Source organism: Lithobates pipiens, unplaced genomic scaffold, assembly GCF_037356315.1.
Source record: "Lithobates pipiens isolate NorthernLeopardFrog02 unplaced genomic scaffold, aLitPip1_a1.2 Scaffold_8, whole genome shotgun sequence".
NCBI lineage: Eukaryota > Metazoa > Chordata > Amphibia > Anura > Ranidae > Lithobates > Lithobates pipiens.
Window position 1 is genome coordinate 610,816,478 of NW_027507903.1, and position 144,179 is coordinate 610,960,656.

The 144,179-nt window shown below is 43.7% G+C and overlaps 1 protein-coding gene across 1 annotated transcript; it reads right to left on the reverse strand.

Annotated features, from left to right (window-relative positions):
• Nucleotides 1-25,695: 25,695 nt before the first annotated feature.
• LOC143961370 (uncharacterized) lies at nt 25,696-83,800 on the reverse strand. The gene is made up of 9 exons (XM_077470635.1): nt 83,419-83,800; nt 58,589-58,921; nt 53,305-53,670; nt 50,477-50,650; nt 46,260-46,287; nt 42,173-42,213; nt 37,273-37,304; nt 28,702-28,767; nt 25,696-27,114 (listed from the first exon to the last, which is right to left on the reverse strand). The coding sequence occupies exons 1-9, from the start codon at nt 83,534-83,536 to the stop codon at nt 26,998-27,000; spliced, it is 1,275 nt and encodes a 424-aa protein (XP_077326761.1). The 5' UTR covers nt 83,537-83,800; the 3' UTR covers nt 25,696-26,997.
• Between the last annotated feature and the right edge of the window lie 60,379 nt (nt 83,801-144,179).

Sequence of the window (144,179 nt, forward strand, 5' to 3'; positions counted from 1 at the left end):
GGGGGGTATGGTTGTCATTTTTATAAGGTATCAACTACCCTGAGGGGAGGACTCCAGGGGCGGAGCTTATCACAGGTATGCTGCCATGGAGGTGCCAGGAAATTACATTAAGGTCAATTCACAAACAAAAAGAAACCACAACACAAAAATCATTAATTAGCTTGTGGGCTAGCCACTCGCTATTTAACAAATGTATAAATTAAGAGTTGCCTGTTAAAGAGGAACTGCAGTCTGCTCACATAATTTGTAATAGAAACATCTTTGGGATTCTGAAGCTTCCCTCCAACCACTTTACATATTTTATTATATATACTGTGATTCTGTACTTACCAAATATGCTGCAGAAATCTCCCTCCACCGAGTCAGGCTGCAGCCATTTTAACTGTGGGCAGCTGAAGCTGCGGTCTGTTGACTTCCTAGATTTACACAGACACACAGAGGCACACCCAGATTAGGCGACCCATCAAAATTGGTAATGGAAGTGCCGTTCTTGCTACAAATCAAGGTGAATAGAAAGTTCTGGACAGCTGCACTCTGATTGCCTTTATTGTAACATTGGGATCACACTGTACAAGCCACAGCAAAGCAATACAGGAACAAACTGACGCGTTTCACACTAAACAAACTTACTCATACCATCTTGCTACACCCTGCACTCCTCCATAGTAAGGATATAGTGAGAAGGGGGCTGGTGGACATTGTGTAACACCCACCGGAGTTTTGTATTTCACAATTATTTTTAACAGTAAATGGAGCTTATAAAGTGAAATAAAGTATTTAGAAATCGGAGGGACATTGAATTTTAAAAGCAGTCGCAAACCTGCTGATCTCACAGGTTTGCTAATCTGACAGAACAGCACTGCTTTTATAATTAAACATCTAAACAGTCAGATGGACTTGTAAATACTAGGGTTGTCCCGATATCGATACTAGTATTGGTATCGGCACCGATACCGAGCATTTGCCTGAGTACTTGTACTCGAGCAAATGCTCCCAATGCTTCACCCGATACCTGGACAGTCAGCGGTGATCGGTGCATGGGGGAGTTACAAGCTTGTAAACCCCCCCCCCCCCCGGCTTTCAGCTGCTTTAGTGAAATCTATACAGCGGGAATCAGTGCTTGTGACTCTCCCACACACGATCACCGCTGACTGTCCCCGCATCCTCCTCCAGTCCCCCTCTGTTCTTCCTCCATGCCCCTCCTTTCTGCTGTCCCACTCCTTTCTTCCTTTTCGTGTCCCCCTCCAGTCTGCTCTTGTCCCACTCCAGTTTTCCTCTGTGTCCCCCTCCATTCTTCTGCTGTCCTCCCTCCGTTCTGCTGTCCCCCTCCTTTCTTCCTCCGTGTCCCCCTCCGTTCTGCTGTCTCCCTCCTTTCTTCCTCTGTGTCCCCCTCCGTTCTGCTGTTGACCCACTCCAGTTGTCCTCCATGTCCCCTTCCGTTTTTCTGCTGTCCCTCTCCTTTCTTCCTCTGTGTCCCCCTCTGTTCTGCTATTGTCCCACTCCAGTTTTGCTCCATGTCCCCCTCCGTACTGCTGTCTCCCTCCTTTCTTCCTCCGTGTCCCAATCCATTCTGCTGTTGACCCACTCCAGTTTTCCTCCATCTCCCCCTCTGTTTTGCTGCTGTCCCCCTCCGTTCTACTGTCCCCCTACTTTCTTCCTCTGTGTCCCCCTCCATTCTGCTGCTGTCCCCCTCCATTCTGCTGCTGTCCCCCTCCATTCTGCTGCTGTCCCCCTCTGTACTGCTGCTGTCCCCTTACTTAATTCCTCTGTGTCCCCCTCCGTTCTGCTGTTGTCCCCCTCCATTCTGCTGCTGTCCCCCTCCATTCTGCTGCTGCCCCCCTCCGTTCTGCTGCTATCCCCCTCCGTTCTGCTGCTGTCCAACTCCAGTTTTCCTCCATGTCCCCCTCCGTTCTGCTGCTGTTCCCCTCCGTTCTGCTGTCACACACCTTTCTTCCTCCGTGTCCCCCTCCGTTCTGCTGTTGTCCCACTCCAGTTTTCCTCAGTGTCCCCTCCATTCTGCTGCTGTCCCTCTCCATTCTGCTGTCTCCCTCCTTTCTTCCTCTGTGTCCCCCTCTCTGTCTCAAGGGGGAGATATCAGGGGTCTTTTAAGACCCCTGATATCTCACCAAAGCCCCCCAACAGGGCTGATTTAAAAAAAAAAGTATTGCAATAAAAAAAATTATTGTAGAAAATAATAAAAATGTAAATAAAAAACACATAGACACCATCCACCCCCTCCCCAAAAAAAAAAAGAAAGCATTGTAAAAAAACTAAATTTTTTTTAAAAAAATTGTAAAAAAAAACCATTGTCATGTGACATTAAAAAAAATGTATAGGTAATCAGTATCGGTGAGTACTTGAAAAAAAGTATTGGTACTTGTACTCGGTCTTAAAAAAGTGGTATCGAGACAACCCTAGTAAATACTGTATTTCACCATCTATGCTCCATTTACTGTTAAAAATAACTGTGAAATGCAAAACTCTGGTGGGTGTAACAAGATGTCTGCTTGTCCCCTTCTTGGTGTCTCCTTACTGTGGAGGAGTGCGTAGTGTAGCAAGATGGCGGCGACGGAACGTCACTTCCATAACCAATTCTGATGGGTTGCCATATCTGACAGAACACCTGCAGCTCTCATTGGCCCTCTTATTACTCACCCCCTTCCCTTCCTGGCAAACTCTGAGGAGAGTGAGAGAGAGAGATATTACTTATTTATTTGTAAAAAAATGTTGAAAACCATCTATAATTTTCTTTCCACTCCACAATTATGTGCCACGTTGTGTTGGTCTATCACATAAAATCCTAATAAAATACATTTACGTTTTTGGTTGTAACATGACAAACTGTGGAAAATTTCAAGGGGTATGAATACTTTTTCAAGGCACTGTATATATTCAGCTGTCCATGATCCACACATTGCTGTGAATGTAAACGAAAAAGACATAGGGGTTCCTCCACAATCCATACCAGGCCGTTTGGGTCTGGTATACATTTTAAGAGGGACCCAACTCCAAAAAAAAACTGCAAAAAGAATGGCATGAGGTCCCCCCAAATTCTATACCAGCCCCTTATCTAAGCATATAGCCTAGCTGGCCTGGAAAGGGAGAGGGTGGTGTGCATTCTCTTCTCTGAACTGTACCAGGCTGCATGCCCTCAACAAAGGGGGGTACTTGGTCCTGGTGCCCCTTCTGGCAGAGCATCCTGTCACCATGTTGATGAGGTCAAGGAGTGAGGGGGCTTATCTTAATCTTTAAGCTGCCTTTAACAATAAGGGGGCCCCCAGATGCCATCCCTATGTAAATGAGTAAAGGCTACATTTTACCCCTATTCATTCACACAGGAAAAAACTACCCTAGAAATACAACATCAATGAGGTAAGCAAAGATATTGTGTCTCGGCAGGTGTACGTTTTTTTTTTTTCCGGGTGGGTCAGCGGCCATCGTTTGGTTCAGGAGGGAGGGGCCACATGCTCCTCCCCCTTTCCTGAATAGCCAGACTGTGTGCTTGGATAAGGGTCTGGTTTGGAAATTGGGGGGGGGGGGGCATTACGCCATTTTTTTTCTTTGTTTTTGTAGCCTTGGGCCTCCCTAAAAAAATCATAACAGACCCGAAGAGCCTGATATAGATTGTGAGGTAACCCCCACACTATATTTTTTAACATAATGTCCCTGCTCTTCTGCTTATATTCACCTGTCAGCCAGGAATCCCTGATGAGACACTGTTTTTTAGGATACCGCCTCCCTAAAATCCAATATCTCTGAGCTGAAGCTGTCACATTTAGCATTCGTAGAAATAGCACTACTAAATGTTTCCACCTCCTGCTGCAACCAGAGGTCTCCAAATTAAAAACTGGAACTCATGCCGTATTTGAATGCATATTTTTTTCCTAAGATAAATACTGTATGATTTATTTTAAACACAAAAATTCATGCTATATTATCTCTTGGTGAATTGAGCCTTGTGTCTTGGGATTGTTCCCCTTATCCATCCACATGGGAGCTGCCAAGAGGTGGTCACAGCCCACGTGACAGGGTTAAATCTGTTCACTTTCACTTTTCCCTCAAGGGCCACTGACAGACTCCCTCAGCACTGCTTCACATCTTCCACCTGACTCCACTGCTGGCATGAATCTGGTCTATTTAAGGGCTCCTTAGTTCCCTGACAGGCTCACTTCCTGGGGATTGGCTAAGGGCCCCTAAATATGCAAGGTAACCCTCATAGCTTCCGCCCACTAATTTCTAGAATATTCCACATCATTCTAAAACCAGTGGGAGGCACCAGAGAGCTGCCAGAATGAGTCGTCCAGCCCTAACCTCTAATAACTCTGACCCAGATTTCCTGACTTAGAGTTATCCCTGGGCCAGCTATAATTTACCTGCACTACAGCTAGTAGCACACTAGGGGGTGCTACATTATGTATAGCACTTCCTGTCTCTGGGGGGCTGGATTGAAAACTCTCTCTCTCCCTGCTCTCTCTCTTTCTCCCTACTCTCCCTCTCTTTCTCCCTGCTCTCTCTCTTTCTCCTTGCACCACCTCGCTCTCTCTGCTTTCTCTCTCCCTGTTCTCTTTCTCTCCCCTGCCCTCTCTCTCAATCCTCCCTGCTCTCTCTTTCTTCTTGCTCGCTCTCTCTGCTTTCTCTCTCTCCTGCTCTTTCTCACTGCTCTCTCTATCTCCTTCCCTGCTCTCTCTCCTCCCCTGCTCTCTCTCCCTGCTCTCTCTCTCCTCCCCTGCTCTCTCTCTCCTCCCCTGCTCTCTCTCTCCTCCCCTGCTCTCTCTCCCTGCTCTCTCTCTCCTCCCCTGCTCTCTCTCTCCTCCCCTGCTCTCTCCCTCCTCCCCGCTCTCTCTCTCCTCCTGCTCTGTTGTTCTCTCTCTCTCCCTTCCCCTGCTCTCTCCCCCTCTCTCTCTCTCCTCCCCTGCACTCTCTCTTTCTTTTTGCGCTCTCTTTCTCTGCTCTCTCCCTACTCTCCTCTCTCTCCTCCCCTGCAATCTCTGGTTCTTCTTGCTCTCCCCCCTTCTCTCTCTCTGGCTCCCTTTCCATGCTCTCTGTCACTCTCTCTCTCTTTCTTCTTTCTCTCTCTCCCTGCTTTCTCTCCCCCACTCTCTCTCCCCCCGCTCTCTCTCTCTCCTTCCCCGCTCTCTCTCTCCCTTTCCCTGCTCTCTCCCCTCTCTCCCTGCTCTCTCTATCTCCTCCCCTGCTCTCTCTCTCCCTCCCTGCGCTCTCTTTCTCTGCTCTCTCTCCCTATTCTCTCCTCCCTCTCCTCCCCTGCAATCTCTGGTTCTTCTTGCTTTACCTCCCTTTTCTCTCTCTCCTTGCTCCCTCTCCATGTTCTCTGTCACTCTCTTTCTCTTTCTTCTTGCTCTCTCTCCCTTCTTTCTCTCCCCCACTCTCTCTCTCACCCACTGCTCTCTCTCTCTACCTGCTCTCTCTACCCCACTCTCTCTCTCCTCCCCTGCTCTCTTTTTCGCCTCTCTCTCTCCTCCCCTGCTCCCCCCTCTCTCCCTGTTCTCTCTCTCTCCCCCGCTCTCTCCTCCCCTGCACTCTCTCTTTTTGTGCTCTCTACCCACTCTCTCTCTCTCCCACTCTCTCTCTCCTCCCCTACTCTCTCTCCCTGCTCTCTTTTTCACCCTTCTCTCTCCTCCCCTGCTCTCCCCCTCTCTCTTCCTGCTCTCCCCCCCCGTGCACCCTCTCTTTCTTTTTGCGCTCTCTCCCCCACTCTCTCTCCCTCTGCTCTCTCTCTCTCCCCTTGCTCTCTCCCTGCTCTCTCTCTCTCCCTGCTCTCTCTACCTGCTCTCTCTCCTTACCGGCTCTCTCTCCCTGCTCTCTCTCCTCCTCTCTCTCTCTCTCTCTCTCTCCTCCCCTGCTCTCTCTCTATCTCCCTGCTCTCTTTCTCCTCCCCTGCTCTCTCCCTCCTCCCCGCTCTCTCTCTCCTCCTGCTCTGTTGTTCTCTCTCTCTCCCTTCCCCTGCTCTCTCCCCCTCTCTCTCTCTCCTCCCCTGCACTCTCTCTTTCTTTTTGCGCTCTCTTTCTCTGCTCTCTCCCTACTCTCCTCTCTCTCCTCCCCTGCAATCTCTGGTTCTTCTTGCTCTCCCCCCCTTCTCTCTCTCTGGCTCCCTTTCCATGCTCTCTGTCACTCTCTCTCTCTTTCTTCTTTCTCTCTCTCCCTGCTTTCTCTCCCCCACTCTCTCTCCCCCGCTCTCTCTCTCTCCTTCCCCGCTCTCTCTCTCTCCCTTTCCCTGCTCTCTCCCCTCTCTCCCTGCTCTCTCTCTCCCTCCCTGCGCTCTCTTTCTCTGCTCTCTCTCCCTATTCTCTCCTCCCTCTCCTCCCCTGCAATCTCTGGTTCTTCTTGCTTTACCTCCCTTTTCTCTCTCTCCTTGCTCCCTCTCCATGTTCTCTGTCACTCTCTTTCTCTTTCTTCTTGCTCTCTCTCCCTTCTTTCTCTCCCCCACTCTCTCTCTCACCCACTGCTCTCTCTCTCTACCTGCTCTCTCTACCCCACTCTCTCTCTCCTCCCCTGCTCTCTTTTTCGCCTCTCTCTCTCCTCCCCTGCTCCCCCCTCTCTCCCTGTTCTCTCTCTCTCCCCCGCTCTCTCCTCCCCTGCACTCTCTCTTTTTGTGCTCTCTACCCACTCTCTCTCTCTCCCACTCTCTCTCTCCTCCCCTACTCTCTCTCCCTGCTCTCTTTTTCACCCTTCTCTCTCCTCCCCTGCTCTCCCCCTCTCTCTTCCTGCTCTCCCCCCCGTGCACCCTCTCTTTCTTTTTGCGCTCTCTCCCCCACTCTCTCTCCCTCTACTCTCTCTCTCTCCCCTTGCTCTCTCCCTGCTCTCTCTCTCTCCCTGCTCTCTCTACCTGCTCTCTCTCCTTACCTGCTCTCTCTCCCTGCTCTCTCTCCTCCTCTCTCTCTCTCTCTCTCTCTCTCTCTCTCCTCCCCTGCTCTCTCTCTATCTCCCTGCTCTCTTTCTCCCCCCTCTCCCTCCTCTCCTGCTCTCCCCTCTCTCTCCCTGCTATCTCCTCCACTACACTCTTTATTTTTATGCTCTCTCTCCCTGCTCTCTCCCTCACTCTCTCTCCTCCCCTGCTCTCCCCTCCTCTCTCCCTCACTCTCTCTCCTCCCCTGCTCTCCCCTCCTCTCTCCCTCACTCTCTCTCCTCCCCTGCTCTCCCCTCCTCTCTCCCTCACTCTCTCTCCTCCCCTGCTCTCCCCTCCTCTCTCCCTCACTCTCTCTCCTCCCCTGCTCTCCCCTCCTCTCTCCCTGCTCTCTCCTCCCCTATACTCTCTCTTTTTGCGCTCTCTCCCCCGCTCTCTTCCTCCTCCCATGCTCTCTCTCTCTCTCTCTGCTCTCTCCTTTCCTGCAATCTCTATTTCTTCTTGCTCTCTCCCTGCTCTCTCTCTACCTGCTCTCTCTCCCCCACTCTCTCTCTCTCCTCCCCTGCTCCCCCCTCTCTCCCTGTTCTCTCTCTCCCTGCTCTCTCCTCCCCTGCACTCTCTCTTTTTGTGCTCTCTACCCACTCTCTCTCTCCCTCACTCTCTCTCCTCCCCTGCTCTCCCTTCCTCTCTCCCTGCTCTCTCCTCCCCTATACTCTCTCTTTTTGTGCTCTCTCCCCCGCTCTCTCCCTCCTCCCCTGCTCTCTCTCTCTCTGCTCTCTCCTCTCCTGCAATCTCTATTTCTTCTTGCTCTCTCCCCTGCTCCCTCTCTCTTTCGCCACTGAGTTCTTGTTCTTTACCTACAGATTTAGTGCAAGATAGATAGATAGAGAGATAGTTTTACCTGGAAATTGCAGAAGAGTGCCGTGTTTACTATTCACGATGAATATGTCATCTCTTATAATGTATAGTTGGCAGCAAAATCTAGGTCCATCCGTTGATTCCAGTTCTATCATTTTGATATATTCAGTCCGATTCCTGTTAGGATCCTTTTCTCTGTAGAGTCTTCCCTTATATTTCTCTGTAATATTTCCAGAACGTGAAATGATTGTGCCCGCGGCAGATGAACAATATTTTCCATTTGTCTCACGCCAAATAATTTGTACATCTTGCTCCCTTACCCAGGGGACGGAGTATGAACATGGAATGGTGACAGATCCTCCATACTGTACTGTACGAGATATTACCTGATGAACACACCTCGGAAATCCTGTGATCCCTAAAATGAGCAGATAAAATTAGATTTAATATCAGTATTTTCGATCGATCTATCAGCAGACTGGTTGTACTGAAGTCGATCTAATGTTTGACTTCAGTACAACCAACCTGTCATGTTTTTTTCCATATCATCGCTACCACTGCCTATAGTTGGCAGCAGTGATCATTGTATTCTAATGGCGGGGAAACTTCCTATTGCCAGATTACAATAGTGCAATGGGGAGGGATTCCCCCTTCAACACTGACTGTGCTGTTGGGGAATCAATCAATGTTCTTTCCTTCCCAGGGGGCAAAACTATAGATTGTGGGATCCCGCAGCAAAATTTTAAAGGGGCTCCTTGGCAGAGCCAGCTGTCATGGATCTTAATCGCCTCAAGTCCTGACACTTTCACCCCCTTCATTTCCAGCACTGGTCATACTTTGAATGACAATTACATGGTTATTCAAAACTGTACACAAATTATATTTTTATCATTTTTTGAGACAGGTAGAGCTTTCTTTTGGCTGTATTTAATCACCACTGGGTTTTTACTTTTTACTATACCGGTGATACTCGAAAAATTTGAATATTGTGCAAAAGTTCATTTATTTCACTAATGCAACTTAAAAGGTGAAACTAATATATGAGATAGACTCATTACATGCAAAGCAAGATCAAGCCGTGATTTGTCATAATTGTGATGATTATGAATTACAGCTCCTGAAAACCCCAAATCTACAATCTCGGAAAATTAGAATATTGTGAAAAGGTGCAATATTCTAGGCTCAAAGTGTCCCACTCTAATCAGCTAATTAAGCCATAACACCTGCAAAGGGTTCCTGAGCCTGTAAATGGTCTCTCAGTCTCTGGTTCAGTAGGAATCACAATCATGGGAAAGACTGATGACCTGACAGTTGTGCAGAAACCATCATTGGTTTAATCCATAAGGAAGGAAAGGCTCAAAAAGTAATTGCAAAAGAAGTTGGATGTTCCCAAAGTTCTGTATTAAAGCACATTAATAGAAAGTTATGTAGAAGGGAAAAGTGTGGAAGAAAAAGGTGCACAAGCAGCAGGGATGATCGCAGCCTGGAGAGGATTGTCAGGAAAAGGCCATTCAAAGGTGTTGGGGATTTTCACAAGGAGTGGACTGAGGCTGGAGTCAGTGCATCAAGAGCCACCACACACAGACGGGTCCTGGACATGGGCTTCAAATGTCGTATTCCTCTTGTCAAGCCACTTCTGAACAACAAATAACGTCAGAAGCGTCTTACCTGGGCTAAAGAAAAACAGACCTGGTCGGTTGCTTGGTGCCCCAAAGTCCTCTTTTCTGATGAGAGCAAATTTTGCATCTCATTTGGAAACCAAGGACCCAGAGTATGGAGGAAGAATGGAGAGGCACACACTGCAAGATGCTTGAAGTCCAGTGTGAAGTTTCCACAGTCTGTGTTGATTTGGGGAGCCATGTCATCTGCTGGTGTTGGTCCACCTACTTAGCCCCTTTTCCCAGGTCACTGTACTAATGACCCTGGCAGGGTAAGGAAAAACATCAGGGGCGATCAAATAGTTAAATGGGAAATGTATTCCCATTTTTTAATTCTCAACTCCAGTCCTCAAGGCGCCCCAATTGGTCATGTTTTCAGGCTTTCCATTATTTTACACAGGTGATTTGAACTGCCTTAGCCCCTGTAGAGTCAGAGAATCCGTCGGAATGTGTCCTATCGGACCATGTTGTCGGATAATCCGACTGTGTGTGGTATGCATCGGACTGATTCCGTCGGAATATCCGTCGGACCCAATTTTCCAACATGTTGGAAATATTTTCCGACCAACTGGTTCGATCGGACATACTCCGATCATGTGTAGAGAATTTTGATTGGACCAAGTGCCACGCATGCTCAGATCAAATTCCTACATCAAAGCTATTGGCTACTAGTCCCATCATAACGAAATTATGTCATCACGTTCTGAATGATCGGATTTTTCGACAACTTAGTCCGACCGTGTGTATGCAACAGTTTTGGACAAGATCCGACAGGCAAAATCCGACGGACAAAATCTGACGGATTTGGTTGGCAGAATGTCCGACCGTGTGTACAGAGGCTTAGTAATTACTGTTTCATCTGAGGGAAATCCTGAAAACATGACCTGTTGGGGCACCTTGAGGACTGGAGTTGAGAAACACTGGACCAGGAGGAAGGCAAAGATCCATGTTCCTGCTGTGCCTTCCCTTCTGACAGAACGACAATCTTCCCCAGATTGTCGTTCTGCCTGTGCCCTGTGTAATCCACGGGCCCCCGGCAGACATCGAGTCCGCGGTGCCCGCAGCTAAGCTCCCGCTGTGCAAAATCACAGCAAGAGTGGTTCGCAGGCGGCACATGCCCCAGACCCAGAAGTGTCAGATGATCAGATCACGACTAGGTATGTGATCTGGCAGCTGCCCTGCCCTAGTAAATGTAAGGTGGGTAGTCCACAAGTGGTCAAATATGTATTTCATGGAAAAAAAAAACACACTTCTAGTGAGATGAAAAATTGCAAAAGCCATTCATAGCTTCTTATTATTGATACAATCCTACCAGTGTCCAGTCTGGCCACAAAATTAGTTTTATCACTTACCTAGAAAGGACAGGCTGATTACGATGAAGAGTCTCATCTCTCCTTACAGAGTGCGGTAACTGGCGAGCAGAGGATGTGTTGTCACTGCTTTATGGTCTACATGTATTTTAGTTTAAAGAAAGAGGATATGGGCGAAACGCATGAAGAAAAAGCAGAAATAGTTTTAAAGATTCAGAAGGAATGTTCTACGAAAGAAGATAACATACATGTAAGGGTGCGATGAGGAACTAGACAAACCTAGAGATAAGGGATTAAAAAGTATAACACAGGGTTTCTCAACCAGGGTTCCATGGGATCCTAGGGTTCCTCCAGAGGTTGCTAGGGGTTCCTTGAGAAATGAGAATTTCTGCCTCTCAGATAAGTTCCCACTGACACCATCGATCTTTTTAGCTATCTATAAGGAGGTAATTCTTCTCAGTGATCATAAGTGTAAGGGGCATGCTTACCACTGACCATCACACTAATGTATCATGAGTTGTAGACTTAGTCATTTTTAGCAGGGGTTCCCTGAGATTGGAAAGTTATTTCAAGGGTTCCTCTCAGTGGCGTAACTAGAACCTTCAGGGCCCCGATGCAAGAAACCATGAAGGGCCCCCCTAAACCCCAGCCAGGGTCCTTTCCTCCGTGTCCGGTGGTGGAACTCCAGGGCGTGGTCACAGGTATGACCTTTGTGAGCCCTGTAGTTCCACCACTGGCATCAGTAGTTTTTTTTTTATTATTTTTATTTTTCAGGTGCCCCATTGGGGGACTGTCCATAGGCAGGATGGGGTCCCCGTCCCCAGAAGAGATGAGGTCCTTTTCTCCAGGGCAGATGAAGTTACTGCCCCCAGGTGAGAGGGGGTCCCTGTCCCCACGTGAGAAGGGGTCCCTGTTCCCAGGGGGAGATGGAGGGGGTATGTAATGGTGTGTGGGGGATGGGGTCCTCTCACTCACCATGACCAAGCCGTAGGCGGTGCACTCATCCATCTTGGCCTGGGTTCCATCCAGTGTGCTGGACGGGTGATCAGCATATCTCCCAGAAAGACCTTTCATCATCTGTGTATGACGGGGGAGGAGGGGGGCTAGCAGACAAGCCTGCAGTGTCCTCCGGGGAGCTGTCTCTCATAGGGCTGCACTGCATCTGTGTGCCTAAAGTTTGTTTACCTGGGAGAAGTATGCAGTGCAGTGTGGGCCGGACTTGGGGGGCCGGGATTCTGGCTGGGGAGAACAGACATCGGACTGAGCGGCAATGCATGGATCAGGAGGGTGGTACTCTGAGGAGCCGGCTGAGGACACAGGTCATGCGGGGAATGCACAACTAAAGAGCAGCCAGTGCGAAAGTTGAGCATGGAGCTCTGCTAGTCACCCTCCACCTCCAGCCACCCGTGTGCATGGTGCACTGGTACCCCTAGCTGCCTATGCTGCTGCTGGCCATATGTAGAGGGGGCTGCATGGGCCCCCTGCATCACAGGGCCCGGTTGCGGTCGCAACTGCTGCACCCCCTATAGTTACGCCCCTGGTTCCTCTGTATTTAAAAGGTTAAGAAAGGCTGGTATAACATTTCGTTTCTGCAGAATTATACATTGTACAAGTTAACCAGTTGCGGACCGCCCACCATAGATTAAAGCGGTTGTATACCCGATAATGTTTTTCATCCCGGCCGGGTCCGGCCACTGCCGGGCTTTTAGCCGAGAATCCCCTTGTGCTGCAGTCAGCGGCGCATACCGAGGGGAATATCTCCTAAACCATACATGTTTAGGAGATTTTTTTTTACCTACAGGTAAGCCTTATTATAGGCTTTCCTACCACTTTAACTGTGGCAGGGCAGCCGCCCCCTGCACCAGATCACATGCCGAGTACGTGATCTGACGATCCTGGGTCTGGGGTGCACGCGCGCACCACCGGCGACCTATTTCTGCTGTGATTGGAGCCAATCAGCTGGTGCAGTGGATGCGATGTCCGTCTGGACCCGTCGCTTGTTCAGGAGAAAGGCAGAATGGCGGTCTGCCTATGTAAACAAGGCAGATGGCCGTTCTGTGTGAGGGGAATGTGCTGATCCTGTGTTCCTGCTAAGCAGTAATGTGGATCGTTATATTCCCCCAGTACAAGCACATCCCCCACAGTGAAAAAGCCCTCCCAGGGGACACATTTAACCCTTTGACCACCCCTGATGTTAACCCCTTCCCTGCCAGCGTTAATAGTACAGTGACAGTACATATTTTGTAGCACTGATCACTGTATTAGTGTCACTGGTCTCCAAAAAGTGTCAAAAGTGCCAGTTGTCCGATTTGTCTGATGCAATATCTCAGTTCCGCTGATCGCCAACATTACTAGTAAAAAAAAAAAAATATGTACCATACTTTGTAGATGCTATAACTTTTGCGCAAACCAATCAATATACACTTATTGAGATTTTTTTTTACCAAAAACATGTAGCAGAATACATATTTGCCTAAAATTGTTTTTTTTTTTTTATTGGAGATATTTTTTAGCAGAAAGTAAAAGTTTTTATAGTTTTATAGTTTTTTTTTTTCAAAATTGTCTGTCTTTTTTTGTTTGTAGCACAAAAAATAAAAACCGCAGAGGTGTTCAAATAACACCAAAAGAAAGCTCTATTTGTGAGAAAAAAAGGACATCAATTTTATATGGGTACAGAGTCGCACTTGTTAAGGTACCGCATTGCCGTATCGCAAAAAATGGCCTGGTCATGAAGGGGGTAAAACCTTCCGGAGCTGAAGTGGTTAAAGTGTTCTTTGAAGGATAGAACATTTGTTTGTCCTGTCCTGTAGAGATTCCAATGAGAATCTTAAAGCCTTCAAACCCCAAAATAGCTGACCAGTCCTTAGATGTGCTGGTGGCAACCCTATTTTTTCCATTTTGTTTATATATTTCTACCTGGTGATACTGCCAGAAGTACACTTCCTGTCCTAGGGTGACAACACTCACTGCACTGTATCTAAGTTGGTGCAGGGTTGTCACCCTAGGCTGCTCAATCCTGATTTTGGACATAACTACCCTCCCCTTCTCATATCCATTGCATAGGGTGGAGTTGTTTAGTAGTTCACAGAAGATAACTGGGAAAGCTGGCAACATTGATGTTTAGTGGAGAGGTTGCTACAAGGACACATAACATATTCTTAACCTTAAAAGAGAATGCACCCACCACATCTAAGGACTGATAAGCTGCAATCTATAAAGAGGTTGCAGTAGAGAGATGCAAGACACACATTTTCGCAGGTTATCAAAATGCAAACAAATTCATTACTTGGGCCCAATTGGCCTATAATCGGCAGCTCACCACAAAGACAGGGTTCCTCATGAGTGGACAATTTGGAAATCAAATTTAATAGGTCAAAGAGAGTGCCAAATGAAATTCATGAGTCCAAAGCCTTTATTGTCCAACTGGTTCCAGCAAGAAGGGCAAAAGACATCAATTTCAAAGGAAAAGATCAATAAGGCTCACATCATTAAGCAGACCCATGTGCATTAAGTAAGATGAATGGCAGCCTAAGCCCCAAAACCAACCAGACCACTCCTCCAACATGTTTCGCCTTGCCCCTTGGAGCATAATCATGGCTGCACTCACAGCTGTCTACTCGGACTTTACCTCTCTACCTGAGCGGCATCTAAATTTTGTCTTTTTGGGTCACAGGGCAAAAGACAACCAATGCATTTCATGAGCCACACAATCCCCCTTCATCTGGTTTACATAAAACAATGATAAAGCAGACATGTTGGTAAAAATACACATGTATAAAATACAATATGAGAAATGGCCCCCTCTCCAAAAAGTATATTGCGCTAAACCTGTAGGTAAATTAGAGAACCAGAATATATTCGCTAACTGGAAGGGTGGGATTGATAAAGTTGGCAGTGCCTCCATCTAGGACCTCCGTAAGCAGAGGGAAATCCCTTCCTGGGGAATGAACCAGTAATCTAATCAATGTATTTGGAACTACTACAACCAGAAAATAAGATTAACCATAAGGTCCCGTTCACACCTGAGCGATTTTTTTGCTTGAAGCTTGTAGCTCTAAAATGCTCAGCCAGCCAAATCCCATTATTTCAATGCCCCTGTTCACATCTGAGCATTCTTTCGTCTGGATCAAAAGACCCGTCATTCAAAAAAGTACATGAGCTTGTTTTTGGCAGATTAGAGGCAGATTGGCCCCATAGAATTCAATGAGAACACCTGCAAATGTGTGACATAAGCGTTTTAGGAGCGTTTTGTCGCTCGTTTTCTACTCTCCACCCCTAATCTTCTCCACCTATCTCCCCCTAGTGCTTTTTATTGGCTAAACAGAATGCCTGAAGCTGTAAAATAATGGTCAGCAAAGCTATTCAAATATTTTCAACATGTAAAGGAGTCTTTACCATTCAGTGCATATCACCAACGTGTTGACACTTCATGCTAACTAAGATATTCAGCTTCTTACCCCACAATATGGACCATCATGGGTTAAATGGTCACAAGTGCTTTAAATAAGTTGGGGTCTCCCCATACCGCAGCTCAATTGACCATTCATGGCACTAGTAAGTAGCTCCAGATGGAAAAGCAACAAACACACATCATAGCGCAGAATGCTCCAAATCAAACCTCTTTATGCCAAGAAAAATATGCACTTACATAACGAATGTTTCACTGCCTCTACACAAGAAAGAATAGGCCAATCCCCCTGAGGATGTCATCTCCTGATGAAACACGCCAGGTGTGGCCTAAACATGACGTCATCATGCTATCTGCTGGCTGGAACTTGGCTTTTGGAGACTGCTTGGTTTAAACTGCTTTTAATGAGGTAAGCAGATTGGTTTAATGATGACTGTCTAGGTCAGTGGTTCACAACTCCTGTCCTCGGGACTCACGAACAGGCCAGGTTTGCAAGATAACAGAAATACATCCCAGGTGATATCATTTTCTGCTCGTGATTGCAGTATTCTAATTTGCATCTTCCCAAGGTAATAATTAAATTCTGCCCTGTTAGTGGGTCCTGAGGACCGGAATTGAGAACCACTGGTCTAGGTACAAGGCAGGCAAGGTTCGGAACAATCCTGAGTTTAAAGGAAGGCAGAGTTCAGAGAGTAGTCAATATCCAATTCAAAGTTGTCAACGAGGGAATCCAAACAACAGAGTAGGATAGACAAACAGAGAGCTTGGAGCAAGTGTTACAAACGCAATATCGCAAGCATGAGACTGCGGGCTTGGCTTGCTTAAATCAGGTTTGGTCTTCATCCAAAGACTGACCACATCAAGTTGCTTTATCCAGAACCTGTTTAACACCAGAGCTGAATTATTCTGTTTTTAAATTAAGAGGAGTAGTCTAGACTTTATCGAAATACAATGTGGAAATTAATATATGATTTCAAGTGATATCCTTTAACCGATTGAGATCCGCGCTATAGCCGAATGACGGCTACAGCGCGGACCTCCTTTGCCGGGACTACGTCTATTGATGTCGTCCCATGCACGAGCGGCGCGCTCTGTGATCAGTGAGTCTTTGAGACTCGCCTGATCACAGATCGGAGCAAGGGGTCGATCCCGACCCCTTACCACGTGATCAGCTGTCAGCCAATGACAGTTGATCATGTGATCACAACAGCCGGCAATCGGCCGATCACCAGCGGCCATGAGAGGGACTTCAGTCCCGATCACGGCCAAGACATTAGTGCCCACCTGCCCCCTGCCTGGGCCACTTAAATAAAGTAAAAGTGCCACCCATCAGTATCACCCCTTAGTGCCCATAGTGCCACCCATCAGTGCTCACAGTGCCACCTATCAGTGCCCACAGTGCCACCTATCAGTGCCCACAATCTGCCTCAACAACAGTGCTGCACCTCATATGCCACATATCCGTGCCCATCAGTGTCATCTACCAGTGCCCATCAGTGCCTCCCATCAGTGCCCAGCAATGCCACCTATCTGTGCCACCTATCAGTGCCCATCAGTCCCATCTATCCGTGCCACCCATCCGTGCCACCCATCCGTGCCATCTTATCTGTGCCCATCTTTGCCCATCAGTGCCGCCTTATCTGTGCCCATCAGTGCTGTCTTATCTGTGCCTATCAGTACCGCCTTATCTGTGCCTATCGGTGCCACCTTAACCGTGCCCACCAGTGCAGCCTATCAGTGCCCACCAGTGCAGCCTATCAGTGCCCACCAGTGCCTCCTCATCAGCACATTTCAATGAAGGAGAAAAACCCGTTTGCAAAATTTTATAACAAACTATTAAACATGATTTTTTATTTTTTTTTATTTTGCATCTTTTTTTGTTTGTTTAGCAAAAAATAAAATTCCCAGCTGTAATTAAATACCACCAAAAGAAAGCTCTATTTGTGGGAAAAAAATTATAAAAATTTCATTTGGGTACATTGTTGTATGCCCGCGCAATTGTCATTCAAAGTGCATCAGCGATGAAAGCTGAAAATTGGTCTGGGCAAGAGGGGGGTTTAAGTGCCCAGTAAGCAAGTGGTTAATGGATAACTCAAGTTTTTGAAGATGAAAGTTTTCCAAATGCATTAGTATACTTTGTCAAGCACGTCTTATGATGAAACCTAACGTACTCAAATCTTTTAAAGCTTATATGATCCTATACCACAATAGAGTATTTGTCTTGAAATAAGTCAATCAAGATAAAAAAAAGTAATTTTGGGCACTGGATGATGCTTATGATCATACTACATAGTTATATAACACAGAATAAGGCAAGTTTAATTGGAGTTGAGCAGATATGTGTCACATTTGCTCAACAAATCTTTTATACATGGACCCCTTAATCTCCAAACATTTTGTCTTGATTGATGCCAGACACATTTAAAGTGGTTGTAAACCCATTACAACCACTTTAACCTACAGATAAGTCTAGATTAAGGCTTACCTGTAGGTGCAAGAAATATCTCCCAAACCTAAAAGGTTTAGGATATATTTACAGAAATAGCAGCACCCCTGTAGACATTGGGTTCATGCGCACTGAACATGCCATTTCTAAGGGCGAACATGCCGCTAGTGGCGGCACCAGTGCGCGGGCGTGACGTCATCGCTGCTCCGGCCAGTTACAGCTCCGGAGCAACGATACCCAGAAGACACGCAGAGTCAACATGTCAGAAACGGAGGGGGTGAATGAGGGTTAATTCGGGTTCTTTGATCTCAGGTAAGTAATTCATGGTATGCATACTAGCTCATTATGCCTTTGCCTTGCAGGGTGTCCTTTTTTTTTTTTAAGAGGCTTTACTTCCTCTTTAAATACACTGTAAAACCTCAGAAGTGCAGCAAATAAAAAGATACAGAAGGAGTGCCCAGGAAAGACTGCAAAGGCATGGTAGTTGATAGGAAAAGTTGTCATTTTATGGAAAAATAACATAATAGCAATAATTTTTCATCATCTGCTCATTGGTAGGACATTCAGCTATCAACAGAACTGTTTATGGATGTTTTTGGGGAAACTGGCTTGCTAAGAAATGTGGTGAGATGGTGTAAAATGGACCTTTTCTCAGAGAAGCCATAATTATGGGTGCCTCTGCTACACCACTCTGCTCTCCTGCTTCAAATATGATACAACACTATACTACAGAATTATTAATAATAATAATAATAATAATAATAATACAAATATTAATAATAACATTTAATTTTGTCACTTACATTGACAGTTAAAATTAGGTTGCACAGAGTGTGTAGTATCTGGTATATTATCTGTGGAATGTATGTTAATGTACAGGAAAAGGAAGTGAGCTGTGAAGAGATGGTTAAAAAAATAACAGAAAAAATCCCTAAGAAATAGATGTTTTCATATGAAAGGGGTGATAAGATAAAAAGCACTAACAGAGAAAAGTGTTACATCTACAGTGAGATATAAATACACATGCAGCTTACCAGTCTTTTTCTTACTAGTCAGTTTTCTTTTTTTGTTTACAGGCTTTTTACCTTTTATTTTCACCTTTTGATCCTGCCAATAGAGATGTGGTTCAGATTTTCCGCTACAACTTAATTCTCCATGTTTATGGTTAGCAGATCCGACAAACTAATGCGTAACTGCCTAGCCTTTAAAATGAATTAATCAGGCTTAGAAAGACCATAAAGGGGCTTTTGGGTAAGTCAGTCCCCTCACTATAAAGGGGTGGGTTCCCAGCAACCATATTTATAATGTGCTATAACTGTGATAGGGAGCAAAAGGCGTGCAGCTAATAAAGTGCATAGGCAGAGCTTAGTGTAGGGACTGCAGGCACTGGTGGATCTCTTTAAGTAGCTGTAAACACTTACTAAATTCCCTCTAGGTAGAAAAAATAATGTGTATGTTGAAGAATTAGGGAAAGGGGAAAGGGTTTGTACCTTATTTCTTTAAAAAGATTTACAGTCTGTGGTTGTTCATATGCACTGCAGTGATAACAGGCTGCATGTGTTTTTTCACAGGGCATGTTTCCTAATTGTTGCTGGTTACAGCTGTTTTACACAGGCTCTTTTATGTGGACCTTTCATGAAAATGGAAGGTACAACCCATTGAAAGCCCCTATCCTAGGGTTGCCACCTCTTCTTCAAGTTAAACCCAAACACTTCCCTTACACTGTAAGCTGGGACTCTGCAGACTCTGATGTAAGGGAGAACTCTGGGGACTCTAACATAAGGGATGCTCTGGGAACCCTGATGTAAGGGGGAACACTGAGTACTCTGATGTACGGAGAGGACTCTGATGTAAGGGGGAATACTGTGGCCTCTGATGTAAAGGGGAACTGTGGTATAAGGGGTGCTCTGAAAACCCCGATTTACCTTAGTGTACTCACTCAGAGGCAGGAGAGATAACGTGGGACTTCAGTCACAGACAGGGATGGATAGGGAGCTCACTCACCCCTTGACAGTCAGCACCTCTCATCCTGATGTATCTGAGGCTGCTAGACTTCAAATTTACAGGTCCCACTTTCCTTTTCTGAGGCACAGTGCCGGGGATTGGAGTGTGGGCAGACACAGAGGGATAAGTGTGGGGGGAAGAGGAGCAGATCAAGCCCTCTCTCCTCTCCCATCTGTATGTTGGGGGATCTGTTAGTGCTGGTTTTGGGCAGTGTGAAAGAGTTTAACAGACACTCTCAGGTTAGGCAACTGGAGTCAGCAACCCTGCTGGGAGGCCATAGTCCAGTCTGAATAATGTGTCCGGGTTTCAGGCAGTTTGAAACCCGGACACATGATTCCAAACCCGAACTGTCCGGGTGAATCCCGGACAGGTGGCAACCCTACCCTATCCCCAAAGTCAAGTCTTCTGCAAAGGTGATTTTAATCACATCAATACCAGGCACTTTCCCCCCTTCCTGCCCAGGACCATTTTCAGCTTTCAGCGCTGTCGCATTTTGAATGACAATTGCGCAGTCATGCTACACTGTGCGCGGTCATGCTACACTGTGCACAAACTACATTTTTATCTTTTTCTTCCCACAAATAGAGATTTCTTTTGGTGGTATTTGATTGCCTCTGCAGTTTTTATATTTTGTGTTATAAACAAATATAAGACTGTCGATTTTGAAAAAAATAACTGATGGGCACGATAGGCTGCACTGATAGGTGGCACTGAAAGGCAGCACTGATGGGCACTGGATAGACACCACTGATGAGGAGCTACTGACAGGCATTACTGAGTGGCATCTGAAGGACACTGACAGGCATCACTGATGGGGCACTGATTGGCACTGTTGTGGGCACTGATTGCCACTTTTATGGGCACTGACAGACACTTTCCCACCGTCATATTGCTATATGGCCAGTTTAGCAGTGGTACCCTGCATATTTCTCAGCATGAATTTCCTTTGGTCTTGTGATGAACAAATCTTGTAATATCTGTATAGGAATATTTTTCAATAGATTCCAGTTACAATATACAGTACAAAGTGTAACACTAATAACAATAGATGGAGTAATGATGTAACATTGAGTTAAAGCAGAAAACCTAATCTGCTTTCATCTCACACATGCAGCTGACCACTTTGCACTTCATGTTATGCCTTCTGGTGGAAATGATGGACTATATCTACAGATGCACTGGAGACCGCATGTCAAAGCCCAGAAGCTGCAAAATCCAACCACATAAAGCATTGCTAAACACATAGAAATAATTGCATTTTTTAAATAGATTCTTTATTGTAGTTTTGCATGTTACATAGGCATAGAACATTGCGCAGAATATACAATAACATCAGAATTCATCAACCGCTTGAAGACCAGGCCTATTATGACACTTTTCTCCTACATCTAAAAATCTTTTTTTTTTTGCTAGAAAATTACTCAGAACATCCAAACATTAGATATTTTCTTAGCAGAGGCCCTGGAAAATAAAGTGGTGTTTGTTGCAATGTTTTATGTGGCGCAGCATTTGCTCAGCTGTTTTTCAAACACAATTATTTTGGGAGAATATACACTTTAATTCATTTTAATGCAGTATTCACATTTTGAACATATTTTGTTATATACATGTATATAGGTTGTAATATCACCATTCGCATATATTATTTTGAAGGTTTTATCACTTTTTTAGATGTGCTTTGCATCCAGATTCACTTCTGAGATTTTTTTTGAATATCACTAGTGCTACACTTTGTTTTCATTCACACTTGTGGAATGGTGACAAACTATAATACTTAAAGTGGAACTTCAGTCATTTTTTCAACTTTCCATCTATTAAATCTTCTGCCCTTGTTGTTTTAGCTTTGGATAGGAAAATATTTTCTGCCAGTAGATGCCTTACAGTGGGGATCGAAAGTTTGGGCACCTAAGGTAAAAATGTGTATTAATGTGCATAACGAAGCCAAGGAAAGATGGAAAAATCTCCGAATGGCATCAAATTACAGATTAGACATTCTTGTAATATGGCAAAAAAAGTTAGTTTTTATTTCCATCATTTACACTTTCAAAATTACAGAAAAAAAAATATGGCGTCTTCAAAAAGCACTTGTGGATTTAACCACTTGCTTACTGGGCAAACCCCCCTCCTATCCAGACCAATTTTCAGCTTTCAGGCTGACGCACTTTGAATGACAATTGCGCGGTCATACAACACTGTACCCAAATAATTTTTTTTTATAATTTTTCCCCCAAATAGAGCTTTTGGTAGTATTTGATCACCTGTGCGACTTTTTTATGTATTTTAAAAAAAAAAAATTTTTTATTTTTTTAATTTTGTTTTAACATTTTATAATGGGTAATTTTTGTCTGTCATTGATGTACGCCGATGAGGCGGCACTGATGGGCACTGATGGGTGACAGTGATGGACACTGATGGGTGGCAGTGATAGGCAGCACTTCTAGGTGGCACTGATTGGCACTACTGGTGGGCATTTATAGGTGCCACTTATGGGCATCGATAGGTGGCACTTGTGGGCATTGATAGGTGGCACTTGTGGGCACTGTTAGATGGTATAAATGAGGCATAATTGCCTCTTCCTTTTCGGGACCGATGTCCCTTTAAAATAAGCCGGTGATCGGCTTTTTTTTTCCTCCTCCGTTGTCAGCGTGATGGCCTCCCAGGGATTCAGATCTGTGCTGTGGCCGTCATTCGGCCATAGCGCGGATGTCAGGTGGTTAATTAACCTTTTTTTTTTTTTGGGTTAATTATCCTTTAACCACTTCAATACCGGGCCATAGTCATATGACATCCAGAGATGGGATCTCCAATCCTGGGCGGGCGTCATATGACGTCCTCGGTATCTTGCCGCTCCTGCGGGCCCCTGGGGGCCCTCAGACCAGCGATCGTGGATGAGGTGTGTCCCTCGGACACAGCCCATCCCTGATCCAGGTAAAGAGCCAACAACAAATGGCTTTTTACCATAGGACCGGCTGTATCCAATGACAACCGGTCACATGCATTGACCTCGTGCACGGCGCTCGTGCACACCCCTAGGGCGAGCACAGAGCAGCGATCGGGGATGCAGCTTGTCACCCTGACACAGTGAAATTTGCTCTTTACAACATGACTGTCTGTGTGTCCAATCACAGCTGGTCACAGAATGTAAACAAACCACGGTAATGAGACGTTACTGGGTTTTCCTCCTCGCACAGCGATCGTGTGTGAGAAGGAGATTGCGGTAATATATCGTTACCGCTTACAGTGCACACCAAAAACACTGATTGCCCCCCAATAAAGAGTACCTGTCACAGCCCATCCGAGAACCTGTCACCACCCATCAAAGTACCTGAGTACCTGTCGCAGCCCATCCAAGTACCCGAGTACTTGAGTACCTGTCACAGCCCATTTGAGTACCCGAGTACCTGTCCCAGCCCAACTGAGTACCTGAGTAGCTGTCCCAGCCCATCTGAGTACCTGTCACCACCCATCAAAGTACCTGAGTACGTGTCGCAGAACATCCGAGTACCCGAGTACCTGTCACAGTCCATCTGAGTACCCGAGTACCCGTCACAGCCCATCTGAGTACCCGAGTACCTGTCAAAGCCCATCTGAGTACCTGAGTATCTGTCACAGCCCATCTGAGTACCCAAGTACCTGAGTATCTGTCACAGCCCATCTGAGTACCCAAGTACCTGTCACAGCCCATCTGAGTACCTGTCACAGTATATCTGAGTACCTGTCACAGCCCATCTGAGTACCTGGGTACCTGCCACAGTCCATCCGAGTACTGGTCACAGTTCATCCGAGTACCCAAGTACCTGTCGTCCATCTGAGTACCCAGGTACCTGTCACAGTCCATCTGAGTACCCGAATACCTGTCACAGTTCATCTGAGTACCCGAGTACACGGGTACATGTCACAGTCCACCCGAGTACCCGTCACAGTTCATCTGAGTACCCGAGTACCCGTCACAGTTCATCTGAGTACCCGAGTACCTGTCACAGCCCACCTGAGTACCCGAGTACCAGTCACAGTTCATCTGAGTACCCGAGTACCTGTCACAGTCCATCTGTGTCCCCGAGTACCCATCACAGTTCATCTGAGTACACGAGTACCTGAGTACCTGTCACAGCCCATCTGAGTACCAGTCACCAGCCCATCAGAGTACCCGAATACCTATCTGTAGCCCATCAGATTACCCTAGTACCTGTCACCAGGCCATCAGAGTACCCGAGTATCTATCTTCAGCCGATCAGAGTACCCAAGTACCTGTCACCAGCCCATCAGAGTACCCGAGTACCTGCTTGCAGCTCATGCCTTATAGAATATATGTCGGGGTGTTTGCTTTCCAAAATGGGGTCATTTTGTGGATAATTCCACTGTCCTGGTGCTCCTAGACCTTCAAAAATGTGATAGGTAGGAATGAAATGAGATGTGTAATTTATGCTCCTAGAACACCTGAAGGTACTACTTCAATGTTGGTCCTCTGTATGTGGACTGGCTGTGTAAAAGTCTCACACGTGGTATCGCCATACTCAGGACGAGTAGCAGAATCAGTTTTGGGGTATAATATTTGCTATATACATGCTATGTGTTAGAAATATCTTTTAAATTGACAACTTTCTGTAAAAAAAAATAAAAATGAACCGTTCAAAAGACTCATTATACCTCATAGAATAGATGTTGGGGTGTTTGCTTTCCAAAATGGGGTCATTTTGTGGGTAATTCCACTGTCCTGGTGCTCCAGGGCCTTCAAAAGTGTAATAGGTCATCTTGCTAAATACCTTGTACTGTCTACTTTTCAAAAAGGGGTCATTTGGGGGGTATTTGTACTTTTCTGACATTTCAGGGACTCAAGAAATGAGATCAGTGCATCAGGTGTGATACATTTTCAGTGATTTGCACCATAGCTTGTAGACTTTATAACTTTCACAGAGACTAAATAATATCCACTAATTTGGATTATTTTTTACCAAACAGATGTAGCCACATAAATTTTGGCCCAAATGTATTAACAAAAATTACTTTTTTTTCAAAATTTTCTCTCTTTTTTCCCTTATGTCGCAAAAAAAAAACCTAGTGGTGAGTAAATACAACCAAAAGAAAGCTCTATTTGTACGAAAACAATTATACAAATTTTGTTTGGGTACAGCGTTGCATGACTGAGTAATTGGCATTCAAAGTGTGAGAGCGCTGAAAGCTAAAAATTGGTCTGGGAAGGAAGGGTGTATAAATATCTTGTATTGAAGTGGTTAAGGGGTGTGTCCTATGCCTACATACATTTGCTAGTAGGTGCCCCTCATTCCCATCTCAAAATGTTGGGAGGTACATTATGAGTACAGAAGCACAATATATATAATAAAATATGTAAAGTGGTTGGAAGGAAGCTTCAGAATCGCAAAAATGTTTTTATTACAAATTATGTGAGCAGACTGCAGTTCCTCTTTAAAAATCTCCATAAGACCCCTTTCACACCAGGGCGTTTTGCAGGCGCTATAGCATTAGAAATAGCGCCTGCAATCCGCCCTAAAGAAGCTGCACCATTGTGTGCAGTGTGAAAGCCCCGAGGGCTTTCACACTACAGCGGTGCGCTGGCAGGACGTCAGGGAAAAGTCCTGCCAGCAGCTTCTTTGGAACGGTGAAGGAGCGGTGTGTTTACCGCTCCTCCACCGCTGCTCCCCATTAAAATCAATGGGGCAGTGCTGTAATACCGCCGGCAAAACGCCGCTATTGCGGCGTATTGCCGGCGGTTTTAACCCTTTCGCGGCTGCTAGCGGGGGGGGGGGGTAAAAGTGCCCCGCTATCGGCCGAAATGCGCCGCAAATCCGGCGGTAAAGCGCCGCTAAAAATAGCGGCGTTTTACCGCCGACGCAATGTGCGGTGTGGTGTGAAAGGGGTCTAAAGGACATTTTAAAAATGTTTACAGGTCACCAGTTTAGAGCTACAAAGGAGGTCTAGAGCCACAATTTTTGCTTTCTCTATACCATTTGTGTGATACAAACATCATTTACCTATGTGAGCGCAATCCAGGTATGCCTTTGCTTCTGCGCATTAGCACAGGGGGAGTAACAGAAAAAAAAAGGATTTATCTTGTTAAACTTTTTTTTCTTATGGTACAATACTTTTTTTTACATTTTGAGAAACAAAAGCAAAGAAATTAAAATAATTGCCGAGTCTTTGAAATTATAACCTGTGCTGAGAGAAATACACAAGTTCCCTCTGCTGACCTCTACTTCTGAAAACGCCATCTGCTTGTCCAGGCTGCCATGTTGACCCGATGGCTTCCAGAATTTCAAATTCATTGGCTGAGTATTATGACTGGGAATTCTGACCTTACATGGTGCCTACCTATTCTGGGTCAATGATCCCAATGCCCAGAGAACCTCTGGGTTCACCTAATGAAAAGACCTGAAAGCTTTGCAAATGCTTTGTACAAGCTTGACGTACACCCTGCTCTTATACAAGTTGGAGCCCGTGTGTACAAGATATTAAAACTCAATTACATTTTCAGTTTAAATCAGATAATGCATTTCAGGTAAATCAAAACAAATACATACGCAATGCCTTATGGTGAATTTTCTTGAAAAAGTAGGACCAGTCTGAGTTGAAAGGCCTGTCCCCTGCCAGCATGCTGTGGAGAAGGTCTCTGTCTCTTCATGTGGATTCAGTCACCTCTGTGAAGGTCCAAAGCACCCCCTGATGAGTCAGACCTATAGATTTGTAATCAGCAAAATCATGACTCCTGCTAATTAGGGAGGGTTATAAGTTAGACTCAGCAGGGGGTGTGTTGGACTTCTGTTGAGAGACTGCTGTTACCACACGAAGAGCAAGGGTCCACCTCTACAACATGCCTTCAAGAGACAGGCTTTTCTACTCAGGCTGTGGCTACCATCTAAAGAAAATGAACTGTGAGGGCTAGTTTACACTTGCGTTGCCCTCTGCAGAGTGATCTATGTTCGGATCACTCTCAAGAGGGCATTGTATAGGCAATGAAGAGGCATTCACCTTCTGTTTTAACCCCTAAAACAGTGCACCACAACCACATTGTGGAGCACCCCCATTCAGTTGAATAGAATAGATTGCAGTTGCCGTTTGCCCCCATTTAGTTTCAAGCTCCCCCCATCATATTAAAGGTCGTGTTGCGAGCACCCCATTGAGATGAATGGGCATGCATTGAGGTTGCGGGGCAAAGACACATGAGGGGAAGTCGTTTGCGCCTTGTTGGATGAATGGGCCTTGTTCTGCCAAAGGCACTGCCAGATGAACACAACAGTGAGGATAGTCTTTGCCAAAGCACCATGCAAAGCATCTTCACTGAAGCATATGTACAGTACACACCCTATGCTGCCTTTGCAGATTAAGGTGGTGGTGGTGGTGGAAGGGAAGCGAGCTTTGGACAGTTTTAGTTTGGTTGCACCTGGAATCCATTTATTGGATTTGAACTGAAATTTCAGTTGGGTTTTAATAAAACCCTATTTATGGGCTGTATTGACCACGTCCGCATAGACAACCTCCTCACTGTGCTTCGGCTGAGCTCGACTTTTATCCTTCAGTTTGGTTTCGTCCAGTACGGCATAAAGCAGTTTATCCTGCGGAAAGAGGATAGTTGAGTTAAGTCAACACGCATTCTATACAACTTAAAAAATAATACAACTATAATCCCCTCCACACATGTGGATGGAGCCTGAACAGATAGATGTAGGTCTTCATTCATTTTAAGTTTATAGAGTATGGGGAATTTGAAGGTAAAATATACTATATTAAAAAATACACTGCAATGTAGTGGAGCAAAGCGTAGTGTTGGGAGTCATCTGAAGCAGTGAGCCATTTACATTGCAATGTTTCATTTTGTTGCCCATTGACAGTGATCAGCAGTCGGGAACCGGCCATGATCATAGGGTTCAGCAGCAGGCATAGCCAACTAAATCCCCAAAAAAAGACATCTTCATTTCTAAAGCGGACCATACACTAGCAGAAATTTGTTGAAGAACATTTCATTTTTAATCACAGTGACAAGAAAATTCTAAGAATCGGGATAGAAAATCTTTCTTCAATGAATACATTTTTAAACAGCTTATGTGGTTTTTGTTTGAGAAAGTGAGTTCTTTCCAAAAATCGAAATGCTAATTGCATTTTTAAAGTACCACATTCACCAAGTCATCAAACGTATTGAGAATTCTGGTACGAATCTTTACTTAAATGTTTGTTTGACCGTTCATTAAAAAATCTACTTGCGTATGGCATAAGGTACACACGAGCGGATTTTCCGAAAGAAAAAACTTGGATGGTTTTTCCGATGGAATTCCGCTCAAGCTTGGCTTACATACACACAGTCACACAAAAGTTCTGAACTTTCGACCGTCAAGAACGCGGTGACGTACAACACTACAGCTAGCCGAGAAAATTAAGTTCAATGCCTTCGAACATGCGTCGAGTTGTTTCCGAGCATGCGTAGGAATTTTTACGCGTCGGAATTTGTACAGATGATCGGAATTTCCGATCTGAACTTTTTCCGACCGAAAAATAGAGGACTTGCTCTCAATCTTTTGCTGGCTGGAATTCTGCTAGCAAAAGTCAGATGGAGCATACACACGGTCGGAATTTCTGACCAAAAGCTCACATCCGACTTTTACTAGCAGAATTTCTGATCGTGTGCACGGGGCATTAGAGATAATGATAGTCTACCCATGTTCCGTCCCAATTATTTGCATTTTTCTGTGTTCTCTTGAATGGCATCAAGTTATTATTGTTCAGCAGTATTCTGACGTCTAGTGGGGGTTTTAGGCCCCTAGAAGTTGTTTTCTTAAATGATTTGCTATCTCCGTCTTAGTTTAGTATTAGTTAGTTCAGTCCTATCTAGACCCTCCCGTTTCTTCTATGTGTCCTCCTCAGTGGATGTTAGAAATTCATAGAGACAAGGCTTGGGAAAGTCATTGTCTTCTTAAACTCTGAAGGGCTGGAAAAACATCCTTTGCGCTGCTGTTATCTGAAGTAAAAATTGGTTGGATTCAATGTCTGTGTCTCATTGAAGAGTTAAGCTGCCTGTGGATAGTGCTAAGTCAGCAGGTGGCCATTCTCTCTGGATAGCCTGAGTTTGTGAAGGTATGTCAATGCATAAAACATCTGAAGCTGCCCCCCCCCCCCCCCCCCCATCCCATCTATCTCTAAGTACTTACATCTGCTTCATCCTCCACCGTTCTTTCCGAATTATCAGTGCCAACCACCGGGACCTCACCTGGCTTCTGAAATCAAAATAATAACCAAGTTACATTTAAATACCAACCTAAAGTGTATCTAAACTCAAGAGCCAAACTGCAGCTTAGCAGTCCTTAGATGTGTCAGCTGCATTATATAACTGCAGCTAGCTATATCATGACCTGGATAAATGAGAGCCTTTGCAGATATGGTGGCTGCATTTGTTTTCTTTTTTCAGGCTAGGTAATATTTTCCGTAAATACAGTAAAATAGCTGTTGATCCTGCCAGAAATCTAATGTCCTTTAACTTCCTATGCACTGAACTGGAATCTCAAACAATTTCATGAGCTTTCTCAGCTTCTTCTAGAAAACAAATCCACTCAATGGAGATTAGAAGAGGGAGACATGCTTGTTTTTTCAAATCAGAAGAACAGCCTAGGGTGACAAAACTGCTTCTCGATAGACCTAGTGCAATGAATATGCCATAATGTAAATATTGTGGATGAGAACAGGAAGAGAGTTGACTGGCATCATCATCCCTTATATATCAAAGATAACCAATAAGCATATTTTGAATGTAAGGTTCAAGGTGCAGAATTGTCACAGACTATAAAGCTGTTAAGTGTAAATAAAATGTACCATTTTATCATTAAAAAGAATAAAAAAATGATTTAAGTAAACTATTTACATGTTGTGGGTTTAGGAATCACATCCCTTTACATATAGTCTTCTACATGTTTCACCATCATGGCTTCATCAGGAAGTGCATGTAAGAGATGCAACTGAACAAAAGAGAAAATAATGCAAAAATCATATAACTTAAATATGAAATTAATCATACACATATGTTTCTGAACCCAAACCCACCAGGATGGTATCAATTCCTCAAAATCACGACCAAGCCCACACACTATATTTTAGATGGCCAATTGACCCCCCCCCCAGCCATTTATTGTTCCACCTGAAATATAGTGTGTGGGCTTGGTTGTGATTTTGAGGGATTGACACCATCCTTGTCGGTTTGTCTTCAGAAACATATGTGTATGATTCATTTCGTATTTAAGTAAAATGATTTTTGAATAGTTATTTTTTTTTTAGTTTAGTTGCATCTCTTAGATGTACTTCCTGATGAAGCCATAATGGTGAAACATGTAGAAGACTATATGTAAAGGGATTTTTTCCTATACCCACAACATGTATATAGTCTCGTTGCATCAATTTTTCATTGTTTTTAATAATAAGAGTAAATAAAATGTACTATTTTCACAGCTTTAGGCTGGATTCACACCTATGCATTTTTAGTGCTTTTTGCATTTTTGCAGATTTGCACTACAGAACATGTTTCATAGAAAACCATGGAAAATGGACTGTAGTGCAAATCTACAACATGCAAAAAGCACAAAAAAATGCATAGGTGTGAATCCAGCCTTATGGTCTGTGAAAATTTTGAACCTTGAAAATCCCATCTAAAATATGCATAATTCAGATATCCCCACACAAAGTCAAGGACGCATATGGCAGCCGGCAGGCCGGAAGTGGTTAACGTGCATTTTTTTAACACAAAGTTGTCCATTTATACAATATTTCTAACACATAGCATGTACATACCAAAAATGATGCTCCAAAATAGATTCTCCTACTCCTCCTGAGTACGGCGATACCACATGTGTGAGACTTTAACAGCATGGCCACATACAGAGGCCGAGTACAGCCGAGTATGGCTGAGCATGGCTGAGTATGGCCGAGCATGGCCGAGTATGGCTGGGTATTACCGAGTAGTGCAGATTATGGCTGGGTATTGCAGAGTATCACCGAGTATGGCTGGGTATTGCAGGGTATCACCGAGTATGGCTGGGTATTGCAGGTTATAACTGAGTATGGCTGGGTATTGCAGGGTATGGCTGGGTATGGCAGGGTATTGCAGAGTATTGGCAGGGTATGGCTGGTACGTATTCAACAGATTTGTTGATAAAATAAATCGCAATAAGCGTTTATTGATTGGTTTGTGCAAAAGTTATAGCGTCTACAAAATATGGGATAGTTTAATGGCAATTTTATTATTCAATTTTTTTTAACTAGTAATGGCGGTGATCAGCGATTTTTATCGTGACTGCCACATTTTGGTGGACACAATTTTGACAAATTTCTGGGACCATTGGCATTAATACAGCAATCAATGCTAGAAAACGGCGTGTTCCACGGCATGGTCACGTAGCTTGCGGCAGGCGCACGTGCATTTCAAAGTACCGTACGGGGACGTTAATTTGCCCAGCAGAGCCATTCTGCCGACGTATATTTGCTGGCAGCAGTCGCCAAGTGGTTAAATAAGCTTTTTTAAAAAGGTTAGACTGATGTTGTTAAAGAATGTTTTTGTTGTAATGTACTTGCAATGTTAATGTACAAAAGTACTTATTTTGTTTTTTTCTGCTTTGACTCCCCAGTTTCCTTCAACGCCACAGGAATGGCAGGCTGTGGCATCCCATTTTGCCACCCGTTGGGACTTTCCCAACTGTGGAGGGGCGATAGATGGGAAGTACGTCCACATTGTGCCACCACCCCATTCGGGTTCATACTATTTTTACTATAAGGGGTTTCATAGTATTGGGTTAATGGCGGTGGTGTCGGCACAATATGAATTTCTGTATGTGGATGTGTGGAAGAACGGCCGGATGTCGGATGGAGGAGTCTTCGCCCAGATGGAGTTCTACCAGCGTATCCAGACAGGTGGCCTGGCATTGACACCTGATGCGGATAATGTGGAAGGACTCCCCTTTGTCTTCATTGCAGATGAAGCCTTCGGTCTGGGCGAGCACATGATGAGGCCATTCCCCCAAAGGACCCTCACCCCGGAGAGGAGGGTTTTTAACTACCGGCTGGCCAGAGCGAGAAGAGTTGTGGAGAATGCCTTCGGAATAATGGCCAGCCGGCTCCGCCTTTTTCTTACTCCCATAGACATGGCGGAATACAAACAAAATCATCTTGTCCTTACATGTTGCATCTTGCACAATTATTTAAGAAAGAACTCTACAAATTATATTTCATCATTTGGGCCTGAGGCTGGACTTGTTCCCATCATAATCCTTACTCCGCAAGATTGCCACCATCTCCACCATCTCTTCAAAGGCCATATTGGAGGCCTTAAATCTCCTCTTCCCGGATCGGGACGTTTGTGGCTCCAGGGTTTCCTCACTACTGGAGTAATTAACATACACCTGTTGTGTCTCCGCCATGTTACTCCTACTGAGCACCAAAGAGAAAAGGGGTGGGAAATATTAGTGGAAAAGAACGTCATGGGCGGGCAACGCAGGCGGAGTTCATGCATGCGCAGTGAATATAAAGCCAACATGCAAATATCCTACATACTTACGTACATACGTTCTGTGCACAGCGAAAGGGCGGGAAAAAAGTTTACCAAAAGAACGTCATGGGCGGGCGACACAGGCAGAGTTCATGCATGCGCACTGTATATATATATATATATATATAGATAGCCAATATGCTACTGTCGTACGTACGTTCTGTTCATAGAGAAAAAGGGCAGGGAAACATTTTAGAAAAAGAACATCATGGGCGGGTGACACAGGCGGTGTTTTACGCGTGCGCACTGTATATAAAGCCAACATGCACATGTCGTACGTGCGAGGAGGAAATAGGAATGGAAGTTGCGAGCGTGGAAAACAAAGGTAATTTAAAAATAATTTATGAAAAACAGTGGCTTATACTGCTTTATAGACTGAGGTCTATATTGGGCTAAGATTAGGAGAGTTTGGGCTAACATTATTGTTTTTGTCTTGTGTATTGTCTTTCAGAAAAAATGAATAATAAGACATTTAAAGATCCTGACTTCTTGACCCAATTTATAGAGAAATACAGGGAGCTCAAAAATCTGTAAAGCACAGTGCTTACTATAATAAACAAGTAAGGAAGGCAACGCTGGAGAGACTTCTGGCATTTGTGCAGACTTGGATCCCAGAGGCAACCTTGGAGATCGTGGAAAAGAAAATTGGCATATTGAGAAATATGTATAGAAAGGAGCAGAATAAAATCCTGAATTCTATGAGATCAGAAGCAACAGCAGATGCTGTATATGTACCCAAGCTGTGGTACTTTGACAAACTGCATTTTCTTGATGACCAGACTGAGGCTTTCAACCCTTCCCTCCACCCTTCCCTGCAACAGTCCATCCACCCTTCCCTCCACCCCAGCAGAGGCTGATGAGCAACCTGGGCCTTCAATCATGGAAGAAGTGGATGCACCCAGCTTGAGCCAGGTATATTGTTAAAAAAAAACATATTTATTGTCCTAATATTAATGATGTTAACTAGATGTTATAATTGAAACTTGATTTTACAAAAAAAATGAAGTATGCATATCAATTGACAGTAGTGGCCAAAACTGTTTGTCACCAGCATAAACAATAAATGCTGGGGTCAGAATGATACTCTTTTGTATGTATTAACAGAATTTTAAAGTCATGATCTGAAAATTGTTTGTGATTGATGACCTAAAAAATAAAACGATGTTCCTTTTTTATACACAGGATGAGATCAGCCAAGAGGAAGTTGTGGAAAATGGCAGGCAGGAGGAGGCTTGGCCCACTGTCAGCCAGGAGGTGGCTGGGCCAAGTAGGAGCTTCACCCAGTCGCAGGTGCCTCCTCTCCGTCTTCAGACAAAAAGGCCCAAGAAGGGGACGGTCACACAGGAGGAATCACTGTGCCTCATTAGAGAGGATACAAATGTCCTATGGAGCCCCCCCGAAGCTGAAGAGGCCTATGGGTGCTATATAGCCAGCCAGTTGCAGGAATTAGAGAAAGGCCAATGCCTCCAATGTGAGCGAATCATTTTCTTGGCCTTTCAGAAGGGGCTGCGTGGTGAGTTAACTGCCACAAGCCAAATCTGTGATCAAGTTCCTCCTGCTCCTCCTCCTCCTGCCACAAGTACACCACCAGAGACACAGCCTCCAAGGAAGGCTGCAGGGAATGGTGCAGTGACGGGTGGAGTGAAGAGAAGAAAGTGATGACCTGGCTTCAGTCTGGTCTGACCAAAGATGCAGGCTGGTGTAGTACCACAGCCTGGGGACATATATGCCATCTGCTGCTGCTCTTGATCTCTGGGATTCCTGGACCAGATTGTGCTCCCCATTATATGTACTTCTCAAGATCCCAATTTTCTTTTCCACAGACTTGATGTGTGCCCTGGGGCCAAAAGGCTGCACATATTGCTCAAGTTTCTCCAGTGTTGCCTTCATCTTTATTTTGTTAACCAGAATAAATGGATAATTTATTTTGAAAATATACTTGCCTATGTGTTTTTAGTCGAATACATTCCTAAAAGACAATGTGAAATGAACAAGGGACACCAACCTCCTTGAGGTTACAAAAAGAAAAATATATAATGTTATTGTGGTAACTTGACACCAAAAAAAAAAAAAAAGGTTGTTGTGGTAACGACACACACAAAACAAACATTTCAAAAAAGGTTATTGTGGTAACGACATACACACAAAAAAAAAGAAAAATATTGTGGTAACGACACACACAAAAAAAGCATTTCAAAAAAAGGTTATTGTGGTAATGACACACACAAACAAATCATTTCAAAAAAGGTTATTGTGGTAACGACAGACACAAAAAAATCATTTCAAAAAAGGTTATTGTGGTAACGACAGACACAAAAAAATCATTTCAAAAAAGGTTATTGTGGTAATGACACACACAAAAAGAAATTTCAAAAAAGGTTATTGTGGTAACGACACAAAAAAAAAAAGAGAAAATGTTAACTTGACAAAAAATAAATAAATATGGAGATCACTAGAAAATAATTTTGAAATAATCATAACAAAAATCTGGATGAAATACAAAATAATAAAAAAGGACTACAAAAAAAATTGTTTAATACATTATTACTGAGATTGGGCTTTAAAAAAAATACAATATCTTTCATGAGATTAGGAGAAATAATCCAGAAATGTGTTTGTGAGAACTCTGTGTGAATATGAGCAGCAAAGCAACTTCATTGTTCTAGCATTATAAAGAAGATGTGCTGCATTTAAACGATCACAGAATTTGCAGCACGAGGAATGTGCTACTTCCAATATGAACTGTCGTTTTACCAAACCGAGCGCTTTCATTAGTACTTGTTTCAGAGCATGCGTCCTTTTTGGTCTGTCGGAACAGCATACAGATGAGCGGATTTCTACATAGGGACTGGGTCCGGCGGAAAAATTTGAAACATGTTCCATTTCTAAAGTCTGCCGCATTTTTTGCACATCAAAAGTCCACTGAAACCCACACACGATCGAATTGTTCGACGGAATTGTTTCGTCGGACCTTTGCTGTCAAAAAGTTTGCTCGTGTGTACGCAGCATAAGTATCCAAATTTCTCAAAAAATATGAAGGTTTTCATTTTTCCCGTACAGCTTTCAGAATTTGTGAAAGACCCCCAAAACCATATATTTTCTGAAAGCATATGACTTCTAGAATAAAAGAAGGCACTATGGATTTTTTAGACCCTGTGGTATTTGCGCAGATGTAAATTTTTCCCACCACTGTATCCTCCTGCTCATCTTCTCCACCGCTGTACCTGCTTCTCTTTTATGATATGTGTGATATGCAGAGTGGTGAAAGGAAACAGAGATGAGACAGGTCTACCTGTCCTGGCACACTCATCCTGATCATCTACCTCTCACACCCAGACCACGTGTTTGTATGGGATGTATGGCATATATGAAATGTTTGTGATGTATGGGATGTTTGTGATGTTTGTGATGTATGTGATGTATGTGATGTATGTGATGTATATGATGTATATGATGTATGTGATGTATGGGATGTATGGGATGTATATGATGTATGTGATGTATGGCATATATGTGATGTATGGGATGTATGGGATGTATGTGATGTCACATACATGCATCTGGAATGGATGTGCAATGATGGTCTCAGGTCAGGGGCATTTTCTGAAAGCAGTGGTCCTGTGTGCAGGATCATAAGTTGAGCCCCCACAGCTGAGAAAAAGTGTGGCGTGAAGCACCGCAGCAAAAGTTGGGTGTGATTTTCATTGCACTGAATACTGGCTGTGGCTTAAAGGGACACAGAGTGCCGGGCGGGGTTCAGTAGTAAGTGACGCAAAGGTTCAGGAATAATTTTAACAAAGTTCCCAGAAGCTCAACAGTAATTCCACAAACTGTCACCTGATTGGGGTTTTCTCGATCACAGTGAAATCTCTTCTTTCTGAGATTGGTAGTGGCAACCAAGCCAGTCATCTTCCTCCAGATGGTGGGCGGGGCTAGCAGGACTATGATTGGGTTTAGCAGTGGCCAATGACAGTCCTCCTCCTCCTGGAAACAGGGACCCCCCCCCCCAGCAGAACTGCACCCAATCTCTTCCCCATCACAAGAGCTGACGATCGCAGCTACAGCAAAGTTATAGAACCGAACAATGTTTCCCTTCATTTACAATGTGTGGAGGTGCAGTGCCTCCCCCTCAGTGCGGGTGCGGTGTGGAGAACTCTGAGACTGGAATGCATTAGTGTCTCACCGACACTTCCCTGCACTGCTCTGCTGACGGGGGGGGACTAGGATTGCCACCTCATCCCTTTAAACACGAACACATATTAACTACACAGGTTCTGTGGCTGATTAAGGTGGTAATTAAACTCACTTGGTGCCCTATCTGCATTAAATTAGCCTCAGAACCTGTGTGATTCATATGTGCTCAGGTTTAAAGGGATTAGGTGGCAACCCAAGGAGGGAGTCGAGTGCCGGCAAAAGTGGCTTTGAGTGGCGCTTGCGACACCAGTGCCGGGGGTTGCCTACCCCTGGAATAAGGAATCTGTATAGCGATTCCTCACTCATTCATAAACTGACATTTTGATACATAGTAACACTTGCTAACATTACCTGCACTGCCTCCCCCCTCCCCCTGCCGCGATCCCCAGCCTGACAGCTTACTTACCGGAGCAGAAGCTGCAGGCTGCGGGAGGAGGTGGCAGGGATGGATCAGGGGTGCGGGGCCAGTATTGGGGGCTAGCTGAGTTATGGGGAGGACACGTCTGAATCCTCCCCAAGCCCCCAGCAGCACCTGAAGCTGGCAGGAGCAGCAAAGGAGGGATTCCGGCTTATGATGGTGGCTGCGGGGGGATCAAATTTGGGGGGGGGGATCATTGTGGGGGGTTGAAGGGGATAGGAAAGGAGAGTGGGGGGGAGTAGTTTTAGGTGGACAGGAGCTGCTGGAGGTAGAGAGGCAGGGGACAGGGAAGCAGTGGCATGGGGGGGGGGGCAGTCATATTAGGGGTTAATGACTCTGATCAGCGGGTTGTAATCTGCTGATTAGAGTTATAGAGTTGTTCAGTAGAGTCTGCTGAACAATTCTGATATAAGCTTATGGTCATTGAAGTGACCATAAGCTTATAGGAGATGGAGAAAGGAGGTCCATACGCATATATATTTGTTGTACAGTATATATACAAATATATATATATATATATATATATATATATTTTTTTTTTTTATAAACATATATTTTGATAAGAATGTTACAGTTGCTTACCTTTGAGCTTGTCTCTTTACTTGACCCATCACCTGGAAATCAAGGAAGAGTTTAAACAAATGTCCCCAGTACATTACAAAGTTACAACGTAGGTGAGGTTGAAAAAAGACACAAGTCAATCAAGTCCAACCTATGTGTGTGATTATATGTCAGTATTACATTGTATATCCCTGTATGTTGTGGTCATTCAGGTGCTTATCTAATAGTTTCTTGAAACTATCGATGCCCCCCGCTGAGACCACCAACTGTGGAAGGGAATTCCACATCCTTGCCACTCTAAGGCCGCGTACACACAGGCGGACTGTTCGCCCAACTTTGTTTGTCAAACAGTTTGACAAACAGTCCGCTCAAAATTAGCATGAACGGACTTGAGCACACACGATGAACGAACAGTCCGCTGAAACCGTGCGCGATGACGTGAACGGCACGTATGACGGGACTAGAAAACGACGTCTTATACACTGCAATGCAACCTTCGGCGTGTAAATCCTTTGCGCGGAACTTAGTTTGACGAACAAGCCTACACACGAGCGGACTATCCGCTCAAACCAAGTTTCAGCGGACAGTTTTACGGAAATTCCGAAAAACTTTGTTCGTCAGACTGTCCGCTGAAACTGTCCGCTGAAGCCCACACACGAGCGGACTGTCCGCTGAAACACTGTTCAGCGGACAAAGTTGGGCGAACAGTCCGCCCGTGTGTACGCGGCCTTACAGTAAAGAACCCTCTATGCAGTTTAAGGTTAAACCTCTTTTCTTCTAATTTTAATGAGTGGCAGCGAGTCTTATTAAACGGCCTTCCGCAGAAAAGTTTTATCCCTATTGTGGGGTCACCAGTACGGTATTTGTAAATTGAAATCATATCCCCTCTCAAGCGCCTCTTCTCCAGAAGGTATTTAGTTATTATTGTGGTTTAGATTGTGAAATAATATATTGGTGTATTGTTGAGAGCTAAACATAATAAAGCCTGATTGACCCTTTAGTCTAAATCTGCTAACTACATTCCAGATGCATTAAAACAAAAGATATGCAAAGTCATGTCCTTTTTTTTTTTTTTTTTTTTTTTAGAAAGCAGCCACACCCACAGAAGAAAATCCTGTGCCCTGCCATCCCTGTAAGAAACTATAGGCACAGGTAGGTCACTGCTCTAACCCATTTACTTGTGTGTAGAAAATTTCAACTTGAGCTACTGACCACAGTAAACCCTTTCTTTTTTCCCTAGCAAAACAGCCAAGAAGAGCCTTAAAAATGTGAAAAGGAACCAAGAGCTCCATCTGCTGAAGGAAAATTATGATACAAAATATTCATGTGCTTTTTTATATTTACTTGACTATAAACTAGGAAAAAAAATGCATTAAAACATGTTAAATTTAGTTGTAGGGATGGGCTGAACACTCCCCAGGTTGGTTCACACCAGAACACCTCGAACAGGCAAAAAAAAGTTCTAGCGAACATGTGAACCCTATCGAAGTCTATGAGACACGAACATGAAAAATTTTAAAGGCTTATATGCAAGTTATTGCCATAAAAAGTGTAATGTTTTGTACACACGGTCAGACATTCCGACGACAAAATCCGTCTGATTTTTTCCAACGGATTTTGGGCCAAATTTGTCTTGCATACACACGGTCACACAATGTTGTCAGAAAATCCGATCGTTCTGAATGAGGTGATGTCAAACACGTACGTCGGGACTATAAACGGGCCAGTAGCCAATAGCTTTCGTCTCTTAGTTTATTCTGAGCATGCGTGGCACTTTGTCCGTTGGATTTTTCTGCACACGATCGGAATTTAAATGATTGGATTTTGTTGTCAGAAAATTTTAGATCCAGCTCTCAAACTTTGTGTGTCGGAAATTCCGATGGAAAAAATACAATGGAGCCCACACACGATCGGATTTTCTGACAACACAACCCGATCGCACATTTTCTGTTGGAAAGTCTGACCGTGTGTACAGGGCATATGGTGACCCGGGTCCTGCCCTAGGGGACATGCATCAATGCAAAAAAAAGTTTTTAAAACAATCGATTTTTCAGGAGCAGTGATTTTAATGATGCTTAAAGTGAAACAATAAAAATGAAATATTCCTTAAAATATCGTGCCTGAGGGGTGCCCTTAGTCTTCCTGTAAAGTGGCACATATGTGCAATGTATAGAACATGCTGCAGCAAAAATTACATTTCCAAAGGAAAAAATGTAATTGAAACTTGTTTGTTGCTGTAATGTATTGCCGGATCCCGGCAATATAGATGAAAAATACGGCATGGGGTCGCCCCCCCCAGTCCATACCAGGCCCTTTGGGTCTGGTGTGGATTTTAACTGTAACTCCATGACAAAATTGTAATATTGGTGTGGGGTCCCCCTCAAAATCCATACCAAACCCTTATATGAGCATGCTGCCTGGCAGGTCAGGATAGGTGGTGGGATTAGCGAGGCCACATGCCCTCAACATGGGGGGTGGGTGCTTTGGGGCAGGGGCAGCTCTTCGCTGCCCCACCCCAAAGCACCTTGTCCCCATGTTGATGGGGACAAGGGCCCCTTCCCAATGGCTTAGCATAATCTGGAACCCCTCTTTAACAAGAGGGCCCCCAGATCCTGCCCCCCCCCCTATGTGAATGGACCTTCCATACCCATTCACCCAAAAAAGTGTAAAAAAGTCAAAACCACAAGAGGCAATTTTTGACAGTTCCTTTATAAAAAAAAAAAAGAAAAGTGTCCTGCGATGTCCATCCATCGTCAATCACGCCGCCCAATGCACCCCAAAAATAGAAGAATGGGAATAAGCTTCGCCTACATGGGAGTCCTCCCGTGACTGCTATCTTTTTGCTAGGCAAGGGCAGGGCCACCCGCTGATGTAACCGGATGAGCCCGCACCCCTCTGACATCATATGATGTCTAATGATGGCAGGTCATGGCTTCGCCATTGCCTATATAACAGCTCGCAAAGCCAAGAGACAGCAGTCGCTGGGAGGCCTCCCATGAGGTGGAGCTGTTAAAATTTTTTTTATATTTTTTGGGTCCATCGGGTGATGTGATTGAAGATGGGTGTACATCGTGGGACACTTTTTTCTTTTTTAATAAAGAAATTGTCAAAACACTTTTACACTTTTTACAATGCTACAATGTACCCGATACCCATTCACATGGGGGGGGGGGGGCGGGATCTGAGGGCTCCCTTGTTAAAGAGGGCTTCCTGATTCCGATAAGCTCTCCGCCCACAGACACCAACAACCACCGGCCAGGGTTGTTGGGAAAAGGCCCTTGTCCCCATCAACATGGGGACAACTTGCTTTGGGGGCACCCCAAAGCACCCTCCCCATGTTGAGGGCAAGCGGCCTGGTATGGTTCAGAAGGGGTGGTGCTGGCTTGTCCCCTCCCTTTCCTGGCCTGCATGCTCAGATAAGGGTCTGGTATGGATTTTGGGGGGGGGGGGGGAACCCCATGCCATTTCTTTTTTAAATTTTGGCATGGAGTTCCCCATAAAATCTATGCCAGACCCAAAGGGCCTGGTATGGATTTTAGGGGGAACCAACGCTGTTTTTTTAAAAAAAAATTGGTGTGGAGTTCCTCCTAAAATCTATACCAGTCCCAAAGGGCCTTGCAGAGCAGCCTTGTGAGTCAAGCCAAGGACCTCGCTGGTAAGCAGGGGTGAAGCTTGAGAAGTATCTGGAGTGCCAAACTAGGGACCCAGCAGAGAAGCAGGGGTGACACTTGAGGGAGATACCACCACAACCTTGGCGGAGCTCAAGAGATTCAGAGTCAGTGAATCAGAGGCTCCAGTGTTGAAGAACTACAAGAGGTAGTTGCAGTGGAGCTGAAGGAACTGTTGCGTTTGAGTCTGCAAGTGCAGATGTGGCTTCTTGCTGGGGCCTTTCCCTGCATGGCTGTTTTCTTATTGAAGTCTTGAAGTCTGCCAATTGAATTAGCAACTATCTAAGGGTGTCCTGGCCCTAACCCTCTTTCCCCCCATAGATACAAAAAAAGGACTGTTAAGAGAAATAAAAATCTCTTTTACATTCAAGAAGTGTCTGGCGCCCAATAACTTTGTCCACCTTGCACCCACTGTGCCTCACAACCGACCACATACAGAAGGATGTCAGCTATCTCTGGCCTGAATGTTCTCATTAGACTGGACAAGGCCAGAGACTTTGCTACATAAATATTTTATTATATCTTTTCATGTGACAACACTGAAGAAATTACAAAAGTAAAGTAGTGAGTGTACAGCTTCTATAACAGTGTCAATTTGCTGCCCCCTCAAAATAACTAAACACACAGCCATTAAACCACTGGCAACAAAAGGGTGTACACCCATAAGTGAAAATGTCCAAGTTGGGCCTAAAGTGTCAATATTTTGTGTGGCCACCATTATTTTCCAGCACTGCCTTAACCCTCTTGGGCATGGAGTTCACCAGAGCTTCACAGGTTGCCACTGGAGTCCTCTTCCACTCCTCCATGATGACATCACAGAGCTGGTGGATGGTAGAGACCTTGCGCTTCTCCACCTTCCGTTTGAGGATGCCCCACAGATGCTCAATAGGGTTTAGGTCTGGAGACATGGTTGGCCAGTCCATCATCTTTACCCTCAGCTTCTTTAGCAAGGCAGCGGTCATCTAGGATGTGTGTTTGGGGTCGTTATGTTGGAATACTGCCCTGCGGCCCAGTCTCCGAAGGGAGGTGATCATGTTCTGCTTCAGTATGTCACAGTACATGTTGGCATTCAGTTTTATCCAAATTTTGGAAATTGATCTGGTGTTCATTGAGATAAGGATTAAAATCTTACTTTTCAAAAGGGGTGTACTCATTTATGCTGAGCACTGTATATTACATTTTTTATTTTGGGTTTAATACCCCTTCATATAAGTACACTTTTTATATAAGTTCATTTATGTTCTTTGCCGTACCTTTAGCTGGTTCCTGGATGGTGTTCATCTGATGTTCAGAACTAAAAAAAAAAAAAAAAAAAAAAAAAAAATAAGTATGTCAGACTCTGCACAATGAAGCAGAATGCTTGTTTATTGAACCAAAAATGTACACCAAATGAATGTTGAGTAAATGAAAAATATGAAAATTCCCCAGCACAGACTAAAATAAGCCAAAATAATAAATTGAATGTCAGGCACCATCATCTCAGTGTTTTTCTCTGTTGTGTTGCTCTGTCTCACTAATGTCGCATACACATGACTGGACTTTCAGGCAGACTAGAAGGGAAGGGATTAGTCCGTCGGACAATCCAATCTAATCCGATCGTTTTTCAGGAAGAAAAAAAAAAATCAGACGGACCTAGAAATAGAACATTTTAAATCTGTCCGTTGGATTCAATTCCGACGGACTAAAATCGGGAAAACCTTTAGGCCGCGTACACACGGGCGGAATGTTCGCCCAACTTTGTCCGCTGAACAGTGTTTGGGCGGACAGTCCGCTCGTGTGTGGGCTTTCAGCGGACAGTTTCAGCGGACAGTTGGACGGACAAGGTTTTTCGGAAATTCCGAAAAACTGTCCGCTGAAACCTTGTTTGAGCGAACAGTCCGCCCGTGTGTAGGCTTGTTCGTCAAACAAAGTTGCGCGCATGCTCAGAAAGGATTTTCACGCCGAAAGCTATAATGCAGTGTATAGGACGTCGTATTTTTCGTCCCGTCGTACGTGCCGTTCACGTCATCGCGCACGGTTTCAGCAAACTGTTCGTTCGTCGTGTGTGGGCATGTCCGTCCATGCTAAGTTTGAGCGGACTGTTGGACGGACAAAGTTGGGCGAACAGTCCGCGCGTGTGTACGCGGCCTTAGTCTGTGTGTTAGTCCGACGGACCAAACATGACACAAGGGAAGCCATTGGCTACTGGCTATTGAACTTCCTTGTTTAGTCCCGTTTATGTCATCACGTTTAAAACTAACAGACTTTCGAACTAACTCAGTCCGTTCAAGTGTGGCCAAGTCCGTTCTTTCGGAAAGTTTGTCGGAACTCCGCTGAAAGTCCGCGGGAAGACCGTCGGACCTAGTCTGCCGGAAAGTCCGGTCGTGTGTACGCGGCATTAGAGGGCTCACTTGGGAACACTTACAAATTCAAACAGCATGCAGTGAAACAGGTTTCAGCCAAACTGAGAGTGCCTGTTAGGAGGGGCAAAATGTGGCCTGGCCATCTTGTGCCCAAACGGGAAGATGTCTATAGAAGTTGTGAATCCTATACTTTCCCTCCTCATTTTAAACCTTTCCCTACCGCCAATACTGTCCCTGGCAGACAGGTAACCTGTCTCTAAACAACTCACTAGCAAATGTGCACCAAAACCTGAGGGCCAAAAGACTCTGCTGACCTAAGGATGGCCACAAAGGGTCACCAGGACGCAAAGCAGCCAACCTGTCAGAGAATACCAACCAGCCATTTGGCTAATAGGAATATGCATGCACAAATACATTTAGCTAATAGAAATGCGAATGCACGCAAGAATCTCCACATAACGGCTATCAGGAATGCACATGCGCACACGCGAACAGGCACGCGCGCGATGTATGTTGGTGCCAGATGCACTATTTAAGGATACTTCTGCCTGTGCTTGAATGCTGGCTGGTCTTCAGCTGTTCCCTGTGTCCTGTGTACCTCCAGTGTGTTCCCTTAATTGCTGACCCAGCTTACTCCTGACCTGGTCTTGGATCCTGCTTCTGTCCTGTCGCTATTCCTGACCCGGTTTGTTCATTCCTTTGGCTCTGCTCCAGCTTTGGTACCACATTGCCCACCTGTTGATGACCCTGGCTAATCCTGTACCACGCTTCTGTCTCAGATCCTGGTTTACTGCCCCGTTGGAGTGTCCGCCTGGCTGTATGCTGCTGCAGTTATGCGTCCTGCTGAGTGTTCCTGCTGCAAGTCTGCGGAGAGCTCTGACCAGCCACATGCCCTGGCCCCGCAGTGCAAGTGGAGTGCTTCCTTAACCCCAGCTGTTCCTGATCTGATGTTTCCCCTGCTGTCTTGGAACTGCATCTCCTGCTGCAAGTTCCCCGATCTTCATCTGCAGGGCTGGGAATACAAGAGAGGCTGACCTCGTCATTTCAGTCTCCTCTCAGGTATGTGACACAACCAAAATGCTGTCTCTATGAATCAGAAAACCACAGAGAACCCCAGTTTCCCCTGACTTCCTCTTCAATCTATAATGCCACTCAGGTCGGGCACCACCTGCAGTGGATAAAGCAGACTCCATCTGCCTACAAGGTGACCCTACTGACTGGACAGACTGGGTCTGAGGAAGTATGTCAATACATAAAGTGTCACATGAAATAGAATATGTGTAGTGATTTCATTTTTGCCTTCTTCATACAGCTGAAAAATTGATGTTTTCGTGGCTCTCTCCTCGCCCCACTGACATCAGCACTGCAGATAAGGTGGACACCAGTGCTGATATTATTTTTCCTTCTATATTTGGGTTTTCCCAGTGCACACCAGTGATGTAGCTGTGGCCATGCGTTTTGGTGTCTCTATGCACTGGCTCCAGTGTCAGTTGCACATCATTGCCCTAGACTGGCAACCTGATCATAAAAACAATGGACCATGTCTGGGCTATGTGTGCCAGCACAGCTGCTTGTAGCACTATTGTTTTTTACTCATTAACCACATACAGACTGCCCCACAATCGTTATACGTTGGTACTGTGAAGAGGAGTATCGTTGTTGTAGCAGCAGCTAGCTGCCATAACCCTGGTATTCTCTTCTTCAGTGGGCGGTCCACTTCAAGATAAAAGTGGTCTCAGCGCCGAATTCGCTGCAAGATAGTTTTTATTGGTGGCGGGAATGGGGACCCCTCCCGTTGCATTCTGGTGCCCTCCACCGCTTACCGGAGCCGTCGGTAGCAGCAGAGACAATCAGGTCCTCTTCCATGTGTGGTATGGAGCTGAGTGAGGGGAAGATGGCCCCCACCCAGCTCCTTACCAATGTAGGGCAGAAGCGATGTCTAAATGTCACTTCCGCCCATAGCTCTTAAAGCAATAATTTTTTATGAATTTTTCCCTAAACTTCTTTTTTTTTTACTATTTTTTTCTTTTTTATTGCATTTTTGTGTAAATATGAGATCTGAGGTCTTTTTGACCCCAGATCTCATATTTAAGAGGTCCTGTCATGTTTTTTGTTACAAGGGATGTTTACATTCCTTATAATAGGAATAAAAGTGACACCATTATTTTTTTTTTTTTAAAAGAACAGTGTAAAAGAAAAAAAAAAGAAAAAAAAAAGTGTAATATAAGGAAAAAAAAATACATTTTTAAACGTGCCCTGTCCCGCAGAGCTCTCATGCAGAAGCGAACGCATACGCGAGTAGCGCCCGCATAAGAAAATGGTGTTCAAACCACACATGTAAGGTATCGCCATGATCGGTAGAGCAAGAGCAATCATAGCCCTAGAACTCCTCTGTAACTTAAAACATGCAACCTGTAGAATTTTTTAAACGTCACATATGGGTAAAAGTTTGTCGCCATTCCACGAGCAGGCGCAACTTTGAAGCGTGACATGTTAGGTATCAATTTACTCAGCGTAACATCATCTTTCATAATATAAAACCAAAAATTGGGCTAACTTTACTGTTGTCTTATTTTTTAATTCAAAAAAGACCGCTGCACAAATACGGTGTGACAGAAAGTATTGCAACGACTGATGTTTTATTCTCTAGGGTGTTAGAACCCCAAACATTATATAATTCATTTTTTTCTAAGTAATTTTCTAGCAAAAAACAAAACAAAACAGATTTTAACTTGTAAACCCCAAGTTTGGAAAATAGGCTCAGGGCTGAAGTGGTTAATACCCCATGCCTTAAGTATATTGTAATAAAGGTGTAAGAAGTCTTACATAGTAGCTACACAATAACTTCAACCTTTGACTTTTGTAATTTTCTTTTAACTGGAGTTCCACTTTAAACCATAATTGATCAAGAACATATGACCCAATCGGGTGAGATCAGAACAAGGAGGTGTAGATTGAAAACTGGAGAAGTGTAATGGTCTGTGATTATCACACTTACATATTTCCTTTCTTTTTGCAGAGTACACCTGCAAGGAACAAAACAGGCATTTATTCTTTTTAACCACCAGAAGGCTCTACTTCCTTCATAAGCAGGGCATTTTTGAATGGCAATTGCGTGGTCATGCAACCCTGTACCCAAAATAAATTCTATTATTTTTTTCACACAAATAGAACTTTCTTTTTGTGGTATTTGATCACCACTGGGTTTTTTATTTTTTGCTATATAAATGAAAAAATACCAACGGTTTTGAAAAAAAAAGCATGATTCTGACAATCTTTCTTCATAAATTTAAACCAAAATGTATTCTGCTACATTTCCTTGGTGAAAATAACCCAAATCAGTGTATATTATTTAGACTGTAGGAACTTATACAGTCCACAAACTACTGTATGTATGTATATATATATATATATATTTGAAAATTCATCAATTCAAATGTACTGATGCCTATCTTATTTATTGAGGCCCTAAAATGCCAGGACAGTACAAATACCCCCAAATGTTCTTTATGTGGAAAGTAAACAGTCGGAGGTATTTAGTAAGAGGCTTGGTGAGTTTTTTTTGAAAATCAAATTTTTTGTTAAATGTTTTTGGAAAATGAAGAAATTAAATACACTCTGCAGTGCAGTGTCATTATAGGATTGGTGTGGCGGTTTGCTATTTTGTACACCCTGTCATCAGAGTAGTTCAGTGTCACCATCGTGATATTATTGCTTATAACAGTGATGATCATTGGTATGAGCAATAGTTGTAGCTGTCATGAATGGCTTTCATTCATGGCAGCTTGCTTATTATTGCGATCTGTGATTGGCTACAGCTAATCATACGGTACAGGGTGCTGTGATTGGCTCAGATACCATGTGATAGCTGTGGGACTATCACAGCATCACAACAATAAGCAAGCTGTCATGAACGGAAGCCATTCATGACAGTTTTGCTTACATTTATGCATGTGATTGTTATGATTGATCATAGCGATCCCACAATAGCGTTGTGATCTGCTGTGGTCACGAGATCGTGGTGCTGCGGCACCCCAGGGGACATGCTAACGTGCATGTGCTGGGCATCGTGCCAGTATGTTGCCTAGCCTGTAGCTGCCGCTTGGCTGCAGTAAATGTACTGTGGGCAGGTGGCAAGCACTTAAATCAATTTTGCCCTGCATGCATAATCAACACCATTATAATCAGAGATTCTTGCCTTTGACAGTTGCAATTATTGGTCAGGGGCAGTAATATTATATGTCCCTTATCGACATCCTTTTGTTCTAAAAATCCTGAGATTATAGCTGCCCCACCTCTCCAGTACCTTCTCAGCCAATAGAAACATGTCTGTGTATACTGTGTGTAAATGTATGTGTATACTTTGTGATTATATACTGTGTGTGTGTGTGTGTGTGTGTATACTGTGTGGCCCCATAATCTCTGCTTGCCTGGGGGCCCCATAATCTCCTATTGCCCGGGGGCCCCATGAGTTGTCAGTCCACCCCTGCTCATCTCCCAACCTAACACAGGAGACATGTAATTAACCTGAGACCTCACCAGAGCCAAACAATTGTAGATCCACTCTTTTCCTACAAACAAAACTCTGAGGCCCGATGGTTGACCCTTGGAGTGGTGCAAAGCAAATCTTCTAGCACCTCATGTGCTTGTGGTTTAACAGGATGCCTTTAGGAATAGTTTATCTCCCTATGTCGGGGGTGTTAACACTTCTCTTGCCAATACCCAACCCAGGTAAAGATACTTGAAGGTATGAATATTTTGTAGATGTTTCCAGTATAATCTCTCTACAGGGGGTCAATTACCAAGGAAGCCTCCTATCAGCTTTGCTTTTTCTAATAGTAATGGTGCCCTTGGCGTGCTGTATTAGAAAATCCCAAATGATTCTTGGCATTTGGCTGGGGGGAGGGGGGGGGGACTGGAAGATTTCATTCTTTTGTATGCCGAAGATGGTCTTATCCACTTATGTAACTCTGAACACTTGATGGTGGTGTCATTGAATATAACAGATTGTTTTAGTGAGGTTATAAATTTGAAGGTGAACTGGGTTAAATCGACCACCTTTCTTATAGGTCCCCACAAAGTTCCCATTTCTGGTGTGCTACAAAATGGCAACTGTGTACAGTTTTCAATACCTTGGTGATTCCATCCATATTTAGTTTTGCAAATTAATCTAAACCCAAAATGTCACTCCTATGGAAACTAAACTGCAAGTATGGTCCACACTTCCATTAAATCTGATAGATAGATAGAATTACCCTTGTTAAACACCCCAATACCTCTACTTATGTAAAGCATCCACTGTGTTTATTCACAGGAAGTTTTACCAACAAACTGACTACATTTGGAATTACTCCCAACCATGCATTGTTAGATTTGCACTACAACCATCACCTGCATATGATGGCCTTGCTTATCCTAGCATTAAAAAATATTTATTGGCCCCCCAGTTGGTATTTTTACAAAAGTAGTTGACTTTTGTTAAATGCCCTTGCAGCAAGTTGCTGCAAATTTCTAGATGACCACAAATTCCTTTCTAGAAACTGGGATTTACAGCTTTATTATCATCCAAAGTACTTCATATTGGTACCTCCAATGCCTATATATTTAGCGCATTTGCCAGAATTATGTTTCCATTGGTTTGTTTTTATGCTCATAAACCGATACTTGTTCACAGGAAGGAACCTCACCGTTTGGACAGTACGACTTCTGTTAAGTTGGGTTAATGATGCTCTTGGGGTTCAGGTTGACATTCACAGTCAGGGGGGCCAACCAAGTTTACTAAAATTTGGGCTTTGGGGTGGAGCATATGGAAAGATGTGCATTGTGGTATTTTATGGTAACCATGTCTGTTATTTATCAGTGAATTTTACAGCTGCTACAATGTTATTTAGTGTACAAGGGAGAGGGCGCTAGGTTTGTGAGTTGAACAAATGTATGTCTGTTTAACGCATAGCTCCAGGCTTCTTCAGAAAAAAAATAAAATAAAAGTCAGCAGCTACAAATACTGTACTTTGTAGCTGGTAACAAAAGATGTACTTACTTTTGTTACCAGCAGTTTCGACATTAATGGCTGTGTTGATTTATTTTGAAGGGACACTGTTATACAAGCTGTACACTCACTACTTTACATTGTAGCAAAGTGTCATTTTCTTCAGTATTGTCACATGAAAAGATAGAATAGAATTTTTACAAAAATGTGAGGGGTGTACTCACTTTTGTGAGATACTGTAGTTTTGTGTGCGTTACTACCAGTTTAACGCCATATAGCTCTGTGCGTCACTTTATGTTTGGCGCATTATATTGAGGGATGTGAGGGGTGTACTCACTTTTGTGAGATACTGTAGTTTTGTGTGCGTTACTACCAGTTTAACGCCATATAGTTCTGTGCGTCACTTTATGTTTGGCGCATTATATTGAGGGATGTGAGGGGTGTACTCACTTTTGTGAGATACTGTAGTTTTGTGTGTGTTACTACCAGTTTAACGCCATATAGCTCTGTGCGTCACTTTATGTTTGGCGCATTATATTGAGGGATGTGAGGGGTGTACTCACTTTTGTGAGATACTGTGTGTTACTTGGTCTTATACTGCGAGCAACCGCTCTTGGATGTTGCAAACCTCTTATGTTTTTGTTTCTATGCTTTCAATTTTAATCAATAAAAATAGATTATAAGAACAAAAAGGGGTAAAAGGTAGAGAACCAAAAGAATATTATATGGGTTTGCAGTGACTTTCTGTTACACCTGTGAATGGATGGCTAACCTTGTTTGGAAAATAAAAAAAATCTTCTGAATGAGAAAGAGTAATTATTAATGTATAACTAATGGCAATTTTTTATTTAATTTTTTCTAAATAGAATAAAAATGGATTAGAACACCTGTATGTTTTTATTGCTGTCTGAGCCTCCTTTAGGGAGCATCACCCTCTCTATTTACCATTATCACTGAAAGTAAAAGTAAAAGAAAATGGCAAAATGGGTTGTCCCCAGAAAAGTAATAGACAGGAAATCTTCCAATGGGGACTGGGGATTACCCAAGATGTTCCCTTAATTTACAGGGATTTCCTCTCACTTCCTGTTTTGACTATGGGATAGGAAGTGAAGATGAATCTCCACAATGAGACAAAGATGACAAAAGAATACTTACATGAGTTATTACCCTACTTTATCCAAAAAAAAAAAAAAGTTTGCCTATAGATTTGCTTTATGCTTTCTCACCTTTTACTTTTAAAACGAGTATGATCAGGATGATAATAATCATGATAATCACAGAGATAATGATAATACTGATTGTGGAAATTGGTAATTCTTCCGGGGTCTTTTCAGTAGGACTCATTATAGTAGAATAGGTTCCCTCATTAGAAACACAGGAACTGTCCTGACAGTTGGCGTCTAACAAAATAAAATAAAATGACAATGTTAACTAACACAGAGGAAAATACATGTAACAAACCAGTGAGCCTAAATTAAAAGTTGTTAGAAAAGAACAATAAATATAATTGAAAAAACGAAACACGCAAAAGCCATCATAGCCATACAGAAACTGATATTAATAACATTACATTTAAAAAGGAGACTATAACGGTCAATTTTATTCCATTTTTGAAAGTGTATACATTTATAAAGTAATGTTTTATATCTGATTTTGTACTGCTTATGTAAAATATTTTACAAAAAAATAATTAACCACTTCAGCCCCGAAAGAATTTACGCCCTTCCAGATAAGGCCATTTTTTTGCAAAATGGCACTGCATCAGTTTAACTGACAATTACGCGGTCGTGTGACGTTGTACCCAAACAATGTTTACGTCCTTTTTTTGGTGGTATTTGATCACCTCTGCAGTTTTTTATTTGTGCTATAAACAGAAGAAGAGCGACAATTTTGAAAAAAAAACAAAAAAAACCCACAATATCTTTTACTTTTTACTATAATAAATATCCCACATTTAAAAAAAGAAAGTACATTTCCTCAGATTAGGCTGATATGTATTCTTTTACATATTTTTGGTAAAAAAAATTGCAATAAGACCGACAATTTTGACAAAATATATATATTTAATTTCTGCTATAAAACACATTCAGTAAAAAAATTCAAGAAATCAAATTTCTTCATAAATTTAGAACCAATGTGTATTCTGCTACATATGTTTCGTAAAAAAAAAAAAAAAAAATCCCAATAAACGTATATTGGTTTGCTTCAAAGGTTATAGCATCTACAAACTATGGGAAATATTTATGGAATTTTTATTTATTCATTTAGCTTTTTATTTTTACTAGCAATGGTGGCGATTAGCGAATTATTGTGGGGGCAACGACGTTGCGGCGGACAAATCAGACACTGAGTGACACTTTTTGGGGACCAGTGACACCAATATAGTGATCAGTGCTAAAAAATATGCACTGTCACTGTACTAATGACACTGTCAGGGAAGGGGTTTAACATCATGGGAGATCAAACTGTTAAATGTTTTCCCTGGTAGTGCTTTCTAAATGTAGGGGAGGGGCTTGTACTGTGGAAGACATAATGCAATGGGCTGTGCACACCTATGTTCTGTAGCCTGACACGACCGGACATTGACGGACTAGGCCTGCCGGTCTTCCCGACTGACTTTCGGCAGAGGTCCAATGGACTTTCTGAACAAACTAACTTGGCCACACAAGACCGGACAAAGTCCCTTTGAAAGTCCGTTCATTTTGAACATGATGACGTAAACAGGACTAAACAAGGAAGTTCAATAGCCAGTAGCCAATAGCTGCCCTTGTGTCGTATTTGGTCTGTTGGACTAGCACAAAGACGAACAGTTTAACCGATTTTTAGTCCATCGGATAGATTTGAAACATGTTCACGATTGGATTGTCCGACGGACTGATCCCGTCGGACCTAGTCTGCCGGAAAGTCCAGTCATGTGTACGCGGCATGACAATTTCCCTGCACCCATGTAATGGAGATGAACAGATATGGACATGTTTGTAGTCCATATCAGAAGAGCAGCCTAGGGTGACCACCATGGCTCCCTCCATAGATAAAGACCAGTGTGATAAATGAGGATCACCAGGTTAAAATAAAGGGGGAAAAAAACCTGAAACAAAGAAAAAAGAAAGGGAGCCCCGTAATGGTCCACCCCAAAGGGAGGGGTAATGGAGGGGCGGGCATGACTGGGTGCCTTGGAACCCAAGAAAATGGAGCGGGATAGGTAAGAAGTGAAAAGTTTGGAGGGGGGGGGCATATATAAAGGGGCGGAGCCAGAGCGGGACCAGTGCACGTGTGACAGGCATTGGAGGAGGCACCTTTTCCCACCCTTCCTCCCTACTGTGGGGGTTGTTTTGGAGTGTGGGGGGTATTTGTTGCTTGCTGGTGTTTTTGTTTGTTTTTTTCTTTCAGGGGAAGATGGATGGTCGTCACAATAGTGAAGCTGGCCCCTTTGGGGGGCTGCAGCATTATCTTTCTGGTGGTCTTTGACGGTGGCGGTAAACAGGGGTGGGGGTGATCTAAAAGGGGTGGGGGGCTCATTGGTAATAGGGGCCCCTCCAGTGTATTCCTGAATGGTGGATGGAATACTGGGATGTTTTCACTGCAGGAATTGGTTGTCTCTGAGTGGTCACAGCTAGAGGCCTGGTATGTTAAAGGTAACGCAGTGAGGTTGGTGTTTGAGTTAACGTGGGTCACCATCAGAGATCACCAGACTGGAGTTTGTAAAGTTGTTTAAAATGTTTTGATTATGGTTGTATATATATATTTATATATTTATATACATATCTTTGGAGTGAGTAAAATTTTGGTTGTGTTACTAAAGGCTGTTGTGGCCAGTTTACTCCAAAGAGAAGGTGTGGTCTCATTATTATAAGATTATAAGAGGGCTGGTAAGGGGTATTGGGTCAGGAAAAGGGACAATTGGGCTACACAGGTCATGTAGCCATCATATTAAGGACTGGTACACTGCAATATAGTGCCTTTTTTCTTTTTCGGTTTTAATGCACTTTAAGCTTTCATTTATACCAGATATCTAAAATAAAGAAATAAGAGGTCAGACATTTTTACACATTACCTTCAACGTTTAGTCTGGTTTCTCCTCCATACACAATTGAATCCTCATATTCGTTGTCACCATTACACAGCTTGAACACCACAAAGCAGTGAAAGGTTGTGTTGTCCTCAATCTTCACACCTTTAATATGGAGGTTTGCTGTCCCCATTATGGTTGTTCTTTCTATATACCTGGAATGAACCATTTCCCGGTAGGGGTGGTAGGCGTACGGTCCGGTTACATTCCCCACTCTCCAGTATACATTGACCCGCACAACATCTCTCTCTTTGTGACTGTTGGTTTGGGTGTAGGAGCAAGTCAGATTTACAGATTTTCCTTTTTGTACCATGATCTTAGAAGAACTCTTACTATTGATTAGTAGTTGGTCTAGAAAATGAGAACATAGCAAGATTTGACTTTAAAAAACATACCACATAACACTTCACACAAGTACTTTGATGTGCAATAAATTGTGACATTTGTAAAAAAAATGTTGCAAAGTGAGTTTGCGTTAAAAAATAATATAATATATAATATAAAATAATAAATATGATATAAATAATTTTTTTTGTACAATTTTTTTCTTAAGAAATTGGCATAGTGGTACGCCTGTCGGTCAAAAAAAGTTCCGGAACTTCTTTTAGAGGATAGGCATCCTGTGTTTTTTTTTTTTCACGAATTTACCGCGTTTCGTTGGGCGACAATCGTGGCAAAATTTCGCTGGGTGCCATTGGAAGTGACGGGGATCGCATCCCGCTAATTGCTGCAGGGTATTCTATGTGCAGAGCGCAGGGGTGTGCGCTAGGGGCAGAGCGCAGGGGTGTGCGCTAGGGGCAGAGTGCAGGGGTGTGCTATGTGCAGAGCGCAGGGGTGTGCGCTAGAGGCAGAGTGCAGTGAAGCACTATGTGCAGAGTGCAGGGGTGCCATAGGTGTAGTGTACAGGGTGCGCTAAGTGCAGAGTGCAGGGGTGCGCTAAGTGCAGAGTGCAGGGGTGCGCTAAGTGCAGAGTGCAGGGGAGCGCTAGGTGCAGAGTGAAGGGGTGCACTATGTGCAGAATGCAAGGCTCTTCTCCCCCCCACTGATTCCAGTACAAAGTTTGACCCCCCCCAAGTACAAGGCTCTCCTCCCACCCCCTCACCCCCCATTCCAGTCCAGAGCTCTCCTAACACCCCGCCCCCCCTTTCCAGTACAGAGCTCTACTCCCCTTCCCCCCCCAAGTACAAAGCTCTCCTCCCACCCCACCCCCGATTCCAGTATACAGTTTTCCGCAAACAAATCCTACCCACAGCATGTCCGATGTCCATGCAGGTTTCAGAAGCAGCTTCCCCTGTGCATATTCTCCGCTGCTTCCTCCTCTGCTCTCAATGAGATCGGTGTATATCCGAGGGATCTGAGCGGCCACCGGGGGAGGATATATCCGAGGGATCTGAGCGGCCCTGGGGGAGGAGCGCTGTCACTTGTAAATACCCAAGCAGCGCTTGTATATTTACAAGTGACAGCATGTGACCAGCACCGGAGGGGGTCGAACTCATACGGGCAGCATGGGGCCCCCCCAACAATGACAGGGCACTGGGCAGATGCCCCTTTTGCCCTGCATTAAAGACAGCCCTGGTACAGAGTGCAGGGTTCAGGGTGCGCTATGTACACAGTGCAGAGTTTAGGAGTACGCAGTGTACAGAGTGCAGGGTTCAGGGGTGTGCTATGTACAGAGTGCAGAGTTTAGGAGTATGCAGTGTAGAGTGCAATGTTAAGGGCTGCGCTATGTACAGAGTGTTCAGTGGTGCCCTATATACAGAGTGCAGGGTTCAGGGGTGTGCTATATACAGAGTCAGGGTTCAGGGGTATGCTATGTACAGAGTGCAGAGTTAAGGAGTGTGCTATATACAGAGTGCAGGGTTCAGGGGTGCACTATTTCCAGAATGCAACCCCCCCCCCCCCCCAAAAAGCTTCCTCACATCTCTACTCTTCCCTACTTGTCAGCCCAGCTCTAGTACCTCCCTGTTTAGGTGGCAATACTAGCCGTGTATTCGGCTCTAGTATCTTCCTGTGTAGGCAGTTCTACCACTCGTGTATTCGGCTCTAATAACTTCTTGTGTAGGGGTCTCTGACTCACCTTACAAGGAGATCATTCTCTCTCTCAGATTCTGTCCCCACCATGCCCTGTCGTGAGTGCAGAGATCGGTTCAATCCGGGAGCCACTGAGAGCAAAGCTGTCCCTTGTGAACACAGAAGGCTTCTGTGTTTACAAGTGACAGCAGGGAGCGGGAGTGGAGGGTGAGAGCGGGAGGTGGTGGATTGGAGTTCCACCATTTTCCAACTGCAAAACTGGGTGCAAGGGCCACATGACAGGGCTCAGTGGGCTGGATTCAGCCCGCGGGCCTTGTATTTGACATATGTGTTCTAAACCCACCAGATTGAATAAATAAATAAGACTGGAATTTGACTTTACCAGCACTTGGACAACTTTAGTTAGGGGTTTTGCTTTTTAACCCATTTTACCTGGTCTTTTTTTAAATAATTTTTAACTTCCAATTTTTGAACCTATTTAATTCTGTTTTTGCTTTTTCACCTCAATCCTCAGCCGTTCTAAAAATTTAAAAAAATGCAGTAATTGGGCTTTAAAATTCACAATAAGTCCTGGTCAGTTTTCTGTAACTAACCTTATATTAGTGATGGGCAATTCCCCAAGTTGTTACTTTTTCTTCCTCTTGGCTTGGACATGTATGGTATGTTCTGTATAGTGTAGACTTGGTATATAGTATCAGGGCAGCCATCATAAATTTTGGGGCCCCTTACACAGATTTAGGGCCTGATCACCAACATTCCCCAGGTCCTGCCCACTGGCTGTCCCACCGAGTCCCCATCCACGCCCAGAATCATCCATCCCTCTCCACAATGTATCCCCATCCACACCTAGAATCCTGGAGAGGGATGGATGATTCTGGGAGTGGATGAGGACGCATTGTGGAGAGGGATGGATGATTCTGGGCATGGATGTAGTATGCATTATGGAGATGGATGGATGGTGCTGGGCATGGACGGAGATGCATTGTGGAGACTGGAGGGATGGATGGTGCTGGGCATGGGTGGGGATGCATTGTGGAGAGGGTTGGATGGTGCTGATTGTGGATGGGGATGCATTGTGGAGAGGGATGAATGGTGCTGGGCATGGGTGGGGATGCATTGTAGAGAGGGATGGATGGTGATGCATTGTGGAGACTGGAGGGATGGATGGTGATGCATTGTGGAGAGGGATGGACGATGCTGGGCGTGGGTGGGGATACATTGTGGAGAGGGATGTATGGTGCTGGGTGTGGGTGGGGATGCTTTGTAGAGAGGGATGGATGGTGCTGGGTGTGGGTGGGGATGCATTGTGGAGAGGGATGGATGGTGCTGGGTGTGGATGGGGATGCATTGTGGAGAGTCATGGATGGGGCTGGGCGTGGATGGTGATGCATTGTGGAGAGGGATGGATGGTGCTGGGCGTGGATGGGGATGCATTATGGAGAGGGATGGATGGTGCTGGGCGTGGATGGGGATGCATTATGGAGAAGGATGGATGGTGCTGAGCGTGGATGGGGATGCATTATGGATGGATGCATGGATGGGGATATGTTGTGGATACTGGAGGGATGGATGGTGCTTGGCGTGGATGGGGATAGATTGTGGAGACTGGGGGGATGGATGTGCTGGGCGTGGATGGATGGTGCTGGGCGTGGATGGGGATGCATTATGGAGAAGGATGGATGGTGCTGGGCGTGGATGGGGATGCATTATGGATGGATGCATGGATGGGGATATGTTGTGGATACTGGAGGGATGGATGGTGCTTGGCGTGGATGGGGATAGATTGTGGAGACTGGGGGGATGGATGTGCTGGGCGTGGATGGGGATGGATTGTGGAGACTGGGGGGGGGGGGATGGTGCTGGGTGTGGATGGGGATAGATTGTGGAGACTGGGGGATGGATGTGCTGGGCGTAGATGGGGATGGATTGTGGAGACTGGGGGGGTGGATGGTGCTGGGCTTGGATGGGGATACATTGTGGAGAGGGATGGATGGTGCTGGGCATGGATGGGGATATATTGTGGATACTGGAGGGATGGATGGTGCTGAGCATGGATGGGGATGGATTGTGGAGACTGGAGGGATGGATGGTGCTTAGCGTGGATGGGGATGGATTGTGGAGACTGGGGGGGGGTGGATGTGCTGGGTGTGTATGGGGATGGATTGTGGAGACTGGGGGGGGGGGGGGGTGGATGGTGCTGGGCGTGGATGCGGATACATTGTGGAAAGGGATGGATGGTGCTGGGCATGGGTGGGGATACATTGGAGAATGGAGGGATGGATGGTGCTGGGTGGGGATGAGGAGGATGGAGTTGCATTGTGGAAAATGGATAAGGATGACTCTGGATGGGGATGAGTTACATAATGAAGAGGCTCTCCATAATGTAACTCTAATCCCCACCCAGAGTCATCCTCATCCATTTTCCACAACGCAACTCCATCATGCCACTGAAACTAGCTTGGCAGCCTCGGCCCTCAGGTGCCCCATCCAAGGAGATGGATATTGAATAAATTAGAAATCTACAGGCAGCACATGGGGCTCAGCAGCACACACTAAATTTTTGTGACTTACCCTCCAGGCTGCTTTCTAGTATCTATCTGCATGCACCTGATAGGGCTGGGTGCATACAGATAGATGCTGACGCGCTGACCACATCCCCTGCCCGTGTCCCGGCCAATCACATTGTAAACAAACCTAGCAGCAGCCAGCAGGTCCTGCCACAGCAGGGAAATAAGAGGAGCAAGTGCTGGCCGCGATCTTTTGCTTGGGGGGTTGCTAATCAGTAAGGTGGCGGCCGCCGGAGGCTCAGGCTTGGTGTAATAATTCTCTCCAGCAGTGGAAGGGGGCGGGAGAACTGCTAATGAAAGTGAAAGGAGGCTCTACAGCGGTCGGGCGCCGCCTAGGCTAGGGGCAGCACAGGTGATAGATAAATTTCACGTGCTGCTGTAGGTGGAGCGGGCCTCGGCCAGACGGGCCCCTTATTTGAGTACTACCTGTACCCCCCTGATGGCGGCACTGTACAGTATGAATGAGCCCAGATGTGACTATCAACCTTTCATCGTCTATAAATGAATCTGTACAGTTGTATGTGATTGGGCAACTTGAACATTGAGTTCCATTAATACTTCAAGGGTCTTTTTGCCCCATCTATTTATACGAGTTCAAAATGTGGAGAACGATGGCCATACACCTAAATCCGATTTTTTTAATGTAGAAACTGACCTTGTTGTGCTCTTACCTGCAACAAGAAGTATTGTGATTTGTTTGCTTAAAATTCCTGTTGTAGCAGCAACGTCACAGCAATAACCCCTCTGATCCTGCTTGTTGGCTTTTCGTATGTGCAGTGAGACACCTTGAGGGTAATTGACCAGTGAGTGTCGTTTATTTTCAGGTGGATTTTCCGATGTATCAACTTTTGCATTAGTGCTGCAAATTTTAAAATTGCTTTTTACATAATACCAGGTGACTTCCCGCACAGAATCTATGATTTCCTTAGGGTAGTGACAGGGGATTTTGATATCTTCACCTGATACAGCAATCAATTCATCCAACTGAGTGGCAGCTTTCTGATCTAGATAATGACAATAAGATATTATTTATATATACACTGTATATGACCACTGACAGGTAAAGTGAAAACCATTGATTATTTTGTTACAATGGCATCTGAAAGAGGGTGGCATATATTAGGCAGCAAGCAAACATGTTGTCCCTGAAGGTTATGTGTTGAAAGTAGAAAAAAAATGAGTAGAGATCGACCGATATAATCGGCCACTTTTTGGCATTTTTAAATTAATCGGCATCGGCTAATTGTGCTGCAAATTAGGGTGATTAAAATTTCAGAGTGACTTGCAAATGACTTCTGTAATAGAAGTCAATGCAAGTCACCCAAGGTCTTCCCATGGAGTGACTTGTCTCTCCTATCTGGGCAGCCTTCCAAGTCTGAGAACATCACTGATAAAAGAAGCAAAGCAATACATTGTTTCTACGTATCAAAGGACTGTGTGTAGGAGATCTCAGTTTAACCATTTAAAGATTAAATCTAGAGGTCTCTAGTGATATAAAGATCTACAGCAGAGATCTGCAATTAGTGGACCTCCAGTTGTTGCAAAACTACAAGTCCCATCATACCTCTGCCTTCGGGTGTCATGCTTGTGGCTGTCAGAGTCTTGCTGTGGCTCATGGGACTTGTAGTTCTGCAACAGCTGGAGGTCCACTAATTGCATATCCCTGATCTACAGTATATCGAGGAACCAGGACCTTCTTCCCCGTGCTGGTGACCCCTCTAGTGATATACAAATCTATATAGGGACCTCCTTCCTCCTGTTGGTGATGCCTCCAATGATATCTAAAGATCTAGATAGAAAAAAAAATAATCAAGAGCTCCTTCCTCCTGCTGGTGATGTCTCTAGTGATATTAAGATCCACAGTATACCAAAGAATCAGGACCTCCTTCCTCATGCTGGTAACCCCTCTAGTAATATAAAAATCTATATATGGACCTCCTTAGTACTTCTAGTGATAACTAAAGATCAACATAGAGAAATCATGGCTTCCTTCCTCCTGCAGGGTATTCCTCCAGTCATAACTAAAGATCTATAAAGAGGATTCAGAACCTTCCTTCCTCCTCTTGGTGATCCCTCTAGTGTTAACTGAAGATCTAAATAAGGGAATCAGGTCCTCATTCTTCCTCCTAGTGATGCCTCCCATGATATCTAAAGATCTATATAGGGAAATCAGGACCTCCTGCTAGTGACACGTCATAGAATATCATTTACTTTCACCACTGTCTGGCCATACGATTTGCTCATTTTGCAATTATTTGAAATAAGTACCCCCAAAATCTTTCCTCTGTAGTATACTTTACCCCCAATATTTTTCTCCAACAGAGGATTATTTTTGCGTCAGTGCATTAGTTTGCATTCGGAAACATTGAACTGCAGTTTCCATTATGTTGAATGACTTCTCACCAATGCCAAATCATGTTCCATGTTACAGATAGGGATGGGCCGAACAGACCCCTGTTCGGTTCGCACCAGAACTTTCGAACAGCGCAAAAGTTTGGACCCGAATAACAAACGCCATCTTCGAAAATCAAAAGTGCCCATTTTGAAGGTGTATATGCAAGTAATTGGGCATACAATGGTTATAGGGGTCCGGGTCCTGCGGTGGGGGACATGTATCAATAAAAGAAAAGTTTGTGAAAAACATAATTTTTAAATAAACAGTGATTTTTTTTGATTTTTGAAGAGAAAGCATAAAAATGAAAAAATCCTTCCAATAAAGTGCCTGGGGGTGGGGTCCTCTTAACCACTTGAGGACCGCCGTATTGCCATTGTACGTCAGCACAATGGCACAGGCAGGCATAATCACGTACATCAACGTGATTGCCTTCCAGCGGGTGGGGGGTCCGATCGGACCCCGTCCCGCTGGTTACGGCGGTCCGATTCGGTCCAGGAGCGCTCCGTGATGAGGGCATGGCCGTTGGTTTTCGGCCACCCCCTCTGGATCGCTCCTGGCCAATGAGAAGCTTCCTCCCCTGTGTATTGTTTACACAGGAAGGAGGAAGTGATGTCATTCTCCTCGGGGCGGTCTTTTTGACCGGACTACGCGGAGAACAGTAAAAGTAAGTGTGCACCAACACTACACTGACATGTAGGTACACACAGGCACACAAACCCCCCCCGATCCCCCCCCGACCTTGGTTTTCGGGGTCCCGTACGTGGCTAGGCTCCCAAAAAGTCCCCCACATGTGGTATCCCCGTACTCGGGAGAAGCAGCAGAATTTATTTTGGGGTGTAATTTGACTTCTGCACATAGCATGTGTGAGCAATATATCATTTAGTGACAACTTTGTGCAAAAAAAAAAAAAAGTTTGTAATATTCCCGCAACTTTTGGCAAAATATAAAATATTCCATGGACTCAACATGCCTCTCAGTAAATAGCTTGGGGTGTCTACTTTCCAAAATGGGGTCATTTGGGGGGGGGTTTGTGCTATTTTGGCATTTTATGGCCTTCGAAACTGTGATAGGTAGTGAGGAGTTAAATCAAAAATTTGCACCCTTAGAAATCCTGAAGGTGGTGATTGGTTTTCGGGGTGCCGTGCGCGACTAGACTCCCAAAAAGTCCCACACATGTAGTATCCCCGTGCTCGGGAGAAGCAGCAGAATGTATTTTGGGGTGTCATTTCACATATGCCCATAGCATGTGTGAGCAATATATCATTTAGTGACAACTTGGTGCAAAAAAAAAAAAGTTTGTAATATTCCCGCAACTTGTGGCAAAATATAAAATATTCCATGGACTCAACATGCCTCTCAGTAAATAGCTTGGGGTGTCTACTTTCCAAAATGGGGTCATTTTGGGGGGTTTTGTGCTATTTTGGCATTTTATGGCCTTCGAAACTGTGATAGGTAGTGAGGAGTTAAATCAAAAATTTGCACCCTTAGAAATCCTGAAGGTGGTGATTGGTTTTCGGGGTGCCCTGCGCGACTAGACTCCCAAAAAGTCCCACACACGTGGTATCGCCATACTCGGGAGAAGTAGCGGAATATATTTTGGGGTGCAATTCCACATATAACCATGGCATGTGTGAGCAATATATCATTTAGTGACAACTTTTTGTAAAAAAAATTTTTTTTTTTTTTTTTTGTCATTATTCAATCCCTTAGGACAAAAAAAATAAATATTCAATGGGCTCAACATACCCATCAGCAATTTCCTTGGGGTGTCTACTTTCCAAAATGGGGTCATTTGGGTGGGATTTGTACTGCCCTGCCATTTTAGCACCTCAAGAAATGAGATCGGCAGTCATAAATTAAAAGCTGTGTAAATTCCAGAAAATGTACTCTAGTTTGTAGACGCTATAACTTTTGCGCAAACCAAAAAATATACGCTTATTGACATTTTTTTTACTAAAGACATGTGGCTAAATAAATTTTGCCCTCAATGTATGACTAAAATTTAGTTTATTCGATTTTTCTTATAACAAAAAGAAGAAAATATCTTTTTTTTTCAAAATTTTCGCTCTTTTTCCATTTATATCGCAAAAAAAAAAAATCGCAGAGGCAATCAAATACCATCAAAAGAAAGCTCTATTTGTGGGAAGAAAAGGACGCAAATTTCGTTTGGGTGCAATATTGCATGACCGCGCAATTACCAGTTAAAGCAGCGCAGTGCGAAATTGCAAAAAGACCTCTGGTCCTTAAGGTGTTTATTGGTCCGGAGCTGAAGTGGTTAATCTACCTGTAAAGTGACAGATCTGTACCATGTCTAGAATCTGCAGCAGCAATAATTGCATTTATAAAGCCCAAAAAAATAAAATTTTCCTGCAAGCTGCCTTTATTTTACTCAGCAACAGCTGGGGAGCCAGTGTGTATGATGAGGCCACAATGTAGTGCACTGGGAACAAGATTCGAGATTTTTTTGGATACACATTCTGGTGTCACTTTGACTCTGGATAGAAGTAACGGATGCGTAAAAATTGTTCTTTGGGTGTCGGTGGCGCCTTCCCACCGTAACCCTATAGGAGGTACTCTTGATGAAAGCAAGAATTGGCCTTGCTGTAAAAACTTGCAATGATATGCACCTACATAGTTGGTGAGGTTGAAAAAAGACACAAGTCCAATAAAGTCCAACCTATGTGTGTGTGATTATATGTCAGTATTACATTGTATATCCCTTTATGTTGCAGTCATTCAGGTGCTTATCTAATAGTTTCTTGAAACTATCAATGCCCCCGCTGAGACCACCGCCTGTGGAAGGGAATTGCACATACTTGCCGCTCTTACAGTAAAGAACCCTCAACGTAGTTTAACAAGACTCGTGGCCACTCATTAAAATTAGAAGAAAAGAGGTTTAACATTAAACGCCCTTCTGCGAACGTTTTATGCCTATTGGGGGGTCACCAGTAGGGATGAGCTTCGTGTTCAAGTCGAACATACGTTCGACTCGAACATCGGCTGTTCGCCCGTTCGGCGAATACCGAACGTTATGGGCCATTCGCGCCAAATTCGTGTGGCGTTCACGGCCCACAATGCACTGCGCCATCGCAGTGCATTGCTGGCTCATGATTGGCCAAGCATGCACTGTGACCCCGCATGCTTGGCCAATCACAGCGCCGGCAGCGAGGAGAGCCATGATTGGCCACAAGCAGGATGCCTGTGGCCAATCATAACTCAGGCTGTGTAGTACACGCCCCACACTATATAAGGCCGCCAGCGCGGCGGCCTTGTGTAGTGTGTTGGCGTCTGTAGGAGTTAGTGGGTGTTTTGTGTACCTTCAACACAATATACACCGTTAGTTTTTGCATTCTTGCTCTTCTGTAGTGGTTGTTGTCTGCATGCCCTGACTGCAGTATACACCATTATATCCACCTATATAGCTAGCTATACTGCTCTTTTTTAATAGAGCTTGCAGTCAGTTGTAGGAGATTGTGCGTGCTGTCTGCATGCCCTGACCGCAGTATACACCGTTATATCCACCTACATAGCTAGCTATCTTGCTCTTTTTAAATAGAGCTTGCGGTCAGTTGTAGGAGATTGTGCGTGCTGTCTGCTTGCCCTGACTGCAGTATACACCGTTATATCCACCTATATAGCTAGCTATATTGCTCTTTTTTAATAGAGCTTGCAGTCAGTTGTAGGAGATTGTGCGTGCTGTCTGCGTGCCCTGACCGTAGTGTACACCGTTATATCCACCTATATAGCTAGCTATATTGCTCTTTTCTAATAGAGCTTGCAGTCAGTTGTAGGCAGGGCCGGTGCTACCACTAGGCAAACTAGGCAGCCGCCTAGGGCGCACTTCTGCCTGGGGCGCCAGGCCACTGGTGTTCCTACTCTCTTCTCTCTGCAGCAAACAACTAAGTCTCAGCATCAGCAAGCACCCGCCTTCGCACATAGTGTCAGAGGTGCAGCGGAGGAATGTGTCTGTGGCCCGACTCCCGAATGATTGAAAGCAAGCAAACATTCATTGATGGGCGCTGGTGGGCTGCATTGATGAGCATTGGTAGGCTGCAGTGATGGGCGTTGGTAGGCTGCATTGTTGTGCATTGGTTGGCTGCATTGATGGGTGCTGGTCGGCTTCATTGATGGGCGCTGGTGAGGCTGCATTGATGGGCGCTGGTGAGGCTGCATTGATGGGCGCTGGTGATGCTGCATTGATGGGTGCTGGTGAGGCTTCATTTGATGGGCGCTGGTGAGGCTTCATTTGATGGGCGCTGGTGAGGCTTCATTTGATGGGCGCTGGTGAGGCTTCATTTGATGGGCACTGGTGAGGCTTGATTTGATGGGCACTGGTGAGGCTTCATTTGATGGGCACTTCAATAAAAAGGTGGGGAATACATGGGCAGGGGAAAGTCGTGGGGTCAGGGGTGGGGCCAGGGGGAGGGGCAGCAAAATGAGGTTTGGCCTAGGGTGTCAAAAATCCTTGCACCAGCCCTGGTTGTAGGAGATTGTGAGTGCTGTCTGCGTGCCCTGACCACAGTATACACCATTATATCTACCTATATAGCTAGCTATATTGCTCTTTTTTAATAGAGCTTGCAGTCAGTTGTAGGAGATTGTGCGTGCTGTCTGCGTGCCCTGACCACAGTATACACCATTATATCCACCTATATAGCTAGCTATATTGCTCTTTTTTAATAGAGCTTGTGTCAGGTCACCTAGAGCCCAGGTGACAGATACACACCGTAGGGTTTAGGAGTGCACCGTAAGGTTGTGGACCCTAAGGCTGACTGCTGCAGACGGGGGACAGATCCCACTGCGGTTAGAGCGTAAGATTCCCTGGGTGCAGAGTCTAAGAGCCAGCAGGTGTTCACCAGAGCCTCGAGTGGTGAGGATGGACTTGGCTGCAACTGGCTCCAGGTCACGACCCCCAGGGTCCCCCAGCTCACACCCACAGTAGGTAACAGGAGGATAGGGATGGTGAGGGACAAAGCCAAGGTCGGGGCCACAAGCAGACAAGAATAGTCGGGTACATGCCAAAAGGTCAGGATCACAGGCAAACAGGGATAGTCAAGACACACCAAAGTCGGTAACAGAAAACAGTAGCAGAGCACACGGCAGGAAACAGGAAGCTAACACACAAAGGTTGATCAGCAGGATAGGCTAGCAGTGCACAGGTTAATATAGAGTGTCTGATAGGAGCTAGGGTGGAGCCATGCCAGAGGATGGATTATAAAAGCAGTCAGGTGAGGCTCGGCTGGTCTCTAGAAATGAACACATGCAGACAGGTAAGCAGACGAACTCTATTGCATAACCATGACAGCTTGCAGTCAGTTGTAGGAGATTGTGTGTGCTGTCTGCGTGCCCTGACCGCAGTATACACCGTTATATCCACCTATATAGCTAGCTATCTTGCTCTTTTTAAATAGAGCTTGCAGTCAGTTGTAGGAGATTGTGCGTGCTGTCTGCGTGCCCTGACCGCAGTATACACCGTTATATCCACCTACATAGCTAGCTATCTTGCTCTTTTTAAATAGAGCTTGCAGTCAGTTGTAGGAGATTGTGCGTGCTGTCTGCGTGCCCTGACCGCAGTATACACCGTTATATCCACCTATATAGCTAGCTATATTGCTCTTTTTTAATAGAGCTTGCAGTCAGTTGTAGGAGATTGTACGTGCTGTCTGCATGCCCTGACCGCAGTATACACCCTTATATCCTTCTATATAGCTAGCTATATTGCTCTTTTTAAACAGAGCTTGCAGTCAGTTGTAGGAGATTGTGCATGCTGTCTGCGTGCCCTGACCGCAGTATACACCGTTATATCCACCTATATAGCTCTTCTCTAATTGAGCCATCTGCCATCTGCAGGAGTTAGTGGGTGTTGTGTGTGCCCCCAGCACAATACACACTACCCAATTGCTGGTTTTCCCATCTCTCTTCACGCCATTACCATGTCTGGAAGGCCAACAAGGAGAGGCAGACAGGCGCCAGCCGATAAAAGAGGGCAAGCAGGCTCTGTGTCTAGAGACAAGAGTGCTGGTTGTGGACGTGGTGCATCGTCATCATCAGCACGTGGCCATGGGACACGCTTGTCCTTCTTTTCGGCAGCTGGACGTGTTGAGCCGCAACATGCCGAAGACTTGGTAGAGTGGATGACCAAGCCCTCTTCATCCTCCTCATCCTCTCTCACCCAGGCTCAGGGTACTAGCAAAGCAGCTGCCAACGCATCGTCTTCCCTCCTCTCAATGTCATCATCAGTGACTCCTTCCCTAGACCCACCACGTCCTCCTGAGGAGTCTCCTGAACTCTTTGAGCACAGTGTTGGGTACATGCTCCAGGAGGATGCCCAGTGTTTTGTAGGCTCTGATGATGATACTCAGCTAGAGGAAGGCAGTAGCGTGAGCGCAGAGAGAAGGGATGCTCAAGAAGGACAGCAATCTGGCAGTCATGTTCCACAAGCTGCAGGTTTTGCTCCAGCGATGAAGAGGGAGGGGATGATGAGGGCACTGACTCCACGTGGGTGTCTGGTAGGAGAGAGGAGGAGGAGGAGGCACATGTCCAACGAGGCAGGATGCCCACCGGGGGCCAGCTTAGGGGCAGCACACCGACTGAATCACACCGCAGAGCTCCGCCTGTGCAGGGCGCTGCCTCTGCGCATTATTCTAAAAGTTCTTTGGTGTGGGCCTTTTTTTGAGACGAGTAGAGTATATGGGAGAGGTTGCAGTGTCGTGGAGATCTGTTAGAGGAGATCTGTCTCCCCTTCCTCCCTCAGGTTAGGGGGCCTATAGCATACTCCCAGCATTTCCCCCTTAGCTTCATCCCTTTGGATCTCTACCCATAAGGATTCCACCTCCTCCCTAGCTCCCTTAGCGATGTCATCTCTCACATTCACTTGTACATTATTCTTAATATATAGGCATACCCCTCCCCCTCCCCCTAACCTCTCTATCCTTGCAATAAAGGGTATACCTTTGAATGCTTGCCAGCCAATCATGAGAGCTGTTGAACCAGGTCTTTGAAATGACCACAAATCCTCCTTGTACAGCAGTATCTCTAGTTCACCCATCTTGTCCGCCAGGCTCCTCCTGGCATTGGTGAACATGCCACGTAGTTTAGACCAGTCGCATAGTATCCTCTTATTGGGTGTTTCTAGATTGAAAATAGGACTTGCTACTATACTTACCTTGGGTTTATATGCTTTGGTCAACCTACCACTAATGCCCCCAATACTACCCTCTGGAATATGTTCCATACTGACTATCTCTACCTCTGGTCCCCCCCCCCCCCCCCATCGCCTAGTTTAAAAACCCCTCTAACTTTTTGGCCATCTGCATTCCCAGCTTATCTACACCCTCATTTTAGGTGCAGTCCGTCCCTTCTATAGTACCGGTTATTGTCTGAGAAGTCAGCCCAGTCCTCCAGGAACCCAAACCCCTCCTTAATACACCAGCTCCTCAGCCACTTGTTTACTTCCCTAATCTCCCTCTGCCTTTCTGGTGCAGAGGGAGATTAGGTGCAGGTCAAACAGGTGCAGAAAAATTGGTCTTTGGGTGCCAGTGGCACCTTTTCACCATAACCCTATAGAGCAGGGATATGCAATTAGGGGACCTCCAGCTGTTGCAAAACTACAAGTTCCATCATGCTTCTGCCTCTGGGTGTAATACTTGTGGCCCTCATGGGACTTGTAGTTCTGCAACAGCTGGAGGTCCGCAAATTGCATATCCCTGCTATAGAGGTACTCTTGAAGAAAGCAAGTATCGGCCTTGCTGTAAAAAATTGCAATGCTATGTACCTGTCAAACAGGTGCTGAAAAATTGGTCTTTTTTGGGTGTTAATTGTGCACATGAAACCTATAGCAAAAACATTCTTCCAGATAAAATGATTGAACACCCTCAAATCTAGGCAGCCTCGAAGTCCTGCAGAGATTCCACATCCCAAAAAGACTTCATCAGTGACATCAGCATCAGGGGCTTCATAGCTGATAATCCAGGACTGATTCCTTTTCATAAAAGTCAAACGGTCCACGAAGTCTGTGGACAGATGCGTTCTATGATTATTAATGAAACCTCCTGAAACAATGAATGCCCATTCTGAAAGCACGCTGGATGCGGGGCAGCCCTACAACTCAATAGCATACTGGGCAAGTTCTGGCCAGTGGTCTATTCTCATGACCCAGCAAGTCAGTGGATCATCAGCTGGAAAGCTCTCCATCTCTGTTTTGGCCCTGAGGTAACCGTCCACCATGTGATGCAGACGCTGCCAATGGGATGTGGAAGTTGACAGCCCTGGGAGGTGAGGACTAAAGAAATTCCGAAATGCGTCACTTAGGCAGACACTTTCTCCAACGCTCCTCTCTTGACCAACATAAGACTCAAAACTACGCACTCTGCACTTTCTGTGGGGACAGGATGAGTTCTTTGACCTTCCCCTTATAACGGTGGTGTCAGGGCTGGCTTAGCCCTTCCTCCTCTGGGCTGGCCGCTCAGCTGTTGGCTAATTGCCAGCTCTCTTCTCTTTCCACAGTTACCAGCTGTTCCCGATGATGCTCGTCTGACCTGCCTATTTAAAGCCTTCCTGCTCACTTTTTCATTTGCCTTTGCGTTGGTCACATCACAGGGAACCATCTCCTGCTGTTTGTTTCAAGACTGGCTTGCTGACATCCCACTGGCTTCTTATGCTGCTTGCAGTTGCTCTCCTTCGATCCCTGACTTCCGGCCTGGCTGATTACCCGATCTGGTTAATGAACTTTGGACTGGCTGACTACCCGATCTAGCTACAGGACTTTGGCTATGCTTGACTATGCTTTTTTCTATTTACCTTTTTATTTTTATTAATAAACAAGTGTGATTTGATTGTACTTCTATCTCAGTCTGTTTTATGGTTTCTGACAGGTGGTCAAGGAGGGTTGCCAACCAGTAATCATCCTTCTCCTTTATGCCACGTATTCTTGGGTCCTTAAGCAGGCATTGAAGCATGAGGTTGCCCATGTGCCTCAAATTTTCAGAGGCTTGAGAAGCAGACTCCTGGGGGTCACTCAGGATGACAGCATCTGGAACTTCCTCCTTCCAGCCACGTACTACTCCCAAGGGTCCTGGGGTTGGAAAGCCATCGCTTACAGATTGATGCATGTCTTCCTTTTATTCAAAGCCTTTGAAAGTGCCAGAATCCTCCTCCTCATCCTTCTCCCCTCTCTCCTCATGTGTGTTCTGTGACATAGGAATGATGGTGTCTATATAAAGTGGGCCTTGAGAGGAAAGGAAGTCCTCCTCTTCCTCCTGCTGCTCAGCCTCCAGTGCCCTGTCCATAATGCTACGCAGAGTCTGCTCAAGCAGGAACACAGCAGGGATTGTGTCATTGATGCATGCACTGTCACTGCTCACCATCCTTGTGGCCAACTCAAATGGTGACAATACAGTGCATGCATCCTCAAAGATCAGCCATTGGCGTGGGGCAAAAAAGCAGAGGCGGCCTGAGCCTGTCATCATGCTGTATTGGCACAGGTATTCGTTGACGGCCCTCTGCTGCATGTATAGCTGCTGCAGTATTCCCAAAGTTGAGTTCCACCTGGTGGCCATGTCACAAATCAGGCGATTTATGGACTGGTGAAATTCCTGTTGAATTTCAGCCAACCAAGCACTGGCTGTGTATGACCGCCTGAAATGGCTACAGACTCTTCTGGCCTGCTTTAGTACATCTTTCAACCCTGGGTACTTAAGAAACATTTCACTACCAAATTGAAGACATGTGCTAGGCAACTTTCCCTGTCTAAGGGCGGACAGGAGGTTTGAGCCATTATCAGACACCACCATTCCTGGCTCCAGCTGGCATGGTGTGAACCACCTCTGGGAATCTCCCTGCAGAGCTGCAAGAATCTCTGCTCCGGTGTGGTTCTTGTCCCCTAAACAAACCAGCTGAAGCACTGTATGGCACCTTTTAGCCTGACTCTGGGAATAGCCCTTTGAACATTAGGGGGTACCTGATTTTCATAGGACAATTCTGCAGAGGAGAGAATGTAGTTGGCGGAGGAGGGGTAGAGCTCACAGGTCTGGCATCATCACCACCAGCTGTATGGAGATGTGGGGGCACAACAAGCTGCAACACGGAGCCCTGTCCTGCATCCTTTAGAGTTGCAAGCAGCCTTACCCAGTGTGCTGTGAACGAAAAATATTGTCCCTGCCCATGCTTGCTGGACCATGTGTACGATTTTACGGCTGGCTGCCTTGCCCAACGATGCCAGAATATTCTCTTCCACATGATGGTAGAGAGATGTAACGGCCTTACGTGAAAAGTAGTAGCGACTGGGAACCTGCCAGTGTGGTACTGCACATTGTGCAAATTCGCGGAAGGGGGCAGAATCCACCAGGCTAAAAGGCAGAAGTTGGAGATCCAACAGCTTTGACAAGCTTGCATTCAGACGCTAGGCATGTAGGTGGCAGGCATGGGCATAACATAAGGGGTTGCAGGGGTCACAATTGCAACCCCGCCCCTAGCGCCAGGGGGCCCCTCAACCTCCCTGTCATATTATCATATCCTCCACAAAATCCAGCTTCAATCTGCCCTAGGGCCCTACAGCCACACTTCAGTACTGGGCTTCTACTTTGTCTTCCACAGTCCACACACCTCTGTTCCCATTGGCTGGGCAAAAGCTGTGAGCCATTTCCTGAATGGAGTGGAGCACGAAGTGAGAACAGCCCAGGATGGGGAAGTGTCTGTGCTGTGTGCTGGCAGCTCAGCGAGGCAAGAAGTGGAGAGTGCCATCCTGTAGCCACGATGGGACCAATGTCACTAGTGAGGTATGACACTGCTCAATGTCTCCTAGTCACCAGCTGGGATTCTCTGTACCCCTCACCTGGGGATGTCTACTTACCCCACTTCCCTGACAACTGGCGTAAAGACACAAACCTCTGGGAGGTGACCTTCCACCGACACCTGCCAACACTGACAGAGAAACCTTCACAAACTGCTAAAACAAATCCCTTAACAGCTCCTTGGGGGGCCCCTGAAGGGCTGCAGGCTCCAGCTTTTGTGCCCCCCCCCGAAGCCTCTTGACCACCCCCTTCACCCCACCCTACATGCTATGCCTGGCTGCTAAGCTCCTTTCCCATTACAGCACTCTATACTGCTCCTCTTCCGCAGGGCTGAAATCACATCCCTTTACAACACAGCCAGTTAGCCATGATCTGCACAGGGTGTTTCTGCCTGCTGCAGCTACACTGCGGTTCCGACCAGAGAATTTAACAGGTCAGAAGGGAAACATAAAAGCCAGATACAGCCTGTGAAGACTGACAGACTGTGTGTAAAGGAATGTGATTTCAGCCCTGTGTAGTGTGGGTGGGGGGTGGGGAGCTGTATACAGTGCAGGGATGGGAAAAGAGCTCTGCCAAGTGACCTGCCAGGGGTCCCTGTCCTCTGATTCTCCAGAGGTAATCCCTGTCCTCTGATTCTCCAGCAGTAATCCCTGTCCTCTGATTCTCCAGCAGTAATCCCTGTCCTCTGATGTAAAGAAGAACTCTGGGAACTCAAAGCTTTGAGTATCTTGGCATGCTTTGGATGTATTTGCATGCACGTTGGAAGCAGTGGGGGGGGGGGGGCCCAGGTCAACTTTTGCATCGGGGTCCACAAGCTTCAAGCTTTGCTTCTGGTGGTAGGGACTGTGTTTTGGGGCAGATGGGGCAGAAAAATTTGCTGGCTACAGTTGGTCGTGTGCTGCTAGGACCTGGGACAACCTGTACTATACCATCATCCCTGTCAGTGGAGGCTGCTGACAGGTAATGACTCGGTATCGCAGGGGCAGACTGCAGTGCGTAAGGAGGAGGAGGGGGAGGAGGAACATATTTGTGGCCCTTGTGTGGCTTTTAGGTGCTCTTGCCAACGAACTGAGTGGTTGGATGTTAAATGCCTTGTTAAAGAAGTGGTACCCACATTTTTTGTGTTTTTGACACGTTTGATGTGCCTGAGACACAGTTTGCAGATAACAACAGTGTGATCTGCTGCAGATCTGCTGAAAAAGGCCCAGACAGCTGAGCTTTGGGGAGTGGGCCAGGAGATAACAGCTGCAGAACATGATGGAATAGGGTGGGTACTCTTTCTTGATGTAAGCCTCCTTGGGGGTTGTGCCGCCTCACCTTCAGTTTCCTCCTTTGCTCTATCTGGCACCCAAGTCACATCAGTGACCTCATCATCATCATCTCCCTCTCCTCCATCTTCATCAATACCACTGGAGACAACTTAGCAATACGCTGCGGCTTGGGAAACATGAATGGCAATTTGTCTACCAGTGTTCCTCCCTCTCTCTATGGTCATGTCCCTGTCATCCTCAACCTCAGAATCAACATCTGAATCTAGTAATGGCTGGGCATCACTAAGGAACAAGTGTCTGACTCTGTGGTCAGATAACTCAGCTGACTCCTTAAAGCGGAGGTCCACCCTAAAATGGACCTTCCGCTCATCGGATTCCTCCCCCCCCTCCGGCGCCACAATTGGCACCTTTCAGGGGGGAGGGGGGTGCAGTTACCTGGATAATCCAGGTAACTGCACCCACTTCCGGGCTAGCTCTCTGCGGAAAGGGGCGTACATTACGCCCCTTTCCGCAAGTGCCCGCCCCCTTCCGTAAGTGCCCCGCTGCCTGCTGGGAAACACACAGATCCCAGAGGCAGCGGGGACCGTCCTCATTGCGCAGCGCGGCTCGCGCATGCGCAGTAGGGAACCGGGAAATTAAGCCGAAAGGCTCCATTTCCTGATTCCCATACCCAAGATGGCGGCGGCAGCACTCGAGTGTCGATCTAGAGATCGGCTTCGGGTGCCGACATCGCGGGCGTGCTGGACAGGTAAGTGTCACTATTTTTAAAGTCAGCAGCTGCAGTATTTGTAGCTGCTGACTTAAAAAAAAAAAAAACGCGGAGTCCCGGCGGACTCCCGCTTTAATGGCTGATGTTGGGACTATGACAAGAATAGATGTGGACAAGAAGGCAGGTTTATCCAATCTGGCAATTGCAGGGGACTGCACACTTGTCTCTGCTTGCGTGACAGAGGATTAGGAGAATGAGGAAGGTTTAGTAAGCCAGTCCACCATCTCCTCTGCATTCTGTGGCTGGATAGCATGGGCAAACTCACTAAACAGAGGAAATGATGCCATGCCTGAGGACTGACCACCATATCCATCTTTGCCTGTGGACACATTTGTTGCTGGCCCCCTTACAGTGCCAAGGGAACATTTGCCTCTCCTTGTTGTCCTCCCGGACATTATTGGTAGGGAGTAGGGATGAGCCGAACACCCCCCGGTTCGGTTCGCACCAGAACTTGCGAACGACCCCCGCGTTCGGTACGAACGTTAGAACCCCATTGAAGTCTATGGGACTCGAACGTTCGAATTGGAAAGTGCTAATTTTAACGGCTAATATGCAAGATAGTGTGCTAAAAAGGGTTTGGCGACCTGCCTCCTGCCTCAGGGGACATGGGTCACTGCAAAAAAAAGTTTTAAAAACTACCGTTTTGGCGGGAGCAGTGATTTTAATGACGATTAAAGTGAAAAAAAAAAAAGTGAAATATTCCTTTAAATATGGTGCCTGGGGGGTGTCTGTAGTATGCCTGTGAAGTGCCACGTGTTTCCCGTGTTTAGAACAGTCCCTGCACAAAATGACATTAAACGGAAATAACACCATTTAAAACTGCTTGCGGTTTTAATGTTATATCTGGTTCCTGCAATATGGTTGAAAATCATTCAGAAAAATGGCATGGGTAGCCCTCCCTGCCCATTACCAGCCTATTTGGGTCTTGTACACATATTAAGGGGAACCCCGTACCCATATTAAAAAAAGGAAATGCGTGTGGCCCCCAGGCCCTATATACTCAGAACAGCAGTATACAGGCGGTGCAAACAAGACAGGGACTGTGTAGGTTTGTTGTGTTAAGTTGAATCTGTTTGTCATTTTCAACCGGTACATTTTTAAAGTGTAGCTCCAGTCAAAAAAAATATCTTTAAGCTTTTTGGAAAACATAGGGAAGGGTTATCACCCCTGTATAATTTTGTTTTGTCGTCCATCTTTTTTCATCTCACTTGCTGCTGTCTCCTTGCGTTTGCAAGTAGGAGATGTTTGTAAGTTGGATGTTTGAAAGTAGGGGCCTGCCCTATATTATAGCGGTATGTACTGGGTACAGAGCACGCAGACAGCACGCACTATCTCCTAACACTACTGACTGCAAGCTCTATTATTAACCACTTGTTAGCCCAATGTTTGCATAAAGTGAAAGATGAAGTTATGCTGAGTAAATAGATATCAAACATGTCACTCTTCAAAATTGCACATGCCCGTGGAATGGCGCCAAACGTCGCTACTTAAAAAATCCCCATAGGCGACGCTTTAAATATTTTTTTACTGGTTACATGTTTTGAGTTGCAGAGGAGGTCTAGGACTAGAATTATTGCTCTCGCTCTAACATTCTCGGCGATACCTCACATGTGTGGCACATGCGAGCACATGGGGACAGGGGCGCTTTAATTTTTATTTTATTTTTTTATTGTTCATTTTACTTTATTTTAGTTTGACATTTTTTTTCCCAAAAATATATTTTTGATCACTTTTATTCCTATTACAAGAAATGTAAACATCCCTTGTAATAGGAATATGGGATGACAGGTCCTCTTTACAGTGAAATCTGGGGGGTCAATATGACCCCACATCTCACCTCTAGGCTGGGAAGCCTGAAATAAAAAATTAAAAAAAAGATTCTGGCTTTGATCGTACTGGCGAGTTGGTAGAAGCACCAGAGGGCGGTGAGGGGTGGGGGGCGTCTATGGCTGGGTACTTCAGGGTATCACCGAGTATGGCTGGGTATCTCTGAGTATGGCTGGGTATGGCAATTTATGGCAGGGTATTACAGAGTATTGGCGGGGTATTGGCGGGGTACTACAGAGTAATAGCAGGGTACTGCAGAGTATTGGGGGTACTGCAGAGTAATGGCGGGTACTGCAGAGTATTGGGGGGTACTGCAGAGTAATGGGGGTTACTGCAGAGTAATGGGGGGTACTGCAGAGTAATGGCGGGGTACTGCAGAGTAATGGCAGGGTACTGCAGAGTATTGGGGGGTACTGCAGAGTAATGGGGGTTACTGCAGAGTAATGGGGGGTACTGCAGAGTAATGGCGGGGTACTGCAGAGTAATGGCAGGGTACTGCAGAGTATTGGGGGGTACTGCAGAGTAATGGGGGTTACTGCAGAGTAATGGGGGGTACTGAAGAGTAATGGCAGGGTACTGCAGAGTAATGGCAGGGTACTGCACTGCAGAGTAATGGCAGGGTACTGCACTGCAGAGTAATGGCAGGGTACTGCACTGCAGAGTAATGGCGGGGTACTGCACTGCAGAGTAATGGCGGGGTACTGCACTGCAGAGTAATGGCGGGGTACTGCAGAGTAATGGCGGGGTACTGCAGAGTAATGGCAGGGTACTGCACTGCAGAGTAATGGCGGGGTACTGCACTGCAGAGTAATGGCGGGGTACTGCAGAGTAATGGCGGGGTACTGCAGAGTAATGGCAGGGTACTGCATTGCAGAGTAATGGCGGGGTACTGCACTGCAGAGTAATGGCGGGGTACTGCAGAGTAATGGCGGTGTACTGCAGAGTAATGGCAGGGTACTGCAGAGTATGCACTGGTATTGCAGAGTATTGGCAGGGAATTGAGGGGTTAAATTCGGTGAGCAGCGATGTGGGCACTGCAGATGCAGCCCACATCGCTGCTGACACCGATCTCTTTCCCCTCTGCTGTACCGATCGGTACAGAAAGGGGAGGGAGGAACAGGCGTCATAACATGACGCCGGTTTGTTTCCAAGTGATCACTCCGTCATTTGACGGAGCAATCACGTGGTAAACGGCCGCTATGAGCGCCCGTTTACCGTGATGCGCCGGGTCCTATGGACCCGGCGGTCACGGATGCTCTCGAGTGCGCACACCTCGGGGCACGCGAGAGCAGAATTCTGGGAGGCCGTTAATTAACGGCCTCTCTGAGTTAAACAACCGCCCTGAAGCCGTTAATCGGCAATGGGCAGTTGTTAAGTGGTTAAAGCTAGATCACTAGCTATATAGGTGAGGTGAATATAGTGGTGTATACTGCAGTCAGGGCACAGACAACAACCACTACACAGCAGCAAGATAGGAAATCAGCCAAAAACGATTGGTGTGTACTGTGTTGAAGGTACACAGAACACCCACTGCTTCAGATGCAAAGTAACACACTACAGGAGGCCGCCTTAAAGGCGGCCTTATATAGTGTGGGGCGTGCACTACACAGTCTGAGCTATGATTGGCCACAGGCAGGATGCCTGTGGCCAATCATGGCTCTCCTCGCTGCCGGCGCTGCGATTGGCCAAGCATGCGGGGTCACAGTGCATGCTTGGCCACTCATCGGACAGCAATGCACTGCGCCAACGCAGTGCATTGTGGTCCGCGCGCGCGTCACTCGAATTTTGACGCGAACGGCCAAAACGTTCGGAATTCGCCGAACGCACGAACAGCCAATGTTCGAGTCGAACGTACGTTCGACTCGAACACGAAGCTCATCCCTAGTAGGGAGGGACAGTGCTTATAAGCAAATGTAAAGAAGAAGTTTAAATCTGTACGTAGATGCACTTTAATCAACGTAAAGAGGTGTTTGGTGCACTTTAATTTGAGCACTCACCCTACACAGACACACTCCACGGATACACTATAATATACTGCAATATAATGTGCCAAACATACAGTGACGCACAGAACAATATGGCGTTAAACTGGCAGTAATGCACACAAAACTACAGTATCTCACAAAAGTGAGTACACCCCTCACATTTTTGTAAATATTCTATTATATCTTTTCATGTGACAACACTGAAGAAATTACACTTTTCTACAATGTAAAGTAGTGAGTGTACAGCTTGTATAAGAGTGTGAATTTGCTGTCCCCTCAAAATAACTCAACACACAGCCATTAATGTCTAAACAGCTGGCAAGAAAAGTGAGTACACCCCTAAGTGAAAATGTCCAAATTAGTCAAAATTAGCCATTTTCCCTCCCCGGTGTCATGTGACTCGTTAGTGTTACAAGGTCTCAGGTGTGAATGGGAAACAGGTGTGTTAAATTTGGGGTTATCGCTCTCACTCTCTCATACTGGTCACTGGAAGTTCAACATGGGACCTCTTGGCAAAGAACTCTCTGAGGATATGAAAAAAATAATTTTTGCGCTACATAAAGATGGCATAGGCTATAAGAAGATTGCCCAGACTCTGAAACTGAGCTGCAGTAGAGTGGCCAAGACCATAAAGTGGTTTAACAGGGCAGGTTCCAATCAGAACCCTTGTCAGGTAGGAAGGAAGGAAGGAAAGAGAAAGGAAGGAAGAAAGGAAAGAAAGAGAAAGAAAGGAAAGAAGGAAAGAAATAAAGAAAAGAAAGAATGAAAGATGGAAGGAAAGAGAAAGAAAGAGAGGGGATTGAGAAAGAAGGAAAGAAAGAGAAAGAAAGAAAAAAGGAACAAAGGAAAGAAAATAAGAGGAAGGAAGGAAGGAAAGACGGAAAGACGGAAGGAAGGAAAGACGGAAGGAAGGAAGGAAAGAAAGACGGAAGGAAGGAAAGAAAGAAAGACGTAAGGAAGGAAGGAAGGAAAGAAAGAAAGAAAGACGGAAGGAAGGAAGGAAAGAAAGAAAGAAAGAAAGAGAAAGAAAGAGAAAGAAAAAGAAAGAAAAAGAAAGAAAGAAAGACGGAATGAAGGAGTGAAAGAAAGAAAGAAAGAAGGAAGGAAAGAAAGACGGAAAGAAAGAGAAGAGAGGGGATGGAGAAAGAAAGACGGAAGGAAGGAAGGAAAGAAAGAAAGAAAGAAAGAAAAAAAGAAAGAAAGAGGGAAGGAAGGAATGAAAGAAAGAAAGAGAAAGTGGAAGGAAGGAAGGACAGAACGAAAGAGGAAGGAAGGTAGGAAAGATGGAAGGAAGGAAAAAAGGAAAGAAAGAAAGAAAGATGGAAAGACGGAAGGAAGGAAAGAGAAAGAAAGAAAGTAAGAAAGGGAAGGAAGGAAGGAAAGAAAGAGGAAGGAAGGAAGGAAAGAAATAAAGAAAAGAAAGAAGGAAGGATGGAAGGAAAGAGAAAGAAAAAAAGAAAGAAAGAAAGAGAGGGGATGGAGAAAGAAGGAAGGAAAGAGAAAGAAAGATAAAAGGGACAAAGGAAAGAAAGAAAGAGGAAGGAAGGAAAGAAAGAAAGATAAAAGGAACAAAGGAAAGACAGAAGGAAGGAAAGAAAGAAAGGAAGACGGAAGGAAGGAAGGAAGGAAGGAAGGAAAGAAAGAAAGAAAGAAAGAAAGAAAGAAAGAAAAAAAGAAAAAAAGAAAGAAAGAGAAAGAAAGAAAGAAGGAAGGAAAGAAAGACGAAAAGACGGAAGGAAAGAGAAAGAAAGATGGAAAGGAAGGAAAGAAGGAAGGAATGAAAGGAAGGAAGGAAAGAAAGAGGAAGGAAGGAAAAGAAAAAGGAAGGAAGGAAAGAAAGAAAGAAAGAAAGAAAGAAAGAAAGAAAGAAAAAGAAAGAAAGAAAGAAAGAGGAAGGAAGGAAGAAAGGAAAGAAAGGAATGAAGGAAAGAAAAGAAAAAGGAAGGAAGGAAGGAAAGAAAAGAAAAAGGAAGGAAGGAAAGAAAGAAAAGAAAAAGGAAGGAAGGAAAGAAAGAAAGAAAAGAAAGAAGGAAAGATGGAAGGAAAAAGAAAGGAAGGAAGGAAGGAAGGAAGGAAAGAGGAAGGAAGGAAGAAAGGAAAGAAAGAGGAAGGAAGGAAGGAAATAAAGAAAGAAAAGAAAGAAGGAAAGATGGAAGGAAAGAGAAAGAAAGATTAAAGGAACAAAGGAAAGAAAGAAAGAGGAAGGAAAGATGGAAGGAAAGAGAAAGAAAGATTAAAGGAACAAAGGAAAGAAAGAAAGAAAGAAAGAAAGAAAGAGGAAGGAAGGAAGGGAAGGAAGGAAGGAAAGAAAGAAATAAAGATTAGACATGTGCATTCGTTTTCGTCCGAATGCATTTTCGTCCGAATTTCAGCTTTTTCGTTTTCGTTTTGACAAACGATAACGAAAGCACAAAATCCGAAAAACGAAAGATCCGACATAAATAAATGCTTTATTTTCGTTTTCATTGTTACAACAGTTCGATATAGAATAGGAGATTCGACATGACTCTGACAACAATCTGTGTCTATAGAACCTGTGGTCGAATGTGCCTAACCTTACCTCTATTAGTCCAAGATTATATAGAGAAAATATTCGACAGAGAAAAAAGATTTGACAGAGAGAAAAGATTCTGCAAGTTACTGTCCTAAAAAGTGTTTGGGGACCCGGGTCCTGCCCCTGGGGACATGGATCAATGCAAAAAAAAGTTTTAAAAACGGCCGTTTTTTCGGGAGCAGTGATTTTAATAATGATTAAAGTGAAACAATAAAAGTGTAATATTCCTTTAAATTTCGTAGGGGGGGTTGTCTATAGTATGCCTGTGAAGGGGCGCATGTTTCCCGTGCTTAGAACAGTCCCTGCACAAAGTGTCATTTATGCAGGAAAAAAAGTCCTTTAAAATCACTCGCAGCTATTATGAATTGTCGGCTCCCGTAATACAGAGAACACTCATTGAAAGTCATTGATAAAAAAATAAATAAATAAATAAAAAAAAAAGCGTGAGGGTCCCCCAAATTCAATTACCAGGCCCTTCAGGTCTGGTATGGATATTAAGGGGAACCCTGCCTCAAATTTAAGAAAAAATTTGACGTGGGGTTCCCCCTAAATATCCATAACCAGACCCTTCAGGTCTGGTATGGATATTAAGGGGAACCCCGCGTCAAATTTAAAAAAAAATTGACGTGGGGTTCCCCCTAAAAATCCATACCAGACCCTTTATCCGAGCACGCAACCTGACAGGCCGCAGGAAAAGAGGGGGGGACGAGAGAGCGCCCCCCCTCCCTCCTGAACCGTACCAGGCCACATGCCCTCAACATTGGGAGGATGCTTTGGGGGTCTGTGACCCCTCAAAGCACCTTGTCCCCATGTTGATGAGGACAAGGGCCTCATCTCCACAACCCTGGCCGGTGGTTGTGGAGGTCTGCGGGCGGGGGGCTTATCAGAATCTGGAAGCCCCCTTTAACAAGGGGACCCCCATATTCCGGCCCCCCCCCCCTGTTTGAAATGGTAAGGGGGTACAAAAGTACCCCTACCATTTCACAAAGAAAGTGTAAAAAATGGTTAAATAAAACAAACACACTTTTGAAAAATTCCTTTATTAAAAATAAAAAAAAGATTCCAGCGGCGGTAATCCACTCTTGCTATCCAGCGACGGACGGTCATCTCTCCAGCGATGTCTCATGTCATCCAGCGCAGCGAATCCTCCGTCCTTCTTCTGTCTCCGTGGAGGAGACACTACAGACATTCCGGCGGCTTGACGTTTCTTATATACGGTGGGCGGGGCCACCCGTCACCTGACCCCGCCCCCTCTGACGCAAGGGGAAACCCGGGGTTCCCTGTGACGTATGGGTGACCCCGCCCCCCTCTGATGTAACGGAAACCTGTCTGTGTTACATCAGAGGGGGGCGGGGTCACCCATACGTCACAGGGAACCCCGGGTTTCCCCTTGCGTCAGAGTGGGGCGGGGTCAGGTGACGGGTGGCCCCGCCCACCGTATATAAGAAACGTCAAGCCGCCGGAATGTCTGTAGTGTCTCCTCCACGGAGACAGAAGAAGGACGGAGGATTCGCTGCGCTGGATGACATGAGACATCGCTGGAGAGATGACCGTCCGTCGCTGGATAGCAAAAGTGGATTACCGCCGCTGGAATCTTTTTTTTATTTTTTTATTTTTAATAAAGGAATTTTTCAAAAGTGTGTTTGTTTTATTTAACCATTTTTTACACTTTCTTTGTGAAATGGTAGGGGTACTTTTGTACCCCCTTACCATTTCAAACAGGGGGGGGCCGGGATCTGGGGGTCCCCTTGTTAAAGGGGGCTTCCAGATTCTGATAAGCCCCCCGCCCGCAGACCTCCACAACCACCGGCCAGGGTTGTGGAGATGAGGCCCTTGTCCTCATCAACATTGGGACAAGGTGCTTTGAGGGGTCACAGACCCCCAAAGCATCCTCCCAATGTTAAGGGCATGTGGCCTGGTACGGTTCAGGAGGGAGGGGGGGCCGCTCTCTCGTCCCCCCCTCTTTTCCTGCGGCCTGCCAGGTTGCGTGCTCGGATAAAGGGTCTGGTATGGATTTTTAGGGGGAACCCCACGTCAATTTTTTTTTAAATTTGACGCGGGGTTCCCCTTAATATCCATACCAGACCTGAAGGGTCTGGTTATGGATATTTAGGGGGAACCCCACGTCAAATTTTTTCTTAAATTTGAGGCAGGGTTCCCCTTAATATCCATACCAGACCTGAAGGGCCTGGTAATTGAATTTGGGGGACCCCCACGCTTTTTTATTTATTTATTTATTTTTTTATCAATGACTTTCAATGAGTGTTCTCTGTATTACGGGAGCCGACAATTCATAATAGCTGCGAGTGATTTTAAAGGACTTTTTTTCCTGCATAAATGACACTTTGTGCAGGGACAGTTCTAAGCACGGGAAACATGCGCCCCTTCACAGGCATACTATAGACAACCCCCCCTACGAAATTTAAAGGAATATTACACTTTTATTGTTTCACTTTAATCATTATTAAAATCACTGCTCCCGAAAAAACGGCCGATTTTAAAACTTTTTTTTGCATTGATACATGTCCCCTGGGGCAGGACCCGGGTCCCCAAACACTTTTTAGGACAGTAACTTGCATATTAGCCTTTAAAATTAGCACTTTAGATTTTGAACGTTGGAGTCCCATAGACTTTAATAGGGTTCTAAAGTATGCTATATATACTAGCTCCGTCGAATCTTCTTTATACATTCGACAGACACTATAAACCTTCAAAGACAGATTCGACCGTGATTCATGTGGATTTTCGGACGAATGCAATTTTTGAACGAAAAACGAAATAAATAAAAACGAATTTCGGGAGTAACTAAATAAATTAAGTTTTCGGACGAAAACGAAATTCCGAAACGAAATATTTTACTCTGCACATGTCTAATAAAGATGGAAGGAAGGAAAGAAAGAAAGACGGAAAGATGGAAGGAAGGAAAGAAAGAAAGACGGAAAGATGGAAGGAAGGAAAGAAAGAAATAAAGAAAGACGGAAAGAAGGAAAGAAAGGTAGGAAAGGAAGGAAAGGAAGGAAAGGAAGGAAAGATAGAAAGCAAGGGGAATGGAGGAAGAAGGGAAGGAAGGTCATCCCCTACATCAGTGTACTCACTGGCAGGCAGGAGGGACTGGATGGATGGATCAGACTCCACTTTTCCCTTTCTGTTTGCTGGGCTTCATCATGAATCTTCCCGGGGCAGACACTGGAGGAGAGGGCGGGAGGAGGAGGAGCAGAAGCTCTCTCTCCTCCCCTGTCTGGCTGTGCGGGCAGCAGGAGGAGGGGGAGATCTGTCAGAGCAGGCTCTGCTGAGAGACTCTCTCTGTCTGTGATCCAGAGCTGTACGTGAGCCCCAATCACACGTCTCACTCGCAGCCTGTATCTCTCCCTGTAGCAGAGCGAGGGGACTCAGGACTGTTGTGATGGCGGAGATGTCTGCTGCTGGAAGAGGCCCCTGTGACTGCAAGGCCTCTCTAATTAGGTAAACTAGCCGGCTGTGCGAGGCCCCTGTGACTGCAAGGCCTGAGGCTACCGCTTAATTCGCCTAATTAGATAGCTGCCTCTGACCCATTTGTTCGGCTGTTCGAACGACCGCACAATGAAAGTTCGGCCCCAAACTTATGCTCGGGCCGAACCGTTCGCCGATCCCTAGTTACAGACACCTCCAGGAATAATAACTCTACTGTACACCTTTGTGTCATAAAAAAAAGACATATCTTACCCACCAAACTTATATCGCTTACAAGCAGAGGAAATAGAACAGGACTTAGTAAAGAGCCTTGTGGTACACCAATAATAACTGACCTCACATACAACCACCATAACCACCTTACTGACTGTTTTGTCGCACATAAAAGTATGTTCATCTTCTTATCTTGTTTCAAATATTAAGATTTGTTGGTTTATGGAAAAAATCTATATTTATTTACCTGAGAATTGCAGACGGGTCCCATACTGATTTTTCCAATAATTTTTTTGATTTTGTTTGTTAAATATTTGGCAGCAGAACACAGGACCGTCTGTTGATTTCAGTCCTTTGATTTCCATATAATGTGTTCTGGTTCTATTAGTATCCTTCCATGTGAAAAGACGTCCATTATATTTGTCTGCAACTTTTTCCAAAGAGATCACATCGCTGGTTTGTGGACATGTTGTTTCATTTGCCTCCAACCAGCGGATGCTTATATGTTCCTCTTCTCCCAGTTTCTGGTGGTTGTTGTATGAACACGGTATAGTAACAGACCCTCCAGATTGTACAATACGAGTTTTCACCTGATAAACACAGGACTTATCGGAAGAGACTGCAATTCCTGCAACAACAGAACAGACAAAATATCTTACTGATATCAGTTCACTAAAGACTTAAGCTGGCCATACACCTATAGATTATTTGCAGATTTTCTATGGTTGATGGAAAAAGTGCAACAGATTTCTCCATGTTCGCTAATGAAGGAATCTCCCACTTTTTCCATCTGACCATAGAAAATCTACAGATAATCTATAGGCGTATGGCCAGCTTTACAAAAACTTCACACCCTTCCATGATCTTTCAACTGTTTTATGCATATAATATTCCATATACTAAAGAAGAATGTTTCTTAGCCCCTGTACACACGGTCGGAGATTTCCACAACCAAATCCGTCGGATTTTGCCTGTCGGATTTTGTCCGTCGGATCTTGTCCGAAACTGTTGCATACACACGGTCGGGCCAAGTTGGCGAAAAATCCGATCTTTCAGAACGTGATGACATAATTTTGTTACGATGGGACTACGTTCAGGCTAGTAGCCAATAGCTTTGATGTAGGAATTTGATCTGAGCATGCGTGGCACTTGGTCCAATGAAAATTCTCTACACATGATCGGATTAGATCCGTCTGGCCCAGTTGGTCAGGAAATATTTCCAACATGTTGGAAAATTGGGTCCGACGGAGATTCGGACAGAATCAGTCCGATGCATACCACACACAGTCGGATTATCTGAGGACACGGTCCGATAAGACGCAATCCGACAGATTCTCCGACCGTGTGTACAAGGGCTTAGAGGCAGCATGCTATTTTTATGTAGATATTAACCGCTTCAGCCCCAGAAGTTTTTCCCCCTTTCCTGACCAGAGCACGTTTTACCATTTGTCACTGCTTCAATTTAACTGACAATTGCGCAGTCATGCAATGCTGTACCCAAACAAAATGTGTGTTCTTTTTTTCCCAACATATAGAGCTTTCTTTTGGTGGTATTTGATCATCTCTGCGGTTTTTATTTTTTGCGCTAATAGCAAGCAAATGCTTTAATAAATATCCACAAAAATGTTTTTAAAAAACTGATTTCTTGATCAGTTTAGACCAATATATATTCTTCTACATATTTTTGGTAAAAAAAAAAAAAAAAAAGAAGCACAATAAGCATATATTGATTAGTTTGTGCAAAAGTTATAGCGTCTACAAACTATGGGAACGATTTATGGCATTTTTATGGCAATTTTATTATTAATATTTTTTTTTACTAGAAAGGACAATGATCTGCGACATTGCAGGGGACAGATTGGACACTTTTGACACATTTTTGTGACCATTGACATTTATATAGTGATCAGTGCTATAAAAATGCACTGATTACTGTGTAAAAGGGGTTAACAATAGGGGGCAATCAAGAGATTACCTGTGTTCCCTAGGTGTGTTTCTAACTGTGAGGGTATAGGACTGACTAGAGGAGGAGCCAGATCATTATTCCTACTTAGTAGGAACAGACAATCTGTATCTCCTCCCTTGTTAGCACAGAGATTTGTGTGTTTAAACTGCTGGGGGGTGTGTTTAAACCGATCGTGGGTGGCCAGCAGTGATCTCCCCAGCCGGAGATGCACATTGGGTCCCCTGTCGTGCAGCGGGGTTTTGGGAACGTGCCACTTTGCTGACGTATATCAGCATGAATGGTCGGCAAGGGATTAAGGAAAGGCTGTGTGTTACCTGATCAGAGGTCTTGTAACTCCTCCCAGCATCCCCTGCGCTCCTCTCAATCTAAACCTCAAACCAGCAAAGCTTAAAGTGATTGTAAAGTCTTGTGTTTTTTTTCTATTAAAATAATAAACATGTTATACTTATGTGCTTTGTGCAGTAGTTTTGCAGCATGTCCCCGATCCTTCTCTTCTCAGGTCCCTAGCTGGAGCTCCTTGCCCATTCCCGCAGAATGCCCCCACAACAAGCAGCTTGCTGAAGTAGAAAAGATGTAGCTGGATAGCCGCACTCCAAATTATTCAACTTTATTTCAAAAATGTAATTAAAATCATAGCATCTGGGCTGGCAAACAGACTAACTGCACAGCCGCTGACATGTTTCACACCGAACACGGTGCTTAGTCATAGCTAATGAGCAGAACATACATACAGAGCTATATACACACACACAAGCAATTAGACAAATGAATAAAATATGTGTATGACAAGATAGCAATTAAGGAAACACCTGTGAACATACAAAGTCTAAAGATGAACATTTAAATGAATGAAAGGAAAAATACTTTTTCCCCTAAAACACCAAAATCAAGCTGACACATTGAAAGCATACATAATGGTAATAAATGAATGACATGATAAATCTTATCCTTAGGTGAAGAGGTATAGGTGTAACCTAAAGAAATAAAAAATGACTTAAGTAAAAAAAAATTTCATTTTGTATGTAAAAAAATGTTATATATTTTTTCACACGCATTGGCAGACACACAAAAAAAAAGGGAGAGAAAGAAACAAACTCTCAATGTGTGTGCATGCCAATACATGGGCTCATTGAATGTCAAACCCACCAGAGAAAAACACACAAAAAATATTCCCTAAAAATGACACATCCCAAAAAAGGTTTCATAATAAAAAGATTGCAAATATCGCATTATTGGATGTGTCTGCTTAGGTCGTCTCCTATGATACAATGCATAGATATCAAAAATAAAAGTAAATATAAATGTAGGAATAGACCAAATGAACGATCGATATCGAATGTTCTAAAACCAAGGGCAGGTTCAATGCGAATATCACTATACCGACAGGTATAAGAAGCTGATACAAAAACCCTGTTGATTGATCACACACCCAACATAATATATCAGCTGTGTGATTATCAAACGAATGACAAACATGTCTAATAGGATATTAGTTAACATAAAAAATACTGATATTCATAAACATTGCAGAGAAAAATGCCGCAATATATGCATGCAGCCCTATTCAAAAAACAGTTTCAATCGGATAATTGGCCTGTCCTCAATGTAAAGCAATTATAATAAATGGAAAATAGGGAATAAACTCTGGCAGAAACATAATAAAATGAGCCCAGCAGAACCAGATGAAAAAACCTGTCAGCACCAGACCGACAACCAGTGAAATGGGAGCCATACATATTGGCTTAGTAAATACTGGGCAATCAATATGTGGAAAATTCACTTATAAAAGAATGAAATGTCCCACTCAAAGTTAAGGCCCTTAGGCTGCCTCGTATGGAAATGGAATATCCAATAAACCTCCCTTTTGCATAACAGACTAAACCTATCACCCCCTCTTTTAGATAAAGTGACTTTTTCCACCCCCTGAATGCGTAAGCCACTGACATCCTTATCATGGCAAAGATTCCAATGCTTCGCCACATTAGTGGGGTGGTTTTTGGAAATGTCATAGAGGTGGTCATATAATCTGTCTCTCAGTCTTCGTGTTGTGCGTCCAACATTCTGTATGCGACATTGTTCACACGTAATCACGTAAATAACAAATTTAGTGTTACAGTTAATAAAGGCCATGGCTTTAAAATCCTTATTTAGAGACCTAGAAAGGATGGTATCGCCTCGTAAAATGTGGGGGCAACATGGACAATTATTGCCCCCACATCGAAACGATCCTTTAAACTGTAACCAATTGGGGCGTTGAATGCTGCTCGAATAGAGGCTGGGAGACAACATGCCACCAATAGTTGGGGCCCTGCGGGAGACTGATCTAATACCCTTAGATAGAATTTGAGCATAGACAGGATCGTTGTAGAGAATAGGTAAATATTTCTCCACGATCCCTTTAATTTTACTAAACTCTAAACTATAAGGCGTGGAAAACACCGGAATTTTTAAGGATTTGTCAGATACCTGCCTTCTCCCATCTCCATTCTTGACCTTATCACGAAGGAGATGACATCTATCCGTATTAAGGGCTATATTGAACGCCCTATCAAGTACAGGGGCTGAATAACCTCTTTCTATGAAACGCTTTTTCATAGCAGAGGCTTCTTTCAAAAAAGATGATTCATCACTACATACCCGTTTTAACCTCAAAAACTGTCCCACAGGGATGCCCTTAATGGTATGCCTTGGATGGCCTGAATCAGCCCTTAACAAGGCATTACCAGCAGAAGGCTTCCTGAAAAGTTTGGAGGAAATAGATTCCCCCTCACCCATCAGAACAACATCTAGAAATTCAATTTGTTTAGGGTCCATAACACCTGTAAATTTAAGATTGAGGGTGTTGTCATTAAGATACAGAAGCCATTCATCTAATTCACCAACACTCCTGGTGCACACAAAGATTAAGTCGTCTATATAGCGACGGAAAAACTTAATCTCAGAGCGATGGGGACAACCAGCGCCAAAAATGCGGGACCTCTCCCACCAACCCATGTACAAATTAGCAAGGGAGGGGGAGAATTTAGCGCCCATCGAGGCCCCGCACTTCTGGAGATAGTAGTCCCCGTCGAACATAAAAAAATTGTGAGTTAATAAATACTCTAAACAACATAAAACAAACTCTTGGTGCACCAAGCAGCTTGCTATCGGGGCACTCAAGCTGAGCGGCAGCTCTGTGTCCATTCAGACACGGAGCTGCGGTTCGGCCCCACCCCTCTCTCTCCTGATTGGATAACTGAGTTTGATTGACAGTAGTGAGTGCCAATGTCTCCGCTGCTGTGTCTTAGCCAATAAGGAGGGAGGCCGATTCACATGTGGACATCACTGGGAATAGATGGGGCTCAGGTAAGTATTAGGGGGGCTGCTGCACACAGAAGGCTTTTTATCTTACTGCATAGAATTCATTAAGATAAAAAACTAAAACTTCTGACTTTACAACCCCTTTAAAACTTTAGTCAGTCAGTTTTTCTATTGCTGTCTGTGTCTCCTTCTATTATCCATCGCATGCTCTGCTTGACAGTCAAGATTAAACGATATGTAGTAAAAAAATCACCCACAGAAAAAGTGCAGAGTGGCAGTCCAAAGTAATATATTCAAACAGGAGTAACTTATGTATTCATATAAGGATCCAATGACACATATAAGTATATCTAAGTGAGTGTTCTCTGTATTATGCCGCAAGTGATTTTAAAAGACTTTTTTTTTCCTGCAGAAATGACACTTTGTGCAGGGACAGTTCTAAGCACTGGAAACATGCGCCCCTTTACAGGCATACTATAGACACCCACCAGGTACGAAATTTAAAGGAATATTACATTTTTATTGTTTCACTTTAATCATTATTAAAATCACTGCTCCTGAAAAAGCGGCAGTTTTTAAAACTTTTTTTTGCATTGATCCATGTCCCCTGGGGCAGGACCCGGGTCCCCAAACACTTTTAGGACAGTAACTTGCATATTAGCCTTTAAAATTAGCACTTTAGATTTCTCCCATAGACTTGTACAGGGTGTTCCGGCTTTTCGAATTTGCCGCGAACAGCCCAAATTGTTCACTGTTCGCTGAACAGGCGAACAGGCAATGTTCGAGTCAAACATGAGTTTGACTCGAACTCGAAGCTCATTCCTAATGGGCACTGATAAGCTGCACAGGTGGGCACCAATTGGCATTGATGGGGCTGCACTGATAATCAGTGTAAACAATGTACTCAATGTGCCCTGTCAGACGTGCCAGCTATGAGCTCTCCTTTCCTCACACAGATATGGGGAAAGGAATTCTGATAACCGGCAAGTCTGTTTACATTTGACTAGCTATGAGTGTACACAACTGATCACATGGTAAAGGGCCGCTATGACTGGCCCTTTACCATGATCTGTGATCAGCTGTATCCAGAGAACACAGTGGTTACAAAGTGCACCCGATGCGTGCCCCATTGTTTGCTTAAAAAAAGGTATAGCAGTGTGCAGAGGGTTCAGCCAGTATTTTTAGTATTAACCACTTGCTTACTGGGCACTTAAACACCCTTCCTGCCCAGACCAATTTTCAGCTTTCGGTGCTCTCACACTTTGAATGACAATTACTCAGTCATGCAACACTGTACCCAAATGAATTTTGTGTCCTTTTTTTCCCACAAATATAGCTTTCTTTTGGTGGTATTTGATCACCTCTGGGGTTTTTATTTTTTGCGCTATAAATGAAAAAAGACCGAAAATTTTGAAAAAAAACGCATATTTCTTTGTTTCTGTGACAGAATTATGCAAATTATTAATTTTTCTTCATAAATTTTGGCCACAATTTATACTGCTACATATCTTTGGTAAAAATAACCCAAATTAGTGGATATTATTTGGTCTTTGTGAAAGTTAGAGAGTCTACAAGCTGTGGTGCGAATCGCACAAAATTGATCACATCTGATGTACTGGTGGCCTATCTCGCTTCTTGTGACCCGAACAAGTCAGGAAAGTACAAATACCCCCCAAATGACCCCTTTTTGGAAAGTAGACATTCCAAGGTATTTAGTAAGAGGCATGGTGAGCTTTTTGATGTTGTCATTTTTTTCCCACAATTCTTTGCAAAATGAAGATTTTTCATTTTCTTTATTTTTCTCCACAAAATTGTCATTGTAATAGGTTATTTCTCTCACGTGGCATGTGTATACCACAAATGACACCCCCCAAAAAATTCTGCTACTCCTCCTGAGTATTACAATACCACATGTGTGGGACTTTTTCGCAGCCTGGCCACATAGAGAGGCCCAACATGCAGGGAGCGCCATCACGTGTTCTAGGAGCATAAATTACACATCTAACTTGTTGACTACTTATTACACTTTTGAAATACCAGGACAATGACACGTGACACTGATGACAGATGGCACTGATACGTGGCAATGATGACACTTATACGTGGCACTGATGACACGTGGCACTGATGACAGATGACACTAATATGTGGCACTGATGACACGTGGCACTAATACGTGGCACTGATGACACGTGGCACTAATACGTGGCACTGATGACACGTGGCACTAATATGTGGCACTGATGACACGTGGCACTAATACGTGGCACTGATGACATGTGGCACTAATACGTGGCACTAATACGTGCCACCGGTGACAGATGGCACTAATACGTGGCACCAATGACACGTGACACTGATGACAGATGGCACTGATAAGTGGCATTGATGACACGTGACACTGACAACAGATGGCACGTGACACTGACAGGTGGCACTGATGACAAATGGCACTGATACGTGGCACTGATGACAGATGGCACTAATACGTGGCACTGATGACAGATGGCACTATGTGGCACTAATAACACGTGGCACTGATGACAGATGCCACTTATACGTGGCACTGATGACAGATGGCACTGGGGACAAATGGCACTGACAACAGGTGGCACTGGGGACAGATAGCACTGCGGGCAGGTGGCACTGGGGTGGGGTGGATTGCACTGGGGTGGATGGCACTGGGGCGGATGGCACTGGGGCGGATGGCACTGGGGCAGGATGGCACTGGGGCGGATGGCACTGGGGCGGATGGCACTGGGGCAGGATGGCACTGGGGCAGGATGGCACTGGGGGGGGGGCATGGCACTGGGGGGGGGTGGCACTGGGGGAGGATGGCTCTGGGGGAGGATGGCACTTTTTATTAAACTTTTTTTTTACTTTTTTTTTTTTTTTTTTCTTTTTTACACTGACGGCTGCTGCAGCCGTTCTTCTCTCCCCTCTCACACGCTGTCTGTGTGAGGAGGGAGAGCGGCGCTGAGAGATGATCTCATATGTTTACATATGAGATCATCTCCCATTGGACACGCCGATCACGCTGTAAACGGCCGCTGTGATTGGCCGTTTACAGCGATCTGTGTTTGCCTGTCCCCGGGGGACACGGCAAACACAGAACTTCCGCGATGCGCGCCCGCGGCGGCGCGCATTGCGGAAGTAAACACCAGGCCGTCCAGGGACGGCCAGGCACGGGAAGCCGCCCGCCCTAAGGCCGGCATTCGGCTATAGGGCGGGCAGGAAGCGGTTAATATGGGGTCACATACCTTTAGCACCTGGTAAATGTTTTACATTTACAGATTATTGGGATCTGAGAAAAGGTATATCTCTCTATTGTATCCAGTGGCCAGACCTAAACCGTGTAGCTCTCCCCCATTTTGTGATTTTTTGCTCCATGTTGGCATGCTGTTCACAGTAGCATTCACATTTGCAGAGCAGAGTAGGACTGGCCTAAGAGATTACTTTGAAGCAGATGGCTGGCTTAAACATGTTTTACAAGGGGATGCATGCACGGCACGATGCGGGAAGGACGTGAGTGATTGCTGCTCTGCCGGACCCGGACATAGCAGGCCAGATCACCAGGGCTACGCTGCACAAATCCCGGCGAAAATACCCAACACCCCTGTAGGAAACTTCCGTGCATGCCGGCAGGGAAACACAGGCGCTCTAGCTGCCCTCAATACAACTTGACAAACTTTCTTCTGAACAGCAGTGAAAGACAGCGCAGAATGTCTCAAAATGGCGCTGGCCTCGGCTCTCACAGAGAAAGCCACACTAAACCTCACCTCCTCTCATGAAAATGTTGAGTACACTACTCCCCTGTCTAAAGCGGACTTAGATACCAGTATGACAACTATAACTTTGATAAGCTGGTTGATAAAATAGAGAGTGAGGTCCACAAATCTACTACCGCCCTCTCTCAAGAGATAGCATGCATTGGCAATCGCACTGATGTGCTAGAAGCAAAGCATGATGAGCTCTCACTGGCGCATAATGATTTGAGAAAGGATAATGAGACTTTAGCTGACAGTTTTGCATTTATGCAAGCTCAAGTTGAAGATCTTGGTAATAGAAACCGTCGACATAACATCAGAGTGCGTGGCGTCCCAGAGAGGGTTACAGATCTTATGCCCGCCATTTAAAAAATCTTCCATTATCTCCTGCCCGACAGACCTATGTCAGCATTTACTTGCGACAGAATTCAGAAGAGCACTACGCCCTAAGCCTACACTGGATAAACCACCCAGAGACATTATTATGTGTATGAAGGACTTTCTAGTCAAAGAAGACATAATGCGCGCCTCAAGGAACACACACAACATTGAGCTGGATGGCAAAAGACTACAGATTTACCCTGATATCTCTCCTGCTACACTGGACAGAAGACGCAGGATGAAGGAGATAACTAATATCCTCCAAAATGCAAGAATAAAATATAGATGGGGTTTTCCATTTAAACTCACAGTTCCACACAACGGATCTACCTACACAGTTTACAATGTGGGATTTGATGGGTCCATTGGTCTGCTGCTTCCGTCCGTGGGGGTGAGACGGTCTCCTTAGTTTAATTTTGATTGTAAAAATGTTTTGTTATTTCTCTTTCGCATATGTTTGCTTTGTTGATTATGTTTTGCTCAAAGATATTATTTATTCTATAGACTATCCTCCTGAAGAAGCGTTTTTCCTCAAAACTGGTTGAGGAATTTTGTATACCCCCTTCAACAAAAAACTCTACGGGGGAACCCGACAGTAGCATTGTTTAACCACTTAACAACTGGCCCATAGCCGAATGACGGCTACAGGGCGGTTGTTTAACTCTGGGAGGCCGTCATATGACGTCCTCCCAGAATTCCGCTCTTGCGCGCCCCTCTGCAACACTAGCCAATACTCTGCAACACCTGCAAATACTCTGCAACACCCGCAAATACTCTGCAATACCCGCAAATACTCTGCAACACCCGCAAATACTCTGCAACACCAGCCAATACTCTGCAACACCCGCAACTACTCTGCAACACCCGCAAATACTCTGCAACACCAGCCAATACTCTGCAATACCCACAAATACTCTGCAACACCTGCAAATACTCTGCAACACTAGCCAATACTCTGCAACACCCGCAAATACTCTGCAACACCCGCAAATACTCTGCAATACCAACCAATACTCCACAACACCCGCCAATACTCTGCTACACCCTCCAATACTCTGCAATACCTGCTAATACTCTGCACTACCCTCCAATACTCTGCAGTACCTGCCAATACTCTGCAGTACAATTCCAGCCAATACTCTGCAATACCCTGCCATAAATTGCCATACCCGGAGATACCCAGCCATACTCGGAGATACCCTGCAATACCCAGCCATAGTCGGTGATACCCTGCAATACCCAGCCATAGACATCCCCCCCCCTCCCGCCCGCCCTCCGGTGCTTCTACCGACTCGCCAATATGATCAAAGCCAGAATCTTTTTTTTATTTTTTTTTATTTCAGGCTTCCTAGCTTAGAGGTGAGATGTGGGGTCTTATTGACCCCATATCTCACTGTAAAGAGGACCTGTCATGCCATATTCCTATTACAAGGGATGTTTACATTCCTTGTAAGCACAAAACTGTTTTTTTTTTTTAAAAAGCATTCTAAAAATTGCTGCGCAAATACCGTGCGAGATAAAAAGTTGCAACCACCACCATTGTATTCTCCAGGGTGTTTGTTAAAAAAAATATATAATGTTTTGGGATTCTATGTCATTTTCTAGCAAATAAATGATGATTTTTACATGTAGGAGAGAAATGTCAGAATTGTCCTGGGTGCTCCAGAACGCCTGATGGCGCTCCCTGCATGTTGGGCCTCTGTATGTGGCCACACTGTGTAAAAGTCTCACACATGTGGTATTGCCATACTCGGGAGTAATAGCAGAATGTGTTTTGGGGTGTAATTTGTGGTATGCATATGCTGTGTGTGAGGAATAAACTGATAATATGACAATTTTGTGAAAAAAAAAGTAAAAAAAAATCTTGATTTTGCAAAGAATTGTGGGAAAAAATGACAACTTCAAAAAACTCATTATGCCTCTTACTAAATACCTTGGAATGTCTTCTTTCCAAAAAGGGGTCATTTGGGGGGTATTTGTACTTTTCTGGCATGTTAGGGTCTCAAGAATTGAAATAGGCCGTCAGTACTTCAGGTGTGATCAATTTTCAGATATTGGCACCATAGCTTGTGGACTCTATAACTTTCACAAAGACCAAATAATATCCCCCAATTTGTACTTATTTTTACCAAAGATATGTAGTAGTATAAATTTTGGCCAAAATTTTGGCCAAAATTTATGAAGAAAAAATTACTAATCTGCTAAATTTTATAACAGAAACAAAGAAAAAAAATTTTTTCTACAGAATTTTCGGTATTTTTTTCTTTTATAGCACAAAAAATAAAAAAACGAGCGGTGATTAAATACCACCAAAAGAAAGCTCCATTTGTGTGAAAAAAGAACAAAAACTTCATATAGGTCCAGTGTTGCATGACTGAGTAATTGTCATTCAAAATGTGAGAGCACCGAAAGCTGAAAATTGGTCTGGTTATTAAGGGTGTTTAAGTGCCCAGTGGTCAAGTGGTTAATTGTGGTGTATACGATTTTAAATATTTATTGTTTGTATTAATACACTTTCTGTCTTCATTAAATATATTTTTTTTTATTATTTTCTTTCACTTGTTATTCACTACCAAGTACCGAGATAGTCCATTCAAACCCAAAGCCTTATAGATGTGGATGTTTAGGGGTCAGCATCAGCAACTGCCCAGACACTTCCACGTCTTTTAGCATTCTACAACATTTTACAATGTGATAGAAGGCAAGGAGTTACTGGTTAAACTGGGTCTACAGGATCCAGAACCTCCCAACTGCCTCCCATCTACTCCAAGATCTTTTCCAATATGGTCTACACCATCCTCCTTTCGCAACCAAAGAAACCAAAGGCATTTGCCCCAATCTTTTCAGGATCAAGCTCCATAATGGTCTAAGTTTTTTTCCAGTTTTGCATTTAACTTTTTCTCCTGACTGAGCCATTTAATGGCTATTCTCAGTGGACCCAGGTCAAATCCCACCAGGTTCACCCCATCGATGAACACACCAGTGGTCAACCCCTGGATTGCACAGTCCCATGCCGGTTGCATTCCCTCTTCTGACTCTGGATAATGATCACAGATTGACGGCCATTTAGCCCCTTCCTCTCCCCTAAGGTGACATTTTTTGTTGTTTACCATAATGGTTCGCAATACGTCCATCCTCAAAACCTATTGGTCGTTTTATGACTTTGGGTGAAGGTGGGAGGAGGGAGGAGAGAGTATTTGGAATTGCCTTATGTTCTTCTTAGTTCCTTATGTCTTCTAGGGTCAAGGACCCATGATGGTCACGTTTAATACTTATCTGTTTAAATGACGTTCATTTTTCCAGACTGGGTATATGGTTCTAATAATAATCTAATAATAATAAAAATAATCTCTTTAACCCCCTGGCCTAAATTGCATGCTTTTCAATTTTTATAGCCTTAAGTTGCCTGCTACATCCGCCGTTGCTGGTTTGTCCCCCATCCCGTGTTCGTGGTTGACTGCGGCTCCCGCATCTTTGCGGGTGTCACATCTGTTTGCGGGTGTCACATCTGTCCGGTCATACAGGAATAGGACCCTTTTGTCCTATTGACCTACACCCATTTTCTAGTGACAAGCTAACTCTTGTCCCAATTATACTATTTTACATTTTCTGTTGGTTTGTTATTTTTGCCCTTATGGCTAATGTTGCATCTAATTTGAACTATGGAAGTCATTACTATTCTATACAGCTAAGCAAGTTTATAAATTGTTATATATCTTTGTTACTGCATATTATTCATAATATACGATATTCAGTTTCTTTTTGTTAGTACTACCAACCACAAACCTGGAGTTGGAGGAGGAAAATACAAAGTCCCAGACCGCAGACTCAGAGCTTCCTCTTTATTCTATTCTCCACAGATCTCTGATGGATGTATTTTAGAATCACCATCTATTTATCCTTATCAATGGGTTTTAAGATAATATCTCATAATGTGCAGGGTTTCAACTCTCCACATAAAAGAAAGAAAGCCTTTCAGCGATATAAAAGAATTTGAGCAGACATCATACTTATGCAAGAGACGCATTTTTCCTCCTCCAACCATCCAAACTACTTTAAGCTCCCTGGCGGTATGATTCAGTCTGGCTTTAGGTGCTGAAAGCGGTACAATTATTTTGCATGTAAATTTGGCGTTTTATATTGTAGTCCTGTAATTCTTAGGAATAACTCTCTTAAATCTGTTCAAATCAGAGTCTAGTAGACATCCCGGGTATGATAGAGTTTATACTATAATAAATAATAATAAAAATTATTCAATAATATAATCAAATCCTAAAATACTGAAAAAGGGATACTTTCTGGTTGCTATGGACAATCTCCAAATTCCAGCCATAAAAAACAGTATTTCTAATATAAAAGTGCATGCAGGGCACTGCACAGACCACTAGGGACAAAGGGGGTGTGTAATTTTTTTAATACAGTACTGTAATCTGTAAGATTACAGTGCTGTGTGTGTTTTGTGTCTTTTTAGTTTTTTGAATTTGCTGCCGTTCTCCGCTCCCGTGCGCGGTAACATCGCAGGGAAAGGAGCACGGCGGCATTCAGCACTGTGAATGTGAGTGGAGGACGGCTCGATCATACAGCGTGGAGGACGGCTCGATCATACAGCGTGGAGGACATCGCTGGATCCAGAGGACAAGGTAAGTAACTCTCCCTGTCTCCTCCCCTGTATCCAGCGATGCGATCCTGAGTCTGGCTCGGGGTTACCGCTCCTGTTAGTAAAATCCCAACCCGAGCCAGACTCGGGATTACTGCCAGTGAGGTTAATAAGGCCTACAATCAATTTCACTATACCACTTTTGATAACAAATCCCGTGGTGTCGCTACCTTCATCCGCAACTCCATTATTCTAGATATTCATAATATATACAAAGATAGGGATAGCCGCTTTATTATTATTAAAGGTTCAATCAACAAACGTGATGTAACTATAGCTTCAGTTTATTCTCCCAATGAGTCTCAGTAAACTTTTTTCACCAAATTCTTCGAAACCCTAGACCGTTACAACTCATCCCATATAATTTTAGGCAGTGATTTCAACCTAGCTACACACCCAGCCTTGGATAGAAGCAGGGTGGTCCCCTCCTCTAAGGCTTTCTCAAAAAATCTTAATCGCTCCCTTAGAAAATTTCAACTCATTGACACCTGGAGGGCACATAATGTTGGACTTAGAGCCTACACTCACTATTCACACCCCCATGACATCTATGCCAGACTGGACTATATACTCTGTACTCCCATATTAGTAGCAAATTCTTCTAAGGCCATCATTCACCCTTGCCCCTGTCCGATTACGACATTACTACCTTTGAAACCTCACATATAGGGCTTGCACCTTCCCCTTTCAACTGGCGTCTTAACGATTCATTACATAAGACGGACCCATCTTTTTTTTCAATCTATATCTACACACAAAAAACTACTTTATAGAAAACAAGAAGGATGAAACTTCCCCAACGACACTTTGGGTAGCTCATAAAGTGGTCTTCCATGGTCAGTTAATAAGCTTAGCTGCAAAGAAAAATAAAGAAAGACTCACAGACATTAGATGTCTCACTAAGGACTTAAATTACCTTTACAATAAATTACAACATAATCCATCCCAAGAGCTTACCAAACAAATTCAAGATAAGCGCAAATTATTTTATCAGCAAACACAGAAAAATCCAAAAAAAAAAAAGCCAAATTTTTGCTTCATAGTAATTCTCCTTCAGCTATATTTGCTAGGAAGCTCAACCAAGAACATAAACCACCTCATATTTACAACATTAGAAACCAGGCCGGCAATCTTGTCACGCACCCTCAAGAAGTTTTGAAAATTTTCTCTTCTTTTTACAAAGACCTCCTTTCCGGCCCACAACCCCAACCCAACCAAACCTCAAAAATTTGGCTAGATGATATTCAATTGCCCTCTGTTAATGCTCAACAAATAGAGTCTCTTAATGCACCTTGCAGAGACTCTGATATAATCAAAATAATCAAATCTCTTAAAACCTCCACAGCCCCGGGACCTGATGATTTCTCCTCCACATATTACAAAAAATACGCCTCTCTTCTAGCCCCCAATCTAACCAGACATTTTAATCATATTCTTAAAGGCAATCACTTCCCTGATGAGATGTTCCTAGTCAACTTATCTTTAATTCCGAAGCCAGGTAAAGATCACTCTCTCCCACAAAACTTTCATCCTATTTCAGTCCTTAATAACGACCTGAAAGTTTTTGGGAGACTGCTTGCTGATAGATTGGCAACAGTCATCACAAATCTTATACACATTGACCAGACAGATTTTATCCCTGGCCGCCAGATAGTTGATAACATCAGACTGATCACCAATATTATCCAAGATGCTAACCTACACTCTCGCAAATTATGCCTCCTAAGCTTAGACATTCATAAGGCCAGCTAGCGATAGAGGCCTCATATCTCAATTATATAGTTACCTCAATAATCTTGATGTAACAGACAAATCTCAATCAATGCTCCATTGGGAATTGGATCTAGATTGCACTTTTACAGTTGACATGTGGCGTACTATGTCAGATAATCTCTGCAAAAGTAACAAAGCCATCTCTTTCAGAGAAACCCCTACAAAAATCTTCTCCAGATGGTACCGTATTTATCGGCGTATAACACGCACTTTTTCCCCCTTAAAATCGGGGGAAAGTCGTGGGTGCATGTTATACGCCGATCCCCACTGTCTGTGAGTCAAAAAGACAGAGCGCCACCAAAAAAGACCAAGCGCCACCGACAAAGACCGAGCGTCGCCGAAAAAGACCGAGCTGACTGCTCGGTCTTTTTCGGCGGCGCTCGGTCTTTTTCGGCGGCGCTCGCTCGGTCTGTCTCGGCGGCAGGATATTTAAACATGGGCAAGGCTGCAAACAGCGCTGGATAAGCTGGAAATGACACTGGCAAGCTGCAAATGACACTCTGCAAGGCTGCAAACCGCGCTGGGCAAGCTGGAAATGACACTGGCAAGCTGCAAATGACACTCTGCAAGGCTGCAAACAGCGCTGGGCAAGCTGGAAATGACACTGGCAAGCTGCAAATGACACTCTGCAAGGCTGCAAATGATGCTGGGCAAGCTGCAAATGACACTGATCATTCTGCAATGATGGACAAGGCTGCAGATGCACACTGATAAGGCTGCATTGACGGGCATTTAAATGTAAGTTTTTTTTTTCCTTAAACTTCCCTCCTAAAACTTTTTTCCTTAAAATGCCCTCCTAAACTTGGGGTGCGTGTTATACGCCGGTGCGTGTTATACCCCGATAAATATGGTACTTAACCCCCTCCAAACTACACACTTTTTATCCCTCAATTTCTCCAAACTGTTTTAGGGGTTGCCAAGAACCTGTCACAATTCCACACACATTCTGGAGTTGTAATCACCTTGATAATATTTGGTGCAAGGCCGTAGAAAGGGTTGAAAACTCTTCCAAACAAAGGATCACTCCCACCCCCCCAGACATGTCTACTATATGCAAATATACCTAACATTCCAATACCCTGTATGAAACTCTTCTATTCATTGTGTAGCTTCATCCAATGGATGATCGCTTACAACTGGAGATCCAATAACCTACCATGGCCTCAAGTACTAGGTAGAATGGAAACGCTTAGACTTTCAGAGTGGGTTTACCACACATTACACGACACAATTCACATCTATGAAAAAAAGTGGTCTTACTGGAACATATCTCAATTAGTACCTCACCCATGCAAACCTATCTTATATTTACTTGTACTATTGCATATAGCTATGAATCTTTATGTTTACTCATTATCTGTACCTAATGCATATGAGAAATATCAACCACCATATTGTTATAGTCACTTTATCTGTAATGAGATGTTATATCCCCTAGAGATATTTGTTATTGAAGATTACATTTATTGGGTGTATTTGATTTTTGTACAATTGAACTTCCAAATAAAACATTTGAAAACAAAAAAAAAATAAACATTTATTACAATATGGGTGAACTAAAAATCCCTATTTTTTATTGCAAAGTTTGCTTGAAAGGGTAAAGCAGTGTGCAGAGGGTCCAACCAGTATTTTTAAGTGCATTATTGAAATATGTTACACGTTCCACCCTAGCTAAACCCTAACATGCTACAAAGGTAAACTTATCCGTTAACTATTGAACATTGCATAACATCCCTTTTTGTGGGAGCTACATTTTTGTGCACCTTTGCTACACCATGCTCTTAGGGACCTTCTCTTCCACTACTATACAAGACTGTAATACAGAATAAAAATAATTATTAATAATAATAATAATAATAATAATAATAACAATAATAATAACACCCTTGTTTTGTACTTACCTTGAAAGCAAATGAAAATCAGGATGAAAAGTCTCATGTTTGCTCGTAGAGCAGATGGCAGAGAGTCTGTATACGTTCACTGGGATATCAACTGGAGGATGTATGTTGATGTAAAGAAAAAAAGGAAGTGAGCTGAACTGCAAGGGGAAGGTGAAGAAATAACATCTTTTAAAAGTTCCTAAGAAGAAGAAAGTTGTTGTATGAAAAAGAAAACACTAGGGAGAGGTGCGAAGATCTAGAGTTAGGTAAAAAGATACACATTTTAGTGTGCAGCAACTTTTCTATAGGAAGTTACATTAAATCTGACCTTCAGTCTTGCACTAAACTCAGCTGAAATTGCTTACTCTAATTTTACTCTAATTTTACAAGGTTTGTCTAAAAAGTTTGGTGAATGGTCTGATATCTCAACAGCAAAATGCGTTAGGTATGCACACATGCACATGGTTCTCAAGAGACACATTGAGAAGAGCCACCTAGCGTGGAGTACACGTGACCATCAGGGTTGACCCACTGCGGCAGTCAAATGTAGTAAGTGTGAGAGGTAGGGTCACAGTGCAAGGGATCAACGAGTGAGCATGAAGTTCTGCTATAAATTGGGGAATTGGGCATCGGAGGTACGTGAAATGACAGTGCAAGTGTATGAGACGGAAGCCATGAACACATGTCTGAATGCTTTCACGATGGGAAGGAAACGACTGAGGATGAGCCATGTTCCAGTTAGACATGTGCATTCGTTTTCATCCAAATGCATTTTCTTCCGAATCTCAGGTATTTTGGTTATTTTTTTGACAAACGATAACGAAAGCGCAGAATCCGAAAAACAAAAGATCCGACATAAATAAATGCTTTATTTTCATTTTTGTTTTGGCACAGTTCGATACAGGTAGGAGATTCGACGTGACTCTTATGCCCCGTACACACGAGAGGGATTAAGTCTGACAGACCTCCAAAGGAGTTCCGCCGGAGTTCCGCCGGAGTTCCGACGGAGTTCTGGCGGACTTTTCGACCGAACGGACTTGACCACACACCATCACACCAAACTCCGACGGAGTCGAACGTGATGACGTACGACTGGATTCGACGTAGGAAGTTCCTAGACAGTAGCCAATAGCTGCCCTAGCGTCGGTTTTAGTCCGTCGGAGTAGCACACACACGAGCGGATTTTTCAAAGGGGACCGGGTCCGGCGGAGTTCCGTCGGGAAAATTTAAAGCATGCTTCATTTCTAAAGTCCGTCAGACTTTAGCTTAGCTAAAGTCCGTTGCAGCCCACACACGATCGGATAGTCCGCCGGACTCAGTCCGTCGGAGTTTGGATGTCGAAAAGTCCGCTCGTGTGTACGGGGCATAACAATAACAATCTGTGTCTATTGAACTTGTATCATAACAGTCCATTTATTCACACAGGGGCAACACGACTTCCAGCACGACTTTGGGAGGCAACTTGGACATGACTTGAGTGTGAATCAAAGCGCGACTTACAACACGACTTTAATGTACAAAAAAAATGGCATGGGTTCCCCTTCAAGAGCATACAAGGCCCTTTGGGTCTGGTATGGTTATTAAGGGGAACTCCAAAAAAAATGGCGTGGGGGTCCCCCTCTAAATCCATACCAGACCCTTATCCGAGCACGCAACCTGGCAGGAAAAGAGGGGGGATGAGAGAGCGCCCCCCCTGAACCATACCAGGCCACATGCCCTCAACATTGGGAGGGTGCTTTGAGGTAGCCCCTCAAAGCACCTTGTCCCCATGTTGATGAGGACAAGGGCCTCATCCCCACAACCCTGGCCGGTGGTTGTGGGGGTCTGCGGGAGGGGGGCTTATCAGAATCTGGAAGCCCCCTTTAACAAGGGGACCCCCAGATCCCAGCCTCCCCCGTGTGAAATGGTAAGGGGGTACAAAAGTAAAAATGGCGTGGGGGTCCCCCTCAAAATCCATACCAGGCCCTTCAGATCATGCACACAATGCATCTGAGCATATCCCAATGAAGACAAGCACACCCATGCAAGATACTGGCAGAAGTGCCAAGCCTAAGAATCGGTGCACACATACGTCTGTTTTGGGTAGCACCCTGACACCAAAATTTGTTAGGTACTTTATCATATTTAGTCTCCTTTATTTTGCTGTTACTTGTATAATTTGTAATATCTTTTTCTGTCAATACTTTTATGTACCTTTTTTCTTTTTATTCATCAAAATGATGATTAAAAAATGCTAATCTGGCCCTAATCTGGAGACAAGCACACATATGCAAGATACTGGCAGAAGTGCCAAGCCTAAGAATTGGTGCACACATACCTCTGTTCTGGGTAGCACCCTGACACCAAAATTTGTTAGGTACTTTATCATATTTAGTCTCCTTTATTTTGCTGTTACTTGTATAATTCGTAATATCTTTTTCTGTCAATATTTTTATGTACCTTTTTTCTTTTTATTCATCAAAATGATGATTAAAAAATGCTAATCTGGCCCTCTAAATGCTCACACAGGGATAAACATGTATACTTGGCTTTACTAATAATACACATTTAATGTCCATTTTTTTTTCTTCATTGGATGCAAGGATGTAAATCCTCTCTAGCAGGGACACAAACAGCAATACAAACCTGAAGAAGATCCTTCATGGCCCCCAATCTATTTGTAGTGCTCATCCCTGAAATGGCCCACTGAATGTTCTTTCCCCAATAAGTGCACTAGTAGCCGGGCACACAGTCTCGGTAACTCAGCTGACTCAATGATTAGTCTAGGGGGTATTCTTTTTGATACTTTATTAAAAACTTAAACTTGGATAGGTGTAGGGCAGTAGTTCTTAACCCTGTCCTCAAGTACCTCCAACAGGCCATGTTTGCAGGTTTTCCTTTATCTTGTACAGGTGCTTTAAATTAGAGTCAATGGCTTGGTATCTTGGACAGCTATTTTATCTAAGAGAAATTCTGAAAACATGGTCTGTTTGGGGTACTTGAGGACAGGGTTGAGAACCACTGGTGTAGGGTAACCAAGGGATACTCTAGTAATGTTAAGTAGTAACTTTAGGACACCTGCGTTCCCCCTAAAGATTCTTAGCACAGTCATTGCATCAGCAAATTGTGGGTTGAGCTACACAGGGATGTCATAAGCAATGCCCACTTTTAGTACAGGCTGACTCTGATGCAAGAGGGATAGCAGCAGCACATAGTCACTGGGACCTCATTCACCGGCCTGTACTCACAAATGTCCTTCAATAGATAAAATGCCTCTTTCCAATATTTCCCAGACATTTCTCCTGTGAATTCCTCAGACCAGATCCCCAAAACAAAATCCCTCAGTCATCTCCAGCAAAGTTCGGTAGAACAGGCTCCCCAACGAGCAATCAAAGAAGCATGGCTGGACCGCCCAGAAAGGCAGCAGCCCTTCAGGCTGGGATCTTCTCCTGCTGCATAAGAACCCCTCTGTTCCAAGCCGCAAGCTATTTATGCTCACTCCCAGCCTCCTAGTGAGCACCCCCCCCCCCCCCCAGGGAATGGCTTGGAACACATAAACATTTAGACTGGAGTTCTGACTCTGCTGACACACTACTTTCCAGAACCATGCAGAAAGTGGGACAAGCAGTCAAAAACCACAGCCAGTAAAACCCTGAACAGAGCAATCACAAGCAACTCCACTGATTACAGAAGAGCAAATGAACTACATTTACCTAACCTAGATAGCACCTAACTAGGAAGAAGCTGCATATCCAAAACCAAAAAAGAAAATGTAGATACACTTACATTTATTTTCTACAGAAAAATAGCTACTGTACATTAGATATATATCTTATTTTATCTCACTGTAGGTGTTAAGATTATGCTTTTCTATCATCCTTTTTGCAAGATAATATCTCTTTCTAGATAGTACCTAATTAGGAGGAAGCTGCATATCCAAAACCAAAGAGGGAAAATGTAGATACACTTAATTAGTTTTTTTCCTACACAAAAATAGCTATTGCACATTAAAGTGGGGTACCTCCTAAAAAAAACACAGCCGGGCAATGTGCCGCATGAGGGGAAGTGATGTCACCAGCCCGGGCAAGGAAGAAGGCAGACTACGAGGGACCCCCTAGCAACAGGTATTTAGAGGTGAGTAAAAAATGTATTTTTTGCCAATTATTATTATTTTTTTTTTTTTTTAACAAATTTTAAGCAACTTTTTATTTTTTGGTGGCAACACCACTTTAAAGAGGGAGTAAACCCCGTCACTTAATTCTTTTTTTTTAAATATATAAATGCTGTTAATCATTGCTAAGCCATACACATTTAAATTTGTCCTAAACAAGCTTTGTAAATACCTTTAGCAGATTTATATTTTAGTCTCTTTTGGATATCGGCTGAGCCATTCATCCTCCTGTATGTTGAAGCGTTTATGGATGTCATTTCCGCCCTTACTTGCGCCATAGCGAGATATAGTCTAAAGGGGGAGAACCAGGAAGGACAGGAATGCAGCATCGCGAGGCTTCGAATTGTGCCGTTCTTATTGTCAGATAATGACACAGCAAGCAGAGGAGATAGAAACGGCACACATTGGGGGTTATTTACTAAAGGAAAATCCACTTTGCACTGCAAGTGCACTTGAAAGTGCACTTAAAGTGCACTTGGAAGTAAAGTCATTGTAGATCCAGGGGGAAAAGCAAAGAAAATAAAAAACGTCATTTTAGCTTGCACATGATTGGTTGATAAAATCAGCAGAGCTTCCACTCATTTCAGATCTACCCCTTAGATTTAGAGCGACTGCACTTCCAAGTGCATTTTGAGTGCACTTTCAAGTGCACTTGCAGTGCAGAGTGGATTTGCCTTATGTAAATAATCCCCATTGTGTGCCGTTAAAGGATATACTCAATCGAGGGTGACATCACAGAAAATAGAAGGATGATTGATATTAAAACTAAAAAAGTGAGTGTACTTTCACAGGCAGCGATCAGCTGTCTGTGCTATATTGATTAAGATGAGCAAAAGTAGTAGCGGAGGGTTTATAACCACTTTAAGATATGTATCTTTTTTTACCTCACTGTAGGTGTTAAAATTATACTTGTTATCATCCATTTTGCATGATAAAATCTCTTTCTTCTGTTTTTTTTTTTTTAACCTTTCCTTGCTGTTCAGCACACTTCCCTTTTCTTTACGTCAACATACATCCCCAGATAATATTCCAGGGAGCACACTCTTTACAGTCTGTCTGTCCTAGGAATAAACATGAGGCTTCTAATCAAGCTTTTCTTTAGCTTTCAAGGTAAGTAGCAAAACGAAGCTTAAATTATTATTCAATTTGCAGTATAGTGTTTTATATAGGTGGAAGTAGAAGAAGGTCACACAAAAATAGCTTTCCCAAATTGGATGTTATGCAATGTTCAAAAGCTAAATTAAAAGAGTAGTATTGGTTTCCTTTTTTTTAGCTTCATCATATTCTTTGTGAGCTGCAAATACATAAAAATATTTCCAGCCCTCTGAGAAGTGCACCCTTTCTATTAAAATAAAGGTAAATACCTGTGGGAGGGGGATCAGGAAGGGATACATCTCCTTTCCTTCTCCTTTGCTTGATTGATGTTGGCTCTGGGCTATCTGCTCTTGCTTTATCTCCCTCCTCCTTTTAAACAGCACAGTGCCCAGATTGATTCTCTTACAGACAGCCCTATCTGCACACTGTGTAGCTGCCTGCTATGCTACAGTTCTGACCTGTGAAGTTTCCAGGTAAAATTGGCTGTGCAGCATAGCAGGCAGCTGCACAGTGTGCAGATAGAGACTTTCTGTAAGAGACTTGATCTGAACTGTGTGCTGGGTGAGAGGAGGCTGAGAAAGGAGGGGGGAGGAGCTGTGCAGCTTGTGCTCAGACGGTGTACAGTACAGGGATGTGAGATGGAGCCCAACGGGCACAGCTTCCATGGAGGGTGGATGTATTTTCCTCTATACACAGGAATTGCACAGTGCCTGAACTTGTTTGCTGTTCAGATGTGTGTCTGTTTAGTAGGTTTGTCCACATTTCCCAGTGGAGGAGGACAGAAAGAGGGGTGGATTGCTGAAGTACGTGATATATGACATTCCCCTGCTGGAAAAACAAAAGGAGAGAGGAACAAAGTAACAGCTGATTAATGATTGTGGCAATATTTGTAAGTTATTTAGCCTATCCCATTCTTCGCTTTCAACCACTTCCTGACCGGCACATGTACATATATGTTGGCAGCCCTGCGCAAAACCACGTACAGGTATGTCAGAACCTTTCAGAGCCTTAGAAAGTTTAAGGATGGTGGACCCGGTGCGTGTGGCCGCCAGTTGGGATGATCGCTGGCCACCCGTTATCTCAGGCACGAGAGACAGAATGGGGATCTGTGTGTGTAAACACACAAATCCCGGTTCTGTCAGGAGAGGAGAGGCAGATCGTGTGTTCAAATTAGTTAGGAACAGTGATTTGTCTCCTGCTCTAGTCACTCCCATCTACCCACAGTTAGAACACACACAGGGAACACTCTTAACTCCTTGATTTCCCCCTAGTGTTAACAGCTTCCCTGCCAGTGACATTTATACAGTAATAATTGGCTATTTTTAGCTTTGATCGCTGTATAAATGTCACTGGTCCCAAAAAAGTGTCAAAAGTGTCTGCCGCAATCCCGATAAAAATTGCTGATCACCGCCATAAATCTATCCCCTATTTTGTAGAAGCTATAACTTTTGCGCAAACCAATCAATATACGCGTATTGCATTTTTTTTTACCAAAAATATGTAGAAGAATATATATCAGCCTAAACTGATGAAGAAATTATTCTTTTTTTTCATTGAGGGATATTCATTATAGCAAAAACTAAAAAATATTGTTTTTTTTTCAAAATTGTCAGTCTTTTTTGTTTTTAGCGCAAAAACGAAAAACCTCAGAGGTGATCAAATACAATCAAAAGAAAGCTCTATTTGTGGGGAAAACCGCCAATTTTGGTTTTGGTACCACGTCGCACGATGCGCAATTGTCAGTTAAAATGATGTAGTGACATATCGCAAAAAATGGCCTGGTCAGGAAGGGGGCAAATCCTTCCGGGGCTGAAGAGGTGGCTCTAGAGGCAGAGGTTTTTTTTTATCTTAATGCATAGAATGCATTAAAGTGATCGTAAAGTCTCTTTTGTTTTTATAAAATAACAAATGTGTGATACTTACCTCCTATGTGCAGTGAATTTGCACAGGCCAGTTTAGATCCTCCTCTTTTCTTGTCCCTCTTCGCTGCTCTTGGCCCCTCCCTCCTTTTGAGTGCCCCCACAGCAAGCAGCTTGCTATGGGGGCACCTGAGCCGAGCTGCAGCTCCTTGTGTCCATTCAGGCATGGAGCTGCCATTTAGCCCTGCCTGTTCTCTCTCCCGATTGGCTAACTGACTTTGACAACCATGGGAGCCAATGGTGCCACTGCTGTGTCTAGGCCAGTCAAGAGGAGTGTGCAAAGGGCACTTGTGGACATCACTGGACAGAGATGGGGCTCAGGTAAGTATTAGGGGGGCTGAGGGGAGCTGCTGCACATAGAAGGCTTTTTATTTTAATGCATAGAATGCATTAAGATAAATAAAACCTTCTGCCTTTACAACTTTAAGTATCTAAAAACAAAAAGGAAAAAATAGAGATTTCTGTACCACTACCCTGGCAAGGGCTGCTGATTTGTGTGGCTAATTTCATTTCACTTGCTCAGAAACATTCTAGGGTTTTTTTCCTTTTTAAAGCGTATTGCAGATTAACTTGGGTGGGGTTTATGAGCTGTGGGATACTCCAAAACACTAAAACAGAAATGTGAGGACATTCTCTTCTTGGCAACATCTTCTCAGAACAGTCCCTTCAGCAATAAGTCAGAAAATAAGCAGCACTGGGACACCATTATCAATGTCCAAAGCCAGGCAAGCCTTAAGCTTAGCATAGCAGGGGTTAACAACAGCAACAGTCACTGAGATCCTTCTCCCTTAGGTCTGTACTCAGTGTACCGAGGGCTGGGATGTCTTCCTTAAACTCAGGCAGACAGACTCCTCTGTAAAGTTCCCAGATCAGATCCCCAAGGGCACCCCTCTTTTGGCTGCCGAAGGACTTGTAGCAAGATAGCCACCCCAGCTAAGCATAGCTGGGATGTCGATGAGATAGGCAGAAAACCTTAGCAGGATGGTCAGGTAGGGCTGACGGCCCTTCTGACAGGGAACCTCTCCTCCTAGCAAAAAAACCCTGCTTTCTGAGGCCCCAACTTATTTATTCACTCCCCAACCACCATCTGGACACAGTTCCCTAGGGATTGGCTGAAGCTGCATAAATATTCAGTCTGCTAATTTGACTCTATGTTCTAGAAATCTCACAAAAAAACAGGGAAACAATCAAACTTGCAGCCTAAAGACAGCCATAGATGGAGCAAATTTATTTCCCGCAACCTTGATTCCCCCATCAACACAGTGTTAATAGTTGAATCCCTCTCGCCGAGCCATTGTGTTCTCCCAGTGGGGTAAGCTGTCCCCACGGTGAGAACACAGTGATTAGTGCTAGCGGCTATAACAGCCATTAGCACAGCAACAGAAGGCTGGCTGTGCCCAAGTTGATTGATCGTTCAACTTGGGTACATTCAGCCTGCCCATACATGGTTTGATTCCCGACTGGTTCCTGCTGCACTGTCAGAGATTTGAACTGTCTAAGGCCAGCTTATAACACGCCGCTCTGCTGATTACAGGAGAGCCACAGAGTTACATTTTTCTAACCAAACCTAGCAGCCTATCTAGGAGGTTGCTACACTACTTCAATTTATATTTCTAGAGAAAAGTAGTGACTGTACATTGAGAAATGTTTCTTTTTACCATACTTTAGGCTTTAAAATCACACTTTTTTAACATCCTTTTCAAACGATAACATCTTCTTTTGTTTATCTTCCCTTTTGCAGTTCAGCTCACTTCCTTTTTTTATACATCATCCTACATCTCTCCGATAATACAAATGAGAAGAGAAAAACAGGCACCTCTAGATTAGAACTGTAAACATTTTAATGACATACAGGTGCATTATCCACTTACATGGAGGTTAAGGAAGTAAGGCACGAGTCCGTCCACACTGGCGTGGCGTTCACTGCAGAGGGGCATTCTGAACAGATGATTTTTCTACCTGTGGAAGAGAAATCCTAGCCAGCAGGACCTCTGAGACCACGTCGATGAAACCGAGGCTTAGATCAGGCCGATGTTGAGGGCTGGAATGCGGTGCCGGGCGTGATGGCATCACTGGTGGGTTGCAGTGGAGCTTCAGAGCATTGCAAACAGGGAAAATGCAGCCATAAGATTGCATCCCTAGGGATTTGGTCTGGGAGATGAGGGGGGATTTGGAAGGCGATGAACTCTGTCCAGTGTGACATCCAAATCAGATGATTCATGAAGTATATCTTTAAACATAATGGTGACATAGGAGCACAAATCCACGTGTGCAATTGATTCAGGGATCTCTCTTATTTTCATGCTGTTTCTTCTAGACCTTTCCTCAATGTCTGCTATCTTAGCTTTGACAAATTCCATTTCCTCATCTTTCCCCACATCACATCAAATCATCCACAAGGTCATCCACATCATGTCCCCACGTCATCCACAAGGTCATTGATGGTTGTGGCAAACTCCCCCATTTTATTTTATATGTGATCTACCCTGGCTTCAACATCTTCTGGCTCTTAGTAAAATTAAATATCTTTGCGCCAACCAATTAGATACAGGAGAGTGGGTATTGCTGCAGACACTGAAAGGGGTATCCCTTTCAGTGACCCAAATCCATAAAATCAACGAATAGAATAGTGCTGCACTATATAGGGCAATAGGGTGTCGGGATGGGTAAGGGAGGTATTAGACTATTTAGTAAGAGGCAATGATACGCATAAATTTCATAAATAAGATTGGATGCAATATTTCATGGAAAAAATAAATATGAATAAAAGAGGTCACGGTCTGTCTATGTGAAAAAAACTCTTCTCATAATGTGCAAAGAAATTATGCAAAGAAATGATCAAGTATTACTCCAAAATATATAAAGTGCTGTTGCTAATAAATATTATTAGAGAACATTTGATCTATATATATTAAATCACTAAAAAAGTCCACAGAATAATCAAAATAAATGCCCGCGCAATCATTGCAAAAAGATAATAAATAGGGGATGAAGTCACGTGACCATGATGAACATGCGTCGGGAAACGAGAAACCGGAAGTTATGTGCACGAGCTCGCTGCTCATTTATGTTTTGCCCGTGTACTATTGATTAATGTGAGTACCTACTTTTTACTGTGTTGTTACCAATAAATATTTTTAAAACGACTACACTATCGAGCATCCCTCTTGCCCTGTCTATGAGGTTCACCCACTCCAGCGAGTTTAAAGGGGACGCCACATACCCGCTCCAAGGGAATTTAAAGGGATACCATACATCATTATGACCAGATACCTGTGAGACCACACCGGGGGCGCCCCTCCTGGGGACACACAAGGGTCCCATTACAAAGCCTCTCTTTATGCTGCGACCTTACAGCAGTAAGGTAAGGGGACACCCATCTATCTAATCACAAAGAAGGGGAGAAAACTACTCATCCCCAGCACTGCATAGCACAAATATTTACCAGCACCTGCACTTTATTTGTGATATTTTTGGCCACCTTAAGTTTGCACTTTTTTTTGCACCTGTTTGCACGGACATTTTTATTATTGCAATGATTGCACCAGCACTTTATATGCTTTATATTGGGTGATTATAAGTTTGCACTTTATTTATTATCTTTTTTGCAACGATTGCATGGACATTTATTTTGATTATTCTATGGACTTTTTTTTATGATTTATTATATACAGATCAAATGTTCTCTAATAATATTTATTAGCACCAGCACTTTATATATATTTGGAGTAATACTTGATAATTTCTTTGTACATTATGAGAAGAGTTTTTTTCACATAGACAGACCGTGACCTATTTTATTAATATTAATTTTTTCCATGAAATATTGCAGCCAATCTTATTTATGAAATGTATGTGTATCATTGCCTCTTGCTAAATAGTCTAATACCTCCCTTACCCATCCCGACACCCTATTTCCCTATATAGCTCAGCACTATTCTATTCGCTGATCTTCTAGCTCTTAGTTAAACTTATTCCTACAGGACATCAGATCTGCTTGGTGGGAGCTTCTTAGTGACATCTACATGTCTTTCATGGCTGTGTCTAATACTGGTTGATTGGAAGTTGAGAACTGCTCAATAGTCAGGCAGTTCCCTTGTATCTTCCCCAGAGTCTGCAGTGTAGCTCACTGCGTGGTCTCTGCTCTGCTTGTCCATACTGAATCTGGACTTCTCCAGACTGCCGGACAGGGGGGTGGAGGAAGCTAAATTCAGGCTGTGTGGTGATCCACTGGCTGGGACATGAGAGCCCTGTTGGGGGGACCGTGGGGCTGCTCTGGAGGCTGGAGTTGAAGGCCCAGTGGCGCCATTTTGCCTGCTGCCACACTGCTGCTGGGGAAGAAAGCAGTTCATTTTTGAGGCTTCTATTCCTCCATTCTCTTCAGCGATATATCCGTGGGTGTCTGGAGTGTATTCCGCAGGTGTGGGTTGAGGGATTTGGGGCTCTGGAGGTCTGCTGTGAGACAATCTGTCCCCTGCATGGCCGGAGCTTCTCTTTCAAGCATCCATCTTTGTCCGTGGCTAACTCCGTCTCCCCAATTATTTTATTAATCTGGAGGGAAATGCAGTTAAAATTTTTACATAGAGTGTATTACACCTTTAATATACCCATTCAACAACCTACTTGCATAAACTATCCTATTAAATTCCCAAAATGAAGGGGCGTGTCCAGGGTGGCACTGGGAGCAGACTTGTAGTGTCTGAGCTCCGAGGGCCGGCCTTTAGACTCAGCTTTTATTGGTTGCAGACTCACTTATAATGACAGACCTGTGTCCCCCACCTCTGTGTCCCCTCCAGGATATGCGTAGGCGACAATCGCAGGCAAAATCTGGATGCATGGCCACAACACCTACAGCAATGGGAAGGCCACAGCCGTGGCCTCACCTAAAATCTTGGCCTGCATGGAGACCCAGCCTGAGGAGCCCGAACGGCTGCCTGCCACGGCAATGGATTTTAAAGCATTCATGCAGGCGATCACTACCCTGACTGATAAGGTGGAACACATACATACTAATATGGAATTCATCCATAAGGACTTTGATTCCTTCAATGGCCGGGTGACAGAGATGGAGCAGAGGGTCTCTCAGACCGAAGACACGATACATGACCGGGCTGATCTACACAACCTAAAAAGGTTAAGGCATTGGAAGCTCGGGCTGAGGATGCCGAAAACCGGAACAGGAGAAATAATTTGCGCATCTTGGGCCTCCATGGGGGGCTGAGGGTGCTGACCCCACTACCTTTGCTGAGTGTGTACTGCAACAACTGCTTCCTTCTGCTTGCTTTTCTCCATTTTTTACTGAGTGAGCTCGCTGCATACCCTCCACTAGGGGGCCCCAGGGAGCACCACCTCACACTTTCATCTTTAAACTGCTCCATTTCCGTGATCGTGACCTGGTGATGAGAGATAGTACTTCATATTCCCATTGCACACATTCCTGGATGAGCTCTTGGATTTGGGTGCTGTAGCAACAACCAGCTGGATAGTGGTTCAAGTCACAGTGAAGATATTTGCTAGCATACCATGGAACGACATAGATAGCGTCCAAATGGATGATTTATTGCATGATCACAAAACAAGGATAGTGCAACGTTTCCGAGTCACGCAGGACCCCTTCGGCAGGCATGTGATAAGTGTAGAGTGACAGTGAAAATTATTTAAAAAGCCATCAGCCAATCAGAAAATAAGGAAAAAATTTGAAAAACCAAATCTCCTCCCACCTCCAACTGATATGACATCACAAATAACGCCAAAAACAGATAAATGTTTAAAATACATAAGCACAAATCACAAAAAATATATAACCAGAGCATGGGTTAATAGAAGGACATAATGAAAGTGCCATAGAAGTACCTTTTTTAACAGTATTAAGCGTTGGTCCCCAACCGCTGTGGGGACACACCAGCTGTAGGAAAACATCAGGATGCAGCGCAGGATCCAGCAATTGATCAGCGCCAGTGCAGAGATCAGCAGGATCGGCGGTTGTGGGGCAGATTGCAGAAATAATCATGGACAGCGCTTACGCGATGCAGCGACAGTTTCCATGGCAATAGGCGTTGCTAAGGTGCCATAACATACCTAGGTTTGCAACAGCCACCACCGATCTCGCATGCGCATTGTGCCAGCGGTAGCTGAGAAACAGAAGACGCTGTTATACTGGGGCCACCGAAGTCATGCAAACAAATGACGTCGGCGAACCCCGCACGTAACAGAGGAGATATCAAATCAAAGAAGGAGGGCTGGGGAACTAAGGTGTATTATGTGAATGGGAGAGAGGCAAGCAGCCGTAGTGTAAGAAATCAAGTGGTGAAAACAAAAAAAAACAGTGATAGTGGAATTGAGAAGAGAGAATGGAAAGGTGGAAAATGGAGAAAAGGAAAGAGGGAAGAAGTGAGACTTCTCTCTTGAGAAAGGAATGTGGGAATGTAGAAATAGAAAAAAACGTAAATACACAAAGAAGATAAAGAGGATGAAAGGGAAAGCAAAAGAAAATTAAAAGGAACAAAAGGGAGAAGAAGAGAAAAAGAAAAAAAGAGGAAAGAAGGGAGGGGTGGAAAAAAAAGAGGGGGGGTGGGTGTGTGAAGGGGGCTATCACAACAATGCGAAGAACCTGATAGGCTACGTTCAAACTGAAATTTCGAAATTTTAAAGTTTAAAGTACATAAATTGTAAGGAAAATTACTATTGTAGCCACCACAATAGTAATCCCTAGAAGAATGCCATAGGTACATCATCAAGTCATTGCCTGGATAGTCAGAGGGAAAGAAAAGAGGAGAAAAAAAGAAAGAGGAAAAGAAGTAGAAAGAAAGAAAAAAAACAGGGAAATGGGAGAAGAATGGAGCAGTGGGTTTCATTTGTTAAGGTAAAGAGAGCTATCAATGCAATGTGGAGAACCTAATGGGCCACGTTTAAACTGGAACTTCAAAGTACATACATTTTAGGAAATTATAGGGAAAATGCAGGTGAGGTAGTCACCACAGTTATATAGTACAGTTATGCAAAAAAAGCCGCGCTTATGGAATGGGCCACGATCAACAGGGATATAGATGAATATTTATGTACCCCCAGGAACTTTCTCTCTTAGTTACTTTTTTTAGTTTTAATTATATTAATTTTAAGAATTTTATTAGTTTTATGAGGTTGGTGCCTCCCTGAGATACACGGGCTGCGTTCAACAACCCGTGTTGAAGAATGAATAATTGTTGTGGGCTGCTGGCGCTACCTCAGGCTATTTCTGTTCACAATGTTAAATTTAAACCTATATTAATCACCATTTACTGTCCCAAGGGACTAGATGTATTGAAATCGTGTTTAGTGTTATATCCCAACTACTGTGATCAAACTAAAAAAAAATTTTTTCTCATACCCTTAATCCAAAAAGATGTGGTTTCACAACACTTTATATCAACTACCATAAGTGAACTGAGAAAATTCTTCACTTAGTTCAACAAAGAACAAGAAACAAAAAAAACAAACAAGAAACAAAAAAACACCCAAAGTGATATCCAAACTATTCTGTGATACTAAAAATTCCCATATATGGGAAGTGTAACAGCTGTACCTCTAATTCACATAAGCATCCCTTGTGCTAATTATACTATGGACCCCCAAAAATTGATCAGTAATAAATTTGTTTACGTGTAGGAATAAATAAAAATTAAAAAATACAATTTCATCCAATATTTTAAAATATAAAATAGAAAAAAAGAGAAAAAAAGTCAATGTGAAAAATAAATGTGAAAAATCAAATTATAAAAATGAATACAAAAGTTATATATGAACAAAAAAAAAAATATATATATATATATATATAGTCCACAATAGATCTTCTATCAGGTATCCACAGATGTGCAATTATTCTACTTCAAATAACAGGAAGGTGACTTTCGTGATTATGACTGCTTATTGGTGACTTCCGTGCTCATTCCCCCTCAAGGGTCCCCACTCACCGAATCCACGCACCCCCTAGGGGGTTGTACGCATGTAATCTGTATTCCACTTTATTTGAGGATTCCACCGCTCGACTCTGTCTTCAACAGGTCCTCCACAAGGTTTTTAAGAAGATGAAAAAAACTCTTATATCCGGTGGTGGTTCCTCAAAGGAAAAAAAAAACCCCACTCATGGTGTAGTATTTTTGGTTTGCTGGACACTTATAGTTGGGGGAAGGGGAACAGGCTGAAACTCTTTTTTAATTTAAAAAAGTTTTTTATATATATATATATATATATATATATATAGTGGGAGACTGATAACCACTTAAAAAATGCTTTATTGCAAAAAATTGTTAATTTTTTGTTAAAAAACCTTTTCGTGCACCGAAAGGTTTCTGCACAGCAATTTATACAAAAAAAGTTTTCCACAAAAATACAAATCTATAAAAAATGCACAAACAGATGCACAAAAATGTATGTATACAACAATTATGCAGCTCAAAAAATACATAAATAAAAAATAAAAATAAAAAGTAAAAAATAAACAATGCAAGCCTTTTTCTATATGTGCAAAAAGCTGTAATCAGTCATATAAGGTCTATTTTCCCCAAGCGTGCACCCTCCTTCTACGGTGGGGAGCTCAAATCACTCTTTAGGGGTAATTGCCTCCCCAGGGGAACCGTTTCCCAGGCTATTTAAGGCTACTTATAGGCTGAATAAAAGTTATTCTAAAAAATATATTTGGCTTAATAAATCTTTGGCATCCTTGCGCAAACAGGAGCCAAGATGAAAGAACACACCGGTTCGCCAGCACACGAAGCAATCCCCCTGAGCGAGCGGCGTGCGCTCCAGCTGCGCTCCAACGGGTCAGGCGCACCGGAAGTGACGTGGTGTGCGTAATGACGCTGTACGCGTTTCGTCAGAGACGTCCTCAGCAGCGATACCACGCACACCCACACTCACGTCTTTGAAGACAGCCGCACCTCCCATTCCCGGACCTCACCCAATAGATGATCTGGGTGGGACTACAAGTTTGTTTACACCTTTCTTTTCTAGTTACGCCAAGCGGGCCGATCTCTATATACTCATAAAAAACCAAAGTGTGGTGGTAAAAAGTATCCCATTATTACTTGCCATATCCACATTGTTTTAACCTAATCTTAGAAAAGAGAAGAGAAACGGAGACACACAACGAAGAATCTCTTATTTCTGCCTTTAGCATATTAACTTAATGGTATTGCCATATATTAGTCCTATTATGCTAGAGAGGAGGGACAATCCCTTTTTTTCATTTATTTGGGTTATTGCATTTATAATTAGACTCGCATGATTCCTTAAACCTATTTGCAATCTAACAGAAAGTTATTCATATTTACCCACATCGGATTCCTCTCAGTAAGATTCCAGTTGTTCATGCCAGATATTACCTTGTAAAACTCCTGCCGAACAAGGGGTATATCTGTTTTAAATATAAACCTCACATGGTCATTTGAGGTCTTTTATCAGCCTCAAGGCTATGTCTACTTATTCGTCCCCATCAGATATTACTTTGTAAAACTCTGGTGGGGAAACGGAATTCCATGTTATAACCACGGGGTAGATATAATATCTCATTTATTTTTGTAATGTAATTACCTAGATAACTTGCTTAAATGCTATCATCATTAGACCTCACCCCCTGAAAACACCATCCAAACATTCTCCTTCTCCAATGTTAAGATGTAAAGTTTCTAAAGGGGCAGTTTCAATCAGTCTATCTTGATGTCCATCATTATTAAATTCAGGTAGTGGAACATTAGGGCAATATTACCTATACCCGAGCCAAGTCCTGTTTTTTTAAAACTCCTTTGAAAATTTTGGTTCATTCAACCAGAAAGATAAATGAGATCTATACACGCGTATATACACACACATACAAATCACGTACATATATATATATATATATATATATATATATATATATATATATATACACACGTGTATATATATATAAGGGGAGCAAACCCAGATGCTATCTTGTAAAACTCCTTTGGAATGGGAGGATTTCTCTCCCTGGTCCATCACAGAGAAGAATCCACGCATGCACACACATGCCTTCCTTCCATCACTTCTAGTTTGAAATAAATCATAAACCTATTACCCCTCCCTTTTATGGATTTGCTATAAAGCAATTAAGGTCTATGTCGATGTTTAACCCTTTAGGGGCTAAGGTGTTTAATCTATATATCCAACTAGTCTCATTCTGTGATATGAGGGTGGTCATATTCCCTCCTCTCCAATTTTGCTTTATACAGTCAATTCCATAAAATACCATTTTGGAGGGGTCTCTTTGATGAAAGAGATCAAAATGTCTAGATACATTATGGTTAGGGAACCCCTTCCTGATGTTATTAACATGTTCCCTCACTCGAATGTATAGTGGTCTGGTGGTTCTGCCCACATATTGCAGATTACAGGGGCATTCTAACACGTATGTGACGTGTGTGCTCCGGCATGTAATAAGTTCTCTGATTTTATATTCTATATGATCTGTTTTAGATCTAAATGTCTTTTTCCTTCGAGGCTGGGGCTTGCTAACCCTACAGGCCAGACATTTGTTGCACTTATAGAACCCTTTCAATTCCTCCAAAAAGGTACTATTTTTAGGACCATCAATCACGTTATGTGCTAGCATATTTCGTAGTGTAGGCGCTCTCCTATAAATACATTTTGGTTTCTTTGGGAGGATTGTTGACAGGATTTTGTCTTCCTGGAGAATGGGCCAGTATCTTTTCACTATTTTCTCTACTTCATGATACTGTACATTGTATCCAGTGATAAATGCTAGGTCAAATTTCTGTTTTTCTTTTACTGATTTGTTTATCAGGGTGTTCCTATCTATATTCCCAACTTCATTTTTTATTTTAACCAGCGATTCATATTTATATCCTTTTTCAACGAATTGTGCAACCAGCTTGTCTGCTTGGGAAGAAAAATCCTCCATTGAGTTGCAATTCCTCCTAATTCTTAGAAGTTGTCCTTTTGGGATGTTTGCTTTCCATTTTGGGTGATGACAACTTGAAGTAGGGATATAGCTGTTTCTGTCCGTTTCTTTAAAAAAAGTTTTTGTATGAAGGCCGTCATTTTTCTTAAAGATTTCTAAATCCAGAAATTCTATCTTTTGCTTATCGCATTTACCACTAAAGGTTAATCCGTACTTGTTATTATTCAGGTTTAATAGGAATCTCTCAAATGCTTCTGGGGTTCCATCCCATAGGATCACCAAATCATCAATGTACCGCCGAAAGAATTTTACCTGGGGTATATTCTTTGAGTATATATACTCGTCCTCCCACATGTTCATGAGAAGGTTGGCGACGCTTGGTGCATAACGTGCACCCATGGCTACTCCCGTGGTCTGTACATAATAATGGTGTCCATACCAAAAGTAGTTACAGGCCATGGCCATCTTTAGGCCCTCAATGATGTACTGCACTTGTTCTTGTTTCATATTCGTATGTTCATGAAGTGCTCTTTCTACCCCTATTAAACCATCCTCCTGCACAATGCTAGTATATAACGAATTTACGTCTATGGTTGCTAGTAGATATTTCTCTGTACCTTGGATGTTACTCAATAATTCTATAAGTTGGGCACTGTCCCTTAGATAGGATTTCCCCTTCAGTACCAACGGTTTCAAAAAAGTGTCTAAGTATTCTCCCAGCCTTGAAAAAACGGAATTGATGCCACTGATAATTGGCCTTTCTGGTGGTTTGTTTAATCTCTTATGTATTTTAGGATTATAATACATAACAGGTGTTTTCGTAGAGTTTGACACCAGATATTCAGCCTCTTTTTCATTGAGGATACCCATTATCTGCCCTTTTCTCACATAGGCTTTCAACTGATCTTCATATCTTGATTTAGGATTACCATTCAGTTTTTTATATGTGTTCTCAGTTTTTAGCAAGTTCCTCATTTCTTCTTGATAATCCTTCTTGTCCAGGATTACTAGGCCTCCTCCTTTATCTGCCGGCCTTATCACTACTTCTTTATTGTCCCCTAGCTGTTTTATCGTTTTCCATATATTATTTGATCTCTTTTTCTTATTATCTTTAAGTTTTCTCCAATCATTTTCTACCATCTTGCTAAAAGCTGTCAGGCATTGATTCCCTGTTGTGTTAGGATTAAACACCGATTTGTTTTTCAGTTCTGTTTGGGTGTATACCGGTATTGGTCTCACTTTACTTTCCGTACTGGTCGCAAAATGTTTTTTACAAATTTTAACTTTCTCATAAATTGTTTGAGGTCTATGTATGTCTCAAATTTGTTCAAATGTTTTTCCGGGGCATATTTTAATCCCAAATCCAAAATTTTCATTTCATCTTTGCTAAATTGCACTTGGCTTAAATTATATATACCTTTTCCTATTATGTTCTTCTTCTCTTTCTTGTTCTTTCCTCCTCGACATCCCCTATATCTTCTTCTCTTTCTCCATACCTTTGTGTGTCTTCCGTTCTCCTCCTGTATTGGTTGTTCCAATTCCCTCTCGGCATCCATTGTCCCCTTTCCTCTCTGTAATCTTCCCTGTATTGTTCTCTCCTGTAAGGGCCTTCTCTGAACTGTCTTCTCTCTATATTGCCTCCTTTCCATCTTGGGGTTCTGTAAGGTACCCTTGCAGTCCATCTCCCAGGTGGTCTGTCTCTGGGGCCATTCCCGCGAAAATCCCCATACCCTCTCGATGGCTTCCTAGATGAATATCTATGTTCTCTCCTATATTGAGTATCTTCCTGCGGGTATGTATTATATGCATATTCTCTTATAGGGGAAAACTGATTCCGAGTAGGGATGTTATATCTAGGTATTTCTTCTTCAAAAATTTCCTGATGGTCACTTCTTCTATTCCCCACCATATTGTTTCCTTGATTATTGGTTTTGAGTATAGGTCTCCTTCTAGGTGTTGTATTGTAATTGCTCTGCATTGTTAATGTCTCAGTCATTCCTCCCACTATTTCCATAGGTCCTTCATTAGGATCTTCTATTGAACCATCTTCCTGTTCATTCCTTCCCTCTTGCGTGGATTTCTGCCATTTATACACTCTCATTTCATTGTAGTCGGCGACATCCCTCTTAAATTTTTTCAGTTTTTTTTGTTTGGAGGTCTGCATCATATTTTTTTATGGCTTCTTGTAGCTCTTGTTCTTTATCTTTATAATCTTTATGTTCAATGAAGGGTGCAAGCTGGCTTTTGATGTCTGCTATAGTGTTTTCCACTACCTTCAATTTAAATTCCCTTCTCCTAATTATTTTATGTAACAGCTCGTTTTCACTTTTGTTAAAGAATAGGTACCAATCCTCCATTAGTTCCGGGTCTTCAATACTGTCATTAGGGTTAATGTCCCACCTAAGGCTTCTAGGGGTCATTTTAGCATTGATATACATTTCCATGGTGGCTATATCCCACCATATTCTCAGCTGCTTCTCCATACTATGCTTTAATTGTTTCATCAAGCTTTGTAGGTCCTGAGAGTTGGTCACTACTTCTTGATTGAAAATTCCCTTCACATCTATTTTCCTGTTATTCATGTAACCGAATATATCCATTGCTGCAGCTTATATAAGTGTGTCCCTCCAAACCGGGGGTCCACCTAAATATGGAACAGTTATGCAAAAAAAGCCGCGCTTATGGAATGGGCCACGATCAACAGGGATATAGATGAATATTTATGTACCCCCAGGAACTTTCTCTCTTAGTTACTTTTTTTAGTTTTAATTATATTAATTTTAAGAATTTTATTAGTTTTATGAGGTTGCTGCCTCCCTGAGATACACGGGCTGCGTTCAACAACCCGTGTTGAAGAATGAATAATTGTTGTGGGCTGCTGGCGCTACCTCAGGCTATTTCTGTTCACAATGTTAAATTTAAACCTATATTAATCACCATTTACTGTCCCAAGGGACTAGATGTATTGAAATCGTGTTTACTGTTATATCCCAACTACTGTGATCAAACTAAAAAAAATTTTTTTCTCATACCCTTAATCCAAAAAGATGTGGTTTCACAACACTTTATATCAACTACCATAAGTGAACTGAGAAAATTTGTCACTTATTTCAACAAAGAACAAGAAACAAAAAAAACAAACAAACAAGAAACAAAAAAAAAATAATTTGGATTTGGGATTAAAATATGCCCCGGAAAAACATTTGAACAAATTTGAGACATACATAGACCTCAAAAAATGTATGAGAAAGTTAAATTTGAAAAAACATTTTGCGACCAGTACGGAAAGTAAAGTGAGACCAATACCGGTATACACCCAAACAGAACTGAAAAACAAATCGGTGTTTAATCCTAACACAACAGGGAATCAATGCCTGACAGCTTTTAGCAAGATGGTAGAAAATGATTTGAGAAAACTTAAAGATAATAAGAAAAAGAGATCAAATAATATATGGAAAACGATAAAACAGCTAGGGGACAATAAAGAAGTAGTGATAAGGCCGGCAGATAAAGGAGGAGGCCTAGTAATCCTGGACAAGAAGGATTATCAAGAAGAAATGAGGAACTTGCTAAAAACTGAGAACACATATAAAAAACTGAATGGTAATCCTAAATCAAGATATGAAGATCAGTTGAAAGCCTATGTGAGAAAAGGGCAGATAATGGGTATCCTCAATGAAAAAGAGGCTGAATATCTGGTGTCAAACTCTACGAAAACACCTGTTATGTATTATAATCCTAAAATACATAAGAGATTAAACAAACCACCAGGAAGGCCAATTATCAGTGGCATCAATTCCGTTTTTTCAAGGCTGGGAGAATACTTAGACACTTTTCTGAAACCGTTGGTACTGAAGGGGAAATCCTATCTAAGGGACAGTGCCCAACTTATAGAATTATTGAGTAACATCCAAGGTACAGAGAAATATCTACTAGCAACCATAGACGTAAATTCGTTATATACTAGCATTGTGCAGGAGGATGGTTTAATAGGGGTAGAACGAGCACTTCATGAACATACGAATATGAAACAAGAACAAGTGCAGTACATCATTGAGGGCCTAAAGATGGCCATGGCCTGTAACTACTTTTGGTATGGACACCATTATTATGTACAGACCACGGGAGTAGCCATGGGTGCACATTATGCACCAAGCGTCGCCAACCTTCTCATGAACATGTGGGAGGAGGAGTATATATACTCGAAGAATATACCCCAGGTAAAATTCTTTCGGCGGTACATTGATGATTTGGTGATCCTATGGGATGGAACCCCAGAAGCATTTGAGAGATTCCTATTAAACCTGAATAATAACAAGTACGGATTAACCTTTAGTGGTAAATGCGATAAGCAAAAGATAGAATTTCTGGATTTAGAAATCTTTAAGAAAAATGACGGCCTTCATACAAAAACTTTTTTTAAAGAAACGGACAGAAACAGCTATATCCCTACTTCAAGTTGTTATCACCCAAAATGGAAAGCAAACATCCCAAAAGGACAACTTCTAAGAATTAGGAGGAATTGCAACTCAATGGAGGATTTTTCTTCCCAAGCAGACAAGCTGGTTGCACAATTCGTTGAAAAAGGATATAAATATGAATCGCTGGTTAAAATAAAAAATGAAGTTGGGAATATAGATAGGAACACCCTGATAAACAAATCAGTAAAAGAAAAACAGAAATTTGACCTAGCATTTATCACTGGATACAATGTACAGTATCATGAAGTAGAGAAAATAGTGAAAAGATACTGGCCCATTCTCCAGGAAGACAAAATCCTGTCAACAATCCTCCCAAAGAAACCAAAATGTATTTATAGGAGAGCGCTTACACTACGAAATATGCTAGCACATAACGTGATTGATGGTCCTAAAAATAGTACCTTTTTGGAGGAATTGAAAGGGTTCTACAAGTGCAACAAATGTCTGGCCTGTAGGGTTAGCAAGCCCCAGCCTCGAAGGAAAAAGACATTTAGATCTAAAACAGATCATATAGAATATAAAATCAGAGAACTTATTACATGCCGGAGCACACACGTCACATACGTGTTAGAATGCCCCTGTAATCTGCAATATGTGGGCAGAACCACCAGACCACTATACATTCGAGTGAGGGAACATGTTAATAACATCAGGAAGGGGTTCCCTAACCATAATGTATCTAGACATTTTGATCTCTTTCATCAAAGAGACCCCTCCAAAATGGTATTTTATGGAATTGACTGTATAAAGCAAAATTGGAGAGGAGGGAATATGACCACCCTCATATCACAGAATGAGACTAGTTGGATATATAGATTAAACACCTTAGCCCCTAAAGGGTTAAACATCGACATAGACCTTAATTGCTTTATAGCAAATCCATAAAAGGGAGGGGTAATAGGTTTATGATTTTTTCAAACTAGAAGTGATGGAAGGAAGGCATGTGTGTGCATGCGTGGATTCTTCTCTGTGATGGACCAGGGAGAGAAATCCTCCCATTCCAAAGGAGTTTTACAAGATAGCATCTGGGTTTGCTCCCCTTATATATATATACACGTGTGTATATATATATATATATATATATATATATATATATATATATATATATATATATATATGTGTGTACGTGATTTGTATGTGTGTGTATATACGCGTGTATAGATCTCATTTATCTTTCTGGTTGAATGAACCAAAATTTTCAAAGGAGTTTTAAAAAAACAGGACTTGGCTCGGGTATAGGTAATATTGCCCTAATGTTCCACTACCTGAATTTAATAATGATGGACATCAAGATAGACTGATTGAAACTGCCCCTTTAGAAACTTTACATCTTAACATTGGAGAAGGAGAATGTTTGGATGGTGTTTTCAGGGGGTGAGGTCTAATGATGATAGCATTTAAGCAAGTTATCTAGGTAATTACATTACAAAAATAAATGAGATATTATATCTACCCCGTGGTTATAACATGGAATTCCGTTTCCCCACCAGAGTTTTACAAAGTAATATCTGATGGGGACGAATAAGTAGACATAGCCTTGAGGCTGATAAAAGACCTCAAATGACCATGTGAGGTTTATATTTAAAACAGATATACCCCTTGTTCGGCAGGAGTTTTACAAGGTAATATCTGGCATGAACAACTGGAATCTTACTGAGAGGAATCCGATGTGGGTAAATATGAATAACTTTCTGTTAGATTGCAAATAGGTTTAAGGAATCATGCGAGTCTAATTATAAATGCAATAACCCAAATAAATGAAAAAAAGGGATTGTCCCTCCTCTCTAGCATAATAGGACTAATATATGGCAATACCATTAAGTTAATATGCTAAAGGCAGAAATAAGAGATTCTTCGTTGTGTGTCTCCGTTTCTCTTCTCTTTTCTAAGATTAGGTTAAAACAATGTGGATATGGCAAGTAATAATGGGATACTTTTTACCACCACACTTTGGTTTTTTATGAGTATATAGAGATCGGCCCGCTTGGCGTAACTAGAAAAGAAAGGTGTAAACAAACTTGTAGTCCCACCCAGATCATCTATTGGGTGAGGTCCGGGAATGGGAGGTGCGGTTGTCTTCAAAGACGTGAGTGTGGGTGTGCGTGGTATCGCTGCTGAGGACGTCTCTGACGAAACGCGTACAGCGTCATTACGCACACCACGTCACTTCCGGTGCGCCTGACCCGTTGGAGCGCAGCTGGAGCGCACGCCGCTCGCTCAGGGGGATTGCTTCGTGTGCTGGCGAACCGGTGTGTTCTTTCATCTTGGCTCCTGTTTGCGCAAGGATGCCAAAGATTTATTAAGCCAAATATATTTTTTAGAATAACTTTTATTCAGCCTATAAGTAGCCTTAAATAGCCTGGGAAACGGTTCCCCTGGGGAGGCAATTACCCCTAAAGAGTGATTTGAGCTCCCCACCGTAGAAGGAGGGTGCACGCTTGGGGAAAATAGACCTTATATGACTGATTACAGCTTTTTGCACATATAGAAAAAGGCTTGCATTGTTTATTTTTTACTTTTTATTTTTATTTTTTATTTATTTATTTTTTGAGCTGCATAATTGTTGTATACATACATTTTTGTGCATCTGTTTGTGCATTTTTTATAGATTTGTATTTTTGTGGAAAACTTTTTTTGTATAAATTGCTGTGCAGAAACCTTTCGGTGCACGAAAAGGTTTTTTAACAAAAAATTAACAATTTTTTGCAATAAAGCATTTTTTAAGTGGTTATCAGTCTCCCACTATATATATATATATATATATATATATATATAAAAAACTTTTTTAAATTAAAAAAGAGTTTCAGCCTGTTCCCCTTCCCCCAACTATAAGTGTCCAGCAAACCAAAAATACTACACCATGAGTGGGTTTTTTTTTTTCCTTTGAGGAACCACCACCGGATATAAGAGTTTTTTTCATCTTCTTAAAAACCTTGTGGAGGACCTGTTGAAGACAGAGTCGAGCGGTGGAATCCTCAAATAAAGTGGAATACAGATTACATGCATACAACCCCCTAGGGGGTGCGTGGATTCGGTGAGTGGGGACCCTTGAGGGGGAATAAGCACGGAAGTCACCAATAAGCAGTCATAATCACGAAAGTCACCTTCCTGTCATTTGAAGTAGAATAATTGCACATCTGTGGATACCTGATAGAAGATCTATTGTGGACTATATATATATATATATATATATATATATATATATATATATATATTTTTTTTTTTTTTTGTTCATATATAACTTTTGTCTTCATTTTTATAATTTGATTTTTCACATTTATTTTTCACATTGACTTTTTTTCTCTTTTTTCTATTTTATATTTTAAAATATTGGATGAAATTGTATTTTTTAATTTTTATTTATTCCTACACGTAAACAAATGTATTACTGATCAATTTTTGGGGGTCCATAGTATAATTAGCACAAGGGATGCTTATGTGAATTAGAGGTACAGCTGTTACACTTCCCATATATGGGAATTTTTAGTATCACAGAATAGTTTGGATATCACTTTGGGTGTTTTTTTGTTTCTTGTTTGTTTTTTTTGTTTCTTGTTCTTTGTTGAAATAAGTGACGAATTTTCTCAGTTCACTTATGGTAGTTTTAGTTTGATCACGGTAGTTGGGATATAACACTAAACACGACTTCAATACATCTAGTCCCTTGGGACAGTAAATGGTGATTAATAGGTTTAAATTTAACATTGTGAACAGAAATAGCCTGAGGTAGCGCCAGCAGCCCACAACAATTATTCACAGTTATATAGTAATCCCTAAAAAATTCCATAGGTACATCATCAAAACATTACCAAGATAGTTAGAAAAAAAGAAAAAAGGAGGAGAAAAAACTCAATGGTCAAAGGAGAATAGTTAGATCATCATTCAAGTAAAGAACAGGTCCGTTAAGTCTCATTCAAAAAAACATGTAAACGATAGGCTGGTATTTAGTCCTCTAGGATACACCGTGCCCAGGGTGTGGGTCCAATAGGCTTCTCGTTGTAGTAGTTGGCGGTCTCGGTCCCCACCTCTGGTGGGCTGTTGAACATGTTCTATGACCATACCTCTCAGTTTGTGTGTTTGATGTTTGTGTTTGAAAAAATGTACAGCCACTGCTTTGTTATGGTCGATCTGCGCACCCTCCTCTGTCTTAGACAGGGCGACTCTAATGTCGCTTCTGTGTTTTTGGAATCTCCTTTTAAAAGGGCAGTCTTTTGCCAACATAAGTGAGTGCACATGAGCATTTGAGGATGTAGACGCAATAGTCAGTGTTGCAGTTCAGGTACTCTTTTATGCGATAGTGGTTATCCCTGTGTGGGTGCACAAAGTGTTCACCGCATATAAGGGAATTACACACATTGCAGTTGTGCTTGATGTGAGTAGTCTCAATCTTGGTTAGTTGCTTGGTCAAGGACTTCTTCAGGATTCCCCTTTCCAGAAACTTATCGTATATCTTGTTTAGCTGCTGTAATTTTTCATTTTTGTCAGAACAGTCCGTGACACTCTCATGAACTGAGATATTGGCAGACTATTCAAGAACTGTTTGGGATGTGCACTTTCATAGTGCAGGAGTGTGTTTCTGTCAGTGGGTTTTGTAAAGAGAGATGTAACCAGAGAGCCCTGAGAGTTAGTGATCATTACATCCAAGAATGAAATGTTACATGGTAAAATTTCAGATGTAAAGATGCTGTTCAGAAAGTCAACAAAGTAAAAAAAAATGAGCTTCCTCTTCGGTCCAGATAAGAAAAATATCATCAATGTACCTAAACCAACATTTTATGTGGTTTGTAAAGGCATCGGATGGGCAAATGTAACGTTCCTCAAGCAGGCCTACATAGAGATTGGCAAAAGATGGGGCCACTGAGCTCCCCATGGCTGTACCTCGGATCTGTGCATACTTGGTGCCCTCAAACGTAAAATAGTTATTTAAAAGTAAAAAATCAAGACATTCAATGATAAACTCTTTGGGTATTGGTGTTGATTCCATGTCAGTCAGAAAGTGTCTAATAGCTTGAAATCCAGAATCATTAGGTATGCATGTGTATAGGGATCCTATATCCATAGTCGCAAGCTTCCATCCTTCACCAAAGTCTGTAAATGCACTAAGTTTCTCCAAAAAGTTATTTGTATCTCTAATATAGGCTGGTAACTTTTTTTTTTTACCAGAGGTTGTATTAGATGGTCAAGGAATTGGGCCAGAGGTTGAGTGATCGACCCTGCACCAGATACAATGGGTCTGAATTTCAATGGGTTTGTGCCTTTATGAATCTTTGGTAGGCCGTAAATGACTGGGCAGCGAGGGTGTTCATTACATAGAAATTCGGCAGTATTGTCGGATAACCAGCCATTCAATTTCCCAACATTAATTAGGGAGTGGGTTTGATGATTATGCTTTTATCATTTTTAAGTGTCTTTAGTGCGACAAACTCATCCGGGCTTAAGTTGGTATACGTCTTGTTGGAGACATTGTTGTGCACATTGTGTTTAATTGTCCGTACAAAGCTATCAATGGAATGGAAATGTCCAGCAGGAAAGAATTTACTTTTAAGTTTAAATGGTGTCATTGTTCTTGTAGGACCCGTCTGGGTATTGTGTGAAAATGTTGTTTAATTTTTAGCGTTCTCTCAAATTTAAACATATCAACCTCAAAGTCAAAGTCCTGAAATCTGGCAGTAGGACAAAAGGAGAGGCCCTTAGATAATAATTGCAACTCACCGATTCCCATGGCTCTAGACGACAGGTTGATCACCGGGCGCGCCTTGGGACCTGGCCAGTGCTGCATGGCGGCAGGGTGTTGTGGTTTCTTGATGCCCCTCCTGGATTGTCGTCTTCTCTTGCAACCGGAAAATGGGGACCCTGAGATCCGCTCGTCATATCTTCACTGGTGATGAGAGAGGCAAGATCACAAGCAGAACTTCGCTTTGAAAATTCCAAGCTCCCGATTTTTCTGGATTATTCACTGGAAACACAGAGGCAACAAAAATCCTTTGAAGCGGTAAGAGCTAGACTACACTCCAAAAATGTAAAATACAGCATGTTATTTCCAGCCAGGCCGCGTGTAGAAGATGGTGAGTCGGTCCGTTTTTTTTACATCCCCTAAGAAGGCCTCAGCCTGGATTGACACCCTGCCTCGATGCTGACCATTGCTGATGGCCAATCTTCTAACTAAGCTGTGGATATCAAGTGCCTCCTAGGACTACGCTCCTACCACACTGGCAACTGTCTGGCTACCTAATTACCATACTTCTTGTCGCCAGTTCATGACGGGTCCCATGGTTCTCTTTGGGGAAGGAGATGTTGTTTTGTTACCCCTGACACAAATTTTGTTACTCCTGCCTGGATATTAGACTATGCATTGTCCCCCCACTTTCTCCTATGGCCTGTGTCATTACACCTACTCCCCTATGGAGCTGCTGGGAGACTGCACACACATTTCTGATCCAGTCCCGAACTGTGTGCTAAATGTGTGTTAATTAACTGCCGGACATAAAAAAAAAAAGGGAAGGAGAAAACGGATTATACCAGTACCTGAACAAGGTGTACAAACAATTTTTAATACATTTCTGATTTTATTGATACAAAATCCAAACCATACACATAAAAATTCATTAAAATTAAAACACATTTCTAGTATACTTTAGTAGTCAAGATCATAAACACTAGTTGATGCGTTTCACCGATGGCTTCCTCAGAACCAGGTAAGTATAACCACAGAACCTAAGAAGACCAAAAAATAGGAGAGCAGAGGTATACAAGTCAAATCCTTCAAGCATAGATTCTAAATATTACAATATATGTACATTATCAATAATGGACGATGCGTGTGCAAACCCAGGATCCGGGAGCAGCATTCAACAGGATCTGTCTGTTAAGATAATTATCTATTTAAGATATCCGTCATGATATCCAGTCTCCTAGACAATAATCAATACCCCCCATTATAAGCTAAAGCTAAAGATACTTACAGCTGTCGTACCGAGATGTACCCTCAAGTTAACTATGGACACAGATATACAGGAGAGAAAACACAGGCAACAACCTAGAAGTACAGAAAAGCACCAAATTAATTGTATAATTATATACAATACACATCCAATTGGACACGGGAGCTATATCAAATACCCCCATATCCACCTATAGGACAACCAAATATAATACACTTACATTTCCAACAATAAATACCTAGTATTGACCACTAGAGGGCCTCTATTAAAATAAAGCTGTATGATCTCAAGCAGCTAGTGTTCTCAGACAATCAGTCCATAGATCAAGTCCAAACTAAAGGGGGCACAATATTCTCCTAGAGAGGAATATCAGCCAAGGAGACTGCACTGCAGAAGAAACACAAAAATAAAAAAAGGGGGGTTTTCTTTTTTTTTTTTTTTTGGTTCAATAGTTTTTATTCAAGAAATTTTCATAGTTGGACAACAACATTGGGTTACAGATTGATTGTTACATATTACAGAAAAAAAGATAAAAAAAAGAAAACAAAATCGCAATTGACAATCTTGATGACAAAAGAGGACAATGCCAATTGTAGAGGCAAAAGTATACGCATACCCAGACCATATACAGTGTTAGTTCCTGCCGTTGCTGAGTGAATGACCTTCTGTGCTAACATTCTTAGCTCTCCCGCCCCATGGGCGCCCCAACTGGGAACTAGCTGCACCCAAGAGGCAAGAAGGCCTGATCTCCGGTCAACCATAAGTCAGAAGGCCAAAGTGGGCAACATCTAGATATAGACTGCCTAGTAGTACCAGAAACGAGAGACATGCAATAATGCAGTAACCCAAAATAAAAACAAATATAAGTAACAGGGGAGGGGGAAGGAATAGGGATTCTGAGCTGTAAAAGGGCTTGGGGAGAAGGGGAGTCTGTCCTATGAGAGAGACCTTATAGGAAATGCATGCATAGGGTGCTCTCACAACAATTTGTGAGATTCGTACCAATCTACCCAAGGTTGCCAATCTTTCAAGAATGCTGCCCTTTTCCCTGAGTTAGATGCCAATGCTAGCTCATATGTGTAGTGAATAGACAGGGTTCGCAGAGCCTCCCGCAGATCCGGTGGCTCTGGCGATTTCCAAACTCTAAGGCCGCGTACACACGGGCGGATTGTCTGCCCAACTAAGTTTGTCAGACAATCCGACAGACAGTCCGTCCAACTTTTGAATAAACGGACTTGACCACACACGATGAACAGACAGTCCGCTGAAAGCTTGCGCGATGACGTGTATGGCACGTACGACGGGACTAGAAATACGACGTCCAATACACGGCAATGCAACCTTCGGCGTGTAAATCCTTTCTGAGCATGCGCCATACTTAGTCCGTCCAACTTGCCTACACACGAGCGGACTGTCCGCTGAAACCAAGTTTGGACGGACAAAATTACGGAAATTCCGAAAGACTTAGTCCGCCAGACTGTCCGCTGAAAAAGTCCGCTGAAGCCCACACACGAGCGGATTGTCCGCTGAAACACGTTTCAGCGGACTAAGTTGGACAGACAGTCCGCCCGTGTGTACGCGGCCTTAGAATAGTTAGTTTGGCTGCTAAAAACAAATGGGTTGTGAATTGCCTAAACGGTGGTGGAACGTCCTCAATGCCTACATTCAATAACACAAGGGAGGGAGGGTGTGGTAATGTCATGCTAGTTACCTGATGCAATATCTTAAGAGCCTCTGTCAAAAACCCAGCCAACTTACTACATTCCCATAAAACATGGATCAAAGTACCACTTTGGGAGCACTTTCTCCAACAGAGTGGAGAAACAGAGGGGCTAAACTTAGCAATACGATGTGGGGTTAGGTACCATCTATGTATGATTTTGTGTGAAAGTTCCCATAATGAGGTACATTTTGCAGCTGAGTGTGTATGTTGGATAGCTTTGCTCCTTTGTGTATTGGAAATGGGGATACTTAAATCTCTTTCCCATGCTAGCATAGATTTGTTTTTTTGGAATACTGTTTTATCCTGTAAGCTATTGTAAAATAAAGAGATGCCGCCTCTGCCCCTTTCATTAGTAGTTAGATATTTCTTAACTTTCCAATGTAGTTCATAAGGTGATATGGTGGTACTATTAAGGAGTGATTTGAGAGGAATTCCATGTGTGGTAATCCATACTCCTCTTGCATAGCTACAAAAGACTTAATCGTACTGCTGCTGTATAAGTCACGTACCCACAGAATTCCCGATTTGAACCATCTATCCAAGGACAAATCTGGAATCAAAAGTGTTAGAACCCGGAGAGGGACATGCATAACCGAGTTTGGACCTTCTATTGGTTTGTGAAACATTAAATACTTCCAAGCCTGTAGGGAGGCAACCACAGGGAGTGGGACATCCCTTGGGGCCTGTGACATATATGGGTAAGCCATAATGTAGTTAGAAAGATTTCCACCCGGAACAATTATCTGCTCTAGTTCACCCCACAGCGAGGAGGGATGGGCAACCATCCACTCCTTTATCTGTGCTAGGACAGCCGACCTGTAGTAGTCTGCTATCACTGGTAGGCTCATACCTCCCGCTTTCCTAGACCTAGTCAAGTTACCGAATGTGCACCTTGCCCTTCTACCTTCCCAAAGAAATTTCAATAATAGTGATTGTAGTCTCGCAAAGAAGGATTTGTTGACTGGGATTGGGACAATGTGAAATATGTAAAGCAATTGCGGTAGGATTTGCATTTTAAACGCCACCAAGCGACCCGACCATGAGAGAAAGTGTTTTTTTAAGGTTTGAAATCCTAACAGCAGTTTATGTTCTAGTGGTAGATAATTGGCTTTGAAGAGATGGTCAGGACAGGAAGAAAATGTAATCCCTAGATAAGAGATCCCAGAGTCCTGCCATATAAAAGGATAAGTATTTTGTATATGGTGTTTCTCTTGTAGAGATGTGCCTAAGTCTAGGATATAGGATTTAGTGTCATTGACTTTGTAGTATGAGATCTTGCTATATTGAGTCAGAAGAGCTGTTGCATGGAGTAGGGAGTTCTTTGGGTGTGTAAGCATAAGTATCACGTCGTCAGCGAACAAACTGATAACGTGTTTACGGCCTTTTACATTAAATCCCTGTATATTGGGGTCTTACCTGAATTTCGCGGCCAGGGGTTCCATAAGCATATTAAAAATTAAAGGGGACATTGGACATCCTTGTCGGGTGCCGTTCGTAATGTTAAAGGGCTTTGATAATATTCCTGAGGTATATACTCTAGCTGAGGGCAAAGTGTAGAGTGTAAGTATAGTTGTGAGGATGTGGCCCCCAAAGCCAAACTTCTCCAATACCTTGGCCAAGTAGACCCAGTGGACCCTATCGAACACCTTCTCTGTGTCAGGGACGACGGGCTTTCCATGTAAGATCCCGGCGTGCACGCATGGGTACTAGCACTTTAAGACACACACCTGTCACTAATACTGAAGTCAGGCGGGCTATTTAACCCTTTCCCGCCGAGCGTACGCACATCTGCGTACTCGGCTTCCGAGGGTTATACCGGGATGATGCCCGCACCTGCAGGCATCATCCCGGTACCGTTTTTTACAGCAGGCGATTGGCTATCCAGGCATAACAACCGATGCGGCTAAAAGCCGCTCGGCTGTTATGCCGGAGGAGCGGGAGGGGACGTCCCCCCCTCCCGCCGCCTCTCGCCGCTGTTACCGGTGCTCCCGCTCGATCGGGAGCACCGATTTGCGATCCGTCGGCTCTGGCTGCTGGGGAGGAACTGGAACGAAGCCGTAATCGGCTTCGTTCCAGTCTCCTCATCGTAAACACGGAAGCGACGTCATGACGTCACTTCCCGTTTACTCGGCTGCCAATGGCGCCGGTTTTAAAAAAATATCCGGTATTCAGAATCGCCGTTTTCGGCGATCTGAATACATTGAAGTGTAAAGGAGGGGTGGGGGGTCTTTTAGACCCCCGATCCCTCCATAAAGAGTACCTGTCACCACCTATTACTGTCACAAGGGATGTTTACATTCCTTGTGACAGCAATAAAAGTGATCAAATTTTTTATTTTTTTTTTTAAACAATTTAGTCATTTAAAAATAAATAAAAAAAATAAAAAAATAAAAAAAAAAATTTCAAAGCGCCCGCCGTCCCCGCGAGCTCGCGAAGCAAAGAAAACGCATACGGAAGTCGCGCCCGCGTATGTAAACGGTGTTCAAATCACACATGTGAGGTATCGCCGCGATCGTCAGAGCGAGAGCAATAATTCTAGCAGTAGACCTCCTCTGTAACGCTAACCTGGTAACCGTAAAAAAATTTTAAAGCGTCGCCTATTGAGATTTTTAGGTACCGTACTTTGTCGTCAATCTACAAGTGCGCGCAATTATAAAGTGTGACATGTTTGGTATCTATTTACTCGGCGTAACATTATCTTTCACATTTCGCAAAAAAATTGGGCTAATTTTACTGTTTTGTTTTTTTTTTATTCATGAAAGTGTCCCTTTTCCCAAAAAGTTGCGTTTAAAACACCACTGCGCAAATACCGTGTGACATAAAATATTGCAACAATCGCCGTTTTATTCTCTAGAGCCTCTGCTAAAAAAATATATATAATGTTTGGGGGTTCCAAGTAATTTTCTAGCAAAAAATATGGATTTTAACTTGTAAACACCAAATTCCAAAAATAGGCTTAGTCATGAAAGGGTTAAACAGGGCTCCTTCAGAGGTTCATTGCTGTTTGGTCTGCAGCTTCTGTGTTGTTTCCTGTTTCCTGTGTGACCTCTGAATCCTATCCAGGTTGTTGTTACCAGTGACTGCCTGCTGCCTGTTCTGATCCCGGCTTCCCTTGACTCTGATCCTGCCTGCTGATTCTGTCTGCTGATCTTCCGGTACTACTTGGCTTGTGACCTGACCTCCCTTCTGCCTACCGTCTATGCCCGATCTGCTTGATTAATGCCGACCCGGCCTGTCTGACTCTGCATCTTGTTCATCCAGCCTGCTTCAGCTCCCAGCCCTGCAAACCAGCACTTGGTCCTGCTCGTGTGAGTTCATCCACCATCTGCCTGCTGATCACCACTACTACAGGAACTGTTTTACAGGCACTCATACCCCACCGTGCTCCTGTGGCTGCTGTATCAATACCAGTGGTCCGTGAGCCGGAGTTGTACGAGAGGCCTTCCTCTGCACGTCAGGCTCACATCCCAGGTACGTAACACTCTGCATACAGCGCCAGGAGCAGAGAAGGCGTTCGCTCTCTTTTTGCTAGACTGATGATGTCAATGACTCGCCTGGTGACATCTGAGGTCTGTCTGCCCTTTGTAAACCCTGATTGATCTGGATCTATTAACATAGGCAAAATTGACATCAGTCGTAAAGCTAACATTTTGGCATACAATTTCAAATCATTATTCAATAAGGATATAGGCCTAAAGTTCTGAGGCACGTCAGGAGCTTTACCAGGCTTAAGCAGAGTTACTATAATTGCCTCCAGCATTTCTGAAGGGAAGAGAGACGAGGTAGCGGCACCTTGGAAGACCTCAAGCAAATAAGGGACCCAGGATAGGCATAAATGCTTTGTAATATTCCCCGGTTAGCCCGTCGGGACCAGGGGATTTGTTATTCGGTAAAGATGTGATAGCTTTAAATATTTCGTCCACTGTAAAGGGCAGGTTTAGCTCATCTAACTGAGAAGGACTTAATTTAGGTATGTTCACTGTCGCCAAAAAATTATCAATATCAACCCCAGAAGGCTGCAGGGTAGACACGTCATCGGCCAGGTTATATAAGGACGCATAATAATCGCTAAAGGAGTCTGCAATTTTCTGGGGATCCTGCTCTTTAGCGTTAGATGTTGGATCAATCAAATAGGGAATTTTGGACTTGAAGCACTGTCCCCATAGTCTACGGGCCAAGGCTTTACCCGCCCTGTTACCAGTAGAGTAGAAGGACAACTTCAGTCTTTTTTCCTTTTGTTCAAATTTTTGTAATAAGAAAAGTCTAAGATCATGACGTAAGTTAGTAAGTTTAAAATGAAGGTCAGGGGACGGATGTGTTTTGTGTAAGCCCTCTAGGGCTTCGATATTTTTCAAAGCTCGTCTAATCGCCGCTGCCTCTGCCTCTTCGCTCTAGCCCCTAATTGAATAAAAATGCCACGAATATAAGCCTTGTGAGTGCTCCACACCGTAGACGGTGTGACGTCAGGAGTGGCGTTGAGGTGAAAAAATTCGGAGAGGTGGCTTTCCAGTACAGACTTAGTGTGAGGATCTTGAATTATGTGGGCATTCGCTCTCCACAAATAAGTGGTAGATGCGACGTTGTCATTTGCGACCTGGACCAGAACTGAAGTGTGATCTGACCATGATATCGCATTAATTTTGGTCTTGGAGATTTTTTGCAGAAGCCACCTGTCTGACAAAAACAAGTCAATTCTACTGTAGGAGCGATGCCTGTGAGAGTAGAAGGAGTAGTCCCTCTCACAGGCATGTCTACAACGCCAAACATCATACAATTCATTAGAGCTCAAGAAATTAGCTAAAGATAACATTCTTTTGGAGGAAGTGGCAGTAGAATCCACCTTTGGGTCCGGGGTAATATTAAAGTCCCCACATAACAGCAATGCTCCTTCCTTCACTTTACGTACTTTCTTCATAAGATTATTTAGAAAATGTATCTGGCGAGCATTGGGAACATATACATTAACCAATGTATAGCGATGATTATTGATGTCACAAATCAATATGAGAAACCGACCATTAGGGTCCATGATTTGCTGATACAACTGGAAGGAAATCGAGTCCCTGATTGCAATCATGACCCCTCTCTTCTTCTCCTGTGTTGAAATCCTTTGGATGTACATTTGGGAGTTGCGTCTTTGGGAAAGTGTGTCTCTTGTACACATAGAATGTCGCAATGTGACGACTGAGCTTCAGACCAAAGAGAGAACCTCTTAGCTGGATGATTGAGCCCGTGGGCGTTAACCGATAAAATGGTGACTGGCATGATCTTCAGAAATGTTAAAGCTCAGAAATAAGACTAGTGTGTACTCACTTATACCGGCGGCCTGAAGCCTTCTCAATGATGGGTAGAGACATGGAATATCCCAGTAGCAACGTTCTTCCGTTGATTCCTTAGCAGGGAGAGGACAGGATATAGAACAATGAGGTCTTTTGAAGGCAATAAGTGCATTGACAGCTCCTGAAACAAGAAAGGGAAGGGAAGGGAAAACAAAACCAACAGTGTTGAACAAATAGTTAAAAGGAGGGTCATCATAACCCATGTGCAGAATGTATCCGCTCAAGATAATGGGGTAATTGGACCAGCAAGAGGCTCCTGTGTGCGGGGCCCACTAGGTAGGCTGCGCCTTGCAGCGTCCAGGCCGCTGGAAAAGAAATAGATAGCTGCTGCCAGGTGCGCATTATTCATGAGGTAAATTCTTTGGAATGTCAGGCATAGGTGAGTTTAACGAATCCTCCAGAAGTATCTTCCATGACTTGAGGAGTTGAAGGCCTTTGGTAGGCGAGGAAATTATATAATTAGTCCCCTACTTGTGCACAATCAGTTTGGTGGGGAACCCCCATTTGTAGCTAATGTGGTGGTTTTGCAATACTTTAGTGATGTTGTTTACATTTTTGCGAAGTTGCAGGGTATGCTGCAAAAGATCCACATAAAACTGGAGACCTGAAAAGTCTGTATTATGGTGTTCCCCCTTTCTCGTCATCTGAATTAAACGATCCTTCGTTTGAAAATGCATACGAAGCAAAATGTCTCTGGGCACATGAGCTGGTATAAAGGTAGGCTTTGGAATGCGGTGTATCCAATCAATAGATATCTCAATGGGTGTGAGATCTGGCATGAGAGTGGATAGCAGTTTTGTGACATAGGAACGCAGATCAGCTTCAGCTATTGACTCAGGGATACCCCTCAGTTTAACATTGTTCCTTCTGGCCCTGTCTTCTAAGTCTGCTAATTTTGCTTTTACCCAGCCTTGCTCTTCTTCCACTGTATCATGTGCATCGATCAAATCATTGATCATGGAGGCATATTCCCCCATTTTAGTCTCTATATGGTCCACCCTTTGTCCCATATCTTTTAGATCAGTGCCAAAACTTCTCATGCAGGCCATCATATCAGTATGTAAAGAGCTGCGCGAAGAAATGAGCATGTCTTTGAGGGTTGTATCAAGGACAGGTTGATTAGTGGTTGGAAAAGTCATAATGGAGTCAGGGAGTTCCCTGGTATCTTCCTGTGAATCAATGTGAGAGCTCACCTCTCCATGCCTTCCCTTCTGCTCCTCGCCTTGGCCGGGCTTCCACTCGATGGGGTGGATGCCTGAGAGTCTGGGTGCCACCGTTCAGGGCCTAGTATCAGCCCTCCGCTGCGCTCCGGAGATGCGTAGGGATGGCGCGGAGTGGAGGACGCGCCGGCGCCATCTTGGGCCTGCCGGCCTGGCGGCTGTGAAAAGTAAGCCGTCAGTTTTCTGGGCTTTTTGTCCACTCGTTTTCGCCTGGACATGGTTGGTGGGTTTCCCCGACCTAGAACGCCGCTCCGGGGATAGTTAATACCGCCTCTGAGCTCCGTGAGCCGCTCCGTTGTCCTGCTGTGTGCTGGAGCTCCCGAGCTACACGTCCATCTTGGCTGAGATCAAGCCACGCCCCCAAAAGGGGGGGTTTTCCAATTAATCATAACAAATTTCCAAGAAGACAGACCAAACAAAACATAGCAATCCAATGCAGATAGAGCCGTATAGAACAGATAATCAGCAGCTCCTTACCTTCAGAGCATCCATCCATTAGGTAAATACACCAACCACAAAGCCTGGCTCAATCTCTACTGTTTATAAATGCACTATGGCACCAAAACACCCGCCAGACATGCGCATTAATGTGATTACTAACAGGTGAAACAAGCTAAACTTTGTAACTCTATGGAAACAGCTATGCGCATCGCTGTGCGCATCGGCGCATAAATAATGGGTCCTTGCGCATAGATTGTAAATCATTGCGTGCGCCTTCTCTGAGGCAGTGGTTCTTCATGCATAAGAAATACATCAATACGTTTTCCAGTTCTATGGCGGGATCTGTGGAAGCGCAAAATCATAGTATACATCTGCGTATGTGCCTTATGTAGCAGAAATGGTATCCGCACATAAATAATAATCCCAATAGTGATAATCACCATCCAAAACCATATATAAGCGCCAATTGGGCCAAATTGGGTCCCAAAATGTTTATACCAACAACTCTGGCACACAAAAGCTACCGATGCCATAACCGAATTTTAAAGCCTAAGCCCACAAAAAAAATTACTCACAGAGATTACCAATCGCATATGAACAACTACAAATAAAACAATGAATAGAAATAACCGATAAATCCCTTTATCTATTGTGCTGAGAGTGCTACTTCAACTAGGGAAGCTGGGAGGACCCCTCGACGCCACCACCGCAACACCACCCCCAAGGGTGAACAGAAAACGACAAACGCTGTCCTCCAATCCCCGAAAACTGCCGGACAGTGGATGCTATTCTGCACGCGTTCTCCCCTTGAAGGCATTTCTGCCTCTGATTTGGGTTGGGTTATTAAGCCTCCCCAGTTGGGGTTGGGGTTTGGGGGGGGGGGGGGGGTTGGTTGGGACTGTTTTGTTACACTTTTCTCTTTTATTTTAACTTTACAAGAGATGTACCCCTTTATATCTCGGGATGCCATGTTTTGCATGAACTGTTGTATGCAGTGGTCTGGGTTCTGCTCCTGGGCCCCTTTTGGATGTCCTTGCCTAGTTCTGTAATGCCTATTGCTTATGGCCGACTGTAATATAGTGTCTTGGAACACCAGGGGTCTGAACTCCTCCGTGAAGAGGTCCCTGGTTTTTCACTTTTTTAATTCCTATCATCCCCAGATTTTTATTTGTAAGAGTGGGTAGTAAACTCCTGAGTCTTAAGAAACCCTGGGTAGAACACCATTACCATTTCTCATATACCAATTATTCCCGGGGGGGTCAGCATTTTAATTCACAAGTCTCTTGCATTTAGGCTACTGATGCTGGAGCTGGACCCGGACAGCCGCTATGTCATATTACATGCCATGGTGGATAGATTAGAACTGGTGGTGGTGGGGCTGTACTTACCTTCCCCTGCCTCCATGAGACTGCTTAACCAATTGATTACCAAAATTGTTGCCTACTCTACAGATAATTAGTGATGGCCGAACGGTTTGCCCGGCGGTCGTTTCGCGGAGAATTTCGGCTGTTCACGGTCCGCCCGTTCGGTGGACTATTGGCGCTGTTCGCCCAGCGGACTTCCGAGTTTACTGTGTAAAAGAACTTTGACCTATGATGACACATCCAACATGGGGTACAGGACAGCCAATTGAGACATTACAGCACATGGACACTTGGACATTCCCCCTAACTTATAAATACACCCGATCCGGCGGCCATTTTACATTCTTTCTTCTGTCACTATAGGGAGAGGTTGCTGTGTGGAGCAGGGAGAGATTACAGTGACCCAAATCGCTAGCTATTTGGTACACAAAAGTTATTTTCAGGACTGGTATAGGTGTTAGGTATATATAGGTTTGCTGTGCTACTGATTGTTGCAGCAGCCTGAGTGTCTTTTGTCTGTTTAGAGAAAGGGACAGGACGCTGTGTCTGCTGTAGGGACAGTCAGTTTAGTCATCATCATTAGCTGTTACTATCAGGTCCACAAAAGTGCTATTCCAGTTATTGTTCCAGTAGCCTCTGTTTTGTCAGTTTATATAGGGACAGGCAGGAGTGTGTGAGGCAGTGAGGGTCAGTTTAATCAGTAGCTGTTACTATTAGTTCCACAAAGGTTCTTTTCAGGACTGGTATGGTAATAGGCTTGTACACGTATAATATTCTTTCTTCCAAATATAGAAAGAATATTATACTTGACTGCTGCCCTTCTGCTGCAGTCTGCTAATCACTCACACACAACCTAATTGTTCCACAAAGGTCCTTATAAGGACTGGTAATAACCTGGTGTAGGGTGCTATAGTACATAGGGTTGAGTGAGGTACAGTCTGCTATTCTATAAGGACTGGTATAGGTCCACAATACATAGGGTTGAGGTGCACTACTGCTGACCGCTGCCCTATACTGCAGCAGTCCTTCATTGGTATAGGGACTAAGAGTTTTGTCACAGGGTCATTTAAAAAATGACAGGCAGAGGAAGAGGCAGGCCCTTCCGCAGGGGTGGTATACAGGGGTGGGTCATATTTCTACTGGGGCTGCTTATTATGAGGGGCTCCCACCATCCCTGTGCTGTGCTGACTTCCTCCTGCGCCTGCTTATTATGAGGGGCTCCCACCATCCCTGTGCTATGCTGACATCCTCCTGGGGCTGCTTATTATGAGGGGCTCACACCATCCCTGTGCTATGCTGACATCCTCCTGGGGCTGCTTATTATGAGGGGCTCACACCATCCCTGTGCTATGCTGACATCCTCCTGGGGCTGCTTATTATGAGGGGCTCACACCATCCCTGTACTATGCTGACATCCTCCTGGGGCTGCTTATTATGAGGGGCTCACACCATCCCTGTGCTATGCTCATTATGAGGGGCTCCCACCATCCCTGTACTATGCTCATTATGAGGGGCTCCCACCATCCCTGTGCTATGCTCATTATGAGGGGCTCCAACCATCCCTGTGCTATGCTCCTTATGAGGGGCTCCCACCATCCCTGTGCTATGCTGACTTCCTCCTGGGGCTGCTTAAGGTGCAGGTGTCAGTGATGTATATCACGGTGCTGATGTCAGTACTCTCTATCACGGTGCTGGTGTTAGTGCTTTATGTCACGCTGCTGATGTCAGTGCGCTCTATCACGGTGCTGCTGTCAGTGCTGTATATTACGGTGCTGGTGTGAGTGCTTTATGTCACGCTGCTGATGTCAGTGCTCTCTATCACGGTGCTGCTGTCAGTGCTATATATCACGGTGCTGGTGTGAGTGCTTTATGTCACGCTGCTGATGTCAGTGCTCTCTATCACGGTGCTGCTGTCAGTGCTATATATCACGGTGCTGGTGTGAGTGCTTTATGTCACGCTGCTGATGTCAGTGCTTCTCACTGTCACGGTGCTGCTGTCAGTGCTGTATATCACGGTGCTGGTGTGGGTGCTTTATGTCACGCTGCTGATGTCAGTGCTCTCTGTCACGGTGCTGCTGTCAGTGCTGTATATCACGGTGCTGGTGTGAGTGCTTTATGTCACGCTGCTGATGTCAGTGCTCTCTATCACGGTGATGGTGTCAGATGACTCTATCACGGTGCAGGTGTCATTGCTGTATGTCACGCTGCTGATGTCAGTGCTCTCTATCACTGTGCAGGTGTCATTGCTGTATGTCACGCTGCTGGTGATCATCTCCTGCACCCTCTTCTTTGCCTACCCTGGTCCCTGACCTTCCCTCTCCTCCATTGCCTTCATGCGCTCCACAGTCCTGAATTGTCACAACAATTTCCCATATAAAAAAAGAATGCTTGTAGTTGTTGACCCCAGATTCACCTCATACATGTGTTATGTCATTGGCCATGTGGTGGGACTATGTTTGCACAGCTATTAATTATTTTGTGGCTGCAAATTTGACCTGTAGGTTTGCAAAGTTTGCCTCCCATTGAAGTCAATGGGGCCCGCCATGAACGTTTCGGTTTGCGAACTATCGGCCGCGTTCGCGGTCCGCGTTCGCGAAACGTCCCGTCGGAAGTTCATCCATCACTACAGATAATGTGGTGATTCTTGAAGATTTCAATATGGTCCCGGATCCTGGGATGTACAGACTTCCCTCCAGAGCGAGTACTCCCTCGGAACTGTCCGATCTAATCTGACAGATGTGTAGAGATGGCGTCATCCTCACCAACGCACCTACATCTGTAATTCCGCCTCACATAAGACCTCTTCCCGTATAGACCTAGTCTATGCTGGGGGTCTGTCCTTTCTAGAATTTGGGACATCTCCATCCTACCTCATGGCTTTTTTGGACCATGCTCCTCTTGCCTTGAAACTGAATGTATCTACTGCCCCACAGTATAGCCTGTGGCATTTATCCAGGTTCTGCTTGTCCGATTCGAGGGTCTCTGAGCCATATAGATCTGACATGATACACTACTGGAAGGATCAGGACTGTTCTAAATCTATGTCCGCTTATTGGTATGCTTTTAAAGCATTCTCCAGAGGCAGCCTACAGTCACACATCCATCAGGTTCGAAAGGGGCTTGAGGGAGGATTTGCTGAGGGCTGAAGAGGGAGGTAGAGTACTCCCTGTCGAGAGCTTCCCGAGTATACTATGATTTTCAGGCGGCTCTGAGAGATGGTCTTCTGCTCTAAACATCTGCTACTAAAACCAAGGCCATCTTTAATATTGATTGGACCCTGGGAAAACATTCTCTTAGGGCCCACCCCTCATTTAGTTTCACTCTCCACCTTCTCTGAGACATACAATAAATAGCAGCTACACTTAAAATCAGTTTACTGTATCAGATCAGGCAGCGATTGCGATTGGTTTCCAGAGGTTACAGCATATCATTACTGCTTACTGACTGGTTGCTAGAGGTTACAGCACTCCTTAAGGCTCACTGATTAGTTGCTAGAGGTTACAACACATTTCTGCTTGTTGATTGGCTGCTAGAGATTGCTGTACAGTAATACTGCTCACTGGTTGCTATAGGTTACAGCACATCTTCTCCTCACTGCAGGGGGACATAATATACCTATGAATGTTGCCTTTATTTACATATCAATGCAGTTGGCCTCAGCTATTTACATATGAATGCCAGTATTTACATGTAAAC

Excerpts from the sequence above, each read along its gene's own strand:
- LOC143961370 (XM_077470635.1), bottom strand. The coding sequence starts at position 83,536 with ATGGAAATCAAAGGACTGAAATCAACAGACGGTCCTGTGTTCTGCTGC. Across the intron at positions 58,922-83,418 it reads GACCCGTCTGCAATTCTCAG|ATCAGAAAGCTGCCACTCAG; the intron begins GTAAATAAATAT and ends GTCATTATCTAG. Across the intron at positions 53,671-58,588 it reads CACAATACTTCTTGTTGCAG|ACCAACTACTAATCAATAGT; the intron begins GTAAGAGCACAA and ends CTCATTTTCTAG.